The 121,896-nt window shown below is 40.3% G+C and overlaps 1 protein-coding gene across 8 annotated transcripts; it reads left to right on the top strand.

The window, feature by feature from the left end:
* Positions 1 to 530: 530 nt before the first annotated feature.
* AKAP11 (A-kinase anchoring protein 11) lies at positions 531 to 51,644 on the top strand. 8 transcript variants are annotated; one of them, XR_014227454.1, is made up of 13 exons: positions 534 to 619; positions 7,353 to 7,460; positions 13,175 to 13,291; positions 17,018 to 17,065; positions 18,543 to 18,677; positions 19,684 to 19,948; positions 20,350 to 25,006; positions 27,376 to 27,531; positions 32,871 to 32,917; positions 35,392 to 35,552; positions 41,977 to 42,298; positions 46,522 to 46,679; positions 51,581 to 51,644. XR_014227454.1 is itself a non-coding variant. In XM_082304430.1 (11 exons), exons 2-11 carry the CDS (start codon positions 7,401 to 7,403, stop codon positions 42,121 to 42,123), a joined length of 5,787 nt encoding a protein of 1,928 aa, XP_082160556.1. In that variant the 5' UTR covers positions 534 to 619; positions 7,353 to 7,400; the 3' UTR covers positions 42,124 to 46,424. The 8 variants fall into 8 exon arrangements, 6 of the variants coding, with proteins under 6 accessions (XP_082160558.1, XP_082160556.1, XP_082160557.1 ...); XR_014227455.1 differs by lacking the exon at positions 51,581 to 51,644 and adding an exon at positions 47,600 to 47,681; XM_082304430.1 differs by lacking the exons at positions 46,522 to 46,679; positions 51,581 to 51,644 and having other exon boundaries at positions 19,690 to 19,948; positions 41,977 to 46,424.
* Positions 51,645 to 121,896: the final 70,252 nt, after the last annotated feature.

The raw sequence follows: 121,896 nt of genomic DNA, 5'->3' as shown, positions 1-121,896 counted from the left end.
CGCCGCTGCCGTGGATGGGAGCGAGCGGGACCGGCTGCAGAGGCTCCCCGGCGGGTGTGCAGCCGGAGGGGCGCAGTTCCGCCCAGCCTACGCCCCGCTCCGTGGGAGCGCCTGGGGAGGTCCGGCGGGGCGGACCCGACGGGGAGGCGCGGGCTGTCCCTCTCACGGCCAGGCAGGCACAAAATGGGCTTTGCTCCCGTCAGGGAGGCACGGCCCAGTAACGGCCGTAACGGCCGGGAACGGCGCGCGCGACCCCCGCAGCGGGCGCGAGCAGCGGCGGCAGGCACGCGCAACCACCCGAGCGCGACCCCGCCCTCCCGGGGCCTTTTCCGGGGCGGCCTCCAATTCCCGCCAATGGGGGCGCGGCGGCGGCCGCCACGTGACGCCCTCCCGCCTCCGGCGCCTGCGTGGGGCAAGGAGGGGCGGGGTCGGTGGGAAGCGTCGCGAGAGCGGAGGCGTGCGCCGGGGGCGGGGCAGGAGGGGGCGGGGCGGGGCGGCGGCGGGGCGCTGCGCCGCGGCGGTGACGGGGGCAGCGGGGCCGGGGCCGGGGCCGGGCGGTTGCTCCGTCGCTTTCGGCGGTGAAATGGCTGCGGGCGCCGGGTACTGAGGAGGCGGTCAGGTACGGGGCGCCCGCTCTTCCCCCCGCAACCATCCCCCGCTGCCCTGCCGGGGGGCGAGGGGCCCGCCGCTCCCCTCGCCGCGCAGGGCGGGGGGCAGCCTCCCGGCCTGTCAGGCGGGGCTCGCTCCCACAGGTGTCCCGCTCCCGGGGGGCGGAGGTAGGGGCCGAGCATCCCCCGCCGCCCTGCCCCGCGGGCAGGAGGCGCGGCCGGCGCCACCCCAGCGGGCTGCGTGTGGCCTGGGGCAGCGCACCTCCTGACGGGCCCGGCGGCGGCAGGCACGCAGCGGAGGGGAGGGCGCTGGTGGGGCCGGGGGACGCCCGTGTACCGCCGCGGGGAGCGGGGGGACAAGGCGGGTAACCGCCTCCGAGACCCGCGGAGCTGGGCGGGGGGGCAGCGCTCGCAGCATCCCGCCCGCCCGCCCGCCCTCCTTCCCGCAGCGCCCCTCGGGAGGCGCGGCGGCCTGCGCCCAGGGCCTGCCGGCGGAGCTGCCCGGTGACCGGCCCCCCGCCCCGGCTGGGCTTGTCTGCGGTCTCGGCTGGAGGCTGGCTGCTGCTCGTGTTGTTGTGGTTGATGCGTGGAGGCTAAAGAAGTTCGCGTTACCTCCTGCCTTGGCCGGCTTGTGGTTGATGCCCACGGGTTAAGCAAGTTCACCCCATTCTCAACATTTTGCTGTTTAAAAGTGTCTCCTCCCCCTCCCTCCTCACATCCTCCTCCCCATTCCTTTCCTCCCTGAAGGGAACAACGAGTATTGCTCGTTTACATTCTTGGCTTTCTTTATTACCACTGAAGTACCCTTCTCTGGTTTCCCCCAATATCCAAAGGGAGGGGGGAAGTTATGAACTGTAGATCCGGTATTATAGCCTTCTTACTGAAGCCCTGAGATGTTCCCAGAGTGAGACAGGGAGAAAAAACCAGAAGTTCTGTTGTATCTGGGTAAGATTAGTGGTACTAAAATCAACGGTAACACAATATACTTAATTTATCCCTGTTACACTTGAGAAGAGTCTTAAGGTGCTTCATATTTGCAAGATTATTTCCGACTTGTGCAGTTAGCCTTTAGTGATAGATACTGCCAATATTTAATTAATTATTGAGAAATTAAGTATTTTTAAATAACGTTGGTCCCATTTGTCCAGGGGAATTTCTTGGTCTGCAAGCAAGATGATTTTTTGAGGCATAGTAATTGAGTTATGCTGTCTTGGTTGATGTCTTGTCATTTCTTATCCTTCAGGAGTATTTTAAAATCTGTTGACAGTTGAAGAAGTATAGTGGTGGAAAGTCTTACTCAGTGTGGGAAAATAATAGATTAGATTATTCCCTTTTTCTGTTAATCATTTGGTATGATATAATCTAAAATAAAAAAAGAACCAAACCAAAACCAGAAAGTACCTCCTAAACAAGGTATTCTCTGGTGAAGTTTTCTCTACGGGGAAATAAGATCGCTTGAGCAAAAGCTACTGCTTAGAAAATAATACCCCCCAACTTAATTGGTTTAGTTGTGTTATGTACGAAATACACAACAGAATAAAGTACAGAAACATGATGTTAATTACACAAACCACAAAATCTAGACTAATGGATATTTCTGGTACATGGAGTAGTATTTTTTTCCCAGGGCGTATTTGAGAATCCAGACCCAGGACTGGGGGGAGGGTGGGAGTGATGATTCTTAGCAATGATCTAGGCAGAGAAAATGAAGGATTCTTTTGAAATTGGTGAAGCTTGGTATTCATGTCATGCTTCTATGTGACAAAAATACAATGTAAAACAGTTAGATCCAAACAAGAAAAAGAAGATCCAACCTTTCATAACTGTTGTTAATGCTGACCGACAATGATGTATTCCCCACCCACCCACCCCCACCCCCCCCTTTTCTTAGTGTGGATGTGGCTGTGGTCAAGACAACTTCTCATTTTATAAATGGACTTTTTCAAGACTGCCAGCCCAATTAGTGAAAGTGATAAATCATTAGAAATGAGAAATAGAGAAGGATCCATTGGACTATTCTGCCTGCTTGTCAGTATAGACTTGCTAGATTTGGTTTTCAATAGCAATTGTTTTGCTAAGGTTATAAAAGAGCGCATATTGTTGTTTTTAAGGTATTTTTAAATTTCATATTTGGAATGAATCTTTCAAAGCTCAGTATTTGGTTAAACCTGGCTTTTGCAAATCATCAGCAAAGTTCTTTTGGCCGCTTCAGATCATTGTGCTGAAGACAAAAAAAAAGGTCCTTTTTCTTTAAAAGAAAGAGGTCTTTTTTTTAACAGTACTACAGCAAAAATACTTTTTTGAAACATAATCATAGAGACAGTGTTGTTGTCATCTAGAATCTTTTATTGGAAATTTAATTTATTAAGAACATGTCACATATAGTTCAAATTTATTGCCTATACGGTTCAAATACCTCGTGTCCTTGTATACCTTTGACATAGGTGTGCACATGCACACACATGCCCGTGTAGCTATTTAAGAGATTTACTCAGCACATTTACGCTTTACAGACAAAAGATAAATTTTCTTCCTTTCTGTCAGCTAGTGATTGTCAATGCACACTGACTTTTAATAAATTTAGGCATAGGATAAATTTATACAAAGAGATTAAATCCATGGCAAAATGCTTGTTGGCTTCCCTTAAGCTGATTATTTAATTTTGCTCCTTATGTATATTCAAACAAGATTAGAAAAGCTAACGAAGTGCTTATTTACGTGGTCTGATGAGAAGTGTGTTCATCAACAAAACACTGGAAAAATGGATTTAAGGTGATCCAACTTGCTAGAAAGGTAGAGATGATTAAACTTGGTGTAGGTATTTATCAGTTATTTGCATGATCAATTTTTTTCTTTTTTTGGGTGTCTACTGATAGTTATTCAGTAATAGGAAAGTCCTGTTCGTCTTACATCTGATATTTCTACCATTTATTCCCCCTTTTTTTGAATTTACAGTAGGGGGAAATTAAATTTAATAGTCAAATACAATATGCAGAAGTAAAAATTAATATTAAGTGGTAGGTTTTATTTACACAAGAAACGAGCTATTTCCAGGCTGTTTTGTTTGTCAGTGCTTTCACTTCCTTTCCAGTTAGTTTTAAAGTTTTGGTGCTTCTGAGATGTTTGGACCATTGTTCTTTGGAAAATGGATGATAATTTTATATATTTAAAAACAAAACACTTTCAGGTTTTGTTGCATTGTTGGACAAGTGGGATGCTTCCGATTTTTCTGAAATGGATGACGGAGAGCTGAGATGCTATAGGTGCTGGGGAGAACCTGTATAATTCAAGTACTGAAAGACAGGATGCAGGCAAGAGAAAATGGTTGTGGTGGTGTGTTGATAAACCAGTACGGTTTCTATCCAAGCATTTTTCAGAGTCTTTGTACTGTGATTTACAAGGCTGTTGGTTTCATGAGGTAGGTGACACTGCAGGTGGCTCTGTGTTGATGTTCATGTCTCCAGAGTTTGCTAGCTGATGCCAGAGGAAAATACTTAACCTACTGCCTGAAGGCAGTGTAACTGTAGACTACTGTACCTAAGTAAATACTGTGGGACACAACAGGGTTGTAAAGTCATCTCTGTGATTTTGCTGTGCGGGGCTTTTGCTGCAAGGAGCAATCAGTCCAAAAATGTAGAGCTCAAGTAACTGACTTGACCCTGTGTGAGAAACCAGCTTTTTCCATGGAGGGCTCTTCTTAGGACAAGGATATGTCTACGAGTATTTCCCTGATACGATTAGATTAACAGAGTGGATTAGCCACTTAAGATAGAGCAGTAGGGACAGGTGAGGTGGGATTCTTTTTCTTTCATGATATTGTTTCATGGCTTTTTTTTTTTTTAAACACATGAGTCTCAACAGAAGAATTGTTGCATTTTTTTTAATCTTCCATCCATAGAAGTTTGCTATGATTTGAGTTTTTTACTTGTATTTACTATATTTATATGTAATATATGTAAAGTCTAATGCATACCTAGCTCCTTCATGTCAGTGTGTTAATTTTCCAAACTTCAGACATCCAGTTAAGAAAGATTCTGTGCTCCAGCGAATAAAATGTTGCAGTTTATTTACATAAGTGTAACTTTTTTTTCTAAGATTCTAGCAAGTTCATCTTTATGAAAGAAAGCAGAAATCAAGTTGGAATGTGAATAGATATACCTAATAATCTCTTGCTATTGTATTTTTGAGGAGGTTTTACTTCTATAGGTGCTGGGGGAGGGAAGATGAATACAATTACTTGATGCCACTACTCGTCATCTTCTTTAAATTACAAATACTCAAGAAGAAACCCATATAAAGATTTCATAGAATCATAGAATTGTTAAGGTTGGAAAAGACCCTTAAGGTCATCAAGTCCAACCGTTAACCTAGCACTGCCAAGTCCACCACTAAACCATGTCCTCAAGCACCACGTCTACCTGTCTTTTAAAGACCTCCAGGAACTGTGACTCAACCACTTCCCTGGGCAGCCTGTTCCAGTGCCTGACTACTCTTTCAGTGAAGAAATATTTCCTGTTATCCAACCTAAACTTCTCCTGGCGCAACTTGAGGCCATTTCCTCTCGTCCTGTCGCTTGTTACTAGGGAGAAGAGACCGACCCCCACCTCGCTACAACCTCCTCTCAGGTTGTTGTAGAGAGCAATAAGGTCTCCCCTCAGCCTCCTCTTCTCCAGACTAAACAACCCCAGCTCCCTCAGCCGCTCCTCCTAAGACTTGTGCTCTAGAGCCTTCACCAACTTCGTTTCCCTTCTCTGGACACGCTCCAGCACCTCGATGTCCTTCTTATAGTGAGGAGCCCAAAACTGAACACAGTACTCGAGGTGCGGCCTCACCAGTGCCGAGTCCAGGGCCACTATCACCTCCCTGGTCCTGCTGGCCACACTATTCCTGATACAGGCCAGGATGCCACTGGCCCTCTTGGCCACCTGGGCACACTGCTGGCTCATGTTCAGGTGGCTGTTGACCAACACCCCCAGGTCCTTTTCTGCCAGGCCGCTCTCCAGCCACTCCTCCCCAGCCTGTAGCGCTGCATGGGGTTGTTGTGACCCAAGTGCAGGACCCGGCACTTGGCCTTGTTGAACCTCATACAGTTGGCCCCAGCCCAATGACCCAGCCTGTCCAGGTCCCTCTGTAGGGCCCTCCTACCCTCCAGCAGATCGACACTCCTGCCCAACTTAGTGTCATCTGCAAACTTACTGAGGGTGCACTCAATCCCCTCCTCCAGATCATCAATGAAGATACTGAACAGGACCAGCCCCAACACTGAGCCCTGGGGAACACCACTTGTGACCGGCCGCCATCTGGATTTGACTCCATTTACCACCACTCTCCGGGCTCGGCCGTCCAGCCAGTTTTTAACCCGGTGCAGAGTGCACTTATCCAAGCCATAAGCAGCCAGCTTCTCCAGGAGAATGCTGTAGGATTCAGTGTCAAAGGCCTTACTAAAGTCCAGGTAGACAACATCCACAGCCTTCCCCTCATCCACTAAGCGGGTCACCTTGTCATAGAAGGAGACCAGGTTAGTGAAGCAGGACCTCCCTTTCATAAACCCATGCTGGCTGAGCCTGATCCCCTGGTTGTCCCGCACGTGCCGCGTAATGGCACTCAGGATGATCTGCTCCATGACCTTCCCTGGAACTGAGGTCAGGCTGACAGGCCTGTAGTTCCCCGGATCCTCCTTCCAAACGTGCTTGAGATGTGATTGAGAAAACCAAGGTGGTCAGTTGTGCAAAGGAGACCTGTACTCTGATGTCTTGGTGTTTATTTTTTATTTTGCAGTAATTTGTACATGCATTCGCTCCTTACCTGGTTTATTTTTGAGTCTAGGAGTTCTTTTTCCTGGCTACATTGTGTGACCATGGGAAAAGATGAAGTATTAAAACTTCCATAGAGCTTAAAAGCCCAGCACATGCCTTCTGTCTTTATTAATACCCTGTAGTTATTGCCTGTTTGGGGGGATGTAGAGATGAATGAAACAGACTAGATTATTCTGTTTCTTTTCATTGCTGCTGATTGAACAGGGAAACTTGAAAAACTTGTTTTGATTTAATTGCTATTTTTTTTTTTGTTGTTGGTCTTGTTGTTAGAATTAGACTTAAGATCAGTAGGGGGGTAGCTGACTCGAGCAGAAACTCTTCTGACCTGCTTTGGTGAAGTAAGAGTGCTGGTAAATGCATCTTTGGTCCCTTGTGTTTTGCCAGCAAAGACAGGACTGTCCAGAGTGGTGCCAGAGAACCAGATTGTTGATACATGTTAGCCTAAACAGGAGTCATATCTGTTTGTCTGTAGTACTTATAGTTGACAGAAATAAATAGGCCGGTTGGTTGAGTGGGTAAGCAGTATGTTTCCCTCTCGAGATTGTTGAAGGGTAGTTCCAGTGCATTGTATGGTACAGAAATCTGCTGATAAACTTCACCAGAATATCAGTGATAGTGAAACAATATTTAATGTCATGTTCCCCTCCCGCCCCCCGTCCAGTGCAGCCTTGAAATCTACTTAAAGAAAAATGTTCAAACTAACTGTAAGGTGTGTGGTTTATGTTTTGTGCACTGTTTTAAAAATCATTAAGGCAGTACTTTTTCAAAGGCAACAGTCAGTATAGAAGGTGTGCTGTTTAATCTTCCTCAGTTTTAAAATGCTTTTAAATTTTTTTTATTGGTTCTTGTTTTGTCTACTTGCATTTTCAAAATGTATACAAACTAAATGGGGAAACATAAAATAATCAAGTATAAATGTTTTTCTTAGGTATTTTTGAGGTGACTTCTTTCATCGAATACTAAGATTGGTAAAATCATGGATATGTACGCCAGGGCTCAGGGAAATCGAATGAAACCAAGAATATCTGTGAAAAAGGTAATTATATTTATAAAAAAATTATTTTGGAGCTTTTCACTTTTTATCAGAACAGTCTAATAATGAACGAAGTGAACTGGTAGGTTTGGTTGTGGTTTTTATTTTTTTTTCCCCTTATATGTTTTGATTTTGGTTGTCTAACATTTCAAGGAGGCAAAGAAACTGCCTTTGCTTTATGCTTTGGCATATTTAGCATAGTTGAACTGGGAGACAGTATAATTTAAGGAAGGGGTGCATGCTTTTGCCTTTTGTCTTTGCCTTTTGTTTTAAGGTGATATGAAATAATGTTGTGTTTGCTAAAATTTGCCTTGTTTTATTTTGAACACAGATTTTTCAAGTTTATATGTAATAAATTAAAATATAAATATGTAGTGTACATTGAAAACTGTTCTGTGAAGTCTGTGTTAGGACTTACTGTAATATCTTTATCTTTAGATATTGGTTTCTTGACTGGCTTATCCTTGTGTTTACATGAACTTCTAGACAGTGCTTTGGTGAAAAAGAAAATATATCTAACACTTATGGAAGATATTAGTGGTTTTTTTTTTTCCAACAACATTTATATATTTATTTATTCTTTTAAATTTTGTCACTTTAGCTTGGAGAACGTAAATACTCTTCCTCAAATTTTCTTGAAACTTCTATAAGCATTTACTCAAATGAAAGTTGCAGTTTATCCTGAAGGAACAAATTTATTTATTCAATCATATTTCTCAAAGTAATTGAATACAGATGAGTATTTTTCTAGGTCTTTCTTGGTTACTAAAGAATTCTTCACTTGCAAGTGTGTGCAACGCTTAAGAGGAGAAACTGAGCAAGGAAGTGTCTTGTCACATGAAAATTCCATTATTTTATTCCATAAGCAGATTTTGTGGTTTTAAGGGAACAGTGTCAGTGGTATAGGTCCTGTAGAAATTGCTTGAAGGCAAAAGTAAGCATTATGGGACTGCCAGGCAGGTAATTAGTTGTTCCGGTCCTGATACAGAATGTTAACTGCCATACATTAAGCAGTTTGTAATCATGGGTGATAGACTTTCAGTTTAAGACACACAGTATAAAAACTTTTATTTTATTGGTTTATGAGAAATCTCTAGCTCAAATAGAGTTCTTTAACTACAGTCAAGTCATTTTGTATTCTTAACCTGAACATAAACTGGATTTTGGAGGACTTTTTTAGTCTGCCCTTAAATCAAAAAAAAACCAACAACCCCCCTAGGTTTTTAGACCTTTGGGTTGCAGAAACATCTTTCTCATAACGACAGTGACCAGTGATTCCTCGCTGATTCCAATGGTTGCCTGAAACATTAGCTCTGTGAACTGCTCTGTTAATTGCCATTGAGCATTCTGGACTGTGTGGTTCTAGGAACATGAAGTCGACCCTTCTCAGGTGTCTTGCAGAATTCTACATTTTCATACAGCCAGACTCCAGTGTTTTGATCTGTGGCTGCCTTCTCTTGATGTTTCCCTGAGGGGCAGCTACTTAGATTATAGTGTGGAACTAACTAACTTTCTCACAGAGCCAGGCAGTAGGGTGGTCAGAATCACACTATGTTTCATCTTCTTCTTCAGCTTGTGGTCTGATTTGTGTTCTCTTTGTAATACTTTGTAATACTTCACAGGAATTGTTGCAGTAGTAGCTCTTAAAAGTCAGTGCACGGTTGTGGTATGCACGTTTAAAGCCTGAGTTTCCATTTTTATAAAATTACTTCAAAATATTCAGTCCATTTAAATCTTACAGCACATGAAATCAGGAAGAGCTGTTTTGTTACTTAAGAGCAGAGTAAGGATGACTCTCCAGCACTGGACTTGATTTCTCCGCAGATCATGGCATCTTACAGGTTTGTGGGTTGTTTGAAATGTTAGAAAGCAGTTGTGTAAAATAGTTCACGAGACCGATAGAATTTCCTCCGGTGTACTGTGAAGGATCAATAGATAATGACTTCTTGATTTGCTGACCACAGTGCAAAACTTTGAATTGCCCATTTGAGCTAGAGGCAGGATGAGGATTTTCATTGTTCAGGTGTGTCTTGCACTGCGCACATTTGAGGATATTTCTGTTTTTCCCCTAGTATGACTTAGTACGTCTGAAATCTGTGCTCGCTTCTATTGAAATAGGATTTCTCGTCAGACGTGACTTTTCAGATTTCTGTGAGGAAGGAGTATACAGGCCTAGCAAGTGGAGCCTTATAGATTGCTTGGGGTTTTTTGCCCGTATGTCTATGTATGTTGGAAGTAGTTGTACTATTTACAAAAACAAATTACATCCTTTTGTTGAATATGATCTCTTGTCCTTATCTAAACTGAGTTGATAGTCTTGGGAACTTGCTGTTTTTCAGTTATTGATGTAGTTGCGTGTCTCCTAGACCGGGCTTGTGAGAGAACTTGCTTCCATTTTCTGTTGGATAGCAGGATTTCTCTGAAATTGAGTGCAGTCTTTTGCAGTCACAAGCACAATTTTGGTAAGAATATGAAAAAGTTATTAAATATAGTCTCAAAATGAATGAGGGGAGATTAAAAAACCGAAAACTGCTGGTTTTAAGCCTTTTTGAACCACACTGCTGTAATAGCTAAGAATCTTATGAATTTCAGGCTGAAGCTATTCACAGCAGATGTATACCTGTTTGTTCACGGATGTCATTACTCTTCAGCTTTTATAGTTATTTTTCTTTTGCTGATGTTCACCCTCGTGATGTTTTTACAGTTGGTGATCTGTCCTCTGGTAGCCTTGTTTTTTGGAAACTCTGTAAACTAAGGTTTTAGTCTACTTTCGTATGAAAGCCTCTGCATTCCAGCGATTATCCTTCATAGTCCTACTTTCTGTGCTTGTTGTGAGTTAATCTTCTTTTTACATGTGGATGATACTGTATGTGCAATTACACAGGACTTGTCAGTGACTCTGATGATGTCAGTTCTTTTACTAAAGGATGTGTACTAGGGTCATGCTTGCTATTTTCAGTGCTGTATCATATTGACCATTCATTGCTATACCACGATCAAGAAGTCAACTAAGGTCTCTCATTTCCCAACTTGTGAATTCGCAATTCTATTTCAAAGCTTGCTTTTAGTTTTTAAGGACATTGTACTTCATGTGGTTGCATTTTAAAATACTCTCGCATTGAGCAAGTTCTTCCTGTATGATATGCTATTCTTCCTCTTAACTGATAACTCCTGTTTACTTTGACTTATCATCAGCTTTCATCTATATATTTACTTTTTTTTTCCCATTAAATTTATTAATCATGATGATGCTTGACTTCAGTCTCAAGATAAATTTTGAGGAAGTTGGTTATTGGCTTACTGACCTACATCTCCTATATCCTCAAAAAAACCCCTTTCCTAACTCCATTCAGGCAAATTCTTCTTTTCCAGAAACAGCTCTTGTGGTAAACTCTGTCTTTTTCTGGTTTTGTTAACTCTTCATACATTTCAGTGTAAATAATATGTGGAAGTCCAGATAGATGAGATCTTTTCTCTATGTCTGTATTGTGCCTGTTAATTCCCATATCTTTGTTCTTTCCATGTTCTGAACTCTTACATTCATTAATATGATCTTAAAAACACGCATCACTTCCTTCCTCCTCCTTTTTTAAATACGGTTATTTTATCTCTTCAGTTACGTAGTGCCACCATCAGTGTGCTACCAGACCTACACATAGTCTTGTATGCTGGTTCTTCCGGACCTGAAGGAGATTTTTCCAATTGTTGCATCTTCCTTCTTCTTCAACTTTGTATTCTCCAAAATCTTGAATTTTCCTTCGCCTCAACTATAGTAGCTCCTAATACCATACTCCTGTTCTAGTTATCCATCCTGCCTTTTCTTTCAGGATGTTAAACTAGGGAAAAATACTTGCTTATAAATAAGGTATATGTAGTAGTTTGTAGCCTTAGAAAACCTAACTACTAGAGAATAATGATAAGCCCTTCTTGAACTGGATCACTGTTGGTCTGCAGAAAATTAGCAGGTCACATTGCACGACTCTTGCTGTGACTGATTAAGTTATTGTAGAAGCTGAAAATGAGGCATTTCAACATGCTTGCTTGACTTCACAAATGACTTTTGTATGAGATGAATGGGGGAACTACTGGGGGGAGAGTCTTTGAGCAATATTGGTATTATAGCCCACCTGTGAATCTGGAAGATCCAGAGAATCAAAGAGAAAGACACTGCCAGCGTACTTTGAAAGCACAAAGATAATAGTACTGACGTGTGGAGGTAAATTGCAACTAAACGTGGGGGCAAAGGAATAGATGAAAGTGGAAATTAGATTAATAGTTCATTAATTTATTTTGTATGACCCAAAAACTGCCTTAAATGCATTTTAAAATAGTTCAGCTGTTACTGTTCCACAAAAATTACTGTTTTGACTGCTTTAATGTTATTTGGCCTTGGCTGTAAGAGTGGTAGTCTGGGCCTCGTTTGTTAACGTTCTGAAATATATTTTGGTAATGTCAAGGATCCTGAAGTGAAGTTTCTATTTTGCTTTTGTCTATGCGTTCTAGAAATACTTTACTAATTTTGTATCACTATGAGCACAAGGATGGTGATGCTGGCCATGCTATAATAATTGGGCTTCTCATGCAGTAGTACTTGATACCATATTATTCTACAGGGCAGAGAATCTTTTTTGAGGTTTAACTGTAATAGGTAAATCACTTTTTACCATAAACAGATTGTTTTTGCTGTGGGAGTATCAGAAACGCAAAACATTCTCTGACTCAGTTTGGCTATCTAGCACTTCTAATATTGTTTAAGAAGCTATGCAAATTTCAAATAATTTGTCATAAGTTGGGCACACCGATTTCTCATTTCATTTTTAACAGAGCAATCGTATAGGGAATAAATAACTGGATTAACAATTCATAACCACATCATGATCTTATTTTTCTTCTTAACCTTACCACTTGCTAGAGAAGATGACAATTTTAAAATAAAAAAGAGGTTGCTAACTTCCTAAAAAAAGTGAGAGGATGTTGTCTTTTTTACAAACTGAGTGAACCAGTTTTTGTTGTTGTTCTGTCGTCTTGATTTAGTTGACTTCAGATACTAGTGAAGATAATTCTTTTGTTCTTCTGCGCTTTGTTACACTGGGAGAAGTTCTTAGATTCTTAAGCCTTTTTTAGCCATCTGTGGGAGATTGCATGTCACCATAAGTGTAAATAAAAGAAATGTTACAAGAAGTAATTACATGGGATTAAGTTACAGTTCTTTCATATTCTTCAAGGAACAGGGAAGGAGAATGTGTGTGGATTTTCTTGGTGGCTTTGTTTGTTTGTTTGTGTTCTTCCCCTCTGACTTTTGAAGCCACCTTCATTACTTTTCTTGGCTCAATGTGCTTTTCATCCTTTTTAAGGAAAAGCTGATGGAAAAGTTCTATATAAAGGCTCTGATGCAAGGAATAGAAGGGGATTGGATTTTTTCTTGGATTCATCTGTTTCTTTTTTCAAAGTTTGCGTGTTCTCACCTTTTTTTTTTAATACAGAACGGTCAACTTCTTCTGGAATAAAAGTTTTGCTTGAAGAAAACAACTTACCCATTTCAATTCCATGTCCTGAAGTAAATTTCAACTTGAAACCTGGTGATTTATATACAAAGTGATTTGAAACAGTATTTAGAGTAGGGAAACCTATGGGGGGCAGGGGATAGATGGATGGACCCTGTATCCAAACCTGAAAATGCGTTTTCTTTGTCTTATTTTTTTTTCATTGTTTTTCAGAGTTTTGGTGAAGGTGTACTGCGCTCTATGAAGTCACTGCTACACAGCAGAAAAGAGTTATGCAGTGTATCAGCAGACGAATGTCTAAATCGGGATGAACAAGATAATTTTATTGAGGTTTGGCATAACCTGACCATTTATATATATTTTGTGGCTATGATAGAAAATAGCTGGTAGCAGTATGGGAAGTTGCAGGATAGTAAATGTGAACAATGCTGCAAGTTACTGTCTGTAAAATCTGTACCCCCTATTGTCATTCTTGAATTCACTCACTGTAGTCTTGAAAAGAGCTGTAACATTTCAAGGTGACATTTCTCTGCTTTGTAGGATTTGTGAAACTAAAAAAAAACCCAAAGCATGTAGATAGATGATTCTGTAAGAATTGTATAACTGGGTGTACTGGATTTGTGAGCACTCCTGTGATGCAGGTGGTATGGATGGTACCCCAATAAAGTAGCAGAACATCTTGATCCAGGTCTGAAGATAAGAGTTTGCTCTTGTTTGCCCTGTGCTCAGCACTAAAAGCTGAAGCCTCAACATTGCAGATCTGGACTGCCTTTTACATTAATACAGATGGGCCAAAAGCTGAACAAGGTCTGGAGAGAAGAGAAGTAGACCTGGACGGAATGCAGGACTGTCTAGGTAAATCTCAAGCTGTGAGGAGGAATGACTAGAGCTGTTTGAGTTACAAGACTAACAGCAGCTTCTCCAAAGGGAAAAGAAAAAAAAGCAAGAAGCAATGTGTACCATGTATCTCATATTAAATGTTTGAGAAGACTACTAAGTAGTAGTTGACAGGCCTGACAAAGAGCTTAAAGAAGGAGAGGGTGACCTGAACTGACCAGGCAGAGGAGCTGAGATAGGGGAAATGAAGCAAAAAAGAGTCAGGAAGTGGTTAGAGAAGACATTGTTGGATAAGGAGTAGCAGGAGGAAGGGAAGAGGCAGATTGTGTGACCAGCAGAAATGAGTTAGGATTGCCTGGATAACACCAGGGTTTTTGGGACTGGTGAGGATGGTGAGGTTGTGACTGTATGAAACATTTGGGGAGCAGGCAAGAAGCTGAATTTGTGAAAGATGAAGAGCTGTGACAGATTAGAGGTAAGGAAGAAGAGTTAAGCAGTGGAGGAGCGGGCAAAAGCTTGTCTGTGTCTGTTCAGACAGACCATGCTCTTGAATCTGCGAAACCCCTCAAACATTGCCTTCCACCTCCCGTTTTTTTTCTTGTAGCAAATACCTGGCAAATATCTGGCAATGTGTTTTATATGCCTGTAATTATGTCCCTATGGAGAAAGATTGCTGACTATATTTAGTTGCCTTATTAGCTCAAACAATTAAGAGCCCTCTGGTTGAAATGTAAGAGGGTTAATATCCTGCCACAGAACAGGTATTTTTTCCTTATAAAAATATAGGGAAAGACACCTATATGCAGAGTAATGTTAAAAGAACATTATTAGGACTGCGAAGATAATTACTCAGACTTACAAAACCCAGAATTTAGGTTTCCTGTACCATTTAAATTCATTTCCTCTGTACCCATGGGTTATGATAACCTTCAGGTACAGCGTCTCATACTATTTTTAGTTTAAAGAAAAGGCTTGTGTTACTGACTGTTGGCCTTTCTATTTCCCTGGCCTACTCCTCAACAGCTTTTGAACTGGTGTACGAATTTTAGACATGTTCGAGATCTTAAAAGGTGATTATTTTTCTGTGAAAGCTGGAGTTTGGGCACAATAAAGAAATCCAAATTAGCGTTGTCACTGAGGCAAAAATAGGCAGACTCAGTAGTGGTGTGGTCTCTTCGACAGCAATCTGCTGGCCCATCAGTGTACAAGTGGACTCGTTGGACTTCATTTGTATGAAGCTATGACTCCTACATACTGCCTGTCTTGCACAATGAGTTATCCCATGGGAGAAGGAAAGGGTTGGAATCATTATCTCGAGGAAGAGGAAAGGGCACGTAAGAAGACAAAAGAAAAAACGCCCACTAAAAAAAAAAACAACCTACCGAAAAAACCCCAACAGCAACAAACCCTAAAGCCTCCCAAAATGTTCTTCAGAGAACTAGTTTTTTTCCAAGTCCTTTAAATTGTTTGCTATTTTGCCTCTTCTGTGGAGGAATTCAGTTCATATTGTAGATACTATACAGATAAAAGGATGTAGGAGTTGAAAGGTGTCTTGCAGATACTGTGCAGATAAAAGATTTAGGAGGTGAAGAAAAGATGTAGGTGTTGAAGGGTACATTTCTCAAACAGGGTTGTTTCATAGTTAACACAATGAATACGGTGTTGGAGACCTGTAATTTGTCTGGAGCTGTTTGGAATGCTACTGCAAAACATTATTTCATTTATAATTTTGTCATAATTGAAATAAAGATAAGTGGATGTAAACAGGAAGATCTTTTCTGGGGGCACAGTAGCTTCCCAGCATGAGACCCCCTGAAATAAACAAGTCAGCATTTTTAATATTAGTATGATTTCATTTTAAAAGAAAGTTTGCGGGTTTTTTTTTTGGTCACACATCGAAAAAACACATTCAAAACTCAAATATAGTTCAAAACAGAATTGTTTTTCAGCTATTTTGTTTTCTAGATTTGTTCCGTTCATAGATTCTATGTTTGCACAAGCAAGTAGCTGAACCAGTTAATAATAAGTGATTATAAACATATTGATGTTCTTTACTGTTTTTAAACTTGAGAACCGATTACCTTACAGTAACGGAGTAGCTGCTACAAATTTAGTGTGATCTGTGACTTCAATGCATAAAATTCAGTCTGTTGTGTAGTGCTCTGAAATAATTGAATCCAAGCCATATCAAACTTAAGTCGAAACATCAGTGAAAGTATTTAATTTTTGTGCTTTATTCCATATCTACAAAATGGAAGCAAAATTTATTTTCTTACAACCTTGTTTTGAAAACAAATGCTTTGAGAATTTTTTGGAGCATGCAGATACACTATTGATTTGTCATTAGGAAAATACTAAATGAGAACTGACAAAATCTGATGTTTGAAACAAAGTTTCAGTGGTGGATGTAAAATAGATCATCATCTGACAGTGAAGAATGAAGGTAAGACAAAATACAGACTCTCTTTGGTCTGTTTGTGTTGAATGATACAAGACACCTGTAAACAGAAGCGAGGGAGAATATGTGATAAAATATCTCCCCTGTCCATAAGCACAAAAACCTGAGGTAATGCTGACATTTCTGACATATTCCAGGTTCCTGAGCCTGACAAGACCTTTTTTATTTGAGGTTGAATATTTCTGTTCGTTTACTTCAGGGGTTTATCTACTTGCATATTGCATGCAAACATGTGGCTTAAGTAATCTGTTTTGGTTTGGCCTTAGGCTAATTGATTTACATGGTAAATTGTATAATGTGTTGACATTATGCTTGCTTCAGTATATCCAAATGCATCACAGTTAGTTAGCATGGGCAGATTTCAGACTGGAACTGTTTTATATGTGTCCAGCTTGAAGCAAGGACAGATGAGCACTGATCTTTGCAAAATCATGTTTATTTTAACAGATGTAATGAGACATATATGTGTTGCTCAACGTACACCAGCCAATAGGCCACTAGAAAAATTTCTGTGTAGTGGGTTTTAAATGTTGTATATGCTCTTTAGTTTGATCTGACCTTTCACAAGTCAAATAGCATAGCAGTACTGTTCTTTGTGTAAGACTCTGTGCTACTGTTTGAGCAAGCTATGCTACCCTAAGGTACGGTTTTCATGGCAGTAGAATGAAGCTTTATGGTAAAAGTTGCTGAATTTTTAACTCTTAAGTACCTGCAGAAAACGAAAAATTTTCTGTACTTCAATATGTTTATTTATTTTACAGATTACATTTATAGGTTTTGCTGAAGAGATGGGCACTGCTCATTTGCAGGTACAGTATATATCTGTCTATATTGGAAAATAATGTTCTTCAGCACTAGTGATTTCTTCTAAGTAGTACATAATTTTTTAGATAGAGTAATTTTGGTATTTGAGAAATGAAACATTATTTACCTTAAGCATTTAAAAATCTAAGTTTTAAATATAATTGAAAGGTTGAAAAGTAATTATTTTAATATGATCATCAGTGTTTTATATGTATTTAAAATATTACCTGGGCCAGTCTTTGTATTGGAATAGTGTGGAATAGCTTACTTAAATTGGGAGGGGAGTGGATTTGGGGGGGGGGGGGGGGAGTTTCAGGGTGGGGGTGTTTGTTTTTTTTTTTTTTTGTTAAAAACCTGTGTGTATCAGTATTTTGGTTTGTAACCTTCTCCTTAACAGAGTTGTGCTTATTAATATGGTGCAATTATCATCTGCAAAGCTAAAACTTTACTGAATTGACTGCTAGCTGTGAATTGCTGGTGGGGGACCAGGAGTCAGTATTATGGTTATGCCTTAAGATATTATTCTGGAGAGTTAGATGAGGAAACATTATTTTAAAAGGGGAAGTGCAGCAAACTAGGGGGATTGTGCCATGCCATTTTAAGAAGTTAAGGATTTAATCTTCCTGTGCAATTTATGCATCAGTATAACCCATAACATACATGTTTACAGTGCAACTCCACACTTGTACTCTGTCTAGATCTTGGTAGAGATTGCTGTAATAGTTTTCTGATGTTTAAAAACCAGAAACTCTCAATCCATTTGTGTTCAAAGTTGTATCAATGTTGCTAATTAATCAAATTATGATAGTGCTAGATATTCTTTCAACTATGGGTGAGAACTATCTGATTGTCTAGTTAGACGAAATTTTGAGAAAATTGGGCTGAATAGGTTTATGGAGACTTGCTTTGTACCATATGGATCAGTAGTGTTTAGATTGCTTAAAAAAAAATCATAAATCTTTCCTAGGCCTTTTCTATATTAGGTAAATCTAAAAGTTATCCAAGACCATCCTTAAAGAAGTGCCTTGTCCCTGTTTTTGTACTAGTGGGCTAAAACACCATTCCAATAAAGCATGCTAAGAGCATATAGAGATCCATTGAGAACCATTGTTAGCCGAGTTCAGCCTTCTCTTTGTAGTTGTGTACCTTGTAGGATGTGCAGCTGCTTTTCAGTGCTTACAAGATTCTCCTTTGTGACTTCTAAGCCTCTTCTGGCCCCTGAGAAACAGTGGAATTTCTTCTTTTGGTATAACAGTGAGCTGGAGATGAGTGTGGACTGAATTAAAGCTTGTTTACAAGAGCTTTACACCGCAGTTTGAGAGAATGAGTAGGGGATGGGACAAGAAATAGGGGAAAAAAGAGAAGCTTTACCAAATTTAGCAGCTGTTACTTTTTAGGAGGGGATATGAGATCAAAACCATTATCATTTACATGTTATTTTTTTCACTTTGTATTCTCAATGTGTTTGTATATTTAAATCAGGAGTTGGCAGCTGTTTCTACAGAGCTCCCAGATGTTGTGAAATCGCTCCAGTTGTGCAAACTAAAAGAAAATGAGGTTATATTTCTAAAAGATGTAAAGAAAACCTTAGCAAGACCTTATGTCATGAAACATCAGGTAAACGCTTCATATCTTCTTGCACGTCTTAATTACAGAAGCATTTTATTTGGCCTCATAAAGAATTCAGGCATTGCACACCTTGTCTTGCTTGTGGTTTTGGGCTGTCTTAGCCACAGTAGTATTAATGTTGTTATATTTCTGTGGTTTCTTTAAAATGAATGTTAGAAAATCTAAAAATAAACTTGGAGCTCTCAAGTGCTGTGTTATTAACAGAAAATATTTAACAAATATTTAATTATGGTGCTGATCCCATGCTTCTGCTGGACTATAATCCCTTTTACTACCAGTTTGGAAAGAAGATGAAACTTGTCAAGTTACCTATCTCTGCTCTGCTCAGATATAGCTTTCATCCTCGGCAGACTTTTCTTCTTGAAACAGGGGTGCCAAAACTTATGAGAATGTCAGGTGTTCATAAAACTCAGTGGGCTCTTTTCTTATTTAAAAATTATTAATTACAATTATAAATGTTGTTAATTATATAATTTCCATTATTTTTATTTCCAATATTATTATTATGTTTTTAATTATATTATTTCCACTTATAAATGTTGTTAAAGCAAACTTCTTGAAGCCATGTTGACTAACCATGCATATTAAATTTAACTATGTTGCATATAAGGTGAAAAATACCTTGAAGAAACAAATATCCTATAAACTGAAGTACTATTCAGCATAAACATGCGTTGAAATACTGTCTTCCTCTACAGATTTTTAACATGCAATCTTTAATTAATAGATACTTGAGTATATATTATCAGGGTTTTATTACACAACCCTTTGTTTGGTGTATTGCAATGATTTATTCAGAATGCAGAAGTTAGGAAAATGAGTAAGTGGTTTTAACTATCACTCTACACAAGCTGTTCCATTCATTTTCTTATCTTTAAAATATTTGTAAATTGTTTACTGTTCATAAAAATGCATTGAAGGAATCCCTTGTTACTCCTGACAGTTGAAATCATTCCAGGGTTATGTTTGTTTTCTTGTTGCTCTCTTTTTCAAGAATCAGCTTCCTGAAGTATTTTGTGTGATGAGACTGTCTCCTTCATTCCCAAGGATCAAAGTTGATTATATATTTACCTTGCTGAGCAAGTATACCACAGGCATAAGATATGCAGTGGAAATAAACTCATCGCAAAAACATCAAACAGAGACATCCCATGGAGAAGATGATGACACTAATCAGTCAGTTTCTTCAATTGAGGATGATTTTGTCACTGCTTTTGAACACTTAGATGAAGATGAACCTTCAAAGATACAAAGTGCTGGTAAATTCTTTCATGCTGTTGACTTGTAGAAATTGTTATTTGAAATTTAGGCTGTTGGGATTTCATGAGAAGGTAAATGTAAATAAATAGTTATTTTCACAACAGTTTATCAACTCATAAACCAAAGATTCTAATCTTGTGTCAGATGCAGATCAAATAGAATCTTGTTCTACTTTGTGTGCTAAAAAATACATTAATTTGTCAGCGATTAGATTAGTATAATAGGATTTGAAAAAAAATGAAAGATTGCTTTAATCATGAAAGATCAGCTAGCATTTTGCAACAATAAAAAGCCCAGCAATTGCCATTAAAATCTGTCCCCAGTTTTCTGTAGTTCTGTGAAAATTCATGGTTTTGAAGCAATCTCTTTTTTTTTTTTTCTCCTTTTCTCACCCTCCCAGGTGCATGCAGCTTTACTTCTCGAAATCATCGAGATGCTGCTTCACAGACCATCCCTGCTCAATGTTTAGAAGCTGTTGACTCAAAGATCCTTGTGGGTTCTGCACGTCGAAAGTCATCTGCCAGATCTTCTACTTTGATTGATATTTTGGGACTTAAGGAACTGTCCTCAGTAAAAAATTCAGTTACAACCTCAATTTCTGATCCTTGGATACAAAGGAGTTTCTATAAGCCATATAATCCTTCTGATCAAGGTGTTAATTTTTTACGTAAAACATTGTTTTCCTCCTCTCCAGCTGAATCCTCTGAGTCAGATTGCTCCAGCCCAAGCCCCATCATCTTCTTAGATGAAGAAGGGTATCAAAAAAGCTTGAAGGCAAAACTTCAGCTGCCAAAAATTCCAGTAATGAAAGATGGTATAGAGGATTCAGACTCAGAAGTAAGTGAATTTTTTGATAGTTTTGATCAGTTCGATGAGCTGGAACAAGCCTTGGAAAACTCTTGTAAAGTTATTAGGGATCCCATCCTAGGGAATCCCTCCCAGAAAAGGAGGACTGCACATGAACAATTACCTTCTGCAAGCATTACAATGAATCCTCAGAAATTCAAGTTTGATCGTCCCACTCTCCCAGCCAATGTAAAGAAACCAACTCCTCGTAAACCAGAATCACCATATAGCAGCGTCTTTGATGTCCCGGATTCTCCTCGCCCAGTTAAAACATCAGGGGAAGAGAACGGAGGCTTGTTCAGCCCTATTAGGTCATCGGCTTTCAGTCCTCTAGGGAGCTGTGGTTCTTCTGAATGTTTATGTCGTGTTAATCTTGGTGGAGATGGGACAGGTCAAAATCACCATGATGCAGTTTATAATAGTTATTCAGCATACGCTGATAGTGTTTCATTTGAAATATTGGGTTCTGTTTTTCATTCTGAGTCCTCATCAGAACAAGTATGTGCAGGAAATGATTCGAAACACAAAGGGAGTGCTTTGAAAGAGAAAAAAGGTCAAGGTCTCAAAATGAAAACTGGTAAGGAGCCAGATAAACAAGCAAAATCTAAACATAAGTCATTAATGATTAGAGACAGCATTCAAAAATTTGCAACTGAATTAGTTGAAAAAAGTTTTGGCAGTGCATTTAAAGACCTGCAAAAAGGCGTTTCTTCATGCACCAATGCACTTTGTCATTTAGCTGCTAGGTTAACTTCTTCAGTCTTTCAAATGGCTTTTTATGAGATCGGAAGACGTAGAGCAATCGCCCTGAAAGAGCGTGCCATTAATGGGATAGCAAGCTTTTTGGTGAGTGAAGCTATAACTGGTGCTTTGAAAGAACTGCGGCATGTAAAGAAACAAATATTTACCAACACTGTTGCACGGTTTGCAGCAGACCTTGCTGAAGAACTTGTGTTTGAAGGAATCATGGAAGTATGCCAGTTTTCGTATCCATCGACACCTACAGCTGCACAGCCTTCATCATTTGATTATGAAGACAAAGTGGTGAGATCCTATGCCAGAGATTTGTCTGAATCTGTCATTCAGGAGGCTTTTATTGAACTATCTCAGGTTGATGTGACCTTCACAACACAAGCAGCCATTAGTGTTTCCATGGACAACATTAAATACGTGAGCGCAGAAAGTATGTTAGAGTCAACACGGACTTCCACCGTTTTTCCTAATTTTAATGATAAGGTAGCACTGAAGCCAATCCAAGATTCCAAAAAGGAATATACAGTACAGCAAGCTCTATTTTGCACCTCTGGTGTTGTAAGTTCAATACCTGTGCCCTTAGCTGGAAGAGCTCTTTGTCAATATCAGGTTTCCCCTGATGCCTGTAAAGCAAAAGTATCCACTGCTCTTAATTCTGATGACAGTATGAAAATATACAAAGACTCTACTCATCCATTTTTCACAAGCAGAAAGGGAGAGGAGGAAGTTGCTTCTTTCAGAAATATATACTTAACTTCAGACCACAGTCAAAGTGCTGAAAATACTCCATCACTCTTACATAACCTAAACGACACCAAACAAACGAATAACAGATCTGGAATGAACAATAATTCAGAATTAACAAATGGGTCAAAAGGCATTAATACTTTCTCTGGAACTATGGTAGATATGATAGTAAATGAAGCTTATGAAGCCATAACTTCATCTAGAGTAACAAAAGCAGTAGAAGAGTATACAGATTTTTTAACAAGAAAGATAATAGATAAAAAACCTTATGTGCAATGTATTGGTGAAGATTTGCCCAAGAATGTGTTTGCAGATCACTTGGCCAAGTATGTCATAAAACAATCTGTGGATGAAAGTAAAGCTGTATTGTGCAACACTAGTGAGAATTTAGCTTGTAATGTGACCTCACAGACTTACACAGATATCAGTAGAAAAGAACAATGTGTGATAAAGAAGCAAGAGGCTGAGAAACAAAGTAATGTTTCTATAATTGTGGAACAACAACAGATGCCTTTGAATAATCCCTGTAAATTTCTTCTTACTCCAACTCATTCTGTTCAGTGTTTTTCAGAATCTAAAGATTGTTGGCAGGAACAAAAAGGACACAGGTTTTCTTCAAAATCACTGCCTCCTTGTTCCACTGTGACTTTTGCTAGGCATGTTGTAGAGGACTTTCCTGACACGGGAAGCTGCTCAATAACCTACTTAAACAAGCCCTCAAAAACTCATGATACTCAGAAACCATCATCAGGACTTTTGACTTCTAGGCAGGCTGATTGTTTTCTGCATGCAAATAGCTTTTCTTCAGTGATGTTAGGCAGTGAAGATGCTTTGCAGATGGAAGATAAATCAAGTCTCAAAGATGGAAATACCTCTGTAATGCCTGACACACCCCCACCAACTCCTTTAGTACCATGTCAAGGTAGTTCTGAAAGAAACCTAAGAAAACTATCTAAGAAACTCAAGGGGGAATTAGCAAAGGAATTTGCACCCGCAACACCACCTTCTACACCGTACAATCCGTCCGTTACTGGTTTGTCTGAAACTGAACATGACTCTTTGGAAAATGAAGAATTTATGCTGAAACTCATGCGGTCACTTTCTGAAGAAGTGGAAAGTAGTGAAGATGAAGATCATTCTGAAATGCCCGTTGAGAAAAAGGAGCGTTCCGAAAAAACAATTCAGTATGCAGATGGCTTAGCTAGCCATATAATTTCAATAGCAACTGAAATGGCTGCTTCCCATTTAGATGGTAAAACAAACGACAGAGAAGCTGATAGGCAGGTTCAGTTAGGTGCGCAAAACCAAAGATGTGGATATACTGCATTTATAAATATCCCAGAAGAGACGTGCAGTTCTTTATGGAATTATGCAGGGGATATGGCAGGAAAAGTCATCAGTGAGGCCAAGAAAATAGTGAAATCAAGGCATTGTAAACTGTTGAGGTTGAAGCGGGTTAACTGTCAGGTGGATTGCCTTTATCTGAGAAAAGGCGATAAAGATTATAGTTCAAAAGAACGGTGCGGTCCAGCGCGGGACCAGTGGCCAGAGGAGAGAGATTCATCTGTACTTCCTTTACCACAAGGTTCGGGCATGACGGGTTTGACATCCAAATACCCAAGCTGTGAAAGTGTGACTGATGAATACGCAGATCATATTATTCGAGTTTTGAAAAGAGAAGGTGGTAATGCTGAACTGTTAATGGATCAGTATGCTAGCAGACTTGCTTACAGGTCTATCAAATCAGGCTTACAGCAAGCTGCTAGAAAAAACAAGTTGAGATGCAACAGAAAGACATTTCCTGGGCAAAATGCAGAGGTAAATGGTAAGCTGGAGCTGATCAAAGCAGTGAAGAAAGATGCAGTACAGCAAGTGAAAAGCAGCATTCATCGCTGTGAAGACCAAACGTATGAAAGGAATATTGGCACACAGAGAACAGAATGCACAGAGCTGTTACATTTTTCAGAATCCCTTGCTCGCAGTATCACTTGTGATGTCAGGAAGAAATTGAAAATGTCGGGACCATGTTTGCCAAAGTCTCTAACAGATTCCTGTCTATATAAAAAGACTAAATTTGATGAAGTCACAGGGGATCTTATTAAAACAAGGTTTTCTAGGACATTTCTTCCTTTCTCCCCAGATCATAAGCTGTATCATAGTACGGGCAGTTTAAATGAAAATGGCTACAGTGAAGGCATAATTCATGCTATAGAACAATATGCTAGGAAGGTAGCAGATGACACTCTAGAAATGAGTTTAGAGTCGGCTGTTCTCCATGTGGCTGAAAACAGAAGAAATGGCGATAGGCTCTCATATACTGAGAAACTGTCTCCTTTTTCTGGAACTGTCTGTAGACGCTGCAGTATGAAGGAACACAGGTACTGTACAGAAAGTACGCCTCATCATCTACCCGCGCAAGAATCCTCCAATCCAGTGAGGCATTTTCTTCATTCTGGATTAGGTGGTGCCTGTCAAAAATCAAGAGTGTTTCAGCTTGATATTCCTAAAATTCACGTTGATGTAGAACAGAAGACAGTGCTTTCTGACAAGGGGGCTACTGCAGCCGTAGAGAAAGCAGAAGGAGAGCTGAGTTACACAAGTCTGACAGCTGACAGTGGTATTGGACAAGATGGAGTCAGTTTTGCTGAAAGCCTTACTACTGAAATAATGACATCAGCTATGACTAATATTGGTCAGGCAGTTAACATAAGGTAATACTAATTTTCTCTTATTTGTTGCATTCTGTACCAGAAAAAGAAGGATTGTTAATACAAATATGTGCTCAGAAGGACTTTTTATTTTTTTTTTATAAATACACACTTTATGTTCTGCATGTTTTCTTTGTATTCCTCTGGTGATATTTAAATGATTCAGAACTAGGAAAAAGAAAAAAGACTTTTTTCCACCTGTGTGAGCTTGATACCAAGGTTTCTATGTATATCAGCATGCATATATTCCAGTAGGTGACTAATAAGTGAAACTTATTATTTCAACTTGAAATGCTGTTATTTTTACCTACAGTAGAGAATAGTACACCTTACAGGTTTTGTTGATCTGTGAGCCATGACAGAATCCAGGTTTGCTCCCTACCTGTATTTCCTCTTCTGTGCTAAAAAATAAAAGTAATTTATTTTGCTTTTGTCAGTAGGACCAACATCTGGAACTGGCCTAACTAGCCATTGCTTTATAGTATGAAGGCTTTATTTTGATTATGGCTGTGTTGTGATAGTGTCCTTATTATTGGAAAAAAAAACCCCACAACCTTTCCTTTAAGAAAAAACAACTTAATAAAACACACTTTAGTTTATAAAATAGTAATACAATAGACAAGGAACTGACTTTCAAATTCTTGTGTATTTAGCAAAGGCTAATATACTGTTTCCTTTAATAGACCTATAAATAGGAAATACGTGCCACAGTAACTTTGAGGCAAACAGCAGCTGTTTCTTAAAACAGACTGTGCAGTGATCAGAGTGACTTGAAATCTCTTCTTCAGGTCCAAGAGCAATCTTTACTGTGTTTTTTCCAATTTACAGTAATATTTATTTTCCTACTTTTTTTGTGGGGGAATTCCTCACACTATCTACAGGTTTCTTTTCCTCATTTTTAGAGGGGCATCAGGATGAATAATAAAATTGATTTTTATATGTTCAGTGGCTAAGGGCCACAGTGGGACAAAACTAAATTTTTCAGGGTTTGATAGGAAACACGTACATACTAGCAGCATAAAAGTGCTTGTAAGATATATATCATCGCTCTCTGCACAACAGAGTTAAGTCCTTATTCAGTGTGTAACAAAAAAATGTCGTGATGTTTTTCTATACCTACAGTATCAAAGATGACACTTTGTTTCTGAATCACTTCTTAAAAATATTATTTAAAAATTCTAGTTAGAATATGACAGCAAAAAAAATGTAAGGTTCAAAGAGATATTGTTTATTATTATATCTGTGACAATGAGGCAATATTAGGGTTTTACTATGAGAAAATTTATAAATGTTTCTTATATTGTCATCTAATGTATGATATGTAATGCACATGTTTCTTGAGAAGCTGCCTTGTGTGGTGAAAAGAACTGCTGCTAGTGCTGGTATAACTGTAAATAAAAATGGGGAAAAAATCACCATTGTATTACCCAGATGGGTTCCATTCAAGCTACATATTTGTCTGCACAAATTTGTGCTCACTGGAGCAAGGTGTTGCCAGTGATGTGGTTAAGGTTGGCTTTTTAAATAGTGAATGTTGCTGTGGCTGCTTGCTATGGTGGTAGTAGGATGATCATTTTCCTGAACATCCTACCACTTCATCTGTATATAGATAATCACAGTTCGCCCCTGAAACTTTGTTGATAACTGCATGTTCTCATATTGTAACTTCTTTATAAGGAGTTCAGACTTCTTTAAAGTTATCAAACTGCATCTTTTGAAGTGTCTTCTAAAGACTACCTTTTATTGAGCATACCTGCTTGATTGTTTTTTGGATAAAAAATTTAAATTTTTTTTACAGAAAAATTCTGTGCAAGTCAGGCATTGCTACACTTTCTTGAAGCAGGAAGACAAATCTTTATCTACAGAAAGTAATTTTTAAAAAATTGAATCCTGACATTTAAAACACTAGCATGTACTTAAGCACCTTGCCTACAATAGCAGATCACGTAGCTGGTTGTACCAAAAGCAGGCAGGGGACAATAGCCAAACTGTCCTGTTGTGAACAAGTTAAAAAATGATAAGTCTTCTGCTTGAAAAGTGTACCTTGATATATAGTCTGTAAGGCTACAGTGCCTTCTATGCTTTATAGCAAATAGTCTTCCAAATGAGAGAATTATTTCTGCTGCTCCCTTTGTCTTCTAGTGAAAGAATTCCAGATAGCGAGACCTGACCTAAACCTGTTGAAATTTCCAATTCGTTTGGTTGCTTCATTTCTTGTGTTGAGAATAGTGTACAAATTAATGGATTCCCTTTTTTTTTTTTCCTTCTTCCTTGGAATTTAATGTCTTTGAAATGGTGTTAAATTGCTGTAAATGAACTAACAGAGATCGGTATGAAATGCGGTGATGTTCTTGTCTTAAATTTTTGTTTAGCTCTGTTGGAAGAGAAGGATTTCACTCTGTTGAATCTGTTGTTAGCCAGCAGATGAGTCTTAGTATTGGTGATGATAGCACTGGGAGCTGGTCCAATCTAAGTTTTGAAGATGAACATCCTGATGAGAGCAGCAGTTTTCTTCACCTCAGTGACAGGTAACTATAAACATGTTAGTATAGTTAAACAGTTACCTTGACGTCAAATAACTTGGCATCAAGTGGTTTTCTCCTGGGGTTTGAGGGGAGAAGAGATTATTTTCTCTTCAACACACAATGACTTTTTGTATTAAAAATGGCTCTAGTGTTATGTTTGTGTGTTCTTACAAAATGTTTTTGCCCACGAATGTTCATAGTATACACTCTGTAAAATATGTGGAGTATGCATTGTCATTAATGTCAGGGAGTCACATCAAGTAAAACTGTACATATATAATTTAAATATTAGCAAAGATGCAAGTGTTTTAAGAACAACTGCCATATATAAAATACAGCTTGAAAGTACTGTTTAAGTTGTGCTCTGAAATATTAAAACTTAATCACTGAGAATGTGCTTTATGTAAATTCATCTGTTCTTGAAAAGAAATGAGTTTAATTTGCATGAGGAGCTTTAGCAGCTACTTTTGTCTTTTTTGGGACTTGAATTTATAAGCTGTTCTAACTGATATTGGTGGAGTATTTATGTACTACTAACAATGAGCTTACAGGTGTGTAACATTGGAACTTACCTGTTCAGGGTAGTAACTTCTTCCACAGAGCTTGTCACTGTACTTCCCCTGGCTGATTGATGACTAACAAAGATTAGAATGGGAATTTTAAAAATCTCCAATGTCTCTGCCTGTTGCCAGGAAAATTATATTGAGCATTGTGGCCCAAGCTTCTATGTAAGGAATATATGAGGAATGAGTAAATTTACTTTTTTTATGATTGATATACCACTTATGTTACTGTAGCGTGTTACTGTTCAGCGTTTCTGTTGAAGAACAGCAGAAATGGGGGGGAGTTTTTTTTGTTTTGTTTTGTTTTTTCTTTTTAGTTAGTACTTCCAGCATCACTGAGATTGAAGAAAATACAGGAGATATGCTTCCTTATGTAATGTACAAATAGGCTATTTGGTACCGAAGTGGAACTGGTCACTTAAACGTCTACAATATTTTTCATGTTTTACTTAACTAAATATTTTAATAAACCCACTACTATAATTTATCACTCATACAACTGAATAATTTTGCAAGAGAATACATTGCCTTAAAGTTATTCTAAGAAAACACCTGTTGAATGAGTGAAAATGAGTTAAACTTACATGATGAAATTCAGAGTGTCAGGAAGAATACTCAGCATACTGGCAGTTAGAAATAGTGAATAAAATATAGGTTAGTTGATGCTGGAAAAAAAAAGTACAAAAAATTGCTGGACCTGTAGTGCCCATATTGTATTTGTTGTTGGTTTTCATTTAAATCTGTTTTGAGGATGATAAAGAAAGTAATTTCTGTAACTTGCAAGAAAATCTGTGGCTCATTAGAGGAGAAATGACCTGAATTAGCATTTAACTCAGAGAAGTGGAGGCATAATTTGGATAGCAAGGTGATGGCAGAAGAAACTGGCATGTGCAAATTGATCAGCTAGTTTTACAAAACTAACTGTGGACTGGTAACAGCACATGGGTTCGTTTGTGTTGCTGAGGTTTAGCAGGTGGAGGTGGCAGGATCTGGGGTTATTGCCCTGAGTAAAAAGATATGGGGTGGGGGAGACCTTCTGTAATGAAACAAGACTCAGTAATAACACTGTTTGTGGAACAGTGTTAGCATCTTCTAAGGAAAGAAAAAAGTGCATGGCATTGATGAAGATGTATTGCTTTTATCTCCTCTTTTTAATATAAACTGTTTTATTAAAAAGGAAAATGCCATTCAGTCATAGAGGGGGAATTCACTATGTAGTTACAACAGTTGAAAGTTTGGGGGTTTGTTTTGGGTTTTTTTTGTCCTTTTTTTTTTTTCTTTATTTGTAGTCTTGGTACAATATCATTAAGTGACATAGTTAACATTAAGCACGCTTTACTTGGTAGGGGAGGACCTCTCCCTTCCCCCAGTATTTTCCAGGCCCTTTGCAGTATTTGATGGATACTGGTACTTGAGACTCCTTTAGCTGACATCTTGGAAATGATCTTCATAATAATAAACCTAGAGATTGCATTAATGGTAGTTGAAATTTTTTTTTGGAACACAGGATCACAGTCCCCAGAAAGCGGCACAACAATCCAAGCTACAGTGGTCTAGTTCAATTTACCTTGCTTTGCTTTACTTCAGGGAAAGAAGACATTTTTTGTAGTATCTCTGTTGAAACGGTACATGCCCTCTGCATCTCAGCTCAATATAAAAATTGTACCTCAGTACTTCACAGAGGATTAAACTCTCTGTAAACAAGGGAGCAAGACAATTTGGAAAGAGTTATCAAAGCATGATCCCTGCAGTTCTATTTGAATGGAAATAGGAATGAAAGTTCTTTAGCGGACTTGGTAAAGTTAGTTAGGCAGGGGAGTGCTTGTATCATCTGCTTTGCGTCCCTAACATTAGCGACTTTAAATTTAGAAATTAAATAGTCTTAAGCTTTCTCTATAGCTAATGTATAGGTATAGGCATAGACATAGACATAGGCTTTTCCAGGGGAGGAATCAGAGCATCCAGGTTAGGTTATAATTCAGAGCAGAAGCCTCTTGCGTTTGACTGTATGTACGTAATGCAGAATCTCAAAGCAGATGATCTGAGTTCTAATTCCCATATATACAGTGTGTGTATATATATATGTAGAAGTCAAAAGCTTTTCTTGTAATTCTTCTGCTGGCTCATGTTGAAGAGCCGCATGAAGCGTCGTAGAAGCATTATAATGCCTTTATTTATTGCTTGTTCTGTGGTTGCAGGAGTTCAATTTCAAGGCTGTTAATTTGGCATCTTACAACAAAATAAAGGTCACGTTACAAAAAAGTCTCATACATTGCTATGCATTGTAATCATATGGTTAAATATATGATTATTTCAGACCAAGTTTGACCTCTGTAAAATATATTAATCTCTTACCTAATCAGAATAATGGTATGCATGAGGTCATTCTATTAAGTTGCAAATACTTTTTCCTCTAGTCTGAGAACTGGGGCAGCTTTTACTTCCGCTTATGTTAGGCATCTATAATTTTCAGTGAAAGAGGCTGTTTGAGTGCAAAATACTGGTATCAATAGGCTATGTTAAATCTTTTCTATACATGTAATTCAAACCAAATTTAATACTTCATACATACTGTGATAGTCTCACACAGTAGCTTCAGAAACATTCTTAAGACCAGGTTTGCATTTTCTGTGCAAATCAAGTTGGTTTCTTTGGAAGCTTCCGCTCTTTAATTTTTTCTTTTCTGCATGATGAGAGAAAGAACATGTAGTCTAAATAAGCAACAATCTGCTGAACGAAGCACCTGCAACTTTTTAATTTTTTTTTCCTGTTAGGGTGTGTTCATATTGCAGGCTTGCAAACCTGCTGTTGCTGTTTTGAAATTAGGATCCAAGCAGGTGTACTGGAAAGCAAAGGACACTGATAGATGATGCTGTTACTGGCAGGCTCTTGAAAGAGATTAATGTCTGTCTCTTGAAATGTTTCTTTCCACAACTTGTAGTTTTAAATTTTACTATTTGCCTTGAGTGGAATGAGTGGAAAAGAAGAGCTTTAACAGTCACGCAAAACTTAGGTGAAGAAAGCATCTTCTTGCAGCAGTTGTTCTCTGGAGTTGCTTCATGGCTTGTCATACCATCTATAGTAGACAATCTAGCTTTATCAAAGAATGCTGGTTATCTTGAAATCTTATTCTTGGAAGGCTTCCAGAGATGATGTGGAGGAGGTATGGAGTTGGGGAACAGAGATTTAATCATATGAGTAGCTCAATCTTGTACATAAGCACAGGCTTAACAAACTCTGCTAATTATAATGCCCAAAGTGTGCGAGTATAAGGACATGCTCAATTTTTTCAGTTTTTCACATTGGCTTGAATGTAGTCATGGAATAAATGCAGTATGTTTACGAACTGTGAGTGAAGTAATCTTTTTAGTACTGTTTTCACTGATCTATAAACCCCCCTATTTTTAAAAGATCAGCTTGTAGAATAATACTCAGAATTTAAAAAAAAAAAAATTAACTTGCTCTGAGAATTCCTTCTCATCAGGCTGTTGGAGATCATTACTGGATTGTTGGAATGAGATGGAAGGATTTTATTTGTGCAGTTGTCTTCGCAATGTATAATTCTATGAACTCTTAGCTAGTCCTTAAGCGAATATTATGGTTGTAATCCATATTCCTATAAGTAATCATATTGAAATTATTGAGCTTGTATAAACAATGAGCAATGTGCTTAGAGCTGAGGACAGAATTACTGTTAGCACTGATCTGGAAAATTAATGAGTACAAATTAATACTTTCACCTGTGTACTGAAACTTAACCAGTTTTGCATTATTGTGCACATTGCTGTTCTGAATAGCACTGACAATCATGTTTGTACTCTGTTCCAGCAAACCTGTTTAGGAACTTTCAGTCCGTTAAATGTCTTGACAAAACAGCTCTAAGGAAAATGAAGGTTCTAGTTTGAGCTATTGTTCTTTTCTAGTTCAGCTGTGTTCTCTTCTTCTCCTGGCAGTAATGGTAACAGCAGTAGCTGGAGCAGTCTTGGTTTAGAAGGGGATATGTATGAGGAGAATTTATCCTTTCCAACATCAGACAGGTTGGTTGAGTTGAGAAATATAAACTAGATGGGTTCCTCATAATTAATGCATGAAATCATCATTTTGGAAAATAAAAGTACAGTGCATTTTTTATTCTGATACATTATTCACACTCTTCTCACTTAATCGCAATATGATTTTTTCATTAATTAATCCATACTGAATGGTTAAATTTTGCTGTGCTAAACTGATGAATGTGTTCTGCTTGCAAAATGAAGGGTCCCTTTTGTGCATGTTCTTGCTTGCAGTTTTACAAGTCTTTAGATTTACTTTTTCATGCAAACTAGAGCTTGCTTCCTACAGGATTTCTGTTTTTTCCTTGGTAATTGATTTTTGTAGAACGCTTATGACTTACAGCTTTGAATAACCTATAGCTATTCATACCTGTGACATAAGATGGCTCAACCTTTTCACATACGAAGCAAAACTAAACTGTCCTCCGTAATTAAAAACAATAAGTTTTCTTCTTATTTTAAAATGTCTTCAGATTACAATCCTTCTTTTCAACACCATTCTCTTGTTTCTCTCTTCTCCCTTCTTTCCCTAAGAGCAAATCTTGTGAAGTTCATGATAAATCTGTTTCCAACATGAAATGGTGTGAGAAGCAAAGCTTCTTTTCATGATCACTTCTTAATTCTTTTATGATCTTCCTGTCCTTTAACCTTCATTACAGTCTTAGGATTAACTACATTTATTGTGCATATATTGTATTAATATTTTTGTTTTATTTTTAAAATACAGTGATGGAACAGAAGATAAAGATGAGGACTCCAAGGATGCTGTAGAAGGTAATACCAGTTCCAGCATATACCACTGTTCTTGACCTGTGTGCTCTACATGAATTATTTTTCTTAATTCGTTGCTTCTGTAGTCTGCAAAACAAGGTGACGACCCTACTATCCCTATTCATCATAATGCATGTCAGTCAAGTGTCAGAATATATTCTTAGATTAATACCCTACATACACCTCTTAGTGCACTGAAATTTAAAGCCTTTGGGAAACGCTAGTCTCTGATGCTCTCACAGGTACTTAATAATGTAAGGTAGTGAACTCTAATCAGCTTGTTGAAAGTGTAAATTTATATGCATAGAATAACTTCTTTGTAAAATATGTGATAAGGAGCCATGGCAATCCATCTGCATAGCTATGTTCGAGAGCTGAAGAAGTTATTCAAACTGGCCATATTAACCTTGGAAGAGGAGTCATGAGAAACAGTGAAAAAACTTGGATTCAATACATTTGCTATAATTTCTTTCTTAGTGAAATATAAAATAGGGTCTATACAGAATCTTGTTACAGCTCTCTGGTTCGTAGAAGATCTCTGCACTGGTTCCAGTCTGATTGAAGTGCCAAAGGTTGTTAACTCAAATGAGAACAGCCTGAATACACAGTGTATGAGGCTGATTTAAAATGAGAGGATGTTAGAGTAAGTTGTAAGAGAGCTTTTCTTTGTGTCGGGTATACTCTGAAGACGAAATAAGCATTTCAAGAAACATCTGCTACCCACGTACAGAGGATATTCAGCCATGTTGCACATCTTCAAATAGTCTTGATGTAAGCAGAAAGATGTGTGGTTATTTTTTTTTTTTTTTTTTTTTTAACTCCTGGAAAAACATATGGAAATGAACCAGATCTCTAAATTTTTTTTTTAAATCAGATCTGACTGTAAATTTACAAGAAAATAAAACTAAACTAAATTATTTAGTATTTTTCCTCAGAAAATAATTATAATTAAAATATCTGCTCTGTAGGTTTTATCTAGGTTATCAATATACCATTACTTTCTTTTGGTCTCAACTTTAAAAAGTTCTAGCATCTCAAATGTTCAAATTGCTCGATTAAAATAGTGCTTGATGTACACAGTTTAGGTGTCTCAGTACACAGGTGTCCTAGTACACAGTTTAGGCATTTCCTGGAGTGCAACAGACTGCTTTTTTTATCTAGTGAAATATTTCCAGTTTAATTTCTTCACTATCTCACTATTGTTTTGAAAAGACTCTTTCTGCTACTTTCATTGTAGGACTATTTAAATAATATTCTAGGTAGAAAACCTTTGTACCTGGTCTTGTACATTTGGAAGTTCTGTTCATGTCATACCTAGAAATGTCTGTCTTTTTCTAAGCCATGACTGCACCTTGTTCACCAAAGAATTTGAAACAAAGCCTTGTTATTACAAAATGTACATCTGTTTTATAAAACTAAAAAATAAATCAAAATTTCCCAGTGATACCTTACCACAATGCTTTCCATCCACTAAGGGTCATACATTTTTTTATAATTGGTTCTTTCTCCTATAAAGATGTTAGATTTTGGGGCTCCTAGACAAATATTCTGTTATCCACCAAAAGCATGCTTATGTTGACAGTTCCACTAATTAATTTTCTCTCTCTTTTACCTCCTGGAAGAATCTATTTCATCTTGCTTAACTTTGCCAGTTAGGAATTAATACCTTACGTACCTCAGTTTTCATAAGCTTGATTGGAAGAGTAGTGAGATTGAGGTAAACTGCACAGGAACATACGTTTTTATTGCAAATATATTCCTTGTTTCCAGAGAGTTAAGTGTAGTGGTCTGGAAGTAGAGACGTAAAGAATAACTTGGAGAGCACTAGACATATGCTTAGTTGGTTCTGAGAGTGTGAGAAAGAATTACTGTGATAGCCGGATACAGAAATTCAGAGTGGGAACAGAAGATGACGATACTGTAGTTTCTCTATGGTACTAATGCAACTGCTCTTTCATTACTGTGTTAATTTTTGGAGCTCATGCTGTAAAGGAAGTGTTGAAAAATTGGATAGGCCCCAATAAAAACAGCACTGTATTTTGGAAAAACTCAGAGGCAGTCTGATCAGTCTGCCTGTACAGGAAAGAATTCTGAAATACACACTTTTAAAAAATTTAGTAGATGAAGGCATAGCAAAAAATAGCAGTTGGAAAGGGAAATGATTGATGGACAATGTGAGAACTATTGCTGTTCAGTTTATGAAAGGGTGTGTTAAATTCCTTGTGATTTGGAATATACATTAAAGCTTAGATGTCTTTTAATACTCAGCTATGTTTGCATACAATTGTAAATGGCATGAACAGTACTTCCTTATGTGAAAGTACAGAAACACTTTAGACCAGCATGATTTTTGCCTTTCATACTATCTGTGTACTAAATTGAGGTTTTTAAGATAATATAGTCTAAACAGTGAGCTACAGAGGCTTTTTTTAAACAATTTGAAGCTATAGATTTGATGATTTTATTTTTAATGTTAGGTTTGGAGCAAATACGAAAGACTTTAGCAATAGTGAATATTGATCTGGAACCAAATCTAGTGGACCCCCAGCTCCGAGCAGCACTCCAGTGGCTGGCAGCTTCTGAAACAGAGGTGTCTGATCTTCGCTTTCATGACACTGCTACGAGGGAATTTGTCTTTGTAAGTACTTGGATTGGTGGGTGGTGGGGAAGGGGAAGGATTTGCTTGATTTCCGTTTGCTGTGATACACCAGCTGCTACTACTTTATTTGTCACTCAATAATAATAAGGTATTTGCTGTTTAGGAAAATCGTTTAAATCCTGAGAGGTCAAAGTGGAACAGCCTGTTTAGCCTCTGCGTGTACCATAAATGAAACAGTATTAATCAAAGCTAAGTTAACTTGTTTCAGAAGTTGTCGTCCTTGTTTTACTCCAAAGAGGATACAATTACAGCATTTTTGTTCAGGGAAAAATATATTTTTTCAAGCATTCTTTACTTACTGTCTATAAATTGAATCTGAGAACTTGCTCATGCAAATTAATTTCTAACTTAATATTCTGATGTTCTGCCTCAGGTTTGTTTTTTTTTTTTGCTAGCAAATGTACTTTTTCTTATCAGAAAGAAGTTTAGGTTTTAAAGAAATATTAAGTATGTTTTTATTCTGTAAGCAACTGCAACCAAAACTATTAAGAAAAAAGGCTCAATAAAACTGTTTCATTTTTAGGTGCCTTTATTTTGGTTTTATAGATTGAATTTAATATGTGACCAAAGAGAAAGTGGAAGTTTAAAGAATTGGGCTTTAGAATCCACCCAAGGGTACTGAGGGAGCTGGCGGAAGTGCTCACCAAGCCACTTTCCATCATTTATCAGCAGTCCTGGCTAACCGGGGAGGTCCCAGTTGACTGGAAGTTAGCAAATGTGATGCCCCTCTCCAAGAAGGGCTGGAACGAGGATCCGGGGAACTTCAGGCCTGTCAGTCTGACCTTGGTGCCGGGGAAGGTTATGGAGCAGATCATCTTGATTGCCATCACACGGTGTGTACAGGACAACCAGGTGATCAGGCTGGGTCAGCATGGGTTTGAAAGGCAGGTCCTGCTTGACCAACCTGATCTCCTTCTATGACAAGGTGACCTGCTTCATGGATGAGGGAAGGGCAGTAGGAAAGGCTATTCTCTACCTGGATTTTAGTAAAGCCTTTGACACCATTTCCCACAGCATACTCCTGGAGAAACTGGCTGGATGGGTGTACTCTTTGCTGGGTAAAACAACGGGCTGGATGGCTGGGCCCAAAGAGTTGTGGTGAATGGAGTTAAATCCAGTTGGTGGCCGGTCACAACTGGTGTTCCCCAGGGCTCAGTGTTGGGGCCAGTTCTGTTTAATATCTTTATCAATGATCTGGACAGGGGATCGAGTGCATCCTCAGTAAGTTTGCAGACGACACTAAGTTGGGCATGAGTGTTGATCTGCTGGAGGGTAGGAGGGCTCTACAGAGGGACCTGGACAGGCTGGATCAATGGGCTGAGGCCAACTGTATGAGGTTCAACAAGGCTCAGTGCCGGGTCCTGCACTTGGGTCACAACAACCCCATGCAATGCTACAGGCTGGGGGAGGAGTGGCTGGAGAGCTGCTTGGTAGAAAAGGACCTGAGGGTGTTGGTCGACAGCCGCCTGAACATGAGCCAGCAGTGTGCTCAGGTGGCCAAGAGGGCCAATGACATCCTGGCTTGTATCAGGAATAGCGTGGCCAGCAGGACCAGGGAGGTGATAGTGGCCCTGGACTCGGCACTGGTGAGGCCGCACCTCGAGTACTGTGTTCAGTGTTGGTCCCCTCACTACAAGAAGGACGTTGAGGTGCTGGAGCGTGTCCAGAGAAGGGCAACGAAGCTGGTGAAGGGTCTAGAGCACAAGTCTTAGGAGGAGCGGCTGAGGGAGCTGGGGTTGTTTAGCCTGGAGAAGAGGAGGCTGAGGGGAGACCTTATTGCTCTCTACAACTACCTGAAAGGAGGTTGTAGTGACAGGTAGGACATGGTTTAGTGGTGGACTTGGCAGTGTTAGGTTAATGGTTGGACCTGATGATCTTAAAGGTCTTTTCCAACCCAAATAATTGTATGATTCTAATTAGCATCTCTTAGGGAAGGGTCAAAATTCTGGTATGTATGTGTACTGACCTGAGTATTTCCATCACAAACATATAAGAGAAACTTCTTATTTCTCTAAATCATAAAAATTATTCCTTTGGGCTACACACCAAACTACACATGATAATCTGGCATTTATTACATTTGACCTATTTTTTATAATCTTTCACCAAAGAATTATTTTAACATTACCTGGCTACTGAAAGGCTAACTTAAAAGATATATAGGCATTGTCTCTAATGATGAAGTTGATAGGAATGATAAATTATCAAAGATTTTTATTTTGTGACCTGGTAATGTGAAAAAGCATTAACATGATGCCATTATTATGGTTTTAATAATTAAGATCTGGCAAAAACAACTTAACATGCGTATCAGTATATTAAGGAAGGAAAAGCTTGCTCTCAGTTTTGAAATTCAGTATTGAGTCTTCAACTTGGTGCTTTCCAAAGCTCGAGCCATCATTTCAGGAGAAAAGGGGAGTGACCAGGAAGTAGAGGTCAGTGTGACTAAATCGACTCCCAAATGTAGATGATGCGTGCACCTGTGGTGCTTAGTTACTGTAGGCTTGTATTAAGAGTGTGGAAGATACCTAGAGGTCAGTCCAGATTGTACCTGGGCTGAATTTTCTTGACAGTGGCTTCCCCCTTTCTAGCCCAGAAAAAGAATGCTAGTTTTGTTTTTCTTTGGCCTATGTAACTGTGTGGTGTATATATATTCGATCCTGAGAGTAGGAAGTCTTTCATTCTTATTTAAAATAACCCAGAAGATTGGGAAATGTCTTTTGGGCCAGTTGAAATATATCGCCTTTTCTGGAGGTTGGTATGTTTGATTTAGAATTATTTCAGAAATATGTTTTGTTGTACATTAATTCTGACACTTAGAGTGGACTTCATGCTTTCATAAACTAGAAGGCAGTTTGAGAATACTTTTCTCCATTCCTGTTTTTATTTGAAACTGTTGGTTTAATCCTTATATTCATATGTTCCTTCCCTGTTATGGTTTATAGGTGTCTTAACATGAAGAAGAAAATACTTCACTTTTTCTGCCTGCCCCAGCATTCTCAGAAATTCTTTTGATGTGAATGAGTCGAGTTTAGTGACTACAATCATTCTGACCTCATGAGTCATTTTTGCCATCTTTTGAAGATCTACCTATTTCATGCTTGTCACATGGGGGTTGCAGTGTTGCAAATACTCAGGCAGAATAGTGGTAGGACTCACAAGTGTTAATAGTAATATCCTTTGTGTGTGTATGTGAGAGAGACACCTGTATCTTACACTGCAACATAACATGTAAGACAAAAAATAGATGGCAGGTGCCTTTTCTTTTTTTTTTTTTTTTTTTTTTTAATTTTTCCTCAAGTCTCTCATTCTTGTGCCAGCTCTGACTTAATAGATTTCAAAATTGTGATGCTACTATTTGAGCCAATGCCTGAAGACACATGGGAAAGATATTATTAGCTGGCTGTGTATCTGAACACCACTCTAGCTAGCCTAATAAGAGAATATGCTGAGAAGAGCACTCTTGAAAATAGCAGTGTCTATTATGTATGTACTCCTAAAAAATTGTAATATTTTTCTACTTGACACTTCAGTCATAAATTGATATTGAGTTGACACCTAAAGGTAAGACCTTCAGGCAGGCAGTAGTCATGCAGTCCTGAAAATGTTAAAATAGTTAATTGATTCACTTAGTTTCATAGATTAATTTCTAGTTCTCCAAATGCAGTTATGTTAAAATTCATTGAAGTTCTGTTCCCCCGCCCCGGAGGCAAGGAAGGATTACCTGCTTTTTTTATTCCATCCCGTTTCGCAATTGGAATGTATAACACTGTCTCTCTACAGACTTGCGCCCTTGTCCGTTTTGTGCTGTTTGTATCGAAACTGAATTGCCAAACCCCAGAAATTCACTTGTGTCAGTCTGACTTGGCGTCTCTCACCGTTTCTTAGAGTTCAAAGGAAAGTACAGAATTTTCAGAGCACGGTCTCCGTCTGAATAATCTTGTGTAGGGAAGATTAGGATGCATACAATTATCACTTGATTAGTTTCTGAAGTTAAAATATATTCCAAAAATTTTCAGATTATAAATTCAGAGAAAGAAGGCTTTCTGAAAGGATGCTTGTAATTGTATTAAGGTCCTTTTGAAAATAAACTGTTCTTTCGGGATTGTATTAATAAAAATAAGATAAGAAGGCTTGCAGTTAGTCCCAGCCTGATCCTGGTGATCTCTGACCCAAACTGAGGGTCTTAAATTAGCAATAGTCATTCTCAGTTCTGTCACTAGTAAAGCTAGCCAAGCACCTCCAGAGGGCACTACAGCCCAGCAGAAAACTAAACTGACCTCTCTATACTGATCTCTCGCCAGTTTTGATCATCTCATAGGTACTTTGGAAAGTTACCTCAGTTACATGGGGAATGAACCTGGGTGTTAGATCACACTGAAAACAGTAATTTTCACTATAAGCAGTTGGTGAGTTCTGGAAGAGAGGAAAGGCTTGTGTTAGCTAATCACAGCAGGGTAATGAGCCACTGATGTGATGCAGCTGTACAAAAGACAAAAATACTCCTAGCATGTATCAGGCAAGGTATTACTTGCTGCAACTTGCTATGAACTCTTACTTAAGGATACACATTATGCTTAGCAAGGCAGAAAGAAGTTCAATACCTGTGTATGAAGCAAAATACATTTCTTAGGAGGTAGAACGAGAAGCCAGTAAATTAGAATAGATAGTTCTTAGCTTTTTTGAGAAGTCTTACAGCACGGATATGCAAGTGCCTGGATTGAAAAAAAACATATATGTTCAACTTTTAATCAGACCTTATCTAGCTGGTTTAGGATTCCTGGTGTCTGTTTTGAGTAAATGCCAATATTTTGCTTGTCTGACAGTAAGAAACAGATCAGTTGGCTAAAGAAATAGTGGGACTGAACTTTGTACTCTAAATTAGAATAGAAAGATTAGTGAAGCCAGGTGCCAAATCTGTCATCTTACCATGGTGGTATCTTCTTCTTTGGAGAGAAATTTTACACTGTATTTGCTAAAGTAGGTCTTTGGACATTAGCCAAACTTTCCTCTGGCATAAGAAAAATGACCATTCTTTTATAAACCAACAGACACCATTTACAAAATTGCCTGTTGTAGACTATAAAACTCTTGCTTCCTGTGCTCTATTTTAAAATCCAGAAATAATTCACAGACATAACTACAGATTTCAGTCCCCTTTTATGTAGAAAATATGTATTTTTTTCACTGAAAAAGGTTTCAGTGTTCAGGATATATTGTGCTCAAGATTAGAGGGGATCTTTTTTATTTGTCCAAGTTAATTGTTTTCTCAAGAAGTTAATTGCTTTATACATGTTTTTGTACCCACACTCTTCCTGTCAGTTCCATCTCCCGCCTTGTTGCAACTGGAACATCACCTAGGTGAAGAAGCAGAGAGAAATTGTCTTTTCATTTTTTTATAGGATTTCGTATTTCAATTTGATAGGTTTCATAGAAGAAATGTTATGAATTTTTAATTTTGTAGCTGTGGAAGCTATTTCATTGAACGCTGTTTATGACTTTTTTTAAACTTAATTTATAGAATATCATGGTAAGGACTATAAAAGGCAATAAAACTTTACAGTTCCAAAGAATAAGTGGGGTAAGTGTCTGAATTGTCTTTATTAAATGCAGCATTGACCGTTGTCCAGAAAGCTACAGAGAATAGTTTGTTTGTGTGAGTGTTGTGGGTTTTTTTGTTTTGCACTTGGATTTTTTTTGTTTTGTTTTGTTTTGTTTTTTTTTTTTTTAACTAAAAGATTTTTTTACTCCTTGGCAAACTGGCAAATTATTCCCTGTCTTTGGGCAGACTTTCTTCCGTATATAGCTGAGCTTGACACGTAAGCAAAGGGAGATTGTTGCTTGGACTCCTGGGTGAAAAAAAAGAATGTTTTCAGCTACACTGATCTCTGCTCCCAAGTGGTAGTTTAACTTAACCCTCACCTTTTCCTCTTCCCCAAGATGTTATAATTTCCCAACTCTGAAGACATTGTTTACATTGAGGGTAGCATCTGTGCCACCCAAACCACACTATATGTTGTGAAAGGAAAATCCACATCCTTTTATTAAGACTGAGTTTTGTCTTTTTATATGTGCATTATTGGCATGGGAGGGGTGGCAAATGTCTTAATCTTGTGTTCGGAATTTCCTGTTTTCTGCAGTCTTGATGAACCACAGCCCTCATACCTGTGGCACCACATCATTTGAAAATGTCACTCCCTCCAGAAGAAATTTTGTGAAAACTGCCCTAAAGAAAAGTGCCTGATTCTTGCGGAAGTTTTTGTTTTTATAGATGTGGGAATAATGATTAACTCATTACAACTGATCTCTTATGAGCTAATGTTTCAAGAATAACTTCTGTAACTGTTAATCAGGATGTGCCGGTCAAAATATTTTGTTTTGTGTTCCCCTTTCTCCCCTTCAGCTTTCCAGAAGACTGCGAGAAAGAGATTGGAAAGTTGGAGATCTCTTGCAAGCAGTGCTGAAATATTGTGAAATGATAGAGAAGGCGTCTGATGGAGAGCAAGCTCTAAATAAGTCTTTGGTTGGCTGGCTTCTGGAAAATGTCTGAAAAGTCCAAAGATGCAACACTCTTCACTTCATTCCTCTTTTGAAAGGAGATAGGAAGAACACAGATATGTAATGTAAAATTCAGCTAATGAGTGTTCAAGTAATTGTCAGCATTTAAAAGACTTTGAGGCGAAAGTCAAAATAGCTGTGCTGTGCTTTGTGATACTGTGCACATGGTATGTTTATTCAGTCCATAATCGGTATCGTCCACCCATGCATAACTTGTATTTACTGCTGTGTTCAGACCGTGGATATATTTGTGAAAAAAAATACCTTGTCTATGATAATAGGTCAGAGGAGACAGTCTCAGGCGTGATATTCAGGATTCCCACTGTGCCAGGATAGCTCTCTTTCCCACTTGTCTGTGTACTATATTCACAGTGGGACTACGAGCACTGATGTTCTGCAAAAATCTGTTCTGGAATACCTTGTTGCAGACGATGGAAAAAATTACCGACATTGGCCAGGTGTTATGTGCCTACGGGCACCATTGCCAGGAAAAAAATTGTGACCTGCCGAAGTAGCCCCTTAATACGGTCTGGCTTCATAGCCACCTTTATCAAGTTTAACTTTATGTGAAGATGTGAGAGTCTGCTCTGAAATTGTTGAGGTGCAAATACATGTTCCCATGTCCCATGTTGACTACTATAGAGCTGGTAACTTCTGGTAGAAGGGCAAACCGGGTAGCTGAGCATAATTTCATACATACTTCTTCAGCAAGGTTTCCTGAAGCTTGCCAATCAAGTCTAAATTGCTAAATTTCTTACTGAAGCTTTTTGTATGCATATACTTTGGTGACATGAATTCTGTGTCGAAGAGTTTGTACGTTAGTCTCTCACATAGATGCGTTAAACGTAGCAGATAGAAGCTTCTTCCTCAGAGGCTCTTGGCCATCTTTTTGACTAGTCTAATTCTTTATTTCTTAGCCTCCATATATGAATTTTCTTCTCAGTAATAAAGAGAATTTTGTTACTCAGTGGGCACTTAAGCGTTTAGCAAAGAAAGCTAATTAAAACATAAAGGGGAAATTTCTTGCAAATTGATTTTTCATTTTTCTTAACTACCTTCACTGAATTTTTTTAAAGGCACTTTTAATCAACTCTTTTTTAGCAGTCTAATCAGGTTTCTCACCAGTGCTGCTGACTTGCCTTTCTGTCTGAAGGGAAATTTGGACCTTTACATATCCTGTGGTTTGAAAATGCCTTTTTTTTTTTTTTTTTTTTTTAATTATTATTGTGGGTTCTGTTTTTTTATACATCCTTTGAGAGAAAAAGGCACATGCTGGTAATTACAAGGTCGCCACCTCAAAAATCCTATCACCTGCAAGAGAATCATGGAGTCGTACTTATTTTGGATGAACAGAAGAATCTTAATAGATTTTTCATAGAAAAACATACTGTTGATATGGTGTGGAAGTTTCTGGTCCCAAACAAGGAGAGATAAAGTCTCTAAAGCTATTCATGAATTTTATTGGAATGTGTGCAATTCTGATTTCCACTACCCCCTAAATTACACTGGTAAACTCAAGAGCACTCTCCTTGCAATGTCCTTGTGTTTCCGGAGGGCATTCCACTGGTCTTTTTGCAGAGACCTGGTTTGTTTTAGTCCTCATTCGTCATCTGGATTTCTGCCTTGGATCTCACAAAGTTCACCTTTCTCACTGAGTTAAAGATTTTTAACATTTTTGTATATACACATATGTGTGTTCACACATGTGCATACACACATAGATATGTATATGTATCTATATGTATCTATATTTGTGTAAGATCTCACCAATATGAATTTACAATGTAAATTTTTACCACTAACTTAAAATTGTTATAGTTTATTACCTCACTTCATATATCATTTCACTGATTGAAAGATCTATGTAGGCCATGTGACAAAAAGACCAAAAACCATTACAAGGTCTTTTGTCTTGTTATAGGTAATATAATACCAAGCGTCAGGAATCATTTTTCTCTAAAGCCCAAAGTAGGGAGGGGGGAAGTTATCTTAATTCCTGTATTTGGAAGATGGGGCTAGCAACAAATATTTTTGAAGAGTTGTACAAAAGTTGTCTGGATTTTTTTTCCTCCCCCATCCTCCATACTCCTTTATTCTTTTTTTTAAAGTTGACTTTTGACGTCATTTCAGACAAAAATTTGAAACCATTCTCTGGCTGTAACATCTTCCCTTCAACACAGCAAAAATGTACTTGTACAAATTTACCTATAAAATTGAAATGCCAAGAAAATAAAATACTAAAAACAGTGCCTCAGGACTAAATTTTGCTCTGAGTTTTGGACCCTTGCTTTCTCACCAAGTGGAATTTCAGGAAATGAGGATATAGTAGTACTAGTACAGTGTCTCTGTACATGTCCAAAACCAAACTGAAAAAGATATTGAAGGCATTGTAAATGTACAAAGCTATACATTTGGAAAAAAAAACCCAAAAAACCAACAAAACAACACCACAGGAACAGCCAGTTTTTAACTGATTTGTTCAGTATGTTGGATTTTATGAAGTTGGTGAGTTTTCTTTTTAATTACTTTCCTGGAGAAAGGCAGAAGATTGTGCGATTCCCAAAGCTTAAAACTGTTCAAAAAGTTAAGTAGACAATAGTTGCACTAAAAATGATTTTTATAAATGGAATCTTGTTTTCAGACTGGATCAAATACATTATGTAACTATTGATTGGTGTTATGTTAAGGAAGAAATTGATTTATTAGCCTCTGATGAAAGTAGCATAGTTTCCAAATTTACATGAGAAAAATATGTTATAAAATACTTCATTTTCACTTAAACAAAAAAACAAACCAATTTTCTACACAAATTGTTTTAAATTTGTTCTGGATGACTTGACTTTTCTTCTTGGGTATCAAAATTGGGAAAGCGGTAAACTAGCCTGGCAAAATTATTATAATTTAATAATTTTAATAATCTTTGGGAAACCTCACTCTGACTATATCTAACTGGTGCTGTCTGCCATATTAGTGAGAAAGCTGTTCTTTGCTAATGCGAGTCTTAAATTACGCTATTACTGAGTTTATTTAAAACTCCTGACCACAAATACAGAAGTGTAAATGAAAACTGTAAAAACATGAAGGGCCACATTTTGGTCCATTTGAACCAGACAACTCAGCTTTATAAACAGACATAATAAGGTAGAGTTTGTTTCATCTTGCATTTTTTTCTGTATGGGAAACCTGACTTGGTAATTTAATTTTTAAGTTGAGGAAAATATATACAATGGTGGTGGTGTTCCAGAAGACACCCTGTTTCAAACACTTCATAAATACATTTGGTGTTCTAAAAAAGTGGAAGTGTTCAGATGTTTTGTAAGGTTCTGTAGAAAAAGCACTTTGAAAATAGTCCCCCTATAAATTAACAATCATCAAAAGTGGCCATATTTAAAGCAAGTTTAAACATTCAGAACGGGGTGCATAAATAATACAGAAGTATGCATAAAGCCTTAAAATAAAAACCAAACAAAACTCAAACCCATATGCTAAAATTAAAGAGGATTTGCTGTCTCAAAATAAGGATGTGAAAAAGTAGCTAAGACGATGTACTTGAATGCAATTTGTGTAGTATCTTTGTTCTTGAGTTTTAAAAGATTGTGTAACCTTTTTAAAAAACAAATAAAAACCAAAAACCAGGCAACCCACATTCCGAGACTAATTAGGTCTCTCAAAAATGGTATCGGATTTTAAACATTACATTTTCTAATGTAACTTTGTCTGGGACCTTTTCTATAAAGAACCACATATTGTTGGATATGGGAACACAGTAAGTAGTAAACACTGTCACCAGCGCAAAAACCCCTAGTTTTACATGGTTGATTTGCAAAGAAAAATATAAGATTCAGGAATGATTTTAGCGTAAGGATTTTGGCTTTTCAGCAAGAGCCGCTACTGTCGAACATTTACTGTACTTGAGCTCTGAAGAGGCAAGTACAGAGCCCAGCCACTGTAGTCACTTTATTTTGTACCATCTTTGTACATTCCTGTTGTATAGCTGGAGTTGTAGTTTTAGAGGGCCTTTGTTCTGTTGTAATGTCTGAATAGTATTTAATACTAAAATTTATTATAATTTGCTGGAACTGCTGCTTATTTGTGCAGTGTTACAGTAATTCACAGCCCAGTTAGTGATGCAATTGTATACCAAAATCAGTTTGAATAACTATAAATGTTTATGTAACTGTACTCAATGAATATGAAGGTCTTGTACTGTATAATGGTGACGAGTTTTGCCATTTTAGTAATTTAACTATATCCAGTTTTCAGATTATGAACTCCAGGTTGCACTAAATTTGTCCTTGTTTTAGCAGTGGCTTAAAATAAAACACATTTCACTGGCTTCAAGAGTGCTGTCATTTCTTGTAAATTCATGGAATATTATTTTTCTTTTCAGTTAACACAGCTAAGATTGGTCTTGGTCAGTGGTTGTGCGAAGGCGCTTGAAGAATGGTATAGTAAATAGTGCATCAGTAGATGGCATACTTCTTACAGAATTAAACTGGTGTCCAGGAAGAATGTGAGAACACTGTTTTACCGTCTTTGGGTTGAAAGGTAAACCCGTAGTTCCGGTTACATGAAGTAAAATGTCGCATGATTCTGTGAGGAGAGACTGGGCGAGAAATCCACTCTAATATGTCAACACAAGTAGGATGTAATAACCAGTCTACCTCAATCTCACCTTGCCTGAAAGCTAGGTTAGAGAGGTTGGCTTGATATTTTCATGTGGACTGAAGCTGGTCTTTGGCACATTGTACAGTATTTGGGGAATCGATGTAAAAGCCAGCTTTAGAGTCTTCTGGACAAATGCAAGAATACACTGCGAATGAAAATGTTGTACGAAACATGAAGTTTCATAGGCCTATTCAAAATCCTCAAGTGTTTTGGTACCTTGTGAAATCTACCAAACAGCGTATTGTCAAGTACCCCAAAATAGTCATGCTGAGCAGAGATGTTGTGCACAGATACGCTTTCTAAGATTTAAAAGTACTGCCGGTGCAAATAGCTGTCTTAATGTTTTTTCATGTATATGTTGTGAATGTAATAGTCTCAGCAGGGTTTCATTTCAAGAATTAGGAAATTTTTGCTGCAGTTACTTTTAAACCAGTAAGCGTGTGCAACTTTCCTTGATTCTTTATTTTTGTAATGGTTGTTTAAAGGAGGTTTCTATGTCATTTATGAGGTGACTTCCAAAAGGAACATTCTTTTGTTTCGGTACCGTATCTGTTTTGGAGATTTTTTTTGGGGGTGGGGGGGTAATGCCTCACTTTTAGTCATGTAGAAAATATATGTCAACTGAAACGAGTAAACATTTAACTTATTCTTAAAATATTGCACAGCCAAAGAAATATGAGTGGCGAGTTTGGGAACAAAAAAAAAGATTTTTGTGAAGGGGAAGAAGAGGATATTCATGTGCGAGATTAGTCTGAGCTTTTTTCTTCCTGCCTGGACTTTATTTTTCTTTCTTTCAGCAGTCTGGTTCTGGCTGGCTTTATTCAACCACAGAACAGTATCCATGCACTTTGTTTAACCTTGGTGTATTAAATTGAGAGTTAAGTCTCCAGCTATTCCGTAGTCTTCGCCCAACATGTGTGCTACTCCATCTCCTGCTGCCGTTGCTCGGACCTTCCTCTCACTCCCTAGCCTGAGCTTCTGGTGTGACTGAATTCCATGCTGGTTACTGCTCCAAGCCTCTGGTTGGAAGGTGGCTATGGAAAGTGAGTCATGCCAAGGCCGAAGAAATGTACCCCAGGCACTAACCTTACTGGTGATTGAGCACCATATTAATCAAATGCTGTCTCTTCCCCTGCTGTTAAGGCAAACCACAAAGCGTGTGACTGCTTGGGGCAAGGGAACTAACCATGACAAGCATGAGACCTTGTCTGTGGTCAAGGTACTGGCTATCTAGTCATTGACCACGCAACACCTTTCCACAGGAATTGTGAAGACTGAAATTGGGCCTCTATGTAGTCAAAATATATAGTCTGTCTTGCCTTCATTCCTCCAAAAGTTGCTGCTGCTTCTAGGACTGTGAAGGAGCTTTGTGTATGTTTGTTTGTTTGTTGTTCTTCATTAAGAATGGGCGAAAGAGAACACTCGTATGAGTCACTTGACTTGGTTTCCTGAAGTTCCAATGCTTCGGCCAGGAATAAGATGAATATCGAGAAATGAAATGGTGTGATAATGTGCTATTTTTTTCTGCCATCTGTCCCTGTAGCCCACTTATTGCTAACCTCTTAATTTGTACAGTCTGCACCTCATATTACTTCCAAGTCTCCTCCTACACTTTCTTTGTGGCTGTTGCTGGTTTCTCCTTTTTTCTGACCCTTGTCCAGTCTTGTAGTATGGCTGTCATCTGCTGCTTTCTTGACCCTACTCTGTTGTCCTGATGTGACTTCTGGCCTTCTCATTCTTGGCTGGTGGAAGTGGTTAAAAACCAGCAAGGGGAGTCTTCTTAGCTGAGAGGCTATGGAATAAGGCTTGCCTACCAGAAATCATCAAGCAGTGAAGAAGAGCTAAACTTGCTTTTGGCTGAGTTTTTCACTCCTGTAGGAAAGTAATCTGTGGTTGCTTTGGTTTGGAACCCAACTTATTGCTTGCAAAACCCTTAGATTTTATGCTGATCTGAAAGTAACTTTTAAGCTGATACTGAAGTATAATGTAACTCTAACATCCTACATTATTCGTGCAGATGTATATTCAGTGTGCTGCATCACAGCAGCTTCCAGACACAGACAGGGCAAAACTCATTCCTGTTGAAAGCTGGCAAAATCCCAGTTATCTTAACCACTTACATCAGATGTCAGTTTAGATAGAAAGTAACCTTTAATAACAAACAGTGGACACGATTCTCAGTGTCTCTGTTGCCGAGAACGTGTTTTCATAATTATTGCCCCGTAATATTGTGCTCTGAGCAGATGTTGCACTTGGATTGATTAACCACACAAAATCAGACATGCTATTCATGCCGCAACAAAAATGCTAACGTAGTATGAGCAGAAGTACAACAAAGAACCATCTCCTCATGCTGGAAGTCGTAGATTTAGAGGAGATGCATAATGTTTCTTTAGGAAACTAGAATATGACTGTGGAAAGCAAACTGTGAAAGCAGCTCATCAGAATGTAGTCGTTTAGAGAAATTGTGTCAAGAGGAATGGCAATACTCAGCTGTCCTGTTGAACAGAACTCTTGACAGTATGTTATGCAGCATGTATCAGAGAAGAGTTAGAGTTCACAGTTAAATGTGTTGGAGTTAAAAGGCACTGGGTGTAAGAGAGGTTCCAAGCTAACTGTTGCAGGACTGTGAGATGTTTAGCTAATATTTCTGCAGCAAGAGATGATACATGTTTTTTCATCCTGTTAGCTTAGGAGGTCCGGGACTTGGCGTATGTCCTAATTTAATGCTGTAACCTACAATGTAAAGATCTTCAGGGTGGTCAGAGTCATGAAAGGGTTAAGCCTGAGACATCTTGACCAGCCTAGTACACGCTGGCATCTTCAACAAAACCTCTTTTCCTGTGACTGCCTGAGAAAATAAAGAGGTGGGTGTTGGAAATTCCCCAAGGAGTCTGGAGGGCCCTCATCAGTATGATCAAAGTGCTTTTGAGAGGCTCCTAGAGACATGGTTTCAGAGAAAGAGTAATGGTAATTTCTGTTTAAAATTATTTTGTGATTTTTTTTTCTTCTCCTTAAAGTGCCAGAATGCTACTGCTTATGGTATATTGTCGTGGTTTAACCCCAGCTGGCGACTGAGCACCGCACAGCCACCCGCTCACTCCCCGCAGTGGGATGGGGGAGAGAATCAGAACAGTAAAAGTGAGAAAACTCATGGGTTGAGATAAGAACAGTTTAATAATTAAATAATAATAATAATAATCATCATCATCATCATCATCATCATAGGCTATACAAAGCAAGTGATGCACGATGCAACTGCTCACCACCTGCTGACCGATGCCCAGCCAGTCACAGAGCAGTGTTTCCCCCGGCCAGCTTTCCCCCAGTTTATATACTGAGCATGACATCACATGGTATGGAATATCCCTTTGGCCGCTTTGGGTCAGCTGTCCCGGCTGTGCCCCCTCCCAGCTTCTTGTGCATCTCCAGCCTTCTCAGTCAGTAGAGCATTGGAAGCTCAGAAGTCCTTGATTTAGTGTAAGCACTACTTAGCAACAACTAAAACATCAGCGTGGTATCAACATTATTCTCATACTAAATCCAAAACATAGCACTATACCAGCTACTAGGAAGAAAATTAACTCTATCCCAGCCAAAACCAGGACATATATGCCCAGCTTGTAGTTTGTGTGTTTAAAATTTGACTTATTTTATTTTTTTCTGTGTATTAGTTTGCCACAACTATTAAGAGAAAATTTAACTACATAAAGAAGTCATCCTTATTGCAGTAATCCAAATGACACTGGATGAGTGGTTTAGATTAATTAGGGAAATAATAATTAATCTGAATACACATCAGCAATGAGAAGGTTGTTTGTTACCATCATTCATTTTTAATTTTCTTTCTTGAAATGTGAATATTTTTTTGATAATTAGACTGGAAGTGCGCTAAAGCTCTCGTAATTGTATCTAATTAACAAGGAGAAAAAGAAAGAGAATGAACTGTGGTCATAACACAGTCTTGACCCTGGCAGCTCACTTAATTTGAACGTAAATTAATTTCCTGCCAACTGTCTTCTGTTTGCAAGTCCAATGTTCAAAGACACATGTCATAAATTCAACATCTGTTTTTATATTTGCAGTTTCTACAGTGTTGGGATGTTGAGAAGAATAAAGGTTGCAAAGATTTTCTTTCTTCTTCATTGTGGTGTCCTTGCTGGGTGGGACTTTTTCTCCAGTCCATCGTCCCAGTCCAACCCCCCTTTCAGCATGGGTTGTAGATTGCACTGACCCCACATGGTACTCTGCGACCTGGAATTTCTCTGTCTTTTGCTTCTCTGACTTGGCTTCAGTGCTGCTCTCTGCTGCTCCTAAAGGGTCTTCCAACCTCAGGTCCTATACTTGAGACATTTCTCCAACCCTGAATCTGGTCTGATACCCTCAAAGAAGGTGAAATCTCCCTTTCTGTGGAAATGTGCACAGTGAACTGCCACCGAACAAGGCTTAATCACATGGCTGATGAAAATTAGTCTAGCTTACTGTGTCAGAGGAGAGAGAGACCAGATACGTGAGTCTTGAAGGGCTTTATTTTCAGTTTGCTTGCGAACATGGGTTTGGTACCTACCTCTGCTGATGCCTTGTTTTGACCCAAGGCAAACTGTGCCCTTCAAGAGCACTTGTATGTCTCCCTCTGTAAAGTGGAACAATGATCCTGGGCTCTTCTGAAGAGTTTTGGACTTTCAAAATGAGGAACACTCCTTGTATTTGCCAAATACCTTAATAGTTAGCATTTTTCTTATGCTCCCAAATATAATCAAATGAATATTTTACAATTTCAGATTCTTTCCTTTAAGAAAGCTTGAAAATTTCATGCCTCTTCAGGCAAATCCAGAAATCATTCAGAGACTGTCCCAAACTGGTTGCATGTAGAAAAGCCCTCATAATTTGGAAGCTGATGACGTTGTAAGGCAAGTACCTGACTGTTTTGGAAACCTTTCTGTGGTAAGTCATAAGGATGAAATGTCTCTCTCTCTGTTCTAGATGATGACTTACCTTCAAGGTGGTAACAAACCCATGGCCCAAAAGTCTAGGAGTTCCCAAAGATAACATGAGAAATGCAAGGATCTGAAATTCCGTATGGTGTTATTCCCCTTTGTATCATTTTCCTAAGGGCATTACATTGGCATAAAAGCCAGAGCAGTAAAGCCTGCGATAAGGTGCGTGATGTCTATAACACTGTACTTGGCTGGAATGAGGGAATTCCGTACACAGCTCTGACATGGGGCTCCTGGAAGGTCTTTTGGGTAAGTCTCCTGTCTTATGCTTTTTCGTTTCTCATTTCGCAAAGCTGACTGACACTGCCCTTTGTGCAGGGAGCTGGTGGGGATGGTCTCCCTCTTCGTGTGAAGGAGTTGTCAAGTTGCCAAGATTAATTTGATTGACGAGGCTCCAGGGAAACAAGTCAGGAGCAGAGGATGATGTGTGGCAGATGGATGTTAACAGGCATGTTAGGAGCTGGTCATGGATTAATTGAGCTGCACATAGCTAATTCAACAGCTAATTAACCACCTCTTGAGAAGACCTGAAGGTAACCATTTCAGGATTGCGGTCCTCTCCCATTGAGAAAGTATTGGTTATGGATTGCCACAAAATTGCAGTTTAAAAGGTAAAAGTGTTATTTAAGTTATGTTTGAAAGAAATAAAAAATACTGTAAGTAAAGTTATATAAATAACCGTGTGCTATTTCCTGCTTGGTGTATGGGAGTTCAGACTGAAAATGTTCCTTGTTAGCCTTGAAATTTGTTCTGCAGCCCCTCCAGAGAATGGTTCTTCATACACTGTCTATACGGCTGAGCAGAAGGGGGGCCCTTGGAACGGTACTGAAGCACAGATAATGGCAACAAAGAGATAAAACCATCCTGGCTGTGCTACTCACCTGACGAATACTGTGTTCTCAAGAAAGCCACAAAAATGTTTTGAAGAAAGCAGCATAACCACTCTACTGCTGGTGGTTTGGTGAACCTCACGGGGCGGCCCGCAATCGGATGTCAGCCATACTTTCCAAACGGCAGTAGGGCTGGTCAGTGGTTTGACATGAAATGCAGCCAGCCTTGTGCTTTGGCTCCAGGTAACGCCACCACAACCTGTTTATAACATTCGCTCTGTTTTTATGGTTAGCGATGGATGTGTTGACTTGGCTGGACCATCATAAGCACCTTCACGATGAACTGCTTTATACAAATTGCCCTGAGCCATCTTGGTCTGTCTTGCTGAATCTCATGTAAATGCTAAACACTAGAATTTTTACCCTCATTGAAATATATAGTTTTGATGCTATGGGCTTGCATGGTAGCATCCTTTGCCAGGTTTTCAGGGAAGGCCAGTACGTTAAATTATAGTAAATGTAGTGCAAGCTTCTTTCTGTAGCTTGATAGCTGTAATTTGTTAGCTAGAAATGCACTATTACATACATACTGAGGTTTTGTGGATTTCCTGGCTTCGTTGTTACAATGAGGACAAGTGATTAATCATGTAACGTGTCTAGTGATGAGTGAGTACATCCGGTCCAGTTTTTATTGTTGTTTTATGTTACTCCATTTTTCTGTACCTCTCTAGCTTGTACATGGTTTTACACCAGTTCTTCTGCTTCAGCTTTAATCTTTGCACTCATCACTGACAATTCCAACAGCCTTTTAAGGAGAAGAATGACACAAAATTAAGATGTTAAAATGCTATAGAAAAATTGTCTCTAGTCAGGATTTTTTCCTTGGAGTTATTATCTCTTGGTAGGTAGGAAGTTTCAAATGTACGTGTTTCTTACATTAAGGGTGAACATACAACCCTGGAAGTCTAAGGTAAAGTTGTGCTTTTTGACATTTTAAGAAGCAAACCTTTCCTATCAAATCCTTACGCACGAACCGTATCGGTGAGATAGATGCATCTTTATTTTCAGTAGCCTTAAGTGAACTTCCACGTCTTCCACCTGCCTCCCACCCTGTATTAGAAATGTTACACTTGACCTTGAAAAAAATATTTTGTACCAAAACAATATCACAGAGACTCAGCATCAGCCACGTCCCATGAGCAATATTCAGGGACCACATATCCTCTAAATATTGACCCGTTTTTAGCTCTTTACATCCTTCTGCACCTCCTTTTAATCACTTTGCTCTAGAAATGACAGTAAAACCTGGCGCACAACTGAGTTTACTTTTAAAATCCTTGCTTTGTTTTAAAACCCTGTCACCTTTCTCTTCACCACAGTAAGAGCGGCAATTCCAGATTATAGGAAATTGTTACAAATGTTATGATTAAGGTTGTGCTTTCAATGCTAGATTTAAAAGAAAATGCACATTTACCCAGCTGTGAAGATGACAGAGGTGGGTTTCTGCAAAGGGGATTTTCCCATTTGATTGGTGTTGCAAGAGAGTGAGAAGAGCAGTCAGCCGAGAGGTGGATGAGGTTACCCACAAGCACCAGTGGCGCACCCAATATGGCTCGATTGCCGAATTGCAGGGATATGGGTCAGCGAAAAGGCGGAGATTACTGGAACGACAAAGAGGTGTTGGAGCTGGGGAAATCTAAGTGACAGCAAAAAATAGGCCATATAACATGTCAGAGTTGTAACACAAAAATGAAACCAGACACCTTTGCCGTAAAGTGAGTGCTTGATAATGAATCTTCAGAGAAAGGTATGGATCTTTTAACTTGTACATGCATGCCTCCAGCCACTGTACAACTAAAGAAGAAAATGTCACAGTTTGTGGAACCAGAAATAAAAGTCCAGATAGAAGTTTTAAGTTAAAACTACAGGCCTAGTAAAACCCAGTAGTAGTAATGGATTTTCAAAGATGAACATGCTTATTTATGTCATCAAATTTGGCATCGTGTCCCTTATGCCTGTCTGCTTGTTCTTCTGATTGGCTATGAGCATAAGCTCATGTTTAGTTGAACACCTGAATTGCTATGAATGTGCAAATACCCAGGGTTAAGCCCAGCTTAAGATGTGTGCATGGTATAAGCACCGTTCTGCATATCTGACTCTAGAGTATAGACTCTACAGCTGGAAGCTTGGCAGTCCACAGTGTGTAGCTCTTTAGAGGATGTGTGCAGTGTCACCAGTTCCAGCTTTTGGCAGGATTTTTTAGATAGAGAGAGAAGGAAGATAAACAGAGTTCTCAAGGTCACAGTTTCACAGAGCTTTTGGGTTACTTGGATACATGCATTTGTGTAGACATCACAGATGGTCGCAGTCTACGTATTTCAAAGCTAAAACAGGATGCTGAAAATTTTGGTACTGATTTCTAATTAGAAATTATTTAAACTGTGAAATCATTCTTAGTTATTGGTAAATCTTTTAAGACTGATGGCGTTATGTAAATAAAGGAAGATTTTTGGAAGTATAAGAATCCTATGGGAAGATGACACCTTTGTTATTGACTGTTGCTAAGAACATATCAGAATGAAGCTGACAAGGCTTGTTGTTCCAGCAGCTATTCTTACCTTAAGCTTTTTTAAAAGCCAGTGCTTCTGACAAATCAAGATGACTTGTGGATGGCTGAGATGGGAGACATTCAGTGTCCTTACTACTTAACAGTGAGGTAAATTTCTACAGAAATTTCTACATATCATTGGCGAATGTCTGGCCTCTGTAAAAGGGGTCAGTAAAACACATTTGTCAAAATGAATGCCTGTTTGGAAAATGGCCACTTCGTTGCACTAATGGGTAAGAACCCAGAGGAAAATAAACAGCTAGGACTGCTTACTGGGTTATTGGCTTTTTTGAGGTTCAGAGTCAGAAATAAACATACAGAGATGTTATCGGATTTATTTTGAGACTGAAAAATTACTAGCAGAATTTAAAGGCAGTGTGTTTGTGTTGACAGAATCTGTTTCTTCTGCTAGAGGCTAATTTTACAGCACTTCACCTTTACTTTCCAGTAAAATGTCCTTAGCACGTGTATAAATATCAGTATTTGACAATATAGTAGCACGCACTGCTTCATGCTGAAGATGGCATTATCCTCCCGTTAGAGGAAAACAGACATATCCCAGCCCAAGGCACACTGCTGTTGTCAGTTCACTTCTCCTCAGGTATGAAGGCAGCTTGAGACCACTGATGGACATGAGTCCAGTTCAGACAGGCATCCCCACTGAAAACTTCTGCAGTCGACATCTGAAGGGCTGAGAGGCTGAAACACTTGTTCTGCTGCTGGATATTTTTATTTTCTTATACCGTCTCCTCTTCATTCATTTTGGTGTGGCTGACAACAGTAAAGCTCCAGCCAGATGAATAGCCAGGCCAAGATCTTCTTGCTAAGAGGGACAGGGAAAGACATTTTCCAAAGCATTTAAGCCTTATTTTCAGAAGTGGGCCAGAGACCGCCTTTTGGCAGCCCTATCACAACTGTTTATGCATTTTCTCCAAAGCAGCTTAAATGGGAAGTGTAAAATTGCATAAGCAGGCCTAGAGGAGAGGCCAAGACATTCCCTGTCTTTAGGGAAGATGCCAGTTTATGGGGTTACAGTCAGATTGCTCTTCCTATTCCTGTTGCTTGTTCCATGATATCCATAGGATATTTTGCAGCAAGTAGATGAGGCTTGGTTAAAACTGTAAAGTTGAATTTTGCTATAGAGTCTAGCATTGAGGGCCACCTCTTAGAGTGCAAGAGTGTGGTTTAAACCCCCCTCAGATGAGACAGGCCTAGTAGTAAGCATATCCTTTCTGGGAACAATGTTCCTACCAAGAAGCAAGTATGTGAAAAGTGAGGGGCATCTCAGTTGTCCTCTGAAAGGATGTCTAAGAGTCCAGGTCCTTTAGGCATTGCTTGAGCAGACTGGATCTGGCCTCCCTAGTGAATTTAGTAGGGTTTTGGAGCCCTTCCCTCTCCGGTTTGGAACTGCATCAGAGATTTGAGGTATAGCTCAGACCCTGACCATAAAATCTGCAATGTAATAAAAGACTCCTCCTTCAAAAGCAAACCTCCTATCAGAGCTGAAATGTTGTTTGTGAGAAATGTAGTCATGTAGGGGGTGATTCACCTTGCTGGAGAACTGCAGCATATGTTGGAATCAGTTGCCATAAGTTCCCTTTAGTAGTCAGTGAAAACAAAAACAAACAGAAAAAGTCTCCTTCTAGGGCATGATTCATCTCCTTTTCATGTAGACATTTGAAAACAGGTCAAATGAATTGGGCTTTATTTCTTTTAACCATAAAGGAGTCTGGATTACTAGCTAATGTGTTGATATGTATCATAGAATCATAGAATAGCCCAGGTTGGAAGGGACCTCAAAGGATCATCTGGTCCAACCTTTAATGGGAAAGGGAGCCTCAATGAAGTTACCTAGCACCCTGTTCAGCCGCATCTTGAAAACCTCCAGTGATGGGAACTCTACCACGTCCCTATGGAGGTTATTCCAGTGAATGACTGTACTCACTGTAAAAATGATTATATAGTAGTAATTTCATGTTAGTAGAGATGAATCCTGCTCTGGGCATCTGGCCCTGTGGCTCAGCTGCTCAGTCCCATAAGATATTTGCACTGAATTTCTGTCTATATGGCCTGCTTACAGGACTACTTTTGGGGCTAGTTCAGAGATTATAGAATCACAGATGACCATACTCCTGGAAGAAATTGGGAGGAGGGAACAGGCATCGATTGTGGTCAGTGCTTGAAGTGGACTTGCTTGTTAGTGCAGAGATATTGTCAAGCAGAAAATGGACTGGAGCCTTTTCTTGTGGGAGCTTCTTCCTAGAATGGCTGCCATAGAAGGACTCTGTGTTGCCTTCTCTGGGGCAGGCGGTATTTATAGACAACCTGAATCTGCCTGCAAGAGGCGATATAGAAAACCAAGTGACTAGTCTTGGGACTGTTCTAGCAGGGAGAGGGTAGAGAATGAAATCACGTTAGAAAATGCTACTTATCTGGGCACTTCTGAAGAATGTACCTTTGGTTACCAGACGACTCAATATAACTGTCAGCTCATCCTGCATTACTTTTTCCCCAACCCTTATGACTCAGCTGAGTATTTTGATAGAAAAGCCCAACTCCTTAACTTTATTTCCACCAAGAGGACAATTCCAGAAGTCTCTAGCCATAGCAGAAAAAGTAATTAAAACCAAACAAACACCAGAGTGGATGTACTTGTGTTCTTTTCCATCCTGCTCAGTTATCAGTGGTCTTGAAATATTGCAAAACTTCTGTGGCTAACAAAGTTAATCTTAAAAAAAAATAAAAATCATAATGTCTATCAAGGGAAAGACCTATTTATTTTACATTTGATGCTTAAAAAAAAATAAAGTATTCCGATAATGCGGAAGAACATGTCTTGGAGCTGGGAGAGGCTGTCTCACCAAGGAACCTCAGCCTCTAGCATCAGAGGCCTGGCATGAGACAATAAACCACATGTTCCTTGGGATGAATGATTATTAGTGACAAACAAAAGCAGTTTTGGCAACCCCAGACTTTCAACACTCATGAGTCAGGACCCCAACCAGTCAAAACTGAGAGACGTACAAAGAATGTGTTTTGTGTTGTTTTTATTTGCTTGCTGGTGGTTGAGCATTCAGGGCTCACATTTTTGTTTTCTTTGTAAGATTTTGAGACAGTGAATGAATTCATGCTGTTGGGTGTTAGGGGGAAAAAAGGCTAGTTATCATGATACCTATGATGAAACCGCAAAAGGTTGCAAACCCACATTGTTTGTTTTGAACCTGAGATTTCTTTCCGTTTGCTAACCAGCGATTCCTGATGATTATGGATATGTTTGTTAGCCATAGTTAAGAGTTGCTTGGAAATTCTATCTTAAAAATGGAAAATGTGGTTCTCGTAAAAATCAAAATTTACCACAGGAAAATGGTTTAATTTTTTTTTTTCTGAAATGTTTCCATCAACATGTAACATTTGTTGCCTCAAGTTGGGAGAATGCAGGATGCTTGGTAAGTTGCTTGACAGAATCCAATGAAAAAAAATTGATTAATTTAGTATTAATGTTAATCCATGTCCTCTGAAATGCTAAAGGGATTTTTTTTGAGTCCTAGAGTCCCATTGTTTTTAAAGGGCAGAGCTTTCCAGTTGCCATTCAAGGCTTGTGACATACTACAATTTGTCTTCTCTATGAGATGCACCACAGATATCTGTGGCTGTCACACAGCATGGAGGTGTGATCTGACCTGATAGCCTAGATGGTTCCCTGAGCTGTAACGTCCCTAAAATACAGTTTTCATGCTTCTTCCCCTGTTTGCAAGTGTGAAGATATTTGGACATGTCCAGTTTTCTCACTAGACACAAATTCCTCTTTTTGGTCAGCTGTATTCATAAGTACTATTGAAGCTGTTTGCATAAAGACATTTCTGCATATAGATTGTTGAAAAACTGTTTATTTTGCCTACTCACAATACATGTTTGGTCATCAAAGTAATACAAAATGTTCCTTTTTCTGATTAGAAACACTTAGAGCCAGATAATAATGAAAACAAATAATGTATTTCTGGTTGAAATTTCAGATAAGCTAGTATGTTCTAAAGTGCTTGAAATGTTATTGACTTTTTAACATCTTCATAAATATGTGATGGCTTTTCAAATATCTATGAAAAAAAGAATTTTAAAATCCCACAGGAATCTCAGTTTGTTCCTTTCTTTTGTAAATGACTAGATTTACAAGAGGATTTAGTCATCAAATTGCCTCAGCTCCCACTGTACGCAATGGAGGGACAGAAGCATCTCCAAAGGAAGACAAGGCAACTTTCCCAAAGTTTGAATTGGCTTCTGGATGTACTTGTCCATTTCCACAGACAGTGGAAGGATTCTAAGGGTATGTCTACACTGCCAAATAAAAAAGAGCTGGGAAGTGAGCTTGAGCGCTGAGCCCCAATCAACCACGGTGCTGAAGAGTTGGCTTGCTCTCCAACACTGTTTCGGACATCCCTCAGAGGCTGTCTCCAGGGCAAACCTGCTATAACGGGGGCTTAGATTTGTGCAGTGAGGACAGAAGCCCATTTGGACCCCAGATCCCAGTTCAGGCACTTGGCCTTCCTTCATTTATCTCTTAAGACACAAAATTGTACAGAAGAGGTGGGAATCTAACATCGAAATGTTGCAAAACTCAATGCTCTTTGGAAATCCAGCCCCAAATACAAGCAAATCCCTACTTGTGCTGTATCAGCAATTCACCTTTTGTCATCTAATCAAACTCTACTGAGTATTTGTCTAATTTGTCATGTTGTGTAGTCCTGGACTGTTCATGAAAAACTCAACTGACAACAGTGGCCTCTAATTTTCAGTGCCTCTAGTATTTGGAGGACTGACTAGAGACCAAGAATTTAAAGGAATCTGCAATGAAAGTTGAAGGGAACTGCAAATAATTATCACCTTTAAAAGCATTGCTCAGGCTGTCACATGTTAGGTGGGCATGAGAGGCAAGGCACCTATATTTAAAATGCCCAAATTTTTAAAATCTTGGAAAACTTTGGCTACAAAAACACACAAGCAAAGCAGGATGAGAATGGTGATTCAGAAACCCATCTGCACCTCAGTGGTTCTGTTGGGAAGAGGCAAAGTGATACATAATCCTAATCTTTAAGGTTTCCTATGGACTGGCCATCCCTAGAGAAGAGCAGTGGATGGTCTTTGACAGTATTTGAGATCAGACTCTTTCATCCTTTAGTCGATCAAATTAGTCACAGTTCTGCTTTTACAGAACAGAACAAAATCACTACACGGTTTCAACTTGAATTGTTTTGAATTCAGTTTTTCTGTTCCTTGGACTGGTCCCCGAACCCTTCCCTCCATCTCTTCCTTCTTATTCCTTCCTCTTTCTTGTTGTCATGTGCAATCTTGTTATAGCAATTAGTAGGCAGTAGTTAAAAGCTGCAAATGCTTCTTATGCTTGGTGATTACACGCTGGTTAAGCCAGAGCCTGCAGGACTCTGTGACAAACCCGTAACATCTGTGTCCTGCCCCATCATATCATTAGAATGTATATATTCACAGAGTATGGTGCGCTGTTGGCTGGGAGTCTGAACAACAAACCATAAATAGGATAATGGCTTTCCTCAGTACATTATCATTATTCAAAAAACAAAACCTCAGTTGTTTTTGAGGACCTTTTTGGTTTCTCTAAATTTCTCCATGGATATGGCTTTCTACTAGGGATTGATGACAGAGGTGCGCATTTGTTGTCATCTTAACCACTAAAAACCCTGTGCCCTGTCTGCGGTACATGACATCCTCCCTGTGTCTCCTGTTACGTTTTCCGCCCTGCGATGCACAGTTGGTCCTGGCACTCTGTCAGGAGGACAGGCAGTCTCTGGCAGCTCATCTCCTCTCTGCTCAGGCAAGCTGTTTAAGCTATATAAGGATGCTCTGTAAATACAAACAAACCCTGTTACCTTGAGCCATGGGGAGGGAATGACTATTATTTATCAGCGCGTTTTGACTCCAACAAATTAAATCTCTCATGCAACCAGGCATCTGCTAATTCCAGGGCTAAATATATCATGGTTTTTAAACTTACTAAATGGGAAGATGATGAAAAGGTTACTCAGCTTGTTAAAAGGAAGCCATGGAAGTCTTGGTGTGGATGCATTCCCGTACTTTCATTGGTATGAGGTATTTTTAGATTTTGTATATACAGGAAGAGGTAGGTACATTGATCTCAACCAGGTGAGAGGAATCAAAACAGAACTGCAGCTGATATTTTTCTTTCTTTTCCCCCCTCAAAGGAAGCACAACATCTTGCTTTTCCACACAGTTAACAGTCAAGTTGGCCAGTGCTTTTGCTTGCTCTGAAGGAAGCTGAAGGGAGAAATTCTTTTTTCCTGCTCCTGCAATGGAGCTGCTGTAGTGATTCTGGATGTGGGAGAGAGACTTGGGCTACAGCATTTCAAAACTGTTTTCCCTTCTTTCTTACTATCTCGCTTTTCCATTAATTTCCTAGGTTTTAATGATGTTCAGCTTCTTTCAAGATTCATTTTATAGAAAGTCACCCAGTGTAATTATGGGGTCCACAAAATACTGCATAGATTTTAACTGCTGCAAATAATTGCAGTAGCCTAATACCAATGTTCTTACTGTAGTCTGCAATTCAGCTCTAAGCCTTGCATTGGCATCCTATATTGTGCACGCAGCAGCCGCTGAAAATCATATTGAAGCCTTTAAATATATATATTTTTTTCACTCGGGGAATCCAAGGGAAAATTCATACATGTGTATCGTATCACTAAAGTAAAATGATGATAGGCGCGCTGTCTGATCCCTAGCATCTGGGTCCCAACCTCTCCCTCCTATGAGCAAACGTCGCAGCATATATTGCCCTGTCTCATCTCGTACTGCACTGGCATGGATAGCTGAAGCCTTTATGCAGCTGAGTACACTGTATGCTATCAGGAAGACGTGATGCGCTCCAGCCTCCCTGAGCAAGAGTGGAAGACCTTGCTTCAACCTCAGCGTCAACCTTCGACTTCACAGACTGTGACTGAGTCTGTGCACTTAGCTGAGCCTCAGTGCATTTGCCCTCCTTCCTCAGTGCATGCTTGGGAACCGAAAAATTTTGTCTTTGAGTTTCACACCTTTACTCAATGTAATAGTAATGGTATTAAAAGTATATTGCCTGTGATTCCCACATGCGGTTAGTTGCTGAAATTAAAAAAAACCCACAGGGAAAGATCCACCTCTTTTGTGTGGAGCTTTATACTAGTTCTTAAGATTTGTTTTCATCACTAGCTATTGGCAATTTAGAAATCAAAAGAAAAAGCTTAAAAATATCACCTGGGCTCTCCCTACTAGCAACACCTGTACCAGTTAGCACATACCGTCCAGGCACTGGAGGGTGGTATGGCCAAGGGACTGTTCCTAAGAGACAGTATGGAAGAAGCGGTGCTGTTGTGGGATGGAAGAGTTAATCTGTGCAGAGATGAATTGTGCCGTGCCTCTTGGCTTTGGGCTGACAGAATTAGCAGAGATATACCTGGGGATACAGTAATCCAGAGAGATGGTCAGGAGGAAAGATTTCTGCAGTATCATGGGCAGCAAATGTTTCCTATCACGGCCCTTACACATTTGGATTTTCAAGGAATATCCCATTTGCTTTTCCCTTCCTCAGAACATTTTAGAGAGGACATTAATCAGCCACTATGCTGGAAATACTCTTGCCTGTGAGAAAAAAAGTATGCAGGAACATTTTAGACAACCCTATTCTAAGGATGGTGTTTACAGAAGAAGTGACATTGTTCTGACCTGCAGATTATCCATGTGCTTCTGGGGGAATTACATGTTTATATGCCTCACTTTTATCATTGTGTTCCAGTAACAACAGTTAAACTTGGTTCGTCATTGAAAACCCTCATCCTTGCTCTTTCCTGCCACTAACATTGGTAGTTCCTGATCGTAGGCAGCCATCCCATTCACTTGCGGATAAATATTGTGAGAAAGGATGAGCCTACAGTGCCAGATTGAAAAGCAAATGCACATTTACCCATCTGCAAAGATGAAAGAAGTAAACTCTGACACAGGCAAAATGAATCATGCATAGGAATGATTTTTTTTAAAACTGGGATCTTCCCCAGTGCTCAGTCCCACAGGAGAGAATTAAAAAGCAGTTGGATAAGATGCAGAAAAGGCGATTCACTTACCTGTAGACACCATCAGCACACTGGGCATGGCCTGATGGCTGATCTGAAGGGATGTGGGTCACAGAAAAAGGCTGAGCCTGCCAGGACAAGAAGTGGGGTGGCAGGAGGGGACTGAGGTACCCCCTGTCCAGAGCACGTGAGAGCAGTTCCCAGGCAGCAGCTGGAGTGAAAGACTGGCTGAGGCACAGGAAAGGGAGAAAAAGAGAGAAAGATGTTCTCAGGCCCAAAAAAGATTGCATGTGGCTATGGGGGCGGCTGCCATCAAAGGCAACAGATGGAGAAGGAAGACAATTGCATGACTCAGGGGAAAGGCGATGAGCTACTTTATCAGGACTTCATGCACCCCTGCAGGCTGTGAGGACACCAGAGATGACTGCAATGCAGTGTGGGAACCCTGAGAGAAGCAAATGGACGGGGAGGCCTTTGTTTTATCCTGTCTTGGTCTTCTGTAGGGAGCAAATAGGTTCATGAGCCTTGGCAGAGCCAGCAGCATTGTTGGCTCTGGTAGTGTGCCTGTGAAGAGATCTGAGAGCCTCAAGGACTCGCACAGTTGGTGCATGCAGGTGGGGCATGCTGGTTTAACCTGGGGAAGCTGTAAAGCTGGGGTTTCATGGTCAGTGTTTGCTCCTGGCACTCTCTGCCCTCCCTGCCAGACCCACCTCGGCCTCCCTGCACCCTCTCTTACACTGGCATTGGTTCTTGTGGCCCTGTGGCCGCTTCCATCAGCAACCTGAAAATTCATCAAGCAAACATAATTGAAAAGAACCCGATTTGCCGTGGCAGAGCGTGCTTACAGACTGGTTTGAACTAAATATGCAGCATTTAGTGCTGGCCCAGTGCTCTCACAGAGCTGGGCGGGAGTCTCCTCCCGTAAAGGTGGAAGGCTGTTGATTGCTGGAGAGGGAAGGGAACTTTTCAGAGAGAAACAGCACCTTTTGACTAATAAATATATGCTTCCAGTAACACAGCACATGCAGTTACTGTTAGCGGTGCAAGAAACCAAGCCACCAGCCAGGCAGACTTCTTAACTTTTCTCAGAAAACTTTCAAGTAGGTATTTTTAAGGCCAGGCATGCACTCTTAGCTCTTGTGTATCAGAGGGAGCTGCCAATAAAGCATAGTTCTCAAGACAGATAGCCCATTTGAGACATTGATGTCCATTTGGAGCACAAAGTGACAAAGTCTGCAGGACAGAGTGCTAGGTTATTGTTTTCCTTGAGGCTTTGAATGGCAAACCAGGGATTTATAGTTCTGTATCTTCAGTCAGCACTTTTCAGTGCACCTGGAGGCAGCTATCAGTAAACCAGATGGATGGAAGAACAGATTGCTTAGGTAATCATTAAACACGCTGTCACTCTTCTCATGTTGCGAGACATCCTGCCCGTGCCAGGACACCCCTGTGCCAAAACAGCTGTAGACAGGCGCTAGCCGTTCAGGGGAACGCAATGCTGCATCCAGAAGGTGGGATGCACAAGGTCTCTTTGACATGTGTAAACGCCACCTGTCTCACACTCGATTTCTAGGTAGCTCAATTCCTACCCTAGCTGCCCACCCCATCCCACTCTGCCTTGTCTTGAAACCAGCCTAGTCACAGTATCAGTCAGACTTACTCAGATGGAAAGCAAGCAGCGGGGGAGGGTGGAAATTCGGCAAATGCCATGTAGCCGCCCCCCCAAGGCAGTGGTGGTGCGTGGTCCCTCGTAGCAGGAAATCTGGAAACTTTCCGTCCTCCATGTGCCAGTTCGTTCAGTGCATGAGGTACGTTCGTAGCAATTCACGCTGATGGGCAAGGAGAGACTGCGGGTCAGCGAAGGAATCGTTCTGGGTAAACAGCATCCAAACTGGTATCAATGAAATTCATCTTTTAGATTATCCGTGGATATTAATTTTAAAGAAAAGTTGGCTAATACAGAAGAACATGTTTCTCAGGTGCACGTCTTCATCTTTGGAGGCCTGGCAGAGGGCTGGGGCCCACAAAATCCTCAGGACTGGAAGAACCAGTCAAATTATTAGTGACAAGCAATAGCTCCCTGTGCTCAAAACCTGAGTCAGCCTCCAGCAAATCAAGACATTTACTTAAAAATCATCAGGCTTCCAAAATAATTCCTTCTGGGCTACTTTTATTTTCTTTCTGTATACTCACATGCTTTCCCCTTCCTCTGTTCCCTCATGATTTTGCTTCCCCTGCGATTACAAGGGCTTTCAAATGAAAGTAGGTGAAATTCTCAGGTAATAACCTGATTCTAGAGACTAGGGCTTTAAGAAAACAAACCAAATGTGCTTAGGCCCAACCATTAAACCACAAATGCTGGCAATACTTCAAGAGTCATTTAGGGTTTTTTTTTCATTGTTTCCAAGTTGTCAGAGAGCGATGTTGGAGCCCTCTGGGCCGATGCTCAGCAGGGCACTTTCTTCAGATCCTGCCACTAGGCCCATAATTTCTTAAGTCGTCTGTGTTTGGACACAACATGGGTTGGGTTTTGGTTTATTTAATTTAATTTTTGAGCACCTGTGCCTCTACAATCTCTCTTCCCCCTTTTGATACAGATCACACATGTAAACCCAGCTTTGACACTTTTACTGGGCAAATGTAAGGGAGTTGCTAAGTTCACTCTGCCTCAGTTTTCTCATGAGTAAAATGGTAAGTGCCTGCTGTGTGTGTTGTAAGAAGTAAGTAGCCATATAGTTACTGTTATTATTATTCAGAAGTACTGCATTCAGAAGACAAGTCCAGTGGTCAAAACAATATGCAACCTTGAGGAACATCACTGATCGTTCCCCACCGGTGTCATCCTACAAATCTCCTTCCTTGTTATTCCACAACAGAGGTAGGTTGGGTCTATCCACACCTTTCTGCTCCCCTCTCTTGCATTGTTTTTGTCACACTCTCATTCTGGCTGGCTGGTTACCGATAAGAGTCTTGGACATTTGCCCAGGGAGATGGGAAGGTCTATCTGACAACAAGGTAGTGTTTCTGCATGGCTTTTACAGCCAAGATGAGAGATGGATGCTTTTCTTGAAAATAAGCACTCTCCTGGGTTCACTCTTTCCTCAACTTTTGGACTGGAAGACCAAGATGGAGAGGAAACATCCCCCCTGTGTTTTCTCTGCCTTCTCCCGAGTAGTGACATTGCACTGCCCTGGCATTTTTCCCATCCCTGGTGGGTATCACAAGTTTGGCAACTCTCTTCACCAGTGTGCTTCCCATCTACCAGCATGGTTTGCCATCGCCATGAGTTTGTCCCCTTCAGCCACTGCATGTGGCCTGAGTGGGTTTGTATCAGAGTCATCTGAGTTTAACCCTATTACATCATTTCTCAATAACACACCAGAAGGACTCTCTTCCAGCGTTTTCACTGACAACATACCAGAGCCTTGGGGGTCATGTTGACCTGAGTTATTTGCAGAACAGCAGGGCTTACCTTTACTCACAGCACTGACTATGAAAATCCCATTTTAATGTGTTTGTCCGTGTCCCACAGGTGCCGTTTGACTGCCTCTTCCTCTGGAGGCTGACAGATCAGGCTTCAGTCAGCCACTGAGATGTCTCAATCCGGGAAATGGTGACTTTTGCCTAAACAAATAAATAAAATGAGTCAATGAATGCGAGGCAAATGAGACCAGGTTGGGTTTTTTTTGTTGATTTTGCATGAGCAAGGGGTTCACAAATCAGTGCTATTTTAGTGGCAGCTCAGTATTAAATCTGCATCTGCTTGACCTATTACCATCCTGTGAAGGAGCTGCAGCTTGAGTTCCTTACCTTTTCACACCTCCCACTCCCTGTCTGTTCTCAATGGGTGGCCACCCTACCTGGATCACAGATGATATAAAGTGATTGCTTCTCTAAGAAAGTCACTGAGCTTCCCTATGGAGTACTGTGAATAGGGAGCTCCACTGGAAGTATAACTTGGCCAGGAATTGCTGCCGAGAGGTAAGAGTGCAAGCCTGAATCTTGCCTCCCATGAGCTTATTTGGACTATGTTAGTAGTGTATTTTAAGCCATTGAAAGTTTTCTATCTTGACCTTTTCTCTCTCCCTGGACGCGCAAATAAATGTAGTTATCCGTATTTTCCCTAAGACATTCTTTAAAACTACCTTCACTCATAAATAGTCATGAAGACTGCACATGAAATTTCAGTTCGATACTGTTTCTTTTTGCTTGTTTGCAACATGTTCTTGTAGTTGGATTTTCCTCAGTAGGGATGTTCAAAGCAAAGCAGTGCCAAATAACAACAAAAAAAAGGCCTTCTGATTAAAACCCCCCAAATTTACCAGGAAAAACGGGCTGTTTTGTGACAAGCACTGAAGGGCTGCCAAGGACTTAATTTGCAGTGGCTGTTCTAACCTGGCCACCTTCTTTCACCCCAACTGTAGCATATTGCTACATGCCCAGCTCTATTCCCAGTTTGCCTGTACTATTGTATGTACAGTGCGGTGTCCTTTGATGTGTGGTATGATCCTGGCCTAGTCACATAACTATATATTTATGAGAGGAATCACTCAGTTTCAAAAGATCTGATCACTTCATTTAGGACCATTTAAAAGCCATTGGGAAAGTCAGGGGATTGGCACATCTAAACTTTCTCTGGTTTTACCTTCCTCAAGCTGAATAGCCAAGAACCGATGCCATCAAACTTTTACAGTTGAGTCTTCATCTCTCTGCGTAGATTTCATGTTAGCAGATCTCAGTCACCTTCACCACCACTGATTCCCTTTACAGTCAATGAAGAAGCACTTCTATGGAGATATGAATCTCAGTGATGTGTAAAGTAGGTCAGAAGAACAGGGTGGATGACTGTAGTAGGAGGCTAGCTCAAGGTGCTGATTACTACATGGAACGGATCTAAAGCTAGGTGAGATGCAGGGCACAGTCAGTGTCAGTATTTCCATTTCTGAAAGCAAGTGAGAAAGCAGAGGACACTTTGTGTGGTGTTATAAACACTGACTTCTTTCTTGGGTTTATTCCTGTTGTGCAGCCATGATGTGCTTAGAAAATACCACTTTGCTTGTGAATGGCAATATCTGGTTGATAGTTGTTGATATGATGTGAGAATCATGTTTCAACAGCCCTGCAGATACTATCCATCCCTTGTAGATGTTTTCAATAAAATTGGTTAGCTCTTCACCTGCCCAGATGAAATACACTAAGTGCCCTAACATTTTTAGCTGCCATTCTCTTAAATTCGAGTTCTTGTTTCTTGGAACAGTTTTGCAAAGCCTCCTTCAGACTGTCTTATGGAACTAAAACACTGCAAGTCAGCTGACGTTGGCCTGGCTTTCATCAAGTATCGGCTGATTTCTTATGCTCGGTGAGTACATCTCAGTTAAAATAAACTATACAGGACTGTATGACAAACCCATAGTGGTGACCCAACCTGTTACAACATTACAACCTGTATTTCACAATATATAGTACCATGTCCGCTCTGACCCTGAAAAACAAACCATAAATAAGATAATGGGTTTCCTCAGTGCAATATTATTACAGAGACAAAACCTCTGTTATTTTGAGGACCTTTTAGTTTCTCTAAATTACCTCATAGGTACTTTGGTCTTTTGACTGTCATTTTCTGCTAAGAACTGATGACAGAGGTGTGTATCTTAACCACCAAAAACTCCCTGGCCTCTCTGTGGTACATCACATCCTCCCTATGTTTCCTCTTAGCAGGTTCACACACACAGCTCGCCTTTCTGTGGAGAGGCAGGAAGAGGCATGGCAAATGACTTTGGCTTCTGCTTGACACATTTGGAAAGCAGGCTACAAAATCATACTTCATGGAGAAAGAAGAACCTCATCCTTACTTATCTATTTCACCCAAGGGGAAGCAGCCATCACCTCTTTAGGTTCCTCCTCCTCCCCATCCATGGTTCACCAGCAGAAACCCCTCGCTTCCCCTCAGCTGGGGATTAAGCCTTGGGAAAAAGGAGGTCTCCTCACTGGGAAGGCATTAACAGCCAGAAGTGGAAAGGAATGTAGATGCCTGTAAGCTTTTGGTCCTCAGGAGTGGAGCCGAGATCCTCAGGTGGTCACCCTGGACATCCTGTATTATGGAGTTACAGGCCTCCACCTGGGATTCAGGAACAAACAAGCTGTTGGGGAGCCACTTCCACTTAGTCAGGAGGCAGGGCTGAGGGTGCAGGGGTGCCTTAGGCTGCCCACTCATAGTAATTTCATTTTCTTTTATTTTGTTCTAAACCTATGTTATTTCCCATAACACAGACAGAAGGTGGTGGGATGAACGGCTAAGCCAACAGATCTTCAGTCAGGGCTGACAGTGGGCTGCACACAGTAATAATCATTGAGCCCTGGCGAAATCACCACTATCAGTGTAAACTGGGTGATGAAGGGATTGAGAGCAGCCCTGAGGAGAAGGACTAGGGGATACTGGTGGATGAAATATTGGACATGAACTGCAATGTCTGTTTGCAGACCAAAAAGCCAACTGTATCCTGGGCTGCATCAAAAGAAGTGTGGCCAGCAGGTCGAGGGAGGTGATTCTGCCCCTCTACTCCACTCTAGTGACACCTCACCTGAAGTACTGCGTCCAGCTCTGGAGCCCTCAGCACAGGAAAGACACGGACCTGCTGGAGTGGGTCCAGAGGAGGGCATGAAAATGGTCAGAGGGCTGAATACCTCTGCTATGAAGAAAGGCTGAGAGACTTGGGGTTGTTCAGCCTGGAGAAGAGAAGGCTCCAGGAAGACCTTATTGTGGCCTTTCAATAGATAAAGGGGGCTTATAAGAAGGACAGAGAGAGACCTTTTACCAGGGCCTGTAGTGACAGGACAAGGGGCAATGGTTTTAAACTAAAAGAGGGTAGATATAGATTGGATATAAGGAAGAAATGTTTTACAGTGAGGGTGGTGAAACACTGGAACAGATTGCCCAGAGAAGTTGTGGATGCCTCATCATTGGAAGTGATAGAATAAGATAGAATAGGATACAATAGGATAGGATAGGATAGGATAGGATAGGATAGGATAGGATAGGATAGAATAGAATAGAATAGAATAGAATAGAATAGAATAGAATAGAATAGAATAATAGAATAGAATAGTTCAGTTGGAAGGGATGTACAACAATCATCTAGTCCAACGGCCTGACCAACTCAGGGCTGACCAAAAATTAAAGCATATTATTAAGGGCATTGTCCACATGCCTCAAACACTGACAGGCTTGGGGCATAGACCACTGCTCTAGGAAGCCGGTTCCAGTGATTGACTGCTCTCTTGGTAAAGAAATGCTTCCTAATGTCCAGTCTAAACCTCCCCTGGCATAGCTTTGAGCCATTCCCACACGTCCTGTCACTGGATACCAGGGAGAAGAGATCAGCACCTCCCTCTCCAAGTCGCCTCCTTGGGAAGCTGATAGGGAGCAATGAGGTTGCCCCTCAGCCTCCTTTTCTCCAAACTAGGCAAACCCAAAGTCCTTAGCTGCTCCTCATATGACATGCCTTCCATCCTTTCCACCAGCTTTGTTGGCCTCCTCTGGACTCATTCAAGGACCTTCGCATCCTTCTTAAATTGTGGGGCTCAGAACTGCACACAGTACTCAAGGTGAGGCTGCACCAACGCTGAATACAGCGGGATAATCGCTTCTTTTGACCGGCTGGTTATACTGTGTTTGATGGACCCTGGGATGCCGTTTGCCCTCTCGGCTGCCAGGGCACACTGCTGACTCATATTGAGCATGCTGTCAACCAGCACCTCCAGATCACTTTCTGCAGGGGTGCTCTCCTGCCAAGTGTTCAAGGTCAGGTTGGACAGGGCTTTGAGCAACCTGATCTAGTGAAAGCTGTCCTTGCCCATGGTAGGGGCATTGGAACTAGATGTTCTTTAAAGGTCCCTTCTGACCCAAACTATTCTGTGAGTCTATGGTTCTATGAACCCTGATCACCTCAGCAAGTGTGTAGCAACTGGTTGCATTGACTGCTCCACCTGCCTGGGGTCCAGAGCCTTAAATCCTTTCCTGAGGGCCAGCTTCTCTCCTGACAGCCATTCTGGGCAGGCTCTTTTCTCTCGGCCTGGTGTTAGAGTTAGGACTGGGAAGTCAGGACATGAGCCTTGCTTTCAGACCTTGCTTTGCTATGTCAAAACCATGAGCCTGCCTGCACTGCTGCTCTCCTAGTCCTCCTGGTCAATGCTACTGCACAGCGAGGCCCATGAAAGTTTGGGGAAGAGATGTCAAGGGTAGAGAGGACAAAAATATAACTCTGTAGTTCTTAAGCTATTGCTTTGTCTTAAGTGTCCTCTGAATGCAGCATACGGGGACCCTCGCTGGCTGTGTCCAAGGGATGAACTGCTTGCTGTGCTGGTGGAACAGCACCTCCTGCCCTGCCCCAGGTGACCCCTGGTGCCTGCAAGCAGGTCAGCAGTTCTCCGTCATAACCTTGTCTGGCTAAGAAGTGGAAAATCCTCATTTTGCCCTTTTAAGACATGAGGCTAACGGAGAATATCGCCTCTCTGGCTCACCCTCCTCAGTCCGGGAAGAGGCATTCCATCAGCCAGTCATTTGGGTCATGGAGTAAAGCTCTGGTAAATTTTTTAATGAGCAAAAACTTGACAGATTGCTGTTTTAAACACTTGGGTTGGCTCCCTTGTAGGCTGGGGTCATCTGCTGAAGGCAGCAAGAAAGGAATCATTTTTTCTTTTTTATCGTTAAGCTACTGCCTGCAGAACATGAGACTTTTAGCTAGTGTGCTGACTCTGGCAACAAGTCAGCCCCAGTGTCTGCATAGCTGTTGGCAGAGAGCAACTGGGCTCACAAGTTTTCAAAATATTTTCTTTTTCTCTCCTCGTCATGATTTTCTTTGTTTATCCAGGAGAAAGAGATTTGTTGGTAACCTCTGAAGATATAATAGGGTCACATTTCATTTGAGATCAGGGCATACAAGCCATTTACTCCATTTAAAGCTATTGTATTCCAAGATCTATGAAGTACTGTATAGATTATAATTGCCTCCAACAAATATGTTAGTGAAATTGCAGTGTTTCAGGGTGAACCATATAATCAGTCTTCTTGGACATTTTGGAGACAGGAGTTAATAATGGGTTATCTTCTCAATTACGCTATGACAGACCATTTCCTATCTGGAAATAGGTCATGTCAAATAGTAGTTATATTTTTGCTATTATTTGTAACACTCAGTAGCTGCTATCAAAACAGGGCCTCATTTTGCTGTGTGTATTGTACACGTGAGAAGCAAAAGCAGTCCTCAGCCTATAAACTTTGCTAAAAGTAAGATGCAGTAAGTGAATGAACAAAATAGTAGTGGATTAGACGTAAGAATAATAATAATAGCAAGAAAGGTATTATTATGAATGCTGACTGCATGTGCAAAACAGTTTGCCAGCTGCTTATCCGCTTGCCAACAGCTGAGTGGTCTGGTGGTACCAGAGCAGACATATGGTTGAAGAACATACGCACATCTGAATGATTGGCCGTGGCCTGCAGAAAGCTCCAGCACCCTTTTAAAACTTTGTCTGATGCACTTTGGTTTTCTGCATATATGAAGGACTGGCTTGAAGTGACCCTTGCACTCCTAGGACTTAAAGGGGCAACAATTTATTGAAATGAATTTAGGATTGGGATGGCGTCTTTGGGTGGCATTTCCATAAGCATAAGTCAAGAGCTGTGGGACTCAACACTGCTTTCACAAGTCCAAACCTACACTTGTGACACTGAGGCGAGATATCTGTCACTCAACTAGCACCCGTCACAGTTCTTCCATATTTCTCAGAAATGTGACTCCCATGACCAGACAGCTTATAGGCTTTGCTGATAAATTTGAACTTGGTTGCTGGGAGACGAGCTCAGGCTACCTAAAGGTGCTAAGAGTACTTTTTTTGGCATGTGAAGATGAAAATGCACTGCTCACAGTGGTATAACAGAGGGATGCTTTTACTTCTTTTGCTTCTCCCATCTTTTTGTTTTTACTATTCTGCAAAAAAAAAAAAAAAAAAAATGTCAAGGGAATCAGAATTCCCAAATCAATGTGAAGTTATTGCACTTAAATTGTGCTTCAGCTTTGACAAATGATGCTATAAAATGAGCAATGTACAGTCTCTTGTTAAAAGTGTCTTTCTGACTCAAAGTCATATGCAGTCATTCACAAGCAGTTTTATATGTAATATGGATAAGGGCGAGCATGTGCTAGCACAAAGTCATCTTTACAGACATTTAGGAGCAGAAATCCTCTTCTCAGAAAAGTTTGCCATCCCATCTTACTGTAACTGTGTTCTAATACAAGACACACTGCTACAGATGGCATCTTCCCTTGAACGCCCTTGCATTGCTTAGGTAATTCCTAATGTTAGAAATACAGGAGCATAAGTCAAATTACAATATAAAAACAAATGCTGATATACTAAGAGAGGAGAAGTCCCACACCACCTACTGATGAGTCACATTTCATTGTTCCTACAAGCTTTGCGCACACCAGCGGTTAACCACAGCTAGCCACCTTTGCTGAGAGTATTTCCAGTCATCTCCCTGTACCAACTTAGGTTAAACTGGATCCTCAGAAGGTTTCAAATGCTACAAAGGGCTGATATTTGGTATAGTAGAAATGGTGGGGCAAATTCCAACTCTTTTGCTCACATTGAAGACCTCCTTACTTTAAGTGCAGCCAAATGAAAGAGGTATATTTCTGCTTGAGAAGTTTACTCCTGCTTGACTTTGTGCTCTATGCTATTATTGCCCTTCAAATTCTGTTGAGGGTGGAATCAAGACCATTCCCTCCAGTCATATAAGCAAACAAGTGAGTATTTTTTTAAAGACAATACTGAACAGGAAACAAATAGAGAAAACCACTATGTATTAATGCATCGTAGTAAAAATATAATACACAGTAGGCCACTTGTGGCTTTGCGCAATTCAGGGTTTTCTGATGAGTTCTGACATCTTGGTATGTGAATGAGGTTTTCTGATGCAAGTGAGTGCAATTTCCTAACTTGATGTTAATCTCTTCTAACAGAAGGTGGAAAATAGTAAAAAGTCATTACATGAGCCTCAGCAGTCACTCTCTTGACTTAAGGAAATTACCAGGTGGAATACAGTAGATTTTTCTTGTACATATCGATACTTTATCAAAAATCCATTTTCGGTTATGAAGGAAGGTTTTTTTATTCAGCAAAATATGACCCTTGCCACTTCATTGTATCAGATATCCCCAATTTGTCTTTTATAACAGGTCTTTTTTGGACCCCGGGATCCCATAGTGTGCTGCCCAAAGTGCCAGTTCATGGTTCTAAAAGTTTAAAATGCATTTTTTTCCCCACTAAAGGAAATGACTTTTTTCCCAAGCACCTCTGTCTTTCTTCGTTCAGAAATGTTTCCAGCTGGAACATTTGAGGGCTCGTCTGAACAGCAGCTGGCATGCAGGTATTTAAACAAACTGAAATTGCCATTTAGACATCCTCAGCCTTGTCATTACACAGTTACCTCCTTCAGATATTCAGAGTGTATGAACTAGTCTTAAAATCCAGGATATTAGAAGTAAATGAACAAACACTGCTGTTGTTGTTCTGCCTGCCTAGGTATTGCTTGGGAAACACATCCACGCAGGTCCAGCCATCTCACCAGCTCTCTAGGAAAGAAGATCTTATTCACGGCTAGTAATTAAGATTGTAAATCTGTCATTTCTTCCTGCATTGCTCTTTCGCTCCGCCGTCACTCTTCAGCTGCTGCGGCTACTCGGTCCTGCCCCTACCAAATCCTTCCACTCGCTTCTTGTCGGAGCTCCAGCCGCTTTCCTCTGTGCAATCTGTTTTCTTGCTTCACACATCCCTGCGTCCCTAAAACCCGCTCTCTCTTGCCCAGCTATTTCCCTGTCCCCTCTTGGTTCCTCTTTCCTGCCACCCAGACGACACTTCTGGATCAAGCTAGCATCCAACCGCGGTTTTCTGCTGACTTTTTCCTCCTTGTCAGGAGCGCACACAGAAAAGTGGGAAGAGTCGCCCTAACCAAGACAGCGGGATAGGATTTCTTCTCATTGGAAACGAGCAGACACGGCAACCCTCCTCAGAGGCAGCTCTTTCAGTTATTCCTTCAAAGGTTTGGGAAAGCAGGCAGTGGTCTTTCTCTGGACAGACTTACCCCTATACTGCAGTCCATGGAAATGGTTGACCATTGCGGATGAAAGTCAAAAAAATCATGGGAATATTTTTGGATTCAAGACTATTAAAGGCTCTTTGAAAATTCCCACGTGAACAGAGCTGCCAGAAAAATTCGCTGTGTGGCAACTTCTGAGGTTTCAATTGTTGTTTCCATTCTGCACTCACAGGAAAATAAAAGTCTTCAACAAAAATGGGAGGTGGTGGGTTATGGTCTGGAGACCGGCAGCTAATAGACAGCTCGGGATGAGGCGGACGCAGGCTCAAGTGACTCCTCTGTTTTAGTAAAACCAGAACTGCACGGAGAAGACACTAGACTACGCCTCCCACAACAGGTCGGCAGCCGCCTCCCCTCTCCCTCCCCAGATGCAGGAAATTCCTGGGAAATCAATTCTGCGGTAAATGTGCCTCTTGGAAATGCAGGGTAAGGTGACAAGTCTATGGCAGCAAGCATAAACTCAGTCCTTTTATCTGCCAGAAGGGCAGGGCACTATTTCTTGATAAATCCAGAAATATTGGGGAAAATTCAAGAAAGGGGTAAGATACTGCCAAAACTTGCAAATATCTTGCAAATCTTAAAAATGCATCTCTTTTTACCTTTATAACTCTAATCATTCACTTGAGTAAACGCACAAAATCAAAGCTTTCATTTATATAAAAACAAAAGCACATTAAAAATCCAAGCGCTTACAGCTGCATAAAAAAAATGTTTTAAACTGTGAACTCCAAAAGCCTAAAAGTTTGAATAAGGAGAACTCGAATGGATAACTTTTTAAAAATTTGATTTTTTTAAGGCTATCATTATTTTGGGGTCCTGCCTTATAACTCTTGAACGCCTGAGGTTAACAGTGGCGTTATTTCACCAAATGGGTGCCCAGTGGAGCGTAGCTTTACAGTACAGCCGCTTGTTGCTGGGCGGGTGGAACATCGGAAAAAGAGAGAATAACTCAGGCTCGTGCACGAGGCATACACAAGGGAGTGAAACAGTGAAAGAAAATGCCATTGGTAGCTGGTAAGAGAAACTTCCTGGCAGTAAGAGCTGTGATTTTGTTGTTATTTTGTCTGACATTAGCAGTGAGATGAACTGGGTGATCTAGGAGTGTTTTGTTATCTCTTACTTCTAGGAACCCTGGAGCCACAATGCCACTTGGACTGAATTTATGGACAGCTTTTCAAAACAAGCAGATGAATATGCATCCAAAGGAAGCTTGGGCAAAGAATGGCTGGTTTTTTTCTTTCTTTTTGCTTACTGGTCAAAATTCAAACACTTGAGTAAATGAATAATTAGGCATCAATTTAAATTTCTCATACACTACAATGTTAATGTTTCATACACTACACACTCTTTTCGGTCAGTTAAAAACCCCACACACTTCTCTGTAGTTTTTGAAAGGAAGGTGCCATTTTTGAAAAAGGAAAAAAGTACAAGATAATGTTTTGAAAGCGGTGAAAATAATGGCCAGAGTTTCTGTCAGTTCTTCATCGCTTTTCTCAGAGGTAACTACTTTTTCAACTGGAGCTTAAATGGTGAAGAGGATTGACTCCTCTGCAATTGCATATTTGAAAAAATCAGATTCTCAGATATGAGAAGAGGTATAAATGTGCCTGAACCGGACACTTTCTGTGCTCTTACATGTTTGTGTGTGCAATTATGAATGAGATGATAGAATTATTTTTAACATTTTTGCAAATGCTCCTTAGTCACGCTTTTTTTGCTACTATAACTGTTCAGTTTCACTTGATGTTTTACAGCTTGAGTCTCAGAAATTCAAAACAATTCACAAAAAATAACCTTACTGCTCAGTGACTGAGATTACATGGATGTATTTAACATCCACGATAAAACTTTGCTCCAATTGTCCATTACTAGTAATGCACACATGTACCTATAAAATTATTCACTGCCTCGTTTACGTCTTCTTAATTTTTCATGAAGCTAAAATTTGGGCAAAGGATCAACAGAAATGCTTGAATGGAATTCCTCCATGTAGGCAACACAGCCCCATTTAGGTTACATGTCTAATTGATATTATATATCAACAAACCTATCCCATGCTTCCCAGTTTAAGCACGATGGGCGTTTTTTTTAGCCATGCATTTATTAATTTTGAAAGCCATAGTGACATGACATTTATCAAAATAAACATATTATCATTTGTATTTTAACTACACTTAAAAATATTTACACTTTTGGACTGGAAATCTTGCTTGCTGAGTTAGAGAATTCAGACTCATGGGATTTTTGGGGCAGACTTTTCTGTGTTTAATAGTCATGCCCAGTGGCTTTCTTTCAAGCCCAGCAGTAAATGTTTGCATGGGCTTCTTTACATTTCTTGATTTCTTGCTGTAGCTGTAGTTTGTTGCTTTTGTCTGTATTTTATTTGGCTCAGGAAAGGGGGACTGTTGGGCACTTGTTTTCCTTCCTTATGATCATTACCATTAAATCCTTGGAGCTTATCATGTTTCTTCAAAGCAATTTTCATTTCAATTACAGATTTGATTGTCTTAAACACTTACCTATAGTCTTGGGGGGGCTATTTTTTAAATTCCCTTTTAATGCATTAATACATTTACTTTAATACTGTTCTAACTGAACGTGTGGTTTATGTGGCATTCTTGCATCTAGCAAACATAAATGAGTAATTTTATATGTGCATGCAGAAACAGCTTAGCTTTACTTCTTATGGCGTTTGTGTAAGCTTCATATTAAATATGTCTAGGAAATTCAAAGCATGCAAATTATCCAGATTAATTGCTTTCCTATTGCATTGGCCAATCATATTCCTACTACATCCAGAATGAGCTTTATTGCATGTGGAGTATACTGCTAGGAAACGGCTGTATGGAAAAGACATCTATCGTTTGGCAGAGGAAAGCACATGCTGCATCACATGGGTTGGGGTAATTACAGTGTCTCTGGAGCTGTAGGCGTTCAAGATGGCCACAAGCAAAATTTGTGTGAGACACTGCCGAGTGAAAACCCCTGTGCCATCTACAAATTTAGAATTGCTTCTTTTTCTTTTCTTTTTTAAATTTAAAAACAAAAGAGAAGATGATTGTTTCCTGCATTTGGGGCCCAGTCCCCCAAAGCCTTATGTGAATCATTCCACAGGCTTGGAAAACTAGTGTGTTTTCTGCTTTTTTTTTTGCATTTCTTTTATCATTTAACATTCACATAGTAAATACCAAAGGACAAAATACAGCTTGCACAGACTGTGTCTGTGTTTTTAAAGTAATTACAGGCATAGGCTGACTGCCTTTGTGGCCTCTCAGCTAGTTTAGGGGTTCTCCACACGCAGTCACCTGTTTCACACATGCAAAGGCAATTTTGTTAAATTAGCCATGCAATTTCACTTGGGATTTTAACACACAGCTGGGAAAGCCCTGGTGATTTTTGAAAAAATATTGATTCTAAAAGGATCAGTATGATGATTTAGTGTATTTAATACTTACCCTTCTGCACATTGGCAAACTCTCTTTATATTTCTTTCTAGAAAGTCCTGGGCTCCAATGGTACCTTACCTATACACTTCGCATATAATGGAGCAATGACTAGAAATGATCAGCCTGCTGTGCCCACACACCTCTGTCCGTCGTCTGGATCACACATAATTCTGTAGCTTTTGGCAGTGTGAATTATTCCTGTTTTGGAGTTACATGATTGTATCACCAATCTGAACGCCACAAATACATGGTTCGCTGCCTCTCCTCTTTGGAGTAACCTCATGCTTCCTACCAAAATTAGGCAGTTGATGTTGGACTTGAAAATCTCCTATTTTTTAAAAGAACTTTGTGGAGAGCTCTGTATTTTTTTTTTTCTGCCACTGATTAATCCCTTCCATTTGGTGTAATCTGGCAGAAGAGGCTATCCAAGACAGGAATCAAAGGCTTGTCAGTCAATAAAGCCAAGCTGAGAGAGGGGAGGCTCCTCCCTGAAAGGAAATCACCTCCCCAGACCTGTTCATCTCAAGCCTGGAACAGGATGTCGGAAGAGGAGAGATAAAATGCTGCGAGTTGGAAATGGCTGCATTCATTCTGGCATCTGCAAAGGGGATACAGAATACTACAGTGGATTATATCCCAAAGACTTTAAAAATAAGCATATTTTGCGGTAGCCAAGGTCATAGACAAAAGCAAAATTGAAGCTTCACGGTCATTCCTCAGAGTTTAGTTCTCAGCAGGATGAGCTGCTTCAGTGCTGCCAAAATGCTTCTAGTTTTGAAGACATCCATTCATCATTTCACTAGTCCTTTTGGAGTGCACATGCCATCAGCTATGGAGATGTTCCCCACCAGACCCATCTTCCCTTACCTTTAAACAACCTTGTCTTTCTTGGCAAAGGTATTTGGAGCAGAGGCAGGAGAGAAGGTCGTATGCTGAAGGTTGTAGCTACCTGATTACATTCCAATAAATAGGAAATACTTGTAGCTGTGGGTGGCCTTAGGATCCATATTCACTTGGGGATGTCTGGCTTTATGTGTCTATGTATGTAGAAACTAAGTCTTGAATAGGGACTCTAGGAATACTTTGCAGTTCCCAGATCCAGGTGTGCCTCCGGTCACATCCTGACTCCATTTTGGGGTGAGATACTGCCTTTCCTGTGTTTCCTCCGCCTTCTTACTCCTCAGATATTTTGGTTTCCTCTTGCAAAAAGGACACTTAGTGAGGTGAGACCATCGAGGACTCACGGCATCTTTCATTTGGTCCTGTGTCTGGAGTAATTTGGAATATTTCTGTGAACAAAGATTATTCACACGAGGGGGCGGGGGGCATTAATATAACTCTTATCCTGTCTGGAAGGATAAAATATATATATATATATTTTTTTTTTTTTTTAATTTTAGAAATCTGTGTGTCCCATTCTTGCTTTTTTGCCAATAATAATAATACCATAGATATTGTAAGTTTCTTTTCTGTGCTGTAGATATTTGCATATTGTATCACAGATGTTATGCTTCACTTTAAAATAAATTTTAGATGAAGAAATGGATTGTAGTTTTTCAAATAAGCTTTTCAAGGCCATGTTTGCAACTTTCTTTAATATCTTAATATGTTTTCAATAAAGAATAATATTCCTTAAGTATATTACTTTTTGTCATAAAGATTAAAAACAGACTAAATGAGATAATTGTTTTATTTTTCTTTTCAAGTGAAAGATTTACAGAATGAGGTTGGAAAATTGTGTGTAGGCTGATGTTTTATGTTGTAGCTGGTTATTACTCAGTGAGTCACAGTAAGTTTCCAGAGCTTGCCACACCTTAAGGTTAAACTGCCTCAAACCAGGCAGCAAACTATTAGCGGAGGTGCTTTGAATGATTCTTTTTTTTAAATGTAAAAAGAGATATTTTCAAACAATGTGTAAAACTTTGCTGGACTACTCAAATCCTGTTTCCTTAGAAAGCCTTTCCTGCTCACCCTCTGGTTCCTCTGATGGCATTAAGCATGACTAAAAAAATTATTTAATTGAGGTAGTTATCGTTATTTCCTAGGAAGAATTAGATGCCTCTCTATCAATAAGAAAGAAGCCAGTATCCCATGGCATAGCCACATCTAGCTGTCTTTTGGGATTTTGGAAAGACATGCCAGAAATCCACAGTGTACATTCAGCAAGCATGTGCAGAGAGGTGAAACAGAAGAAACAAAACATGTGGAGTGGACTTCCATCTTTTCAGTTTAACACTAATGCATCAGTGTCTGCCTGGCTGAACGCTGCGTGAGGTATTCAGAACAAATACCGAAACAAGCAGTTCTGGAAACCTTACGCTAAAACAAATGTGGTATCAAAATAACTATTAATTACCCAGGTATTCAATGTCATATACTATCATAATCCTTTTTTCAGTGGTCGGCTTCATTCTGAAAATTGCTGGATGCTTCAGTACCAACCAAACACAGAATATGAATTGGCTTAAAGCGTATGAGCTTCTCCCCTGGACTCTGAGCAAGATCAGACTTGCACTTGGGAAAATTCAGCCTAGGGAGATAAAAAATGGAATTTGCTACTAAAATCTAATTCAGAACTTAGTTTTGGACTCTCTCAGTGAACGGTGGTAGAAGCTGGTGTCCTGTCTGTGATTCCAGCCTGACAAATTCAAAGTTAAAGCACTGTCATAGTACAGGTACTCCTAAAGTTTGATGCTTTTACATGTGCTACTTGAAACTCGGGTATAGAAAAAAATTTTCTACAGCCTTTCTGCAGTGACTTACCCTCCACTGTACCCACATGCTACCCAGTACCGAGGCACTCCAGCACGGCACTGACATCATACAGGCTAGTTCTCCTGTGCCCAAGTCACCTTCATTGGCAATACCTTGCTCATGGCAAAAAGGCCATCTTAATACAGGCACAGTTGAAAATAATCCTTAAAATAACCCATAGTTAAAATAATCTAGTAGTAAAGATCACTTATAGGAAATAAAATGCAAAACAACCCATCCAGTGGCTGTGGGACTCTCTGTATGTGGACATAGCTTTGAAGAAAGTTGAATGCACATCAAATGTGTCCCCCAAAATTTGGTTGAATCATATTCTGAACTTTCCACTTTGGGTTACGGGCTAGTACTTCAATTTCTGTTTTTTTTTTAATGTACCTCAGTGTATTGGGTTTGTGTGGCAAGGCTTTGGTAGCAGGGGGTCTACAGGGAGGGCTTCTGTTAGAAGCTGCTAGAAGCTTCCCCTATGTCCGACAGAGCCAATGCCAGCCAGCTCCAAGACGAACCCACTGCTGGCCAAGGCCAAGGCCATCAGCGATGGTGATAGTGCCTCTGGGATAACATATTTAAGAAGGGTTAAAAACTGCACAGAGCAATAGCCTGGAGAGAGAAGTGAGAATCTGTGAGGAAGGAGCAATTTTGCAGACACCAAGGTTGGTGCAGAAGGAAGGTGAGGTGGTGCTCCAAGCAGCAGAGCAGAGATTCTCCTGCAGCCCCTGGTGAAGACCATGGTGAGGCAGGCTGTTCCCCTGCAGCCCATGGAGGTTAACGGTGGAGCAGATATCCACCTGCAGCCCATGGAGGACCCCACGCCAGAGCAGGTGGATGCCCAAAGGAGGCTGTGACCCTGTGGGAATCCTGTGGTGGAGCAGGCTCCTGGCAGGACCTGTGGACCTGTGGAGAGAGGAGCCCATGCTGGAGCAGGTTTGCCGGCAGGACTTGTGACCTTGCGGGGGACCCACGCTGGAGCAGTCTGTTCCTGAAGGACGGCACCCCATGGAAGGGACCCACACTGGAGCAGTTCATGAAGAACTGCAGCCCGTGGGAAGGACTCACTTCAGAGAAGTTCATGGAGGACTGTCTCCTGTGGGAGCAGGGGAAGAGTGTGAGGAGTCCTCCCCCTGCGGAGGAAGGAGCAGCAGAGACAACGTGTGATGAACTGACCACAAAGCCCATTCCATCCCTAGAGGGGAAGAAGTAGAGAAATTGGGAGTGAAGTTAAGCCCGAGAAGAAGGGATGGGTGGGGGGAAGGTGTTTTTTTTTAAGATCTGGTTTTATTTCTCATTATCCTACTCTGATTTGATTGGTAATAAATTAAACTAATTTCCTCAAGTTGAGTCTGTTTTGCCTATGACAGTAATTGGTGAATGATCTCTCCCTGCCCTTATCTTGACCCATGAGCCTTTCATTATATTTTCTCTCCCCTGTCCAGCTGAGGAGGGGAGTGACAGAGCGGCTTTGGTGGGCACCTGGCGTCCAGCCAGGGTCAACCCACCACACTCAGATTTTAAAAATTAGCCTCTTAGACATAGAGCAGTAGGAGGTTAGTGAAGAGAAAGCTTATCTGGTCCTATGGAAGGGGTGCTATATGCAAACATGCAGTAACACATCGCTTTTGTAACTCATTAAATCTCCCCCAAGGATTTTAGTGGTGGTGTTAATAGAGCTAATACAGCTTTTCACAGGAGCCCTGCAGAAATGAAGCATTGCAGTAGTTTGCTGGAGTGCCAAAAAAGCAGCAATGCTTTTGAGGAACCCTGGAAAATGGATTCGTTGAATGGAAAACAGGTTTGAGCTGTTTTTTTCTCTATGATGTGGATTAAAAGAATACTTTTAATATCCAGTGCCAGGTCTGTAATCCTCTATTAATGGCAGCTGAAGCAAAGACCCCCAGAGTTGTTGTACCACCGTGCTGTACAGGGCGCTTCCTCTCTGTTGGCCTTGTGATGTTTGACATGAGGGTCTTTCAGTAGAGGAGGTATTTATGGGCACCTCATGCCATCATGGCCCTTTCACCTCTATTTCTATGGCACGTTGCAAAGCCACCCAAGTATACAGCTGTCAGGCAATAGTTGCAGAGACCTCTTGAATGGCCCAACTCATCAAAACCAATGCCACTGAACCTCACAAAAGTCTGAGACTATGTGGAATAAAGGTTTGGTTTCAGCCCAAAATCTTCCTTCTCATCAACAGCTACTTGCAACAACTGATTGGGTTTTCAGGGTGGGATTCAGTTCTTGGCCATAGACCCTTACATGCAGGGGCTAGGCATTGACCTGCCAGCCATGAGCCAAGCTACTGTTAGGGTAAAAGCAAGCTAGTCAGCCCCATCTGTGCAGTCAGGAGGGCTGCTCAGCTGGCCAGACACAGGTGTTTGTTTTAGGGAGAGAAGAATAGCTCTCCAGACTCCTTTGCCCATATTGACTAGTCTCCACCAGCTATAATGGGAGCTCAGACACCTGGATCACATGAAAAAACTCACATTTAGAAAGTATATTTAGGTGTCTACAGTCTGGACCTGAATATCAAACGCTTGTGGCTTAGGAATTTGGCTGCCTAAACATAGATGCCCTGTGGTGTCTGAGACATCCAAGGGGGGCTGAGGGGTAGGGCACAAAGCCTACGGGGCAGCTGTGGGCCAGGAGATGGAGTCCAGGCGGGACACTGCAGGGAACCTCAAGTGCCTCTAAATATCTGTGCGTGGGCAACAGACTTGAGCCTTTAGTGATAATTCACATTTATGGATGCCTTCTAATTGCATTTCTTCTTTTTAGTCTTGTGTTGGCTTCTTTTTTTTTGAATCTTCCATTTTCCTTGTGAAGTGGCTACGTACCTGTCAGTACAGTCAGGAATTTAGTGTGACCAACTACAAAGAGGAAGCTAAAACTATTTTTTACCTGATGCACATTTACTAGAGGCTCCATGAACGGCTGATTCATGCCCCTCAAAATAGAAGACCCTTTCCTTGGCCTTACTGCCTCCCCACACCTTTCCCTCCCAGATAAATCCAGAGAGAAAAGACAGCGGAGGAATGATAAGGCTTCAAAGGGAAGTTGCTCTGTAATATATAGTGAACCATAATTATTTACTCAGTTTGTTGTTTTAAAACAATTTTCTGATACGTGTCTGCATCAGTACTGGCCATGAGACTAGTTTCGGGAAGCAGGCTGACCATTGCTTAAGTGGTTTGAGAAAGCTCTCTGAACATCTGACATAAATGAACACATTGAACACATAAACAGATGTGGAGTTTTCCCCCTCAACAACCTTTCATATGGGGCCCTGCAGCAGACGATGGAGAAAATGTTTAATGGCAATGTGACAACTATTCGTATTCTTCCTGCTCTGCTGTACGCCCCAGTCCCATCATTTTTGACTTTCCACATGGTGGGAGGAGCAAAGCAAACAGGGTCTGATAATCTGTGGTCACTTCAGACATGCCAGGAGTGCCAGAAAAAGACATGTAAGGGTTGTGGGGAAGGGATGATAAGCTCTTACGGCACAGGAACACCTGTAAACATCTTGCTTTGCTCTGAAAAGTTGGAGCTTTTCTTTCCATGCTTTAAAAACTGTCTTAGGTAAAGGTACATCTATGGCAAGCTGCTGTAAAAAGAAGCGGCAACCAAAATTTAATAATATGCTATGGGGCTTAATGTATCTTCTGTTAGTGGTAGTGGAAAGCCTGCCAGGGCTTTGTGAGAGACTGAGACATGATTAGAAACATGACAGTCTCATTAATGACAACTCACGAGGGTGGGCTAAGTTTGGTGCTGTATGACTGTTACCAATAGAAAGACTGAAAGCATGTTTATTTTTTCCTTCTTACAATGCCTTTTTTTTCCTGGTGTCCCTATTCTCTCACAGTTTAATATTCTGTTCACATAGAAAGCCATTGGCACAGACTCAAATTTCCTTTCTATAGCTGCTTTAAAGAAAGCATTAGGGCTGAAAGAAGAACATGATTTTAACATTCACAATAGATTTTAAAATGGAAACATGAAAAGCTCACATCCATAATAGGAGACTCTACAGGCAATTTCCTAGACAAGATAGCTCTGATCTTTCAAAGGCTGTATTTTCCATGTTGGCAGTCTCACTGTGGGGTCCAGGGCTTCAGAGCACTTGTCTCCAGGCCATGAGAAGGCTGAAGCTCAATGCCATAAATATGTGGTGCCTCAGTGCTGAGTGTATCTCTTTGAATAAAAATACAGTCATCGTTCGAGTGAGAGTAAAGCTGAGCACTCAAGTAATACCTTGATCCTTGATTTAATGCCACACAGGCAGATTGCAGTAGGGCCAATATTGGAGGTATTGGCTTGGTCCATTGACATTACACAGGTATAGGTTTACTATTACAAGCAAGTGTGGAAAACAGATAAATATCCAGATGAACGTTATTTTGAAGCTCAGAATGAAATCTCTTTTGCAATGTGTGTGTCAGTTCGAAAGTTAAAGATCGGTTACCAGGAAAGAGAAGCTAATTGTTTTCAAGCTTGTAAAAAACTCCAACGCAACATGGGCCAGCTAATTAAGATGATGAAGGTACAACCTTGTATGTCTCTACAATCAGAGAGGTTAGACAACGAGTGGGTCTAAAAATAGCTTGTTCCATGACGCATGCCTGTGCCAGATTCTGTTGCAGTTTGGAGAAGCAATTATGTAAATATAGATTTGCAAACAATTTCACAAAGTGACAAAAACAGTGTTAATTACCAAAAAATGTTAGTGATCTGTCTAGCCAACCACAGAGTGATGAAATCATGGTCATGTTAAAAATGAAAGCCTGATGTAACCCCCCCCCCCCCTTTTTTTTTTTCCCAGGAACATAATCTTTCCTTGTATCTTTGACTTAACTCTCAAGAGCATCTGGATTTATTTATTTTTTTAATCTAGGCCCAGGAAAATGACACACATGCACACAGTCAAAATAAAGTGTCTATTCCCGTTAACAGAGGGCAATGTCATGAGTAGTGCCTCCATAGATCTTCATAGACCTAAGAATCAGTTCATTTGTGTTCAAATTCTCATCCTGAACTAAATAAGATTTTTACATTGTTTTTGCCTGAACAAAGATGCAGTCTATTTTCTTTCAACATGTGAAAAAGCAATGTTGATAGTAACTTTTTCGTGATTTTGACCTGCACAGAGTTTCTTACATCACATTGTACATCACAATATAGTAAAGCTCTTCTTTAATCTTCATTCAATTCTTTATCTGTCTGCCTTGTAAGCTCAGCAGTTCAGCGTTACAATTTAAAGGCTCATTTCTCGAGAATGCAACCAATGTCTTCATTGTACTCATTGGTTACTCAGGCGTTATAAGCATGACTGATAAATAGTAAGAGACAGAGTACATCCTACTGGTACTAAATACTGGTATCTAGTTACTCTACTTTCCCCAGATTATGGCTATGGATGTCATACAAGATTGACTAAAAACATTCTTTGGAAGAACTGTACAAGTTCACATCAAGTTTAGAAAAGGTTCTGGATGCAGTTAACCATAAATAATGGTTATTTTGTAATATTCAGAAACATCTTATTTCCATGGATAAATTACTACTTTCTCTTTCTCTGGCGAAAATTTAAATAGTAGCTTCAAACAAAAGCTGCTTCTATTCCTGCCACAAGGTTATACAACGCAGTGTTGATACAATTTGAAGGAGCTGACTTACTGCTTAAAATATGGACGTTGCATATGACTTAAATAATATGAATTATATGCTGAAGTCATTACTGAGTTGTTACCCAGGCAAAACATAGTGTTGCTTCAATAAATATTTCAGGATTCAACACTATAATTCTTATGAGACATTTTACAGAAATAAGATGGATAGTGACTTAAAAATTGCTGTTGAATTAATATCTCACTGTTTAAATATTCAGCCAGGAGCTTGCTAAAATAGGATTGTTCTCCATGTATTTGTTAACCAAAAGGTAAATTTACAAAAGATAGATCTCCTATCTTCTCCCTCCCCATTAAATAAAAGTGTAATAAGAAGTCATAACTCTTCCTCTAAAACTCTGGGCGAGTCAGTATAGGTGCCTATGTCATAGCATGAGAGCAAAGTTTTGATGAGAATACATGTCTGAACAAAAATCATCTTCTAATCAATTCTAATATTTAATCCAAGATATGAAAAAAGTCATATCTTTTAATCATAAAATATTTTCTGTGAAAACATTTGAAAAATCTCACAGAACGTTTCATGAAACTTATTTCTGTAGTACGAAGAAGTGGTTCCACTTTTACAGAAGTGAAAATTCAGGCACAGAGAGATGGTGTGTGTTTGATGATAGCCCATCACTCTGAGCTCCTGCATTTCAGTCTCTTCGTTTAGGGGCTCAGTTTGAATGACAAGATAGGTTGAAGATTTCCAAATGCTTCACAGCTAGCCAAATGCAAAGCCCAAAAAGACCCCAATAGTTTTGACATTTCTGTGACTTGTGATCCATATCTAATAAACCAACTAGCAGAGGCTATAACTCAGTCAATTAGACATGCTATAGTGTGGTGTCACTCTTTGATAGGTTCTAGGATGCACATGTAAAAAGTACATGAACTCCTGCCTTTGTTTAAAGACCGCAACATTTGTACGCATGCCAAAGATACAGCTTTCAGTTGAACATGTGACAAGATTTTGAGGATCAGGCTCTCACCTCATATCTACATATGTATTTTTCATAGTGACCAGGTTAATGGGATTCCCAACCTCCAATTTTAATGATAACTGTAAGAAAACATCTCTATACTTTGAGACTAGTAATGGAAGGAGGCAACTTTTAAGCATCACTGTTTAATGTACTGAGGAGTGGTGCATCCAGTCCAAAACTAAGTAATTCAGCACTGATTTCAATGGGCTTTGAACCAGGGAAATGTCTCTAAAATGTTCTGTGCCTCCTGCGCAAGTATGAGAAGCACAAAATGAAGGGGGAGAGTTTTCATTCCTCTATTGCTTAGTGTTTGTGATGACTCAGATACAGCAGACTGCTAGGAAATTGTACTTATACCACAAGGACAACACTTATTGCAACTCCTTAGTCATCAGAGAGAGAAGCTAAATTCAGTTGTAAAGTTTGGTACATGGTTACAGTCTGTAGCTTTTGGATTATTAATTTGCTTGTTTAACCTATTGCTTTTTAAGATTAAGCTTATCCAGGAGTTGAAAATTAAGGTGTTTCTAAGATCTACTTAATCCAGAATTTTGTGGAATAATAGGTTATTTCAGTAACACCCATTGTTTCCAAAAGCTGATGAAAAGAATCACACGAATGAATCTGGCATCATACTGTTACCAAATATCACCACATCAAATATTTAGCAAGCGCCAGGGATAAGAAATTGCCTCTTTCTTACAGTTGCCTAACACAGGAACTATATTCCTTTTTAACCTTGCTTTTCAATCTGTTTGGGTCCTGTTACTCAAAAAGAAAAGCTGCTATATTTTATCTGTCTTCAGCACTTGTACTGCTGCCCATCACTTTGGTATCCACATTCACACCTCCCCAAATGGATGCACTACAAATCTTTGCACATTTGAAACCTTTAATTTAGTGGAGTGAGCTCAGCTTTTGGGCTGTGTGCAGCCTCAGGGATTTCTTAAAAAAAAAAAAAATCCAGATTTTAATACCTATTTGATATTCACAAAGAGCATTTCGTCTGTGTCATGCTGCGCTAATAGGCTGAAGGATTTCTTGGTCGGTTTGACATTCTGCTGCCCCTAGGTAGCAAAACGCTGCGGTCTCCAAGGACAACCCTCAAAACTCGAAAGAGCTGGGTACCGACTCCCAGCGGGGCTTCCTTTATGTGAACTCAGCCAACCAACAACTCCATGACTCCAGCAGATGTTTTTGGCCATCAGACCAATGGATGAATTTATCCATCTTCCCTCATTCCCTCAGTCATCCCTCTGGCTGAAGCCAGCATGGTTAAACCTGGATCCCTGCCAAGGACAATCAGGAACGAAGTGCCGGCCCAGTGAGGTTTTCCAGCATGTACCGAACAGATTGTATTCGGGGGCAAAGGGTCCATGCTATATAAATGCCGTAGAGCCTGTACCAGTGTTCTTGGCTCCCCGTTGTGCTCTCTTTGATTGCAGGTTTTAAATATGTCATGTATTTCCAGATGCATTATTTATGTTTGCTTCTGTTGTTGTGCAATTTGTGGCAGAGTGAGGGGTCTACTGGAAAGCAGCCCTTGGTTTAGTGGCCAGCCCTGTAGCAAAATATTAGTAATACAGAAATCTGCTGCTCTAAGTGAAATTTGATTTAAACATAAATGACAGAAAGCATTCAAAAGTGATTAACTAAAACTGTAGCTATTTTTAATCTTTCTCTTTTCTTTCTTGTCTTGTCTCATCTTGTCTCTTCTTTCTCCCTTTGCCCTTTTCCCTTTTCCCTTTTCCCTCTTCCTCTTCCTTTTCCCCTTCCCCTTCCCCTTCCCTTTCATTATGCTTCATGACAGTAGCAAGGATACAAGCTCTGGCTTGATCTGGTGATGCCCGAGCACTATCAGATGGGTGGAAGCTGGTGGTGGCTGGTCACCCCTGTGGCAGTGGTTCAAATGACTTTTTTTTCAGCCAGTGTGGGTAGGAGGCTGTGTCTGCTTCTGAGTCTAGACTTAGATACCATGAGCTATGCACACATCAGCTGGAGTTTAGGCAGTACTCCTGCCATAAAACCGTACCTTCACCCCTTCCAGAAACTGAAGCTAGCACAGTTGACACGTGGTGTAATTCAGTGCCAACTTGTGACACTGGTGTTTCACAGTCAGTCATCCCAGAGCTTATGGTTTCCAACACAGCTTAGCTCTATTTGCTTTCCGGTTTGATTTACTTGGTTAAAAAAAAAAACGCACTCTTGCTTCATATCCATAGTGCCTTGCAATCAGTGAAAGCATTTAACCAGGACTGTCCTGACTTTAAAGAAACGTAGCTTCCAGAAGTGCATCTTTCATGAAGCATTCTAAAATAGAGCTTTTTCTTTCCCATCCCAAATAGTTTTAGGGTAAATGCTTATTTATACATATGTGTATAAATCCCAGGAGTTCGGAAGAAAATGTGTACTTGAGGCAAGAGAATATGGGGTAGTACATGATAGCTAGCCTTAATTTTAATATTTGCTTGGCTATTCCAAGCACGATTTCATTCTTGGTGCAATTTAATTTTTGGTGTTCCCTAAAATGCTTTGTTTTTTCCCCCTTGTGTATTGTCACTACGAACAAAAATTAGGAAGCAAAACCAATCTGAGAAGTTACAGGAGTGATAAGTGATCATTGCACGATTATGACAATCTTTTTTTTACTTGGATGACCATTAATTTGCATAAACTACCAACTTTGTGATCATCCAGCTGTGAACGCTATGTATTGTATATTGAAATTTACCCTACTCCTCTATGTGACCACAAAAGGAATCCCCAGGGCCATATTTAATTTCACAGTCAAATGCACTACTTGACTAGCAGCCTTGAAATCAGTGTGTATCCTATAGTTTGGATCTCCTCTGGGAACAGTACTGTGCAGTTAATTTAGCTATTTTGCTTTGTACATGAATCCCAGCAGGAAGACTGGGGGGGCAGGGATTGGGAAAAATATATGTGCAAGTTAAAAAAAAGAAAAAGAAGAAGACAGAGCAGAACCCTTAATGTTTTTTTGAACAAGATGTAATCAGTTGCCATAATACTGTACTGTTTGTTTGACTTTTTTTCAGTGTGGTTACTGTTACTTCATCCCTGAAATGTTTCCAAGAGAAACGAGGGATTGTCCACAAGATAATCACCGCTGTGTCTGACTCTTCTGTGTGTAGTATGGTGTGTCACTAAGACAGAGATGTTATCTATATGCAGCCTGTGAACAAAAATCAAGAATACTAACTGGGGAGTATAACTTTGAGTGCGCATCGTTCTGTGAATGGTTGGTTTCTCCAAGAAAAGCTTCTTGCTGCTAGGTAAAAGTAGTGGTCTCTCTTTTTCACTATCAATATTTCAGTGTCCAATCTATTCGAATGTGATGGCATCTTCAATAACTTCAATTAACTTCCGTGATAATTTAGAAGAAGGCCAATTAATGATTCCTGAATTGACTTGCTTATACATCAGGCATCAAGTCCACTCGTGAGCCCGACCTGATGTCAGCTCAATCCAAGGGACACGGAGGATTATGCCCATGCTGCTATGCTCTCTGAGGCGGCTAGCTATAGTTGTGGTTCCTGCTGGGAGCTGGATTGTCCCCATGGCTAATTTAATTCTTGCCCTGCCTGCAATAACCAGCATGGTCGAATTCCCCATCCCACAAAAAGAGTTCACCAACAAAAAGGCAGAGTTCACTGACATGGTGTTCTTGTTCTGATATATAGCCATCTTCTTGCCACATGTAAATCCATGTTATGAAGGTGGATGTTATGAACCTGCCAGTTTTGAGATGGGCCAGTCCCACGGCTCAGGGGTGTCATCTGGCAGGGGCTTCGTTCCCTAAGAAATACTGAGCATCTCACACAAGCTATGAGGGCCACCAGGGCCAGCTTTCAGGTGGGCATGCTTACTCCTCAGCGCAGCACCCAGAGAGTAAATTTACACAAGTAAACAGCTTTTTTTATGCCCACTTTGTATATTTACAGTGGGATCTATCCTGCCCAGCTTAGCAGGCACCGCAGTTTGACATGCTTGATGAAGTATGCCTTCCTAAGAGGGTTTTTAAATTCCCTCTATAGTCACCAAGGAGAGGAAAATGCCTCTGGAGACATTGAGAAGAAAAAAGCTATCACCCAATGTGGTTTCAAAAAGGCAGGAGGGGTCCCAACCTGAATTGGTACATAAGAATTAGTTTAGGGGATTTTTTTTTAAACAACTGTGGTTCTCATTAACTAAATAAAACTGAATCATTCTAGTCGGTTTGTGCTTAAAAGTCCTTCCCTTCACATCAACAGAGTTTACTTGACTGTCAAATAAATTATACTTCCAGAATTGGGTCCATTAGAAATCTTGTGGATTTTGTTATCGTTTTGCCATGATTTATTTATGTTTCAGCATGGTGGAGGAGCTTGCTTTTATAATCATAATAGAAATCAGTGTAATGAGAGATGAGTTGCTGATGGGTCTGCTAGTAAAATCTACAGCTACTCCATTTTAGAATGAACATTTTTCAAAAACTGTAATGTTGGTATTAGAAAAACAGTACATTTTGGATATTTTTAATACTTATTGGATGGACAGTATCTTAAGTCCAGCAAATAAGATAACATTTATGCCCAGCACCAGGTATTTATACCTTTTCTAGCTTGAGTAGGTTTTCACTTCACAGATAATCTCATCAGAGCAAATTTCTGCTTGTTGTTTATCAGCTGGCAAGGTCTGAAGAGTGATGGCTGTTGGCCACTAATGTAAAATCTGACATGAGTTAGTTGTAATCAATTCATAGGTGATCAACTAGCTGTAATCAATCCATCTGAATGATGAAATCCAGTCTTCTGGTGTGAAAACACCTTGCAAAAAAGTTTTCCGTGCCACTTGGTTTTATTAGATTTCCTATGGACCTGTGAAGAAGGTAATATGTTTGATGCATTTTATGAATGTCAGCATTTTTTGGCTAAAGTTGCAGCATTAAATACCCTAGTAAAGAATATTTGCTTCTATGTTTTGAAAATGTCCTCGCAAATTGTTGAGTCTGTGCAAAAATCGAGTGATGATAATTAGCAAAATTGATTAAAAACTAGCAAAAAGCAATTATGCAAATTAGCAAAAATGCTTATAAAAATGTTGTGTAGGTGCAGTTTGGAAAGAAAGCCTTGGCTTTGTTATTTCTTTTCTGTCTCATGACTTAAAATACAAGCCATTGCTCCTACGTTGATGGGAAAAGTCAAAACATATGCTTTTCAGCTAACAAAAAATAACATGCAAAGCATAATGTTATTGCAAGTGTAAAACTAAATGGAACTTTTCCATAAGCCATATTCAGAGCAGTGTCGATGGCCACAAGGCCAGCTTCAGCTTGCTTCTGGGGGTGTTGGAGCCCACATGGGCCATAATCCAAACACAGTAGAAATACAATACAACAATGTTTTCCCCTCCCAATGCTTTTCACGAAACCACCAGAAGTCATGCATTGGGATCACAATATATCAGTTTAGCTCAGAAATTCAGACTTGGGAAAACAGCTGGCAAAACTGCTTCATGCATCATGCCTTACAAAACTTAACTACTTTACATTTGAAGAGGCGTAATTATCTGTGCTAAATATCGGTGGTTAGAAGCCACACTGAAAAAGAAGTGACGTTTTGATGGGTTGTTAGGGCAGGGAGAAGATGAATAGTTTTTGGTATTTTGACAAATAATAATTGTGTAATTAAATACCTTAAATTGCATTCTTCAGAGTGACTATGTGAAAATGGCACTTCTTACCCAACCTCCCTATTCTCGATGTGAATTTAGTCATTGCTGCCTTTATTAATCAAAAGAAATGTTTAACAGTTTTAACATGTAGAAACTCTGCTAAAACAGCACCGAGCTGCAGGCTCTTGGATTCAGTGGTTATCAATAGCACTGTTGTTAAATAAGCAATGACTGATTGATAGCGTCTCAGCCCTTCATCTGCAGGCAGAGTACCACATCCTCACGTGAAATCCTGTGCAATAGGACGGAAAGCAACGGCAAGGAGCATTTGGCCTGTAACATCACCACTGCTGGTGTTAATCAGCAAGCCAGGCAAAACATGGCTTGGCTTTTGACTCCTCAGATGTGTTGACAGAGCTGACAGTTAGAAGTAGTCTCTTTTTTTAACTTGTGAAATGAATGCGTTTTACCTGGAATCACTGAGTCACAACAAATATGGAAAAACCACTCCCATGCCATTTCCCAGAGTAGAGTGGTCATTTAATAATAGCATGTTTATACAATATTTGTTTCCACTGTCCATGTTAGGGCCTCAAAGTGCTTTGCAAACATTAATAAAACTATTCGTAATCCTTTCTAGCTAAGCAATTTATTTCCACTTTGTTGACCAGAGCCATGAAGAGGCTGTTAATCGTTTTTCGCTGTTACATACAGTACTTCTAAGCTGCGGCTTTCAACGTTCTTTGAAAAAAAACCACACATTATCATTAAGCCCATTTTACAGATGGAGAAATAAGGCTTTAAAGAGCACCAAGACTTACTACTGGCCATATAACCAATCTATTGCCATACTAAATACCACCTCCCTCCATATGTCGCAATACCTATACACTAGCATGCTCATTGTTTAAATTGTTCTCACCAGTCATGGGGGATTTCTGGGGCAGTGGGAAGAACTGGAGGGTCAAAGGAGGAGAAGCAGCCATCCTGTGGTCATGCCAGTGTGCTTTTTTAGGTTGTTTCCAAGAACTTGTTCAATGAGCATATCCCAAACTGGACAGTCCCATGTATGTCCACATGGCGGGCAGTTGCACACAGTCACATTGCAGCGGAAGCCCGCAGGCATTGCACATTTATGCTATAGGCCCTGTGGTACTGACAAAGCCCCGTAGCAATTTCTTCATGGCTGATTTGCTTGCAATATATATTTTTAAAAAAAACAAACCAACCAAAACATAAAACTCAACCATGCAGCCATATGTATCTTCTCTTTCTCCAGAGACTTTGGGAGCAGGGTTACTTGGCAGACATGGGGAGCTCCCTTCCTCTTCCGACTTTTTGGGTAAAGGCTGAGTGTCTTCTCCTTGAAGATGGCCTATAGAGCTGGTTCAGGATCTGTAGCATTCACCACAAGCGTAAGCACAGCCCTAAAAATGGCAGAGGGCAGGTGTGAGGCCACTGTTCTTGGACTGAGGGATTGTAAGCAGGGGACTTTGATCACTGAAGATTTTACCTCAGGCATTGAGTCACAGGAAAAGTCCCTTGTCATCGAGTGACACACACTTTATTCCTGGCAAGAGGCAAGAAATGTTGTTGTCTTAGACAATGCCCTTGCTATTCCAGGCTGTGGGCAATCAGCAGGTTTTTGAGCCAATAGCCTTGATGCCTTGCGATGGTCTGGACATCACCTGAAGCACCAGTCAGAGACGGCTCTGTCTCCCCATTTTGAATTGCTCTCAGCCCATGTCTCGCTGCTATGGAAATGTGGGCTGTATGGCAGTTTCTTGGTTTCCAGTGACTTGGGGATGAAGCTGTCCCTTGAGCCACTGGCGAGGAGTGGCTGGTGGCTGCAAGGTGCTGGGTGGCACTCTGCTTCTTGCCAGTCCTCACCCAGGGCTCATCCAGGCAGCTTCAAGTAGTGACTGCAGTGTGCTGGGGAAGCTGTTAAACTTCCTTCCATGGTATTCCAGCTGGATTATCCTCATGATGGCCCGTAATATAATGCAAAGCCAAAAAAATGTGATAGATATAAGAAATTTGTCCTTGATGGCTTTGCTAAAGATGGCACTGCTAATGATGCCAAACTGAAGCCATTTAGGGCAGCTTAAGTTCCCAGTTGTTCTGTATTTTTTTCAGTTTAAAGGGCATTTCTGTGATATGTTATTGAATTATCCAGCTTTTCTTTAATTATGATATGCTGAACTGAATATTGTTCTCACCAATATTCTTTCTTGCCATACTTTTACCTACATCGCTGTAGACATACTTGCATTGTCAATGCCTCTTGGGGAAAAGAAACTCTAATGGGTGTGTACAGTTGGTTTTCTTGATACTCTGCAATGTACTTTGACTCCTCTAACAGCACTGATGTGTAGGTATGCCTGGATCCTCTTATGCTGACAATTCTCCTTAAGTGTTTCTCTAAATTCATCAGACAACAGGAGTCTGCAAAGCATACAGTTTTTCTTCTTTCTCTCTTTTTATGTTTTACTGAAACAATTTTCATAGAGGGAGGCTGTATTAGCATCTCTCCCTCTACCGGAGAACCACGCTAAGCAGTCTTGAGAGTGAAGTATCTTGGGCTCCTGATTTCACCTTGGAGTGTTTCAAATGATGCTGTCTCCTAGTTGTTGCCTAAAACAGAGTTCAAAGGACAGTCCTTCAATTAATACCTGTCAGAAAAAGCTGTTGGGTTTGGGTCCAGGACATCTTCACAGAACCATCCTCCTATCACCAATCCCATGAGTCAACAAACTTTAAAAATAATTACCAGATTTTGAGCTCACGGTCTATGAGAGTGGTCTCAGAAGTGTGCAGAGAAACGTAGAGACCCCAGCTTGTGAAGTTCACATGAAATTGTTAAATCTCCATCTGAAAAAAATGTAGGAAGAAAGGTTCAAATCCGAATATATATGAAAGCTATACGGGTCAGCTTTTAAAATTATGTTGTGCTTTTAATTTAGCTTTATTCATTGCATTTTTAGGTTCACACACCCAAAGATCACATGTGTAAACAGAGGCATCGTAACGGAGGTGGCAAGTAATACACCGGCAAGATCTTCATGGATACCTCTTATTCCTGCCCTTTGGAGTATTTTAAAAAATATTTGCGCTTGCTAAATAAACCCACAAGATGGCAGTGCTCAGTTCATTAACAAACTAAAGCAGAACAACTATTTTGCAGTACAGTGAAAATGAAATAGAGAAAAAAATATTATCACACACAGCAGCAGTGGGTTCTTAACCCTTTCTGCCCATCCCACACTAAGACAGTTTCCCCCTAAAGCGTACAAGAATGTGTCAGTAAAACCCACAGCGAACACCCACAGACCTGAAGAACAGCCAAATTCTGCTTTATTATCCAGAGATATAAGCAGTTTTGCTTAGCCAGCTCATCTTCAGACCAGCGAGAGAAAGTGAAAATGACACCTGAATCTGTCCCAATTTGTAATTTATATCTATATTTCTTGTCTATGCTTGAGGCTTAGAGCTTCTGAGATTACACATACCCAAACTGTAACATTTTTTTTCTATTTCCAAACAATATGTAAGATAACAAATAGATGGGTTTAGCCTCCTCTATGCTTCTCTTTCCACTTGTTTGGTAATACAGTAAATGTAAGGATTTCCTGCATCATTGCAGTGCAGCACTGTATTATGGTATTTTTAAAGAGACTGTTTTTTTCTTGATTAATTTTCCCTCTGAGTGCACAACATCTCTATTAGGACACCTTCATTATTTAGCTTAGGAGCAGTTTGGAGCACGCCAAGTTAAATATCTAAAAATAGATAGTATGAATTCTCCTTGTTTAGAGCATCATTTCATAGATGCAGCTAACTGCTGAGAAAATAAAACCCAGTCAAGGCACCTAGGCATCCAGGTTTCAGTACCTGAAGATCAATGCTTGGCTTTGAAGCCAGTTTTCCACTTCTTAGGTTATACTCTGCGGCAGGTGAAGGAGCTGGGACGCCAACAGCCCTTCTGCCTGTCTTTGTGCTGAAAGGACACGGGTTCACCCCTGCCTGGCTGAAACTACGCTGTCCTATAAAACCGTGTCTTTCACCATACCCATCCCCTGCCTATGGTGCACCCAAGACACAGGAGGATCGGCCAGTCTCTTCCGTGTAGGGACACCCACAAGGCTGGTCAGTATGAAGCCATCAAGGGACCACAGCACCCTCTCCTGAAGAGAATAGGACCAAGTTTTTGGGCAGGGGGAAAAAAAAAAAAAAAATGTATAATGGTTACAGGTACTCAGAGATTTCCGTCTGGTGTAGGGAAAAAAAAGGTGACAAAAACATATGACAAGGTCCCAAAAGGGATCTGAGCCCCCTGAGTGAGCATGCCCAAGTGTGTGTGGGTATCCTCACCCTCTAGAAAGGGAGAGGGCAAGGTATTTGTGGGCTCGCAGGATACTTCCAGAAACATGAAACATCTAGATACTTAATGATGACTTCCCTTAACTGGAAACACAGTACTGGGAAGCGGGAAAATGCCCTTCTCCAGTATCATCCCTCCCTTCACAGCAGTCCCCACCCAGCAATGGGCTGCAGCCAGCAGGGCATTTTAGTGCTGCCCTTCACCCGGCAATGAGCTACTGCCCCCAAAGCCATCAGCTTTTTCCAGCCTTTTCGTCCTGGCAGCAAGCCACCGCTTTCAATCTTCAGGGGGACATGGCAGCCAGACCTCCTCCTGCTGCCCTCAGCCCCATCCCTGCAGGGTGAAAATGCCCCCTCTGACTGTAGGAGCCTCTGCTCGGTGCCAGCGCCGAGCTGGGGCACGGGTTGAGCCAGCATCCTGGTGGAGGATCTCTCCAAATGATTTAACTTCAGTGCTAGCCGGCTTTGCAGCAAATCCCAGCTTTCCACAGGTGCAGAGAGAGGCCTGAAATGTGCCGTTCCTCTCTGCTGCACAACAGTTTGGAACCAGGAGTAGCCAGACACCCATCTGATACCCTGGGAGCTGGATTGAGATCCAAAACCTTGCATCTTTGGGTGTTTAAAATAATCCCTTCTTATGCTGGAGCAGGACAAATGGTGCATCCAGAATAACAGGAAAATATTTGCTTGTCCTTTTTATTTTTGCTGTGCTAACTAAAATGGTTAAAATAAAAATAGCTCCTATAACAAAAAAATATTATTTAAAAACCTACTATACCTTTAACTTGGTTTTAAGTTTTATTAAATAAATTTTCCTCACATTATACATAGATATTTCTTGTTCTATTCATCTGCAGTCAGAAGTATCATGTTGTTTCACTTTACCAAAAAAAAAAAAAAAAAAAAAAAAAAGGAGAATCGAGTCACCTGGCACACCTAGAGAACATTGGCAAAGTGGTATCATATTCTAAAAATTATAAGACAACTGTTCCAAAGTCAGCACCTGCTGCTTTGAGTTTGGTATTATTGTTTTTGCTAATACTTCCATTTCTCATGGTTTGTAGAAGCAGATGTTGCCATTTGGGAATGTCTCTAGTTAACAAGACCACTCATAATCAATCACAGCATTTTTCCAACAGATTTATTCCTTATGGTAAGGTATACACTTGCACAGAAAATTTACTATGCGCAGGACCTGAGATGAATGAGTGTAACGCAGTTCCCCAACCCTTCAAGCAATAATAGCAAATGACACAGTTAATGCAGTTCCTCATTAAGAGAATGCAATGACTGATTAACACTTCACTCCTTCACATCTGAGACCAAGACATCTGCATTCCCACAGGACATCAGGATATTTTCTTTTATCCTTGTCAAAACTGTACAGTCAAAAGGTAATATGGCAGTCTCCCACAGGCTATTTGGCTATGTTGGCAATGTTTTCACACGAGAAGCCTTGCTACGATGACTCAGTCTGTAGTACTTGTCTGTTCGTATTGTGGGATTATGCTGCTTGTTTTTGCATGGACAAAGCAAGCTGGAGTACTCGCTTACTGTTTACAAACAACACATCAAATCAATGTTGGTACAAATGGAAGCTGAATTTGAGGGAGCTCACAATGTCAATCACTGCTGTGGGATTTTAGGACTCCTTGAATGGGCTGCAGACAAAGGTGCTGAGCTTGTCTGGAAAATCCATGACCACACGGAGGAAATGAAACCCAGAGAGTTATTTGTGGTTCTTACCACTGTAGCTAAGCGTGGCATGAAGCTAATTGCTTAAAAATTGTGCCTTGCCCTAATAATCGCTATTCAGGCATGACATTCATCAGACTAGATTCATGGCCAGTACTTGGAGACGATGATGCAGGTGTGTGCCTTGCTATAAGCCTTCTCCCACAGCCACAGCTCTTACATTGTGGTTTTGTAATAGCTGAAGCTCACGTAAGTTGAAGATGATGTGGTCCAGCTTGCCTTCCCCAGCCCCTGAATGTCCATTCCCATCCATTTCCAGTGCTGGTACTAGTGAGCGTGAACATGTGGCAAGTCAGTTCAGGAAGCTGATATAGCTAAAATCTCAGCCCTCAAAAAAAAAAACAACGCAAATTTATTTGTCTCAGCCAGATATGTTTCATGAACTGGCACACCCTGTGATCACAGAGATCACAGCCCGGGACACAGCAGGGAAAGCTGATGGGGAGTCAGTCCCAGAATGTAATCCCCAAAACAAGATGGAGAGGTGATTGCCCATGAGCGTATTCAATGAGAACAGTTGGGATACGCTGATTTATTCCTGTTGTGATTCCAACTATTTCCAGTATAGCAGGATGGGCCTGATTTTCGATGTAGGCAGAGAAGACAACTGCCTGGGGCAGTTTTCTCCCTACTTTTGTCTCTGATAGAGTCCTGGAAAGGTAGACGTGCTGCCGAGGCATGTTGTGTGGCGACTTCTGCTGGTGCTGAACCCCCTACAGGTCATTACTTTATGGCTTGTTTCGCCTAAGCAGCAGCACAAGCCACCAATGTGGCTATGCAAGACTTTGCCCACGTCTGCCCCTTTCGTACCAGTGCTCCTTGCCCTCAGGGCGACCAGACTGTCATGACACTGACCTGGTCCTAGTTTTAGCCTTACTATCAGCTCACAACTCCCAAAATTTCATTTTCCCTACTCTGCTGAAAGACTTAAGCTGACATTGAAGTAAATCTGTGGTCATCCTAAAAAGGAGCATAAAAAGAAGAAGATAAAAATTATCTTAATGGACGCAAGGACATGTGAGACAGTAGTAAGTTGTTTGTCTAGGGATGTGCTAACTTTTTATATCAAATGAGTTTCTTCTCACTGAACCCATCAATTTCAAATTACTGTTCTCTCTATGGTGGTAGGAAATCCCCACTTTTCCCATTGATCCTAACTTGTCACAGCCACTCTTCTGTTCTTTCTTTTTTTTTAATGTAATTTTATTCAAGAAAACACTGCTCATCTTAAACCTAAAGCTAAAATCAAATGCTCTAAAACAGTTTGCCACCTTTGGCCATACTTCAGCAGAAACTAATATGGCCTAATTGAAGGATAAGGAAGAACTCTTCACTGAGAGGGTGGTCGGTCACTGGAACAGGCTCCCCAGGGAAGTGGTCACGGCACCAAGCCTGTTAGAGTTCAAGAAGCATCTGGACCATGCTCTTAGTCATATGGTTTAGTTTTAGGTAGTCCTGCGAGGAGCAGGGAGCTGGACTCAATGATCCTTACAGATCTCTTCCAACTAGAGATATTCTATGGTTCTATGAACTCTGGTTCAGGCTTTTGTGGACAAAGTTGGAAAGTAGGAAAAAACAGACAATCAAATCCAGTTTTAAATAACTAAGGCACGGCCAGATATTATGCTGAAGGGGAACAAATGGTCCCCATGGCCAGAGACAGACTGAGAAAAAGCACTCTGCCAACCTGTATTGACAGGACTGCTGGGCTGGATCCACATTTTTTCTATTGAAAGGATGCATTCCACCCCCCCCCCCCCCCCCCCCCCATTTTGTTACCTGACAACTTTGCAATCGCAGCCCTGGATAAAAAAAGTCAGACTTTGTCATTTTCTACCTTATGCATTCCCATCAAGACTGAAGATTGCATGCCTGGGACTTGGCAATAACAGTATCCAGCAAGAGGAGAAGCAATAAACTTATTATGTGTGTCAATAAAGTCAGCAAGTACGACTTGGAACACACACATGGAGCAAAACTGCTGAGTAAGGCAGAGTGACTTTTCCAATTATAACAACACATTAACATGCAGGTCAGAGGTTGAAATATTAAAAAGCAGTTAACAGGTCTCTTGAGAAGCACTGGTAATGCACAGCAGCTCTGCATACTTTCAGACAATGTAAAAAGCCACAACATTATCCCTTAAAACCAAGCACTTATGTGCAGAGCTCAATTAGTAAAAGCTGTTCAGGAACTGAAATCTTAGGTCTGCTGGGAGATGCCCTGCCTGGGAGCAGAAGTAACAGCACTGTGATACCCTCCAGGACCCAAAGGTGCACTGCAAGGCTGAAGTAAAAGCTGTCAGAAAGCCATCAGATGGAGAAAAAATTAATGGTGATGGTGCCTTTTAACACAGACAAACAACCTTCCTCATGACTGGCCTTGGGATTTTTATTGCCACAACTGCTTGAAGTAGCAACACTTTGGTCCTGATAATCTTGAACACAATTTTAAACATGTGCATCTCCAATCAGAGCTAGATTTTTTTATAGAGAGCTCTATTCCCATTTAGTTATTAAAACTGAGTATCTCTTGTGGCTTTTATGCAATTCATTAGTCTCTTCCAACCTACAGACAGTTGGACTGAGTGTCATTGGGAAACACAGTATGTGTCCTTCACAACCTCTAGCTGAAGGGCTCTTATCACATATATTTTCCAACATGGATGGTTTGGTGTAATGGGGTGCAGGACCTGTCAAAAGTACCCCAGGCTCCGCGCATGACCAGTCTGAGCTCAAGCGTCCCACCTATTTCACAGCCCCATGCTATGGATGAGCCCATAGCCAGCTTCTCTGCCCTATATTGTTTTATGATTTTGACATCTGCCCTATGGGACATAGGCTGATGATGGACTAAGGTCAGTATGGAAGTCCATGATTGTTACCAGCTTATCCAAACCACTGTACACATAGAGCAAGAGAGAGTTCAAATTTTATGTGTTGTGCTCTGAAGTTGTTTAATCAGGAGCTTAATTTCAGTCAGTTTGAACATATACTGATTTTCAGATCACTATTGTACTGCATCCATGCTTGACCTGCAGTTAGGCACACATGTGAAGTGACAGTCTTCCTAGCTTTTCCCTGGTTTAGAGAAACTAAGTCCCTGATAAACCATATTTGCTTGCTTGGTATTATATTACAACTCCATCTAAGCCACTGAAGAAGAGGCTTTAGTTTGTCTGTAAACTCCATGGCTTCTGTGGTTTTGTTACAATGATTTCATTCCCTGAATTTAAATAAATTGCGAAATAAGGGTCTGTTCCAGAGCCCACCCAAAAGATTGGTGGTCTTCCCAGCGCACTGATCAGGCAATATGAAGGGAATGCAAAACCTACATCTGACCAAAACAATATGTAACCAAAGTTTCTGCATCCTCCATGCCAGACAAACAAACGCTGAGCCTAGCAATTTTTACAGTCAATATGCTCCATCATCTATATGGTATCTTGGTAGATGCAGTTAGATCAAAGGTTTCCTTTCAGTCCCAAAGCAGAGGATGTTTTACAGTGAAACCATGACAGTTGTTTCTGCTAAGCAAAGTACTGCCTGGCTCTGTCTGAGATAAAGCCCTGCCTGTTGGAAGGAAAATCTCAGTCACTCTGTGGCTATGTCATCCTTGCTCTGGGTGGAAGCTGTTTTGATGGGTAACATCTGTTATTTTCATTGAAATCTGAAAGACCTGTCTACATGTTTTGGTGTTTTTTTTCTTCCTTGGTATAGGATGTGAGGGAGGGAAAAATAACTAAATTGACCTTTCAGTTCACTGAGATGCAGTGTAAAAAGTCTCAAAGAAATGAATATCCTTACAATTATGCATAGTAAGGCATTCTTACTCAGTTTTTCTCATGTAAAGAAAACCAAGAAAAACAGAGCTATTATGACTTTACCCACCTACAGACAAAGCCTGAGAAGATCCTATTTCTCAGACCTTTGTCAAATTTTCAGTCTATCTAGTGGGAATTCTTTTTCCTCCCTTAAAAGACAAATACGTTAAGTAGTCTCAAAGGGCAATAGCTTTTCATCTGAGAAAACAAATGTCATCACTCTCTCTCGTTCTCCGATCTCGTCTTCCTTCCTCCACTCCATCTTTTATCCCTATCCCTCTGGACACTGGAATACATATTCTCCTTTGCCATTAATCTCTCTTTTCCTATGATCTTATAACATTTGGGGACAATATATACTGAGAGAAAAATTGCACTTTAGGAAAATAGGTACAACTATAAGCTATCTTTCTATCTGATTTTAAGTAAAATGTAGTAGAAAACATAAAAAGAAAGAGAGACTTACAGACATTTAACTAAAGAAGTAAGCCACTGATAATGAAAAAATATTTAAACTTGTCATTGCAACCTCCCGAATCTGCCAACAAATTCACATTTGACTCTGACCTGTTCAAGGAAAGGAAAAAAAAAAAGGGAAAAAAGGTGAATTATATTTCAAAAGTGATGTTGAAAATTATGAAAATTCATATTACAAAAACAAATTTCTGCTCATGGAAATTGTACAGCAGGTAGTTAGTATATTCAGCCCGTGGCATGGGAGCTGGTGCTGGCTTTAAGAGTCTGCTGTTAGTACCAGGAACTATCTCACAGTCCTTTATACATAAGCATTCCCATCTGTTGGATCACTACCTCTTGCTTTTTGATGACCCATGGCAGGGCTGAATCATGAGTTTTGCGCTGGCATTTTAGGCCATGAGATCAGTACGTACTGTTGTGTTGGCTGCTGGTAATCCAAGTCCTCACCTACGGGGAAGCAGAAAGCTGGTAAGGGCTCGTATTGTTTGACGGTCCTCCTGTTTCAAGGGTGCAGCCTCAGCCATTTACAATTCATACTTCGTGGCTCTTGTGCATACGGAGATGTTGGTGTATGGCAGATAAAAAGTCAGACACATTGGCCAGTTTGCTTGCTTCTGTGCACCATGTGAATGGCTCCTACAGCTCATTTGCAAGCTGACGAGCGTGCCATCTACACAAGCAGATACTGGGGCAAGAGTATAAAAGTGTGAAAGTTTCTACTGTAACCAGCTGTGTTGCAAAGCTGTGGCAGCGTGTTGTCTTTGACTGCTCCACTGCTGTAGCCACACAAGCACTACAGCAAGAATTGCTAATGCTCCTGACCCTATGCAGAGCCACACAGCAAAATCTTCATCGGGTTGATAGCTACAGGAGGTTCACCACAGACCTTGGAGCGATAGACAGAACAGGACCTCTAGGAGTTCACAGCTAGGAGATATTCAGGGATCTCCCATCTCACTGTGAAATGGGCTGGGTGCACAGCTGATTCCCAGAGGACCCCACTGCTTTTTGGGCTAAAAAAATTTGTGGAGGCACATTTCTGCCCACTTCCATGGGGTCACACAACCTATTTTCATTGTGGGAACCGGTCTTGAATTGCTTGAGGCTTTAGAGAGAGAGTCCGGCCAGTTCTGTGCAACGCTCTATCTTTTGATGCCTTCCCCAAAACATTTATATCTCCAAATAAGGCTTGCCAGAAAATAAACAATAAAAAAATACTCTAATGATGAAAATTGTATCTGATTCTGATATATACAGAAAGTACTATAATGTATATACACGTTGCATGTTTCCTAAATTCCTTAGCAATCTTTTTTATGCTCTTAACAGATTTGTGTGTCTCCTTCCCAGATTTTTAAAAAAGGAAACTGAAAGGATAGAAGTCCCAGTGCTCAGCAGCATTGTGCAACGTGAATTTGAGGGACTGGAACATTTCGATCCAGTATATGGGCTTCTGCCATTTGAACTAAGGGAGAAACTGAGTTTGTGGGTAATTTAACATAATTGCAGGGAAAATCCCTTTAAAGCCAGATACAGAAACATCTGTAGTGCAAAAAGACTTCTTGTCTGCCAGCTGCTAATATCTCACTAACCATGTCCAAAATAAATGGTTTTGACTAGATTTTTTTTTTTAAGTTACCCTTAAGTTGAGGTATCCAACATCAACAATTTCAATCTGGAGAATGAAAGGTCTATTGTCTGATAAGAAGCTAAATCAGAATGTTACAACAAAAAGTGTTGAGCAAGACTAGAGATAGGCAGAACCACCTTCGGCATCCACCTAGGTGAGAAAACAAACCCAAACACACTTCCAAATTCAGGATTAAGTCACAAGGATGTTGCTTTATGCAAAATCTCAATGAGCCTGTTTATTATTTCTCTCTTGACTTTTCTCATTTCTGTTCTTTTGAATTCTTTGATATTCATTGCAACATATCTAAAACTGGATTCCAAAGCTGGTCCTGGTGAGGCTGGATCATATGCAGATCTCTTGGTATAGCTGCCTTACTTCAGTGTTGCAACTACCATAGTTTATGAGTTCAAGAGAATGAGATTTGATTCAGGCTACCCGTTACCTAAGAAAGCCAAACTATGACTTCACATTCAAGAAGCAGAAAGAAGGTGTTAATGATGCACAGACCCCTACTGCTGGTACCTAACTTGGCATTGACTTCGCACTGAGAGCCAGAAAATTGCAGCGTAGACTTCATGTATTACTCTTTGGATCTTTGTCGGTGCTGGCATGGTCTACTGTAGACAAAGCCGATTTCTCCTTGCTGCCTTATAAACCAGCAAGCGCAAGGTGTGATCTAGAAGAAAAGCTATGTATGAGCATTTTAGGTAACCAGCTGTCTTCCCACCACCCCCTCTTTGCCCTCTGGCTTGTGCTTGGAAAATGGGAGCTTTCCTCCACACAATTCCTCCCTGCTGTCAGCTATCTTTAAACTGACTCCTGCAGCTGTATTGCGAGACATGCTGGGTTGTAGGCCCATCGATACTATGCAAATTTACCCTGTAAGTAGATTACCTGTTACTGTGGGAACAGACTAACCTGCATCTGCCACATTGCTTTCACTTTTACTGGACAAGGTTAATGATGAAAATAAGGTTAATCTAGTAAAAGGTTAAGCAGTTGATTACAGAACAGGAAATTGAGTTACAAAGAACTAAAAAAAATAAAATGTGATGCTAATGTCTTTATTTTGAGTGGTTCCTTCATGTTTTTCATTCAGCATTTTGAATTTGGTTACCACTTGGGTTTGGGAAAGTAATCTTTCTTCAAATTTAAGTAGTATTTCCTCATATTGGCAGATGGATATTCAATACTAGTAAAAAAGGCTGGGTTCATTTCTATGATAAATGCCATTATTTTTAACATGGAAAAATAAAGATTTTTGAAAGCAGGCATTTGGTGTCTAACCCTTCATATTCTTGGCCAGATTAATTAACTATTTTTTTTTTAAATTGGAACTGAATTGGACCTTTAGCTGTACCAGTATTATCTTCAAGACTAACAAAAGGGTGGAAAGCACACATCCATTTGACTCTATAAACTAGCTATACATACAAGTTTACAAATATCAGAAGGCAAATCCTGCAACAAAGGTAGTTTCCTTTTTAGCTTTCTAACTTGGCTGGCTTGAAGAGTTCTAAAATGTCTGCTAGGGACTACCAATTATCTGCACCCTGGGGATTAAAAAATGTATCAGAGAATATGAATTGCCCACTCATTCTTGGTTTTTTTTTATATGGTGACTGTACCTTGCAGAACTACTTTCAGGTTAATTTTAGGCTTAATCCACCTCTTGCCTCCAAAAATTCAATGAATAGTGACACCCATACAGACCATATAATGCAACCTCTAAAAACCATACCTGAAATTTAAATTTTAACAGTTTTAGAGTGAACAACACTTGACATTTGGGAAACTCTTACCAGAATGGAGAGCTACACTTCTTTTGTGATAACTAAAACTCCCCAGGTATTGATGTCTAATATTGAAAATGGTGTATTGCAAGCAAGCGAAAAGAGCAAATGGAAACTGCACAAACCAATTTGCTGTTTTCACTTATGCTTCAGAGCTCTGAATGTCATCTTGGGTGGAAAATGTCTTAGCAGTTTTCTCTAGCCATCTGAAACCATTCTAATATATTGAAAAATGGCCGTGACATTTCCCCAAGATATTTTTATGTGCAGTACTTGGTCAATCCTAAGTCAGAAGAGAAAAAGGGCTCTGATTATAAACAACTGAAACAGTGTCCTCAGCAGAACTGCTCTTCCCCCCCCGCACAATATATAGTTTTTTTTCTAGATGAATCTTCGTTTTCATAAAAATGCTGTATTTTTAATTCAGATATATAACTGACGTAATATAATCTCTCCTCTCCTCTCTTCTTTTTTCATATAAAATGTAGACAAAACAGCATCCACAGTTACAATTCATTCAATTGCCATTCTCTGGTCAGGCTGAGCAGAGCCTCTGCGTACAAGCTCTTCAATAGCAGCAAAGTTATTTGGACTGGCAGGTAAAGAGCCTAACGACTTTTAAATGAATATTTCCTCTCTCTCCACATGGTGGTGACTGAGCTGCAAACAACCTAGTGCACTTCAGGCAAATTATAATCTCCAGGTGCATATAGAAACTGGGAAATAGATCCAAACCAGTCCTGGAGTAGCAGTTTCCACATATGGCAGGTTTTATAATATCTTAGGGGTGTTGCTTTGTGGGAAGTGTGGAAGAATTTTTTACCCAGCACCAGACTGACTAAGGAAAGCTCCTTTTCAGGTTTTGGCTTCTCCTGGAGTAGCTGGAGCAATGCTGGGTATATCAGGATACGCTGTTCATGTTGTAATAGCTAAACAGGCAACAGGTAGTGACATAAGGTGCTATAAGTATTTTTTAAGCTATAAAGATCCACACGTGTCCCCTATAATCAAGGTGGATTTAGAGTAAAACATGTCCTGGAGAAGCTGGAGGCATACATGCACCTCTTCTGGTAGAGCAAGATGACTCCACAGTCCCACTGGCATGAGGTGCCAAGTCCCTTATTTCTGAAGACAGAAATGATTTAGGATGAGACCTCGACCAGCTCTGTAAGAATTATTGTCACCGCTTCTCAGGTGATGTAAGCTAATACATTTCTTCCCGAATTAAACTACAACCCCTGTGCCTTTTTCTGTGCATATATTCTAAGACAATAAAGGAATCATTTCTACTGTCAAAAAGAGTCTAAAAGGATTATCTTCCAAGTGATATTTTATTTTGGACTGGGACCAAGCAGGAATTACTATTATTTGTGCATTTCTCACATAAAATCAGAGATAGGCTTGGATATTTACTGAACAAGCCAGAGGATTTATTACATAGCCAGGAAAGCCTGTGATCTAAAACCAGTGGTGCTGCTCATGGACATACAATTTTTCATGTGTGTTTATGAGTTCCACTCTGTAAAGGACAGAAAAGCAGGTGTGAGAGGAGTGGGATGAGGACAAAGCTGCTGTGTATCATTTCAGAGGGTGAATTAGTGTCTTGATGTTTTATTAATATTTGTATACATATTCTTGATGCATTGTATTGAGGTAGCATTGGCTTGGCTTTCAAACAGTTACATGGGCTGAAAGCAGACAGCCCTGCCAAATGGGATGTCTATGGGATTTGGCAGTGGAAACCTCTTTTCATTTCATCTTCCAGTTTCTTGATAGAGTTGAACCCGTCTCCAGACCACCTCCAAGTGAGCATGCCTCAATTTCCCTGTCTGTTGGATGAGTACAATGATACTGATGTGTTTAGAAATGTACTTGGGGATTCATGGGGGACAGAGGAGCGCCAGCTGAGAAATGGGCACCATCATCTTTAGTGTTGCTATTACCTGTGTTACCTTATATACATAATGTCCTGGCACCTTAATGTCTGTGGTGTGAAGTGATCATGGATACAAAGTGAGGTCAGCAGGAGGGAGAATGCATCCACACCTGTAAAAAAAACAATTCAGGCACAGAAGTGCCCGAATGTCAGTGATGTGCAGCCTTGTCTGAAAGTAGCAGTGAGAGCTGTGAGGCTAAGTAGCTCACTCTGAAAATCTCAGATGAGAGGTTGTTGCCTGTTTGTTGGGGTTTTTTTGTTTTTTTTTTTTTTTCCCCTTCAGGGATGTGCATGATGACTGGTGTTTATTCAGATAATCAGCTTCACAAACAAGATTGGGAGCGTGAGCTGGATTTTATCCCGGCCAGCACGTTTTCAAGAGAATCACTAAAGTGATTGTAAGAAAGCACTGGAAACACGATTCCTGGAAGTAATTCCCAGCTGTCATGTTGAATTATAGACAGACTTAGAGCTGCTAAGTTTTCCATGTCTCTGTTTAATCCTCTGTAAAGTGAGGAAAGTAAAACATATCTCAGAAGGATGTAGTGAGTTACCAAAATGATATTGTGAAAGATTTCCTGTCTCCTCGGAAGAGGTGAGCTGTCTAGTTCAAGGTATTAGTGTTCTGCTGTGATGAAGCAATTCTCTCTCCTAGATAAAACAAGGCAAAATCCTGTAACTTGGTGCTTCGCTACTGATGACTGACAGCTCACTTCGAACTCATAATTATAGTCAAAACCCACATCCATTTCTTCATAATAAGTGTTTGGATTTGTGTAATTGTGATGTAAGAAGAAAATGTTTAGACCACTTCTTTAATTTCTGTAAAGAGGAATAAGGGAATAGCATGAGATAATGCTCTGGTTTCAAATAAGCACTGTAAAAAAAATATTGTATTTTGCTTTCCTATATGTTACACATTTTCCAGGTTATGTTAGAAACACATATTCACTTCATATGTAACGTATTTGTTATTTTCTGGTTTTCCTCCAAGACATTTTGCCATTATCCTGCCAGGACTGTATGTTGTCTGACCACTTCCCCATTGCAATTAAGGATTGAAACCACTTGCTTACGCACAACGGAGACCATCATACCTAACCCCAAAGGAGGCCAGAAACTCCTAGCACACTGCATTTCCCAGACCAACCAGGAGGCCCAGGGCACAGAAGGACAGCGTGCTATTTGCAACAAGGGCTGGCACACTGACAATCCACAGCACTTCAAAATAAAGAAAAAAAAAAAAAAAGATGAGGGGGATTTAATGCGTCTCGCAGAGAGGCACTGCCTGAACTTTCACAATAAAATGAGATAAACTACTTCAAAATCAGTCATTAAGATTGCACTACCAAAGAGCCAGCCTCAAGGAGTGATGTTTAACCAGATGCTTTTCTTCAAATCACGCACTATATATTTGGCAGTTAGTCTGCAGAACCACAGGCTTGATCTGAACAGACATCAGAATATGAAGCTTGCACAAGCGACACAGCCTTCCCCGGGAATTTCACTTTGTCCCTCCTCTCCCTTCCTCACTTTTCCTCCTTTCTTTCTCCGGTGCCAAAGCCAAAGAGGAGGAGGAGAGACGATGCCTTGGGGTGCCGGAGGTGGGGTGTAAAAGAGAAGGAGGCAGTCTCTGACTCTAAATGGAAATATTTCCAATATTATATTCCTATCAGGCCTGTTGTACTCAACAAACTTAAAAGTGACCAGCATGCAATAAAGTAAGATTCAGAATCATATGATTGGGAAGATGAAAGTGATTGCTGAGTCCAGAATACAATTTTCATATGTGTTTTTATGTGCGTGTGTGCGTGTGTGTGTGTGTGTGTGCGTGCATGTGTTTGGGGTCTGGGGATAGTACTAATCAACCGTGTTTATCAACCCATTGAATTAATCTTTAGTTTCTCATAAGGCAAATCTTGTCATATTACAGAGCTGTAGTGATGTGTGTGTGAATCTGGTAATCTGCGCTGAAAATAATCTTCCCAGCCATTTGTTCCATCTCTTCCTTGAGGCTGGTGTTTAAGGACTTTAAAATGAAAATCAGTTTGGATTGCCAGAGAATACAAAAAAAGCGATCAGGATCGAATTGTATTGGATATCTAAGTCCACGTGGCAACATTTTGAAACACTCTTACACAGTTACAGCATGAGGACATGATGTTTTCTTAGGATAAGGAAACATTGGGAGAGGAAGAAGCCTCTCAAATGACATACTGGCACAGACATGCATACATATATACAGAGACCTTAGGTGTGGGGAGTGCTCTGTCTATGTGCATATTCAGGTTGAAAGTGGTTCTGCCAGAGAGATCCAATTCAATAGTTAAGAGGAAAGAAGTGACTAGATTACCTTTTTTCCCCTCTAAACTTTCATATTAGTCTGAAGCGAGCCACAGTTTGAAAATAAGAAGCTGTTCGGATTTATTGTGTTCTGGAGCCATTAATTACAGTGTGTCCCATTTCTGTTTATTTGTCTTAGTTCTTCTTGGTGTTGAAAGACTGACCCTCATGGACATAAAAAAGATTATCTAGCTTCATCTGTCTCACCATCCTCTGCGGCTCAAGTACTTGTGGTAGAGCACTTCCCCAGACTACATGACACAGCCAGATGTAGCAATTGGATACCGGGCTATGAAATAGCACTAATTTCAGATGTCAGCCTTCACACTTCATAAAACAGGGACCATATTACAGTGTATGTTAAGTTCTAGAGCAAATAATACCAAACGTCTATGTGGATGTATTGTAGATTTGGATAATCTGGCAGACTGTATTCGGAAATATTCTCTAAGTTTCCTCTGTCCCTGCCCTGAGACTGTGGTAAGTAGCACAGAGACCAGCTGTCCAACCTTGTTTTTCTAAGCCATTGACTAAACAGTGAGTTCATGTTCAAGATAACTGTGGGGAACCAGTTCATGAACTTCTTGAACTCTGCTGTCCATAAGTGCGGTGATGGGATTGAAAAACTGCCATTTAATTAATGGTGAGTCTTGTAACTAGAAATGAACCTTGGACCAAGTGGGGTTTTTTTCATTAAAAGAAGTCTGGAGAGCAAAAATAAGTAAAAGTGCTAAGCTGGCTAAGCTGTTGACTTTTTGCCAGGGAAAGACATTGCTTTGTAACAGAGGGAGATAAAGCCATCACTTGCATACATAGTGCAAGGACTTGCAGTGCGTGTTGGCTCCAATGCCAGAGCATTTGCATGGAGCACAATTCTCCCTGTGCTCCTTTCCAGATTCACTTCCCAATTTGCAAAATGATTAACATGGAGGTCTTTCCACCACTGGTGTCTATTTTACTGCAAGAGTTTAAAACTTCCCCTTTTCTTTGTGGGATTCAGTTCTGTGCCAATTACAGGCAGAACAGGAATTTGTCTCTGAGGGAAGAAAGCTGTGTAGAGCTTAAAGTTACAATCTTGTATTGCAGTTTCAGCCTCTAAACCTCTCCATTCATGTCGATAGCAATGCCTAGATGTTGGGCCTTTGTCCAATACAAACTCTTCACTATTATACTTTTTAAAATTGCATGAAACACAGCCTTATTGTATAGATCCAAATACTCTGGTCCCCTAAGCTAGAAACCATATAATTCCACTGTGCTTCAAGGTATGTGCACCTTGCACAAGCAGAGCAGTGTCTTCCCCTTAGTATTAGAAAGTGTTTGACATCCATAAGCAGAAGTCAACACAGAAGAAGGGCTGGAAAAGACCTTCTGAGATAGACCCCTACTATTGCAAGACGTATAAAATACTTAAATAATCCCTTTCACAGATGAAGCCTATCTAGTGAGGTTTCTAGAGAGATTCCCTGCCCCCCCCTACTCTAACTGGTAGGTTATTCCAGAACATCACTCCTTAAATGGATAAAAGAAAAGTAACGAAGCTAGTAAAGGGTCTAGAGAAGAAGCTTTATGAGGAGCGGCTGAGGGATCTGAGGTTGTATGGAGGCTGAGGGGAGACCTTATTGCTCTCCACAACTACCTGAAAGGAGATTGTAACAAGGTGGGTGTTGGTCTCTTTTCCCAAGTAACATGTGATAGGACAAGAGGAAACAGCCTCCAGTTCTGCCAGAGGAAGTTTAGATTGGATATTAGGAAAAATGTCTTCACCAAAAGCATTGCCAAGCATTGGAACAGGCTGCCCTGTGAAGAAGAAGTGGTTGAGTCCCCACTCCTGGAGGTATTTAAAAGACATGCAGATGTGGTGCTTAGGGACATGGTTTAGTGGTGGACTTGGCAGTGCTAGGTTAACGGTTGGGCTCGATGATCTTAAGGGTCTTTTCCAACCTAAATGATTCTATGATTCTATGAAAGCCGCCTTCTGATTTCCTGCTTAAATATATTCCTTGCCAGTTTATATTCATTTGTTTGTCTGTATACCTTCAGTTTAAATAAGCTCTTTTTCCCCTCTCATATCCCTAATGTATTTATGGCTAGCAATTATACCCCTTCAGCCTTGACTTTGAAAGCTCTCCACTCCTCTGATATTCTAGTAGCATTTCTCTGTTCTGCTGCCAGTTTGAAATCGTGTTTCTTGAATGTGGGTACCAGACTGGGACAGACTGTGAGATCTCACTGGGGCCTTAACCCTGCTCCCCATGGAAACAGAACTGGAACAAGAGCATTGTATCTGGACGAACGACCCCGCTTTCAGGACAACAGTCTCACCCAGCTTCATCGGCTTGGTGATAATTGCCTTTGAGTAAATAAAGCAAACGCAAACATTTCAAACTATAATTAGTAGGAAGTTCTCAACTAGCAAAGTATTATTTTCACACTTTGCCTTTATATGAGGCATCAAAGTATTTTATGATATGTAATTAGGATCCAGATCTTCAAAAGTGTGGCAGAATAAACAGCAGTGTTCCCTGTTTCAGTTCATTCTTTTATTGTGCTTTTGTATGATGAAGCAGAATAGGGTGTAATCATCTGCAAGTAGTTATTCGTGAAGAAACTATCCTATTTCTTCAGGCCCCAAGCTAAATGATGCTGAGGGAGTTGGTTTCTACTTCCATTGTACCTGAAACCATTGCTGATTTTGTGCACCCTTGGTGCACTTGTTGAAGAGGTTATACAAGTTTTAGCACTACTGACCTACCGATAACTGATTATTACAAATAAAAGGTACACAAGTACAAGTGCCTTTCTTTGCTATTGACTATGCTACAGTGTTAGGTGGCCTTATTCTGCTTTGTAATGCTCCTGGGCAGCTTTTACCACGGTCTTTATTTGAACTATTAAGTGGCACTGGCTGCAGGATCAAATGAGGTGATAAAGGAGGAAAAAAGTAGTGGATGTGTGTTTCAGCAGGTTACTCTGGCTACCGCGTAGGCTTTGATCATCTGCAGTGCATTCTGGCTGCCATGTCGAGCACTGTGACAGCAAACTTCATGTGATCCTTGCCAAAGCACTGGCTGACGTTGTCCTGAACTGGGTCTGTAGTCTATGTTCTCCATAGCAGGTACTTGGAATGAAACTCTCAGGGACTGGTAGTGAGCAGTGAGTTCCCCTGTGTTGTGGGGAAAAAGTAGAAAAAGAGAGAGGCTGATAATTAGGGCAGGCATCTGCAAAGAGAGACACCTCAGCCCTGCATCCCTGCTTTCAGGATATACATTCAACATCACATCATAATTTACATTAAACCCTTCTCCAAATCATGCTGTCTCCTTTATGCACTGAGCATTATACTAAGTCAGAAAACCTCAATTTGCTTTCCTTCTAATTATTCCAAGCACTGTGGAATGGCTCTGACAGGTGGGCTTACGCAAATGCCTTTGCTCCCACGTCAGAAGAGCAGATGATTGTACCACTTTCCAGGGAAGTGGGACATGATGCTGTGCCCTCCTTCATGGAGGCAGAATTGAATCCAGATGCTCTTGTCCCATGCTTTAACCACTGAAATTTGTGCAGAAAAGAGGAAGTGAGAGATGAAGACAGATGTTCCAGATAGATATTATCTCTAAGGAAGACTGTGCTTTTTATGGGAACACACCCATACACACACATATTCTCCTTCTTCCTGTTCCCTTCCTCTTCCAAATCCCTAAAAGTACCGTGCAAACTGGGAGAGCCCATCCTTCAGCCAGCACACAAATATGTGGTTAGGATTTCTTCCCGGGGATCCTGGAATATGTGTGGGCTTGAATCCCACTGGCATAAGAGGAATGTGAAGGCAAGTGTCCCACATCCTGTGGAGTGCTCTAATCCATGACCTAGTAGATAAAACTGTGTGCCTGTGGGAGAGCCCAGCATCTCCTCCCCAGGGGCCGTTCTGTGCCAAGCCCAGTCCAATGCTCTGAGAGCACCTACTGATGTGACTGGTGCCAGTGAGATGAATGGAAAAAAAAGTGGTTTGTGAAATTTGATGGGATTAGATGCCAGCACTGTCAAAACTTAAATAGGAAGAGAAGCATACAGCCTTTTCTCTTCCAAAAGGCTATCCTCTTTCCTCATCCCATATGCCCTGGGAATGCCATGTCCCCTTTGTAAGACAGAGATTTGTCTACATCAAGTGGACAGTTAATTTATCTCTGTCAACTTCCTTTCAAATATCACTTTGTACTTAGTACTAACAATGGCAGTCATATTTAGGGATGTTACTTTTTAAGAAGCAGCTTCTCTATTGTGTTGACCTCCAGTGTTTCAGTCTTGCTCTGTTCCCATGGATCTTCATTCACTGCTTAATGTTTCCAGGTCTTCCCTGTTCAGCATCCTCTCTAAGGGATCTTTGCTACATCATCTGGTACTCTGTGTCCCCTCTTGTGAGCCACAAGCACTGCTGGGTACATCTGACAGCTTCTGACTCATATTCTCTGTTGTAATCGCTGCTGTGTTGGGTCTTTTCTTTTTGTGTCACATCCACTTGTCTGTGCCCCATCCAAGACTCAGCTCCCACTGAGGCTCCATCACATGTACACACACCATCAGAATCCTCAGGCATCTTCAGGCACAGTCTTAAACACAAAAAATACCACCGCTGGCTTAGGACAGCTCTGAGCCACAAGTTGCTGGAGTGTACTGGGAAGTCTAATTACATGCTTGCCCTGTTCTTTTATTTTTTTCCTGGGCATAGACTATTGGCCACTGCTACTTCTGAAATCAGAACGTTATTCTCTTGTCTTACTTGGGTTTACTCACTATTGATTTTGCGGCTATTGGTTTCTTGGGCAGCAAGAGAGCCTGGATGTTGAATGAGCATGCAACTCTTCTACTCCCTGTCACTGTGGATGGTGAACTGCAGGTGCTAGCGCATGATCCTGGGTTTGGGGTTTTTTTGGCCTGAACCACTTTTCCAGCCAGTTTGAGAGTCTCAGACCCAGAAACTCCAGCGTGGTGGCTGGAGCTCCAGGCTCCACTTGATTAACAAAGCCGTCCCTGTGAAGGACAGACCCCAGGGAACTGCAGTCTGGTTTCCAAAGAGCAGGGCTTGGGCTAGCCACACTGCTTTCCACAGCTGGACATGGCTACTGCTATCCTGCAGCAGCTGCCACCCACACAGGCGAATGTGAGCTAGATGGATCTCCATCTGACTCAGTACTGCTCTTCTTGTCCTCTTGTGTGAGAAAACTGTCCTTTGGCACAAACGCTATCAACAAATGATTTGTTTTCAATTTTACATGTGTTAACTAAATCTGATTAGTAATAGCAGCAAGAGGTTCTTCCTTGGCATCAGAGCACTTCCACCGTTTCTGGGCAGTGCTGAAAGCAGTAGATGTGTAGTAGCGGCTCAGAAGATGGCCACAAGAAAGTAAAGTTCTACAGCTCCTAACTGCATTGTAAACTGGAATCTTAAATTTTAGGCAGATGGTCTTAATAAAAACTTAGGGCTGCATGTATTTCATCATAAAGTCATGGAGAAGGAAAGGCTGCTCAGTGAAACTAGATAGAAAATGTTCAACTAATTCTGACAACACCATTGAATGAAAAATTCTATTTCTGCAATGCTTTGATTTAATCAATTTATTGTATTGTATGGTGTTTTGTTTTGTTTGGAAAAATAAAATTGAAACACTTTGAATTTATAGTTTGACCAGAGTGACTTTGTCCAATATCAAACTCTTCTGACCAAAGTGCTTCACTGCCTGTGCTCCTGGGATGGACTGTAATCACTGGGATGGGCTCCCATCTGTTTTATGACTCCATCTCACGAGGCATCACAGGAGTCTCACAGCTCTGCATGTCACCTGTAACTCAGTCATGGACCTTGTCTAACTGAGGATACTTGAAACTTTGGCATTATAAAGAGAGGTGCTATGACGGTGATGCTAATGGAATCTTTTCTAGTCAGAAATGTTTCAGCATATCTGACTTAAAAAAATATCCAGAAAGTCCCTCTTCTGCAAAAGAGGCCTTGAAGTGATGTAATCCCAATGTGTGAAGCCTGTACAATGCAGAAATAAATTGTGCAAATTCATATAAGGTGACTTTGAGCCTCCCGACTGGAGAAACCTGATCCAAAACCTATTAAAGTCCTGAAAAATACATTCACCAATTTCTTTGAGCTTTTTAACAGGCTCTGAGGACTCTAATTACTGACAAGCAATGTGGGTTTTTTTGGTTTTACCAAATGTAGATATTTATGAACTGTTCTTTTACTTATTAACCAGTATTTTCCCCAATACCCTTCTGCTGACTTCAGTTCTGAAACAATGTAAGAACATTCCTACGATTTCATTTCAATTAATTTTTTCCTGAACCGGGGGAAAAATATTTTTACTGCCTTAATGTAAGAGTTTTTACGTAACCATAAAAGACTTTAATATACTAATTATTTCTGTTGAGATTTCAAAATCAGCTTCATTGTTTTGACCTTTGTCATACCCACTAGAATAGAAAGAAGCAGAATGGCAATTCATTGGGAAATTTAAATGACATTTTAATGCATTTTTCCACTGTTTTCAAATATAGTAATTATTTCCCGGTATATCAATTGCTGTTTCCCAGCCTTTTCTAGAATACTATTTTAAATAAAGGCATAAGTTTTCAGTGAAGCATTTTGTGTTATTGGCGATATTTTGCCACCCTTCTTTTTACATGTTCACATTTAGTTATATTAATCACTGTATAGCATGTAGAGAAGTGAAAAAAAAATGGTTAAGTCCATGTCATGACAATTTTGGAGGTTGTAGAATTTCATTTCCTCCTAACATGCATGGAAAACACCTCTCTGCATATTTTCACTACTTGCATCAAAATGTCCCTATTCACACTGAATAGATCAGAGTTTCAGTACAGGATTCTCTTTACATCCCCTAAAGAGTCTGTTCTGTTCCTTGGAAACCTTCCTGTCCAAAACATACTCAGAACTGATACATCTCAATTAAACATTTGTGCCAGGTCCAAAGCAACCTTTTGCTGATGAAATAATTTTGCCAACAATATTCCAACCAAAAGTCATAGCAGAGAAGTTAGTTATGAACATCTCTCCACGGAATAAAATCTCGCCAGTGTAAGAATGTAACACTTGTTTAACAATGCTTGTAACAAAAATGACACGGATGGATGCACTTACTGCTTTATTGAAATGGAATATTTCATCTGCATATTCTCTCTTGAGTTAATAAATGCTGCCTCATTTGAAGTGTAGGTTGGGCGAAGAACTTTTAGTGATTCTCCCTATTTTGAAGGAGAACAAACTAAAATAAAAAAAGGACTTTTTTTTCTAATGTTTTACTTTGACCTGCAGGCTTGCTGCTCTTTGACATTTTCAGATTTTTCAAGACTTTCGACTTTGCAAGGAGAATCGACTTTGCAATGAGAACCTGCTTTCAACACAGCCTTTTATGCAAACACTATGTTTCCTGTTTTGCTTCAAAGTAAAATGATGAAAAAATCCTAGCAGTTATGCAGTCTTACCACAACAGGTAGTATAGTCATGATCATCTCCTGCAACACAAGTATTTGGCAGACAATAGCAAAGAGCTGTATTCTGCTCGGGGGCCAAGAGTTCACATTACAGAGCGAGGACTGTGAACAACAGGAACTGTTGTTTAGGACCTATGTCATTAGTCCTCACACAATCCAAAGGAAGGCACATTTTTTAGGAAGAGAATATCTTTTATTAGGCCAAGAGATACAGTTGGGTAAAGCAGATTAATTAGATAAAGCAGATTCATTTTCAGGTAAATGAACTACTCTTTGGGTCCAAAACATAGAGAGAATATGAAGGTAATTGTAGTTAATTTGCTCTGAATTGCACTTAATAGTTTTAATCAGTCAGACATTTGAGAGAAAAGTGTTTGCTATTTTGGGAGCAGAGGGTGATCGTGATCCTGACCCTGCTAGGGTGACAGAAGAGGTGACAGAAGCTAAATGATCAGAGGATGCGGTAATTCCCATCGAAGATCCGCAAGACCTGAGATGTGGAAAAACTCAGAGGTCTGTCTCAAGTCCATCTGATATGGTGTCTGGTACCTGATAGAGTTATACATTTTAGTTTTCTGGCCCATCTTTGATCTTGCAGTGTCAGGACTGCAAGGTTAGAGACAGCGTAGTTGTTTTGGGAATATAATTTTCCAACTGGTAACTGGGTGTCACTGTTCTTTCCTAATTAGGTAGCACGTGGTGGTTGTTTGGTTTCACCCGCAGAGTTCCCCAAGAGCAGTGAATGCATTGTGTGATGCCTGTGACATTTCAGGATGCGCATGTGTAGGATCGGTGGATTTTGGTGGTTCTGGTGGAGCAGGCATTTATCATGAGGGTGGTGGTAAGATTTGGATCTGATTTTCTCAAGCTCTCTGGTTCTAGCCAGCGTATGCTGGTCTGCCAGAAATTTGCTTTCAGAGATGGAGCTAATGATGATGAGTGTCATTTGAAGGGAAGGAGAGGTACTTCTAGGAAAAATCATTTCAAGGTATAATTTTCTTCCATGTAAGTTGCAACTTGTTAAGATTTTCCAGTATACATTTCTTGCATATTGTGGTACGTGATACCCAGTGGGGATTTTCTCTCTGTATTGTAGTAAGTTTGTACAAGGTTTAGGTGGCTTCTTCAAATATGCAGTCCTAGAGGATTGTCACTGTTGGATGAACATCATCTGAAGCTTTGTGAGGGTGTGTCATGAATGTTCTCCTCAGAGCAAATGAGGTGATGTCTGTGGGCTGGTTGTATATCAGTTTTTCTAGTGTGTTTTGGATAGCTGATGGTTTGTGGAAGGAGGTGTGTTGGTCTGTGGATTTTCTGCATATGGTAGTTTGAAGGTTGCTATTTTTTATGTTGACCTTGGTGTCTAGAAAGTTGATGCTGATGTAAGTTTTCCAGAGATAGTTTTATGGACAATTCTGAATTTGTGGTAGAAATCAATGAGGGAATCCAAGTTTTCAGTCCATATGTCATCTATGTATCCTAGTGTATCCTAGGAACCCACGCTGCTTTGGTGGGAAGGTTAAACTCTTTTTGTTGAGGTGACTTCTGAAGAGCCTGATATCCTGGTGCTTGGATACAAGTACCTGGGTTCTTGTAGTTGCATCTGTGATTTGGTGAGGATGAAATTGTTGTGGATGAAGATGAAATAGATGGGCTTGATATATATAAGATGCTAGTTAGAAGGCTGGTATCACTCAGGCATGCAGGTCAGGCGCAATGCTTCCCTGGTGTGGCACAGTGATGATAATATGAAAGATGGTGCTAGGAAGAAGATAGTTTATGAAGCAGTGATCCTGCAGGAAGCATGTTTTTCTGGAGAAAGTTGCTTTCATGCTTTCATGTATTAAGTGTTTAAAGGTGGTGTCTGCAGATCTTCATAGCTCTTCAGTGAAAGTCTCCTTGAGTTTCCTTCTGTAAGAATCTAGAAGAGCACATTAAAGACCTAAGGTGGCAAGAGAAGAGTTTACACAATGTTTTCCTTCTTCATTAGGAAGAGATTTGAACTCCAAGGTGAAAAGAGAAGATGTCTTTCTTGAGTTCCTTCTCATGTGAAAGCATCAAAAATCATCTGCTAGCATCACTGATGTTATTCTAGCTTCTCCTTTATCTGTTGTTTAATAACTAATTGGCAACTGGATTTTAAAAACTATGTAGACTCTTCAAAAAAAGTTGTATCTTTCAAAAAATTATTTCACTGTTATTCCTCTTCTG

The sequence above is a fragment of the Platalea leucorodia genome (genome assembly GCF_965183815.1).
Source record: "Platalea leucorodia genome assembly, chromosome: 2".
Lineage (NCBI taxonomy): Eukaryota > Metazoa > Chordata > Aves > Pelecaniformes > Threskiornithidae > Platalea > Platalea leucorodia.
Note: the sequence above shows the minus strand (reverse complement) of the source record. Positions and strands in the feature narration are given on the sequence as shown.

Coding starts and splice junctions, on each gene's coding strand:
- AKAP11 (XM_082304429.1), top strand. CDS start 7,401: ATGGATATGTACGCCAGGGCTCAGGGAAATCGAATGAAACCAAGAATA. Junction 13,292..17,017: donor AACAAGATAATTTTATTGAG/GTTTGGCATAAC, acceptor TTTATTTTACAG/ATTACATTTATAGGTTTTGC. Junction 19,949..20,349: donor TTCAAAGATACAAAGTGCTG/GTAAATTCTTTC, acceptor TCACCCTCCCAG/GTGCATGCAGCTTTACTTCT.